This window comes from Mesoplodon densirostris, chromosome 3, assembly GCF_025265405.1.
Source record: "Mesoplodon densirostris isolate mMesDen1 chromosome 3, mMesDen1 primary haplotype, whole genome shotgun sequence".
Classification (NCBI taxonomy): Eukaryota; Metazoa; Chordata; class Mammalia; order Artiodactyla; family Ziphiidae; genus Mesoplodon; species Mesoplodon densirostris.
The window spans coordinates 178,940,527-179,084,705 of NC_082663.1; positions in this window are offsets into that span (position 1 = coordinate 178,940,527).

Below are 144,179 nucleotides of genomic sequence, written 5' to 3' on the forward strand. Positions count from 1 at the left end.
AACAGCGCTCCAGGCAGCAATAGCCCCTGAAGTTGTGCCTGACTCCATATTCTCTGCCCCGTCAGCAGTCTCGGGGCTGTGCTGGTGGGAGGGAGTGAGGGGCCAAGGCTTTGTTGGTGGCCCGGTGTGAGTGGGGCTCTGCTGGCCTTTCTGCAGGAGTTGCCAGGCTGCCACCTGTAAAGAAGAGGATGTGTCACCCATACCTTCCGATGGAATTTCTCTCCGGACAGAGGTGAGGAAGGAAAAAAGCAGTGGGGGCCGGGACAGGAGGGGTATCTCAGGCAGGGCAATAGAAAGCTTCCAGAAGAGCGCCCGGTGCCAGGACCATCCTGGCTGGCCTGCAGGCACCAAGTTGGCCTGCGTGCTGTCGCTGGTGTGGTTCCACGGCCCTTCCTCTAGGCTTTCAAGCCCTTGTACATATTCAGGTGTTTTACCTGGGAAGGGTGGGAACAGTTCAGCAGCAGCTGGCCTGGGGCTCAGCTCACGTTTACTCACAGATGCCTCAGCATGGTCCCCCAGCTTTGCAATGAGGACGCTCCTTGCATGGGGGGTGGGTTGCTGGCTGTATGGGAGGTGATTCCCCACCTCTGACCAATTTCAGAATTGTTTACCGCTGGAGCAAGTGCCCTGATAGGGTTTCCCTCTGTATAACTGGTGGGTTCAGGTTTTTTTTCTTTTATGGTTCAAGTTAGATTTGATTCCTCTTTTATGTATTTATAGATATAAGCATGGAAATAATTCATTCCTATAAATACATCTGTGTGAAGGGAAGAACTTTTTTCTGTTTTATTTTAAAATTTTATTTTTTAAAATTTTGAAATTTAATTGTATTTATTTTTTTATACAGCAGGTTATTATTAGTTATGTGTTTTATGCATATACATGTATACAGGTCAATCCCAATCTCCCAACTCATCCCACCACCACCACCCCATGGCTTCCCACACTTGGTGTCCTTACGTTTGTTCTCTACCTCTGTGTCTCTATTTCTTCCCTGAAAACCAGTTCATCTGTACCATTTTTTAGGTTCCACATATATGCATTAATATACAATATTTGTTTTCCTCTTTCTGGCTTACTTCATTCTGTATGACAGTCTCTAGATCCATCGATGTCTCTACAAATGGCCCAGTTTCATTCCTTTTTTTGGCTGAGTAATATTCCATTTTATATGTGTACCACATCTTTATCCATTCATCTGTCTGTGGGCATTTAGGTTGCTTGCATTACCTGGCTATTGTAAATAGTGCTGCAATGAACATTGTGGTGAATGTGCCTTTTTGATTTATGGTTTTCTCTGGGTATATGCCCAGAAGTGGGATTGCTGGATCAGATGGTAATTCTATTTCTAGTTTTTTTAAGGAAACTCCATACTGTTCTCCATAGTGACTGTATCAATTTACATCCCCACCAATAGTGGAAGAGGGCTCCTTTTGTCCACACCCTCCCCAGAATTTGTTGTTTGTAGATTTTCTGATGATGCCGATTCTAACAGGTGTGAGGTGATACCTCATTGTAGTTTTGATTTGCATTTCTCTAATAATTAGTGCTGTTGAGCAGCTTTTCATGGGCGTCTTGGCCATCTCTGTGTCTTCTTTGAAGAAACGTCTCTTTAGATCTTCTGCCCATTTTTGTATTGGGTTGTTTGTTTTTTTAATATTAAGCTGCATGAGCTGTTTATATATATATTGCAGATTAAACCTTTGTCCATTGATTCATTTGCAACTGTTTTCGCCCATTCTGAGGGATGCCTTTTTCCATTCCCGTTTTTTTAACAAAAAAGGAAAGAAAGAAAAAGAAGCAGAACACTAATGTGCGTAAAATATGCCTTTTGAAATGGTCGTTTTGAAATATGGACGTCCTTTGAATTTTTTGGTCGATATGTGACCCCAGGGTTTGTTTTCAGGGCAGGTGTCATTTACAGGCCTGCAATGATTTTGAATATCAACTAACCATTAGCGCTGGGATTAAAGCTGCTGTTGCGTGAAACGGCCACAAGGTGGCAGCAGTTCTCCCTTACCAAATCTGGTTACTAGAGCAACAGAGCCTCAATGGAAGTCGTGTTCTAGATTGGAATTTAGAATGGAATGTGCCAGGAGAAAGCCCCTCAAGTTTGTCTCACTACTTCTTGTTCGTGTTTTTAATTTTTTTTCTATTACAGCAAGTTTGATTACAATGTTTGGCTTGTTGTAGGTGTGGAAGATGTGGTTCTTTTACACATATACAGATGTCTGTTCTTCCTGGGATCCTTTTCCCATGTACGTTAGGACAGAATGTTGAGTAGTCTTCTCTTGGTATTCCGTAGGTCTTTGGTGATTATATATGTCACCTGTGTTTGATTATGTCTGTTAACCCCGATATCGTAATGAAACCAATCCTCACACCTTTCCATTGGTGAACCCTAAGTTTGTTTAATGAATCTGTGATTGCCCTTCTCCGTGGAAATATCTGCCCTGGTATCCATTTTTAGGTAATACCTATAAGTGATATGATACGATATGTGTCTTTCACTTTCTGACTTACTCCAAGTCACGTGATTACCTCTAGACTCATCTACGGGACTGCAAATGGCATTGTGTCCTTTTGTTCCTTGGCTTCTCTTCTGCCTTAGCGAGGTCCATTTTCAACAATGTGATTCCCTGAGGGTTGTGGATTAGCTGACCTGGGCAGCCTTACCCTGCCAGCCGGCCCTCCACAGGTGTGCCTGGTTGAGGTCAATATAAACAGCGCTCCAGGCAGCAATAGCCCCTGAAGTTGTGCCTGACTCCATATTCTCTGCCCCGTCAGCAGTCTCGGGGCTGTGCTGGTGGGAGGGAGTGAGGGGCCAAGGCTTTGTTGGTGGCCCGGTGTGAGTGGGGCTCTGCTGGCCTTTCTGCAGGAGTTGCCAGGCTGCCACCTGTAAAGAAGAGGATGTGTCACCCATACCTTCCGATGGAATTTCTCTCCGGACAGAGGTGAGGAAGGAAAAAAGCAGTGGGGGCCGGGACAGGAGGGGTATCTCAGGCAGGGCAATAGAAAGCTTCCAGAAGAGCGCCCGGGGCCAGGACCATCCTGGCTGGCCTGCAGGCACCAAGTTGGCCTGCGTGCTGTCGCTGGTGTGGCTCCACGGCCCTTCCTCTAGGCTTTCAAGCCCTTGTACATATTCAGGTGTTTTACCTGGGAAGGGTGGGAACAGTTCAGCAGCAGCTGGCCTGGGGCTCAGCTCACGTTTACTCACAGATGCCTCAGCACGGTCCCCCAGCTTTGCAATGAGGACGCTCCTTGCATGGGGGGTGGGTTGCTGGCTGTATGGGAGGTGATTCCCCACCTCTGACCAATTTCAGAATTGTTTACCGCTGGAGCAAGTGCCCTGATAGGGTTTCCCTCTGTATAACTGGTGGGTTCAGGTTTTTTTTTTCTTTTATGGTTCAAGTTAGATTTGATTCCTCTTTTATGTATTTATAGATATAAGCATGGAAATAATTCATTCCTATAAATACATCTGTGTGAAGGGAAGAACTTTTTTCTGTTTTATTTTAAAATTTTATTTTTTAAAATTTTGAAATTTAATTTTATTTATTTTTTTATACAGCAGGTTATTATTAGTTATGTATTTTATGCATATACATGTATACAGGTCAATCCCAATCTCCCAACTCATTCCATCCCAACCACCCCATGGCTTCCCACACTTGGTGTCCATACGTTTGTTCTCTACCTCTGTGTCTCAATTTCTTCCCTGCAAACCAGTTCATCTGTACCATTTATTAGGTTCCACATATATGCATTAATATACAATATTTGTTTTCCTCTTTCTGACTTACTTCATTCTGTATGACAGTCTCTAGATCCATCGATGTCTCTACAAATGGCCCAGTTTCATTCCTTTTTTTGGCTGAGTAATATTCCATTTTATATGTGTACCACATCTTTATCCATTCATCTGTCTGTGGGCATTTAGGTTGCTTGCATTACCTGGCTATTGTAAATAGTGCTGCAATGAACATTGTGGTGAATGTGCCTTTTTGATTTATGGTTTTCTCTGGGTATATGCCCAGAAGTGGGATTGCTGGATCAGATGGTAATTCTATTTCTAGTTTTTTTAAGGAAACTCCATACTGTTCTCCATAGTGACTGTATCAATTTACATCCCCACCAATAGTGGAAGAGGGCTCCTTTTGTCCACACCCTCCCCAGAATTTGTTGTTTGTAGATTTTCTGATGATGCCGATTCTAACAGGTGTGAGGTGATACCTCATTGTAGTTTTGATTTGCATTTCTCTAATAATTAGTGCTGTTGAGCAGCTTTTCATGGGCGTCTTGGCCATCTCTGTGTCTTCTTTGAAGAAACGTCTCTTTAGATCTTCTGCCCATTTTTGTATTGGGTTGTTTGTTTTTTTAATATTAAGCTGCATGAGCTGTTTATATATATATTGGAGATTAAACCTTTGTCCATTGATTCATTTGCAACTGTTTTCTCCCATTCTGAGGGATGCCTTTTTCCATTCCCGTTTTTTTAACAAAAAAGGAAAGAAAGAAAAAGAAGCAGAACACTAATGTGCGTAAAATATGCCTTTTGAAATGGTCGTTTTGAAATATGGACGTCCTTTGAATTTTTTGGTCGATATGTGACCCCAGGGTTTGTTTTCAGGGCAGGTGTCATTTACAGGCCTGCAATGATTTTGAATATCACCTAACCATTAGCGCTGGGATTAAAGCTGCTGTTGCGTGAAACGGCCACAAGGTGGCAGCAGTTCTCCCTTACCAAATCTGGTTACTAGAGCAACAGAGCCTCAATGGAAGTCGTGTTCTAGATTGGAATTTAGAATGGAATGTGCCAGGAGAAAGCCCCTCAAGTTTGTCTCACTACTTCTTGTTCGTGTTTTTAATTTTTTTTCTATTACAGCAAGTTTGATTACAATGTTTGGCTTGTTGTAGGTGTGGAAGATGTGGTTCTTTTACACATATACAGATGTCTGTTCTTCCTGGGATCCTTTTCCCATGTACGTTAGGACAGAATGTTGAGTAGTCTTCTCTTGGTATTCCGTAGGTCTTTGGTGATTATATATGTCACCTGTGTTTGATTATGTCTGTTAACCCCGATATCGTAATGAAACCAATCCTCACACCTTTCCATTGGTGAACCATAAGTTTGTTTAATGAATCTGTGATTGCCCTTCTCCGTGGAAATATCTGCCCTGGTATCCATTTTTAGGTAATACCTATAAGTGATATGATACGATATGTGTCTTTCACTTTCTGACTTACTCCAAGTCACGTGATTACCTCTAGACTCATCTACGGGGCTGCAAATGGCATTGTGTCCTTTTTTTCCTTGGCTTCTATTCTGCCTTAGCGAGGTCCATTTTCAACAATGTGATTCCCTGAGGGTTGTGGATTAGCTGACCTGGGCAGCCTTACCCTGCCGGCCGGCCCTCCCCAGGTGTGCCTGGTTGAGGTCAATATAAACAGCGCTCCAGGCAGCAATAGCCCCTGAAGTTGTGCCTGACTCCATATTCTCTGCCCCGTCAGCAGTCTCGGGGCTGTGCTGGTGGGAGGGAGTGAGGGGCCAAGGCTTTGTTGGTGGCCCGGTGTGAGTGGGGCTCTGCTGGCCTTTCTGCAGGAGTTGCCAGGCTGCCACCTGTAAAGAAGAGGATGTGTCACCCATACCTTCTGATGGAATTTCTCTCCGGACAGAGGTGAGGAAGGAAAAAAGCAGTGGGGGCCGGGACAGGAGGGGTATCTCAGGCAGGGCAATAGAAAGCTTCCAGAAGAGCCCCCGGGTCCAGGACCATCCTGGCTGGCCTGCAGGCACCAAGTTGGCCTGCGTGCTGTCGCTGGTGTGGCTCCACGGCCCTTCCTCTAGGCTTTCAAGCCCTTGTACATATTCAGGTATTTTACCTGGGAAGGGTGGGAACAGTTCAGCAGCAGCTGGCCTGGGGCTCAGCTCACGTTTACTCACAGATGCCTCAGCACGGTCCCCCAGCTTTGCAATGAGGACGGTCCTTGCATGGGGGGTGGGTTGCTGGCTGTATGGGAGGTGATTCCCCACCTCTGACCAATTTCAGAATTGTTTACCGCTGGAGCAAGTGCCCTGATAGGGTTTCCCTCTGTATAACTGGTGGGTTCAGGTTTTTTTTCTTTTATGGTTCAAGTTAGATTTGATTCCTCTTTTATGTATTTATAGATATAAGCATGGAAATAATTCATTCCTATAAATACATCTGTGTGAAGGGAAGAACTTTTTTCTGTTTTATTTTAAAATTTTATTTTTTAAAATTTTGAAATTTAATTGTATTTATTTTTTTATACAGCAGGTTATTATTAGTTATGTGTTTTATGCATATACATGTATACAGGTCAATCCCAATCTCCCAACTCATCCCACCACCACCACCCCATGGCTTCCCACACTTGGTGTCCATACGTTTGTTCTCTACCTCTGTGTCTCTATTTCTTCCCTGAAAACCAGTTCATCTGTACCATTTTTTAGGTTCCACATATATGCATTAATATACAATATTTGTTTTCCTCTTTCTGGCTTACTTCATTCTGTATGACAGTCTCTAGATCCATCGATGTCTCTACAAATGGCCCAGTTTCATTCCTTTTTTTGGCTGAGTAATATTCCATTTTATATGTGTACCACATCTTTATCCATTCATCTGTCTGTGGGCATTTAGGTTGCTTGCATTACCTGGCTATTGTAAATAGTGCTGCAATGAACATTGTGGTGAATGTGCCTTTTTGATTTATGGTTTTCTCTGGGTATATGCCCAGAAGTGGGATTGCTGGATCAGATGGTAATTCTATTTCTAGTTTTTTTAAGGAAACTCCATACTGTTCTCCATAGTGACTGTATCAATTTACATCCCCACCAATAGTGGAAGAGGGCTCCTTTTGTCCACACCCTCCCCAGAATTTGTTGTTTGTAGATTTTCTGATGATGCCGATTCTAACAGGTGTGAGGTGATACCTCATTGTAGTTTTGATTTGCATTTCTCTAATAATTAGTGCTGTTGAGCAGCTTTTCATGGGCGTCTTGGCCATCTCTGTGTCTTCTTTGAAGAAACGTCTCTTTAGATCTTCTGCCCATTTTTGTATTGGGTTGTTTGTTTTTTTAATATTAAGCTGCATGAGCTGTTTATATATATATTGGAGATTAAACCTTTGTCCATTGATTCATTTGCAACTGTTTTCTCCCATTCTGAGGGATGCCTTTTTCCATTCCCGTTTTTTTAACAAAAAAGGAAAGAAAGAAAAAGAAGCAGAACACTAATGTGCGTAAAATATGCCTTTTGAAATGGTCGTTTTGAAATATGGACGTCCTTTGAATTTTTTGGTCGATATTTGACCCCAGGGTTTGTTTTCAGGGCAGGTGTCATTTACAGGCCTGCAATGATTTTGAATATCAACTAACCATTAGCGCTGGGATTAAAGCTGCTGTTGCGTGAAACGGCCACAAGGTGGCAGCAGTTCTCCCTTACCAAATCTGGTTACTAGAGCAACAGAGCCTCAATGGAAGTCGTGTTCTAGATTGGAATTTAGAATGGAATGTGCCAGGAGAAAGCCCCTCAAGTTTGTCTCACTACTTCTTGTTCGTGTTTTTAATTTTTTTTCTATTACAGCAAGTTTGATTACAATGTTTGGCTTGTTGTAGGTGTGGAAGATGTGGTTCTTTTACACATATACAGATGTCTGTTCTTCCTGGGATCCTTTTCCCATGTACGTTAGGACAGAATGTTGAGTAGTCTTCTCTTGGTATTCCGTAGGTCTTTGGTGATTATATATGTCACCTGTGTTTGATTATGTCTGTTAACCCCGATATCGTAATGAAACCAATCCTCACACCTTTCCATTGGTGAACCATAAGTTTGTTTAATGAATCTGTGATTGCCCTTCTCCGTGGAAATATCTGCCCTGGTATCCATTTTTAGGTAATACCTATAAGTGATATGATACGATATGTGTCTTTCACTTTCTGACTTACTCCAAGTCACGTGATTATCTCTAGACTCATCTACGGGGCTGCAAATGGCATTGTGTCCTTTTTTTCCTTGGCTTCTCTTCTGCCTTAGCGAGGTCCATTTTCAACAATGTGGTTCCCTGAGGGTTGTGGATTAGCTGACCTGGGCAGCCTTACCCTGCCGGCCGGCCCTCCCCAGGTGTGCCTGGTTGAGGTCAATATAAACAGTGCTCCAGGCAGCAATAGCCCCTGAAGTTGTGCCTGACTCCATATTCTCTGCCCCGTCAGCAGTCTCGGGGCTGTGCTGGTGGGAGGGAGTGAGGGGCCAAGGCTTTGTTGGTGGCCCGGTGTGAGTGGGGCTCTGCTGGCCTTTCTGCAGGAGTTGCCAGGCTGCCACCTGTAAAGAAGAGGATGTGTCACCCATACCTTCCGATGGAATTTCTCTCCGGACAGAGGTGAGGAATGAAAAAAGCAGTGGGGGCCGGGACAGGAGGGGTATCTCAGGCAGGGCAATAGAAAGCTTCCAGAAGAGCGCCCGGGGCCAGGACCATCCTGGCTGGCCTGCAGGCACCAAGTTGGCCTGCGTGCTGTCGCTGGTGTGGCTCCACGGCCCTTCCTCTAGGCTTTCAAGCCCTTGTACATATTCAGGTGTTTTACCTGGGAAGGGTGGGAACAGTTCAGCAGCAGCTGGCCTGGGGCTCAGCTCACGTTTACTCACAGATGCCTCAGCACGGTCCCCCAGCTTTGCAATGAGGACGCTCCTTGCATGGGGGGTGGGTTGCTGGCTGTATGGGAGGTGATTCCCCACCTCTGACCAATTTCAGAATTGTTTACCGCTGGAGCAAGTGCCCTGATAGGGTTTCCCTCTGTATAACTGGTGGGTTCAGGGTTTTTTTTTTCTTTTATGGTTCAAGTTAGATTTGATTCCTCTTTTATGTATTTATAGATATAAGCATGGAAATAATTCATTCCTATAAATACATCTGTGTGAAGGGAAGAACTTTTTTCTGTTTTATTTTAAAATTTTATTTTTTAAAATTTGGAAATTTAATTGTATTTATTTTTTTATACAGCAGGTTATTATTAGTTATGTATTTTATGCATATACATGTATACAGGTCAATCCCAATCTCCCAACTCATTCCATCCCAACCACCCCATGGCTTCCCACACTTGGTGTCCATACGTTTGTTCTCTACCTCTGTGTCTCAATTTCTTCCCTGCAAACCAGTTCATCTGTACCATTTATTAGGTTCCACATATATGCATTAATATACAATATTTGTTTTCCTCTTTCTGACTTACTTCATTCTGTATGACAGTCTCTAGATCCATCGATGTCTCTACAAATGACCCAGTTTCATTCCTTTTTATGGCTGAGTAATATTCCATTTTATATATGTACCACATCTTTATCCATTCATCTGTCTGTGGGCATTTAGGTTGCTTGCATTACCTGGCTATTGTAAATAGTGCTGCAATGAACATTGTGGTGAATGTGCCTTTTTGATTTATGGTTTTCTCTGGGTATATGCCCAGAAGTGGGATTGCTGGATCAGATGGTAATTCTATTTCTAGTTTTTTTAAGGAAACTCCATACTGTTCTCCATAGTGACTGTATCAATTTACATCCCCACCAATAGTGGAAGAGGGCTCCTTTTGTCCACACCCTCCCCAGAATTTGTTGTTTGTAGATTTTCTGATGATGCCGATTCTAACAGGTGTGAGGTGATACCTCATTGTAGTTTTGATTTGCATTTCTCTAATAATTAGTGCTGTTGAGCAGCTTTTCATGGGCATCTTGGCCATCTCTGTGTCTTCTTTGAAGAAACGTCTCTTTAGATCTTCTGCCCATTTTTGTATTGGGTTGTTTGTTTTTTTAATATTAAGCTGCATGAGCTGTTTATATATATATTGGAGATTAAACCTTTGTCCATTGATTCATTTGCAACAATTTTCTCCCATTCTGAGGGATGCCTTTTTCCATTCCCGTTTTTTTAACAAAAAAGGAAAGAAAGAAAAAGAAGCAGAACACTAATGTGCATAAAATATGCCTTTTGAAATGGTCGTTTTGAAATATGGACGTCCTTTGAATTTTTTGGTCGATATGTGACCCCAGGATTTGTTTTCAGGGCAGGTGTCATTTACAGGCCTGCAATGATTTTGAATATCAACTAACCATTAGCGCTGGGATTAAAGCTGCTGTTGCGTGAAACGGCCACAAGGTGGCAGCAGTTCTCCCTTACCAAATCTGGTTACTAGAGCAACAGAGCCTCAATGGAAGTCGTGTTCTAGATTGGAATTTAGAATGGAATGTGCCAGGAGAAAGCCCCTCAAGTTTGTCTCACTACTTCTTGTTCGTGTTTTTACTTTTTTTTTCTATTACAGCAAGTTTGATTACAATGTTTGGCTTGTTGTAGGTGTGGAAGATGTGGTTCTTTTACACATATACAGATGTCTGTTCTTCCTGGGATCCTTTTCCCATGTACGTTAGGACAGAATGTTGAGTAGTCTTCTCTTGGTATTCCGTAGGTCTTTGGTGATTATATATGTCACCTGTGTTTGATTATGTCTGTTAACCCCGATATCGTAATGAAACCAATCCTCACACCTTTCCATTGGTGAACCATAAGTTTGTTTAATGAATCTGTGATTGCCCTTCTCCGTGGAAATATCTGCCCTTGTATCCATTGTTAGGAAACACCTATAAGTGATATGATACGATATGTGTCTTTCACTTTCTGACTTACTCCAAGTCACGTGATTACCTCTAGACTCATCTACGGGGCTGCAAATGGCATTGTGTCCTTTTTTTCCTTGGCTTCTCTTCTGCCTTAGCGAGGTCCATTTTCAACAATGTGATTCCCTTAGGGTTGTGGATTAGCTGACCTGGGCAGCCTTACCCTGCCGGCCAGCCCTCCCCAGGTGTGCCTGGTTGAGGTCAATATAAACAGCGCTCCAGGCAGCAATAGCCCCTGAAGTTGTGCCTGACTCCATATTCTCTGCCCCGTCAGCAGTCTCGGGGCTGTGCTGGTGGGAGGGAGTGAGGGGCCAAGGCTTTGTTGGTGGCCCGGTGTGAGTGGGGCTCTGCTGGCCTTTCTGCAGGAGTTGCCATACTGCCACCTGTAAAGAAGAGGATGTGTCACCCATACCTTCCGATGGAATTTCTCTCCGGACAGAGGTGAGGAAGGAAAAAAGCAGTGGGGGCCGGGACAGGAGGGGTATCTCAGGCAGGGCAATAGAAAGCTTCCAGAAGAGCGCCCGGGGCCAGGACCATCCTGGCTGGCCTGAAGGCACCAAGTTGGCCTGCGTGCTGTCGCTGGTGTGGCTCCACGGCCCTTCCTCTAGGCTTTCAAGCCCTTGTACATATTCAGGTGTTTTACCTGGGAAGGGTGGGAACAGTTCAGCAGCAGCTGGCCTGGGGCTCAGCTCACGTTTACTCACAGATGCCTCAGCACGGTCCCCCAGCTTTGCAATGAGGACGCTCCTTGCATGGGGGTGGGTTGCTGGCTGTATGGGAGGTGATTCCCCACCTCTGACCAATTTCAGAATTGTTTACCGCTGGAGCAAGTGCCCTGATAGGGTTTCCCTCTGTATAACTGGTGGGTTCAGGTTTTTTTTTCTTTTATGGTTCAAGTTAGATTTGATTCCTCTTTTATGTATTTATAGATATAAGCATGGAAATAATTCATTCCTATAAATACATCTGTGTGAAGGGAAGAACTTTTTTCTGTTTTATTTTAAAATTTTATTTTTTAAAATTTGGAAATTTAATTGTATTTATTTTTTTATACAGCAGGTTATTATTAGTTATGTGTTTTATGCATATACATGTATACAGGTCAATCCCAATCTCCCAACTCATCCCACCACCACCACCCCATGGCTTCCCACACTTGGTGTCCATACGTTTGTTCTCTACCTCTGTGTCTCTATTTCTTCCCTGAAAACCAGTTCATCTGTACCATTTTTTAGGTTCCACATATATGCATTAATATACAATATTTGTTTTCCTCTTTCTGGCTTACTTCATTCTGTATGACAGTCTCTAGATCCATCGATGTCTCTACAAATGGCCCAGTTTCATTCCTTTTTTTGGCTGAGTAATATTCCATTTTATATGTGTACCACATCTTTATCCATTCATCTGTCTGTGGGCATTTAGGTTGCTTGCATTACCTGGCTATTGTAAATAGTGCTGCAATGAACATTGTGGTGAATGTGCCTTTTTGATTTATGGTTTTCTCTGGGTATATGCCCAGAAGTGGGATTGCTGGATCAGATGGTAATTCTATTTCTAGTTTTTTTAAGGAAACTCCATACTGTTCTCCATAGTGACTGTATCAATTTACATCCCCACCAATAGTGGAAGAGGGCTCCTTTTGTCCACACCCTCCCCAGAATTTGTTGTTTGTAGATTTTCTGATGATGCCGATTCTAACAGGTGTGAGGTGATACCTCATTGTAGTTTTGATTTGCATTTCTCTAATAATTAGTGCTGTTGAGCAGCTTTTCATGGGCGTCTTGGCCATCTCTGTGTCTTCTTTGAAGAAACGTCTCTTTAGATCTTCTGCCCATTTTTGTATTGGGTTGTTTGTTTTTTTAATATTAAGCTGCATGAGCTGTTTATATATATATTGGAGATTAAACCTTTGTCCATTGATTCATTTGCAACTGTTTTCGCCCATTCTGAGGGATGCCTTTTTCCATTCCCGTTTTTTTAACAAAAAAGGAAAGAAAGAAAAAGAAGCAGAACACTAATGTGCGTAAAATATGCCTTTTGAAATGGTCGTTTTGAAATATGGACGTCCTTTGAATTTTTTGGTCGATATGTGACCCCAGGGTTTGTTTTCAGGGCAGGTGTCATTTACAGGCCTGCAATGATTTTGAATATCAACTAACCATTAGCGCTGGGATTAAAGCTGCTGTTGCGTGAAACGGCCACAAGGTGGCAGCAGTTCTCCCTTACCAAATCTGGTTACTAGAGCAACAGAGCCTCAATGGAAGTCGTGTTCTAGATTGGAATTTAGAATGGAATGTGCCAGGAGAAAGCCCCTCAAGTTTGTCTCACTACTTCTTGTTCGTGTTTTTAATTTTTTTTCTATTACAGCAAGTTTGATTACAATGTTTGGCTTGTTGTAGGTGTGGAAGATGTGGTTCTTTTACACATATACAGATGTCTGTTCTTCCTGGGATCCTTTTCCCATGTACGTTAGGACAGAATGTTGAGTAGTCTTCTCTTGGTATTCCGTAGGTCTTTGGTGATTATATATGTCACCTGTGTTTGATTATGTCTGTTAACCCCGATATCGTAATGAAACCAATCCTCACACCTTTCCATTGGTGAACCCTAAGTTTGTTTAATGAATCTGTGATTGCCCTTCTCCGTGGAAATATCTGCCCTGGTATCCATTTTTAGGTAATACCTATAAGTGATATGATACGATATGTGTCTTTCACTTTCTGACTTACTCCAAGTCACGTGATTACCTCTAGACTCATCTACGGGGCTGCAAATGGCATTGTGTCCTTTTGTTCCTTGGCTTCTCTTCTGCCTTAGCGAGGTCCATTTTCAACAATGTGATTCCCTGAGGGTTGTGGATTAGCTGACCTGGGCAGCCTTACCCTGCCAGCCGGCCCTCCACAGGTGTGCCTGGTTGAGGTCAATATAAACAGCGCTCCAGGCAGCAATAGCCCCTGAAGTTGTGCCTGACTCCATATTCTCTGCCCCGTCAGCAGTCTCGGGGCTGTGCTGGTGGGAGGGAGTGAGGGGCCAAGGCTTTGTTGGTGGCCCGGTGTGAGTGGGGCTCTGCTGGCCTTTCTGCAGGAGTTGCCAGGCTGCCACCTGTAAAGAAGAGGATGTGTCACCCATACCTTCCGATGGAATTTCTCTCCGGACAGAGGTGAGGAAGGAAAAAAGCAGTGGGGGCCGGGACAGGAGGGGTATCTCAGGCAGGGCAATAGAAAGCTTCCAGAAGAGCGCCCGGGGCCAGGACCATCCTGGCTGGCCTGCAGGCACCAAGTTGGCCTGCGTGCTGTCGCTGGTGTGGCTCCACGGCCCTTCCTCTAGGCTTTCAAGCCCTTGTACATATTCAGGTGTTTTACCTGGGAAGGGTGGGAACAGTTCAGCAGCAGCTGGCCTGGGGCTCAGCTCACGTTTACTCACAGATGCCTCAGCACGGTCCCCCAGCTTTGCAATGAGGACGCTCCTTGCATGGGGGGTGGGTTGCTGGCTGTATGGGAGGTGATTCCCCACCTCTGACCAATTTCAGAATTGTTTACCGCTGGAGCAAGTGCCCTGATAGGGTTTCCCTCTGTATAACTGGTGGGTTCAGGTTTTTTTTTTCTTTTATGGTTCAAGTTAGATTTGATTCCTCTTTTATGTATTTATAGATATAAGCATGGAAATAATTCATTCCTATAAATACATCTGTGTGAAGGGAAGAACTTTTTTCTGTTTTATTTTAAAATTTTATTTTTTAAAATTTTGAAATTTAATTTTATTTATTTTTTTATACAGCAGGTTATTATTAGTTATGTATTTTATGCATATACATGTATACAGGTCAATCCCAATCTCCCAACTCATCCCACCACCACCACCCCATGGCTTCCCACACTTGGTGTCCATACGTTTGTTCTCTACCTCTGTGTCTCAATTTCTTCCCTGCAAACCAGTTCATCTGTACCATTTATTAGGTTCCACATATATGCATTAATATACAATATTTGTTTTCCTCTTTCTGACTTACTTCATTCTGTATGACAGTCTCTAGATCCATCGATGTCTCTACAAATGACCCAGTTTCATTCCTTTTTATGGCTGAGTAATATTCCATTTTATATATGTACCACATCTTTATCCATTCATCTGTCTGTGGGCATTTAGGTTGCTTGCATTACCTGGCTATTGTAAATAGTGCTGCAATGAACATTGTGGTGAATGTGCCTTTTTGATTTATGGTTTTCTCTGGGTATATGCCCAGAAGTGGGATTGCTGGATCAGATGGTAATTCTATTTCTAGTTTTTTTAAGGAAACTCCATACTGTTCTCCATAGTGACTGTATCAATTTACATCCCCACCAATAGTGGAAGAGGGCTCCTTTTGTCCACACCCTCCCCAGAATTTGTTGTTTGTAGATTTTCTGATGATGCCGATTCTAACAGGTGTGAGGTGATACCTCATTGTAGTTTTGATTTGCATTTCTCTAATAATTAGTGCTGTTGAGCAGCTTTTCATGGGCGTCTTGGCCATCTCTGTGTCTTCTTTGAAGAAACGTCTCTTTAGATCTTCTGCCCATTTTTGTATTGGATTGTTTGTTTTTTTAATATTAAGCTGCATGAGCTGTTTATATATATATTGGAGATTAAACCTCTGTCCATTGATTCATTTGCAACAATTTTCTCCCATTCTGAGGGATGCCTTTTTCCATTCCCGTTTTTTTAACAAAAAAGGAAAGAAAGAAAAAGAAGCAGAACACTAATGTGCGTAAAATATGCCTTTTGAAATGGTCGTTTTGAAATATGGACGTCCTTTGAATTTTTTGGTCGATATGTGACCCCAGGATTTGTTTTCAGGGCAGGTGTCATTTACAGGCCTGCAATGATTTTGAATATCAACTAACCATTAGCGCTGGGATTAAAGCTGCTGTTGCGTGAAACGGCCACAAGGTGGCAGCAGTTCTCCCTTACCAAATCTGGTTACTAGAGCAACAGAGCCTCAATGGAAGTCGTGTTCTAGATTGGAATTTAGAATGGAATGTGCCAGGAGAAAGCCCCTCAAGTTTGTCTCACTACTTCTTGTTCGTGTTTTTACTTTTTTTTTCTATTACAGCAAGTTTGATTACAATGTTTGGCTTGTTGTAGGTGTGGAAGATGTGGTTCTTTTACACATATACAGATGTCTGTTCTTCCTGGGATCCTTTTCCCATGTACGTTAGGACAGAATGTTGAGTAGTCTTCTCTTGGTATTCCGTAGGTCTTTGGTGATTATATATGTCACCTGTGTTTGATTATGTCTGTTAACCCCGATATCGTAATGAAACCAATCCTCACACCTTTCCATTGGTGAACCCTAAGTTTGTTTAATGAATCTGTGATTGCCCTTCTCCGTGGAAATATCTGCCCTGGTATCCATTTTTAGGTAATACCTATAAGTGATATGATACGATATGTGTCTTTCACTTTCTGACTTACTCCAAGTCACGTGATGACCTCTAGACTCATCTACGGGGCTGCAAATGGCATTGTGTCCTTTTGTTCCTTGGCTTCTCTTCTGCCTTAGCGAGGTCCATTTTCAACAATGTGATTCCCTGAGGGTTGTGGATTAGCTGACCTGGGCAGCCTTACCCTGCCAGCCGGCCCTCCACAGGTGTGCCTGGTTGAGGTCAATATAAACAGCGCTCCAGGCAGCAATAGCCCCTGAAGTTGTGCCTGACTCCATATTCTCTGCCCCGTCAGCAGTCTCGGGGCTGTGCTGGTGGGAGGGAGTGAGGGGCCAAGGCTTTGTTGGTGGCCCGGTGTGAGTGGGGCTCTGCTGGCCTTTCTGCAGGAGTTGCCAGGCTGCCACCTGTAAAGAAGAGGATGTGTCACCCATACCTTCCGATGGAATTTCTCTCCGGACAGAGGTGAGGAAGGAAAAAAGCAGTGGGGGCCGGGACAGGAGGGGTATCTCAGGCAGGGCAATAGAAAGCTTCCAGAAGAGCGCCCGGGGCCAGGACCATCCTGGCTGGCCTGCAGGCACCAAGTTGGCCTGCGTGCTGTCGCTGGTGTGGCTCCACGGCCCTTCCTCTAGGCTTTCAAGCCCTTGTACATATTCAGGTGTTTTACCTGGGAAGGGTGGGAACAGTTCAGCAGCAGCTGGCCTGGGGCTCAGCTCACGTTTACTCACAGATGCCTCAGCACGGTCCCCCAGCTTTGCAATGAGGACGCTCCTTGCATGGGGGGTGGGTTGCTGGCTGTATGGGAGGTGATTCCCCACCTCTGACCAATTTCAGAATTGTTTACCGCTGGAGCAAGTGCCCTGATAGGGTTTCCCTCTGTATAACTGGTGGGTTCAGGTTTTTTTTTTCTTTTATGGTTCAAGTTAGATTTGATTCCTCTTTTATGTATTTATAGATATAAGCATGGAAATAATTCATTCCTATAAATACATCTGTGTGAAGGGAAGAACTTTTTTCTGTTTTATTTTAAAATTTTATTTTTTAAAATTTTGAAATTTAATTTTATTTATTTTTTTATACAGCAGGTTATTATTAGTTATGTATTTTATGCATATACATGTATACAGGTCAATCCCAATCTCCCAACTCATCCCACCACCACCACCCCATGGCTTCCCACACTTGGTGTCCATACGTTTGTTCTCTACCTCTGTGTCTCAATTTCTTCCCTGCAAACCAGTTCATCTGTACCATTTATTAGGTTCCACATATATGCATTAATATACAATATTTGTTTTCCTCTTTCTGACTTACTTCATTCTGTATGACAGTCTCTAGATCCATCGATGTCTCTACAAATGACCCAGTTTCATTCCTTTTTATGGCTGAGTAATATTCCATTTTATATATGTACCACATCTTTATCCATTCATCTGTCTGTGGGCATTTAGGTTGCTTGCATTACCTGGCTATTGTAAATAGTGCTGCAATGAACATTGTGGTGAATGTGCCTTTTTGATTTATGGTTTTCTCTGGGTATATGCCCAGAAGTGGGATTGCTGGATCAGATGGTAATTCTATTTCTAGTTTTTTTAAGGAAACTCCATACTGTTCTCCATAGTGACTGTATCAATTTACATCCCCACCAATAGTGGAAGAGGGCTCCTTTTGTCCACACCCTCCCCAGAATTTGTTGTTTGTAGATTTTCTGGTGATGCCGATTCTAACAGGTGTGAGGTGATACCTCATTGTAGTTTTGATTTGCATTTCTCTAATAATTAGTGCTGTTGAGCAGCTTTTCATGGGCGTCTTGGCCATCTCTGTGTCTTCTTTGAAGAAACGTCTCTTTAGATCTTCTGCCCATTTTTGTATTGGATTGTTTGTTTTTTTAATATTAAGCTGCATGAGCTGTTTATATATATATTGGAGATTAAACCTCTGTCCATTGATTCATTTGCAACAATTTTCTCCCATTCTGAGGGATGCCTTTTTCCATTCCCGTTTTTTTAACAAAAAAGGAAAGAAAGAAAAAGAAGCAGAACACTAATGTGCGTAAAATATGCCTTTTGAAATGGTCGTTTTGAAATATGGACGTCCTTTGAATTTTTTGGTCGATATGTGACCCCAGGATTTGTTTTCAGGGCAGGTGTCATTTACAGGCCTGCAATGATTTTGAATATCAACTAACCATTAGCGCTGGGATTAAAGCTGCTGTTGCGTGAAACGGCCACAAGGTGGCAGCAGTTCTCCCTTACCAAATCTGGTTACTAGAGCAACAGAGCCTCAATGGAAGTCGTGTTCTAGATTGGAATTTAGAATGGAATGTGCCAGGAGAAAGCCCCTCAAGTTTGTCTCACTACTTCTTGTTCGTGTTTTTACTTTTTTTTTCTATTACAGCAAGTTTGATTACAATGTTTGGCTTGTTGTAGGTGTGGAAGATGTGGTTCTTTTACACATATACAGATGTCTGTTCTTCCTGGGATCCTTTTCCCATGTACGTTAGGACAGAATGTTGAGTAGTCTTCTCTTGGTATTCCGTAGGTCTTTGGTGATTATATATGTCACCTGTGTTTGATTATGTCTGTTAACCCCGATATCGTAATGAAACCAATCCTCACACCTTTCCATTGGTGAACCCTAAGTTTGTTTAATGAATCTGTGATTGCCCTTCTCCGTGGAAATATCTGCCCTGGTATCCATTTTTAGGTAATACCTATAAGTGATATGATACGATATGTGTCTTTCACTTTCTGACTTACTCCAAGTCACGTGATGACCTCTAGACTCATCTACGGGGCTGCAAATGGCATTGTGTCCTTTTGTTCCTTGGCTTCTCTTCTGCCTTAGCGAGGTCCATTTTCAACAATGTGATTCCCTGAGGGTTGTGGATTAGCTGACCTGGGCAGCCTTACCCTGCCAGCCGGCCCTCCACAGGTGTGCCTGGTTGAGGTCAATATAAACAGCGCTCCAGGCAGCAATAGCCCCTGAAGTTGTGCCTGACTCCATATTCTCTGCCCCGTCAGCAGTCTCGGGGCTGTGCTGGTGGGAGGGAGTGAGGGGCCAAGGCTTTGTTGGTGGCCCGGTGTGAGTGGGGCTCTGCTGGCCTTTCTGCAGGAGTTGCCAGGCTGCCACCTGTAAAGAAGAGGATGTGTCACCCATACCTTCCGATGGAATTTCTCTCCGGACAGAGGTGAGGAAGGAAAAAAGCAGTGGGGGCCGGGACAGGAGGGGTATCTCAGGCAGGGCAATAGAAAGCTTCCAGAAGAGCGCCCGGGGCCAGGACCATCCTGGCTGGCCTGCAGGCACCAAGTTGGCCTGCGTGCTGTCGCTGGTGTGGCTCCACGGCCCTTCCTCTAGGCTTTCAAGCCCTTGTACATATTCAGGTGTTTTACCTGGGAAGGGTGGGAACAGTTCAGCAGCAGCTGGCCTGGGGCTCAGCTCACGTTTACTCACAGATGCCTCAGCACGGTCCCCCAGCTTTGCAATGAGGACGCTCCTTGCATGGGGGGTGGGTTGCTGGCTGTATGGGAGGTGATTCCCCACCTCTGACCAATTTCAGAATTGTTTACCGCTGGAGCAAGTGCCCTGATAGGGTTTCCCTCTGTATAACTGGTGGGTTCAGGTTTTTTTTTTCTTTTATGGTTCAAGTTAGATTTGATTCCTCTTTTATGTATTTATAGATATAAGCATGGAAATAATTCATTCCTATAAATACATCTGTGTGAAGGGAAGAACTTTTTTCTGTTTTATTTTAAAATTTTATTTTTTAAAATTTTGAAATTTAATTTTATTTATTTTTTTATACAGCAGGTTATTATTAGTTATGTATTTTATGCATATACATGTATACAGGTCAATCCCAATCTCCCAACTCATCCCACCACCACCACCCCATGGCTTCCCACACTTGGTGTCCATACGTTTGTTCTCTACCTCTGTGTCTCAATTTCTTCCCTGCAAACCAGTTCATCTGTACCATTTATTAGGTTCCACATATATGCATTAATATACAATATTTGTTTTCCTCTTTCTGACTTACTTCATTCTGTATGACAGTCTCTAGATCCATCGATGTCTCTACAAATGACCCAGTTTCATTCCTTTTTATGGCTGAGTAATATTCCATTTTATATATGTACCACATCTTTATCCATTCATCTGTCTGTGGGCATTTAGGTTGCTTGCATTACCTGGCTATTGTAAATAGTGCTGCAATGAACATTGTGGTGAATGTGCCTTTTTGATTTATGGTTTTCTCTGGGTATATGCCCAGAAGTGGGATTGCTGGATCAGATGGTAATTCTATTTCTAGTTTTTTTAAGGAAACTCCATACTGTTCTCCATAGTGACTGTATCAATTTACATCCCCACCAATAGTGGAAGAGGGCTCCTTTTGTCCACACCCTCCCCAGAATTTGTTGTTTGTAGATTTTCTGATGATGCCGATTCTAACAGGTGTGAGGTGATACCTCATTGTAGTTTTGATTTGCATTTCTCTAATAATTAGTGCTGTTGAGCAGCTTTTCATGGGCGTCTTGGCCATCTCTGTGTCTTCTTTGAAGAAACGTCTCTTTAGATCTTCTGCCCATTTTTGTATTGGATTGTTTGTTTTTTTAATATTAAGCTGCATGAGCTGTTTATATATATATTGGAGATTAAACCTCTGTCCATTGATTCATTTGCAACAATTTTCTCCCATTCTGAGGGATGCCTTTTTCCATTCCCGTTTTTTTAACAAAAAAGGAAAGAAAGAAAAAGAAGCAGAACACTAATGTGCGTAAAATATGCCTTTTGAAATGGTCGTTTTGAAATATGGACGTCCTTTGAATTTTTTGGTCGATATGTGACCCCAGGATTTGTTTTCAGGGCAGGTGTCATTTACAGGCCTGCAATGATTTTGAATATCAACTAACCATTAGCGCTGGGATTAAAGCTGCTGTTGCGTGAAACGGCCACAAGGTGGCAGCAGTTCTCCCTTACCAAATCTGGTTACTAGAGCAACAGAGCCTCAATGGAAGTCGTGTTCTAGATTGGAATTTAGAATGGAATGTGCCAGGAGAAAGCCCCTCAAGTTTGTCTCACTACTTCTTGTTCGTGTTTTTACTTTTTTTTTCTATTACAGCAAGTTTGATTACAATGTTTGGCTTGTTGTAGGTGTGGAAGATGTGGTTCTTTTACACATATACAGATGTCTGTTCTTCCTGGGATCCTTTTCCCATGTACGTTAGGACAGAATGTTGAGTAGTCTTCTCTTGGTATTCCGTAGGTCTTTGGTGATTATATATGTCACCTGTGTTTGATTATGTCTGTTAACCCCGATATCGTAATGAAACCAATCCTCACACCTTTCCATTGGTGAACCATAAGTTTGTTTAATGAATCTGTGATTGCCCTTCTCCGTGGAAATATCTGCCCTGGTATCCATTTTTAGGTAATACCTATAAGTGATATGATACGATATGTGTCTTTCACTTTCTGACTTACTCCAAGTCACGTGATTACCTCTAGACTCATCTACGGGGCTGCAAATGGCATTGTGTCCTTTTTTTCCTTGGCTTCTATTCTGCCTTAGCGAGGTCCATTTTCAACAATGTGATTCCCTGAGGGTTGTGGATTAGCTGACCTGGGCAGCCTTACCCTGCCGGCCGGCCCTCCCCAGGTGTGCCTGGTTGAGGTCAATATAAACAGCGCTCCAGGCAGCAATAGCCCCTGAAGTTGTGCCTGACTCCATATTCTCTGCCCCGTCAGCAGTCTCGGGGCTGTGCTGGTGGGAGGGAGTGAGGGGCCAAGGCTTTGTTGGTGGCCCGGTGTGAGTGGGGCTCTGCTGGCCTTTCTGCAGGAGTTGCCAGGCTGCCACCTGTAAAGAAGAGGATGTGTCACCCATACCTTCTGATGGAATTTCTCTCCGGAGAGAGGTGAGGAAGGATAAAAGCAGTGGGGGCCGGGACAGGAGGGGTATCTCAGGCAGGGCAATAGAAAGCTTCCAGAAGAGCCCCCGGGTCCAGGACCATCCTGGCTGGCCTGCAGGCACCAAGTTGGCCTGCGTGCTGTCGCTGGTGTGGCTCCACGGCCCTTCCTCTAGGCTTTCAAGCCCTTGTACATATTCAGGTATTTTACCTGGGAAGGGTGGGAACAGTTCAGCAGCAGCTGGCCTGGGGCTCAGCTCACGTTTACTCACAGATGCCTCAGCACGGTCCCCCAGCTTTGCAATGAGGACGCTCCTTGCATGGGGGGTGGGTTGCTGGCTGTATGGGAGGTGATTCCCCACCTCTGACCAATTTCAGAATTGTTTACCGCTGGAGCAAGTGCCCTGATAGGGTTTCCCTCTGTATAACTGGTGGGTTCAGGTTTTTTTTCTTTTATGGTTCAAGTTAGATTTGATTCCTCTTTTATGTATTTATAGATATAAGCATGGAAATCATTCATTCCTATAAATACATCTGTGTGAAGGGAAGAACTTTTTTCTGTTTTATTTTAAAATTTTATTTTTTAAAATTTTGAAATTTAATTTTATTTATTTTTTTATACAGCAGGTTATTATTAGTTATGTGTTTTATGCATATACATGTATACAGGTCAATCCCAATCTCCCAACTCATCCCACCACCACCACCCCATGGCTTCCCACACTTGGTGTCCATACGTTTGTTCTCTACCTCTGTGTCTCTATTTCTTCCCTGAAAACCAGTTCATCTGTACCATTTTTTAGGTTCCACATATATGCATTAATATACAATATTTGTTTTCCTCTTTCTGGCTTACTTCATTCTGTATGACAGTCTCTAGATCCATCGATGTCTCTACAAATGGCCCAGTTTCATTCCTTTTTTTGGCTGAGTAATATTCCATTTTATATGTGTACCACATCTTTATCCATTCATCTGTCTGTGGGCATTTAGGTTGCTTGCATTACCTGGCTATTGTAAATAGTGCTGCAATGAACATTGTGGTGAATGTGCCTTTTTGATTTATGGTTTTCTCTGGGTATATGCCCAGAAGTGGGATTGCTGGATCAGATGGTAATTCTATTTCTAGTTTTTTTAAGGAAACTCCATACTGTTCTCCATAGTGACTGTATCAATTTACATCCCCACCAATAGTGGAAGAGGGCTCCTTTTGTCCACACCCTCCCCAGAATTTGTTGTTTGTAGATTTTCTGATGATGCCGATTCTAACAGGTGTGAGGTGATACCTCATTGTAGTTTTGATTTGCATTTCTCTAATAATTAGTGCTGTTGAGCAGCTTTTCATGGGCGTCTTGGCCATCTCTGTGTCTTCTTTGAAGAAACGTCTCTTTAGATCTTCTGCCCATTTTTGTATTGGGTTGTTTGTTTTTTTAATATTAAGCTGCATGAGCTGTTTATATATATATTGGAGATTAAACCTTTGTCCATTGATTCATTTGCAACTGTTTTCGCCCATTCTGAGGGATGCCTTTTTCCATTCCCGTTTTTTTAACAAAAAAGGAAAGAAAGAAAAAGAAGCAGAACACTAATGTGCGTAAAATATGCCTTTTGAAATGGTCGTTTTGAAATATGGACGTCCTTTGAATTTTTTGGTCGATATGTGACCCCAGGGTTTGTTTTCAGGGCAGGTGTCATTTACAGGCCTGCAATGATTTTGAATATCACCTAACCATTAGCGCTGGGATTAAAGCTGCTGTTGCGTGAAACGGCCACAAGGTGGCAGCAGTTCTCCCTTACCAAATCTGGTTACTAGAGCAACAGAGCCTCAATGGAAGTCGTGTTCTAGATTGGAATTTAGAATGGAATGTGCCAGGAGAAAGCCCCTCAAGTTTGTCTCACTACTTCTTGTTCGTGTTTTTAATTTTTTTTCTATTACAGCAAGTTTGATTACAATGTTTGGCTTGTTGTAGGTGTGGAAGATGTGGTTCTTTTACACATATACAGATGTCTGTTCTTCCTGGGATCCTTTTCCCATGTACGTTAGGACAGAATGTTGAGTAGTCTTCTCTTGGTATTCCGTAGGTCTTTGGTGATTATATATGTCACCTGTGTTTGATTATGTCTGTTAACCCCGATATCGTAATGAAACCAATCCTCACACCTTTCCATTGGTGAACCATAAGTTTGTTTAATGAATCTGTGATTGCCCTTCTCCGTGGAAATATCTGCCCTGGTATCCATTTTTAGGTAATACCTATAAGTGATATGATACGATATGTGTCTTTCACTTTCTGACTTACTCCAAGTCACGTGATTACCTCTAGACTCATCTACGGGGCTGCAAATGGCATTGTGTCCTTTTTTTCCTTGGCTTCTCTTCTGCCTTAGCGAGGTCCATTTTCAACAATGTGGTTCCCTGAGGGTTGTGGATTAGCTGACCTGGGCAGCCTTACCCTGCCGGCCGGCCCTCCCCAGGTGTGCCTGGTTGAGGTCAATATAAACAGTGCTCCAGGCAGCAATAGCCCCTGAAGTTGTGCCTGACTCCATATTCTCTGCCCCGTCAGCAGTCTCGGGGCTGTGCTGGTGGGAGGGAGTGAGGGGCCAAGGCTTTGTTGGTGGCCCGGTGTGAGTGGGGCTCTGCTGGCCTTTCTGCAGGAGTTGCCAGGCTGCCACCTGTAAAGAAGAGGATGTGTCACCCATACCTTCCGATGGAATTTCTCTCCGGACAGAGGTGAGGAAGGAAAAAAGCAGTGGGGGCCGGGACAGGAGGGGTATCTCAGGCAGGGCAATAGAAAGCTTCCAGAAGAGCGCCCGGGGCCAGGACCATCCTGGCTGGCCTGCAGGCACCAAGTTGGCCTGCGTGCTGTCGCTGGTGTGGCTCCACGGCCCTTCCTCTAGGCTTTCAAGCCCTTGTACATATTCAGGTGTTTTACCTGGGAAGGGTGGGAACAGTTCAGCAGCAGCTGGCCTGGGGCTCAGCTCACGTTTACTCACAGATGCCTCAGCACGGTCCCCCAGCTTTGCAATGAGGACGCTCCTTGCATGGGGGGTGGGTTGCTGGCTGTATGGGAGGTGATTCCCCACCTCTGACCAATTTCAGAATTGTTTACCGCTGGAGCAAGTGCCCTGATAGGGTTTCCCTCTGTATAACTGGTGGGTTCAGGTTTTTTTTTTCTTTTATGGTTCAAGTTAGATTTGATTCCTCTTTTATGTATTTATAGATATAAGCATGGAAATAATTCATTCCTATAAATACATCTGTGTGAAGGGAAGAACTTTTTTCTGTTTTATTTTAAAATTTTATTTTTTAAAATTTTGAAATTTAATTTTATTTATTTTTTTATAGAGCAGGTTATTATTAGTTATGTATTTTATGCATATACATGTATACAGGTCAATCCCAATCTCCCAACTCATTCCATCCCAACCACCCCATGGCTTCCCACACTTGGTGTCCATACGTTTGTTCTCTACCTCTGTGTCTCAATTTCTTCCCTGCAAACCAGTTCATCTGTACCATTTATTAGGTTCCACATATATGCATTAATATACAATATTTGTTTTCCTCTTTCTGACTTACTTCATTCTGTATGACAGTCCCTAGATCCATCGATGTCTCTACAAATGACCCAGTTTCATTCCTTTTTATGGCTGAGTAATATTCCATTTTATATATGTACCACATCTTTATCCATTCATCTGTCTGTGGGCATTTAGGTTGCTTGCATTACCTGGCTATTGTAAATAGTGCTGCAATGAACATTGTGGTGAATGTGCCTTTTTGATTTATGGTTTTCTCTGGGTATATGCCCAGAAGTGGGATTGCTGGATCAGATGGTAATTCTATTTCTAGTTTTTTTAAGGAAACTCCATACTGTTCTCCATAGTGACTGTATCAATTTACATCCCCACCAATAGTGGAAGAGGGCTCCTTTTGTCCACACCCTCCCCAGAATTTGTTGTTTGTAGATTTTCTGGTGATGCCGATTCTAACAGGTGTGAGGTGATACCTCATTGTAGTTTTGATTTGCATTTCTCTAATAATTAGTGCTGTTGAGCAGCTTTTCATGGGCGTCTTGGCCATCTCTGTGTCTTCTTTGAAGAAACGTCTCTTTAGATCTTCTGCCCATTTTTGTATTGGGTTGTTTGTTTTTTTAATATTAAGCTGCATGAGCTGTTTATATATATATTGGAGATTAAACCTCTGTCCATTGATTCATTTGCAACAATTTTCTCCCATTCTGAGGGATGCCTTTTTCCATTCCCGTTTTTTTAACAAAAAAGGAAAGAAAGAAAAAGAAGCAGAACACTAATGTGCGTAAAATATGCCTTTTGAAATGGTCGTTTTGAAATATGGACGTCCTTTGAATTTTTTGGTCGATATGTGACCCCAGGATTTGTTTTCAGGGCAGGTGTCATTTACAGGCCTGCAATGATTTTGAATATCAACTAACCATTAGCGCTGGGATTAAAGCTGCTGTTGCGTGAAACGGCCACAAGGTGGCAGCAGTTCTCCCTTACCAAATCTGGTTACTAGAGCAACAGAGCCTCAATGGAAGTCGTGTTCTAGATTGGAATTTAGAATGGAATGTGCCAGGAGAAAGCCCCTCAAGTTTGTCTCACTACTTCTTGTTCGTGTTTTTACTTTTTTTTTCTATTACAGCAAGTTTGATTACAATGTTTGGCTTGTTGTAGGTGTGGAAGATGTGGTTCTTTTACACATATACAGATGTCTGTTCTTCCTGGGATCCTTTTCCCATGTACGTTAGGACAGAATGTTGAGTAGTCTTCTCTTGGTATTCCGTAGGTCTTTGGTGATTATATATGTCACCTGTGTTTGATTATGTCTGTTAACCCCGATATCGTAATGAAACCAATCCTCACACCTTTCCATTGGTGAACCCTAAGTTTGTTTAATGAATCTGTGATTGCCCTTCTCCGTGGAAATATCTGCCCTGGTATCCATTTTTAGGTAATACCTATAAGTGATATGATACGATATGTGTCTTTCACTTTCTGACTTACTCCAAGTCACGTGATGACCTCTAGACTCATCTACGGGGCTGCAAATGGCATTGTGTCCTTTTGTTCCTTGGCTTCTCTTCTGCCTTAGCGAGGTCCATTTTCAACAATGTGATTCCCTGAGGGTTGTGGATTAGCTGACCTGGGCAGCCTTACCCTGCCAGCCGGCCCTCCACAGGTGTGCCTGGTTGAGGTCAATATAAACAGCGCTCCAGGCAGCAATAGCCCCTGAAGTTGTGCCTGACTCCATATTCTCTGCCCCGTCAGCAGTCTCGGGGCTGTGCTGGTGGGAGGGAGTGAGGGGCCAAGGCTTTGTTGGTGGCCCGGTGTGAGTGGGGCTCTGCTGGCCTTTCTGCAGGAGTTGCCAGGCTGCCACCTGTAAAGAAGAGGATGTGTCACCCATACCTTCCGATGGAATTTCTCTCCGGACAGAGGTGAGGAAGGAAAAAAGCAGTGGGGGCCGGGACAGGAGGGGTATCTCAGGCAGGGCAATAGAAAGCTTCCAGAAGAGCGCCCGGGGCCAGGACCATCCTGGCTGGCCTGCAGGCACCAAGTTGGCCTGCGTGCTGTCGCTGGTGTGGCTCCACGGCCCTTCCTCTAGGCTTTCAAGCCCTTGTACATATTCAGGTGTTTTACCTGGGAAGGGTGGGAACAGTTCAGCAGCAGCTGGCCTGGGGCTCAGCTCACGTTTACTCACAGATGCCTCAGCACGGTCCCCCAGCTTTGCAATGAGGACGCTCCTTGCATGGGGGGTGGGTTGCTGGCTGTATGGGAGGTGATTCCCCACCTCTGACCAATTTCAGAATTGTTTACCGCTGGAGCAAGTGCCCTGATAGGGTTTCCCTCTGTATAACTGGTGGGTTCAGGTTTTTTTTTTCTTTTATGGTTCAAGTTAGATTTGATTCCTCTTTTATGTATTTATAGATATAAGCATGGAAATAATTCATTCCTATAAATACATCTGTGTGAAGGGAAGAACTTTTTTCTGTTTTATTTTAAAATTTTATTTTTTAAAATTTTGAAATTTAATTTTATTTATTTTTTTATACAGCAGGTTATTATTAGTTATTTGTTTTATGCATATACATGTATACAGGTCAATCCCAATCTCCCAACTCATCCCACCACCACCACCCCATGGCTTCCCACACTTGGTGTCCGTACGTTTGTTCTCTACCTCTGTGTCTCTATTTCTTCCCTGAAAACCAGTTCATCTGTACCATTTTTTAGGTTCCACATATATGCATTAATATACAATATTTGTTTTCCTCTTTCTGGCTTACTTCATTCTGTATGACAGTCTCTAGATCCATCGATGTCTCTACAAATGACCCAGTTTCATTCCTTTTTTTGGCTGAGTAATATTCCATTTTATATGTGTACCACATCTTTATCCATTCATCTGTCTGTGGGCATTTAGGTTGCTTGCATTACCTGGCTATTGTAAATAGTGCTGCAATGAACATTGTGGTGAATGTGCCTTTTTGATTTATGGTTTTCTCTGGGTATATGCCCAGAAGTGGGATTGCTGGATCAGATGGTAATTCTATTTCTAGTTTTTTTAAGGAAACTCCATACTGTTCTCCATAGTGACTGTATCAATTTACATCCCCACCAATAGTGGAAGAGGGCTCCTTTTGTCCACACCCTCCCCAGGATTTGTTGTTTGTAGATTTTCTGATGATGCCGATTCTAACAGGTGTGAGGTGATACCTCATTGTAGTTTTGATTTGCATTTCTCTAATAATTAGTGCTGTTGAGCAGCTTTTCATGGGCGTCTTGGCCATCTCTGTGTCTTCTTTGAAGAAACGTCTCTTTAGATCTTCTGCCCATTTTTGTATTGGGTTGTTTGTTTTTTTAATATTAAGCTGCATGAGCTGTTTATATATATATTGGAGATTAAACCTTTGTCCATTGATTCATTTGCAACAATTTTCTCCCATTCTGAGGGATGCCTTTTTCCATTCCCGTTTTTTTAACAAAAAAGGAAAGAAAGAAAAAGAAGCAGAACACTAATGTGCGTAAAATATGCCTTTTGAAATGGTCGTTTTGAAATATGGACGTCCTTTGAATTTTTTGGTCGATATGTGACCCCAGGATTTGTTTTCAGGGCAGGTGTCATTTACAGGCCTGCAATGATTTTGAATATCAACTAACCATTAGCGCTGGGATTAAAGCTGCTGTTGCGTGAAACGGCCACAAGGTGGCAGCAGTTCTCCCTTACCAAATCTGGTTACTAGAGCAACAGAGCCTCAATGGAAGTCGTGTTCTAGATTGGAATTTAGAATGGAATGTGCCAGGAGAAAGCCCCTCAAGTTTGTCTCACTACTTCTTGTTCGTGTTTTTACCTTTTTTTTCTGTTACAGCAAGTTTGATTACAATGTTTGGCTTGTTGTAGGTGTGGAATATGTGGTTCTTTTACACATATACAGATGTCTGTTCTTCCTGGGATCCTTTTCCCATGTACGTTAGGACAGAATGTTGAGTAGTCTTCTCTTGGTATTCCGTAGGTCTTTGGTGATTATATGTCACCTGTGTTTGATTATGTCTGTTAACCCCGATATCGTAATGAAACCAATCCTCACACCTTTCCATTGGTGAACCATAAGTTTGTTTAATGAATCTGTGATTGCCCTTCTCCATGGAAATATCTGCCCTGGTATCCATTTTTAGGTAATACCTATAAGTGATATGATACGATATGTGTCTTTCACTTTCTGACTTACTCCAAGTCACGTGATTACCTCTAGACTCATCTACGGGGCTGCAAATGGCATTGTGTCCTTTTTTTCCTTGGCTTCTATTCTGCCTTAGCGAGGTCCATTTTCAACAATGTGATTCCCTGAGGGTTGTGGATTAGCTGACCTGGGCAGCCTTACCCTGCCGGCCGGCCCTCCCCAGGTGTGCCTGGTTGAGGTCAATATAAACAGCGCTCCAGGCAGCAATAGCCCCTGAAGTTGTGCCTGACTCCATATTCTCTGACCCGTCAGCAGTCTCGGGGCTGTGCTGGTGGGAGGGAGTGAGGGGCCAAGGCTTTGTTGGTGGCCCGGTGTGAGTGGGGCTCTGCTGGCCTTTCTGCAGGAGTTGCCAGGCTGCCACCTGTAAAGAAGAGGATGTGTCACCCATACCTTCCGATGGAATTTCTCTCCGGACAGAGGTGAGGAAGGAAAAAAGCAGTGGGGGCCGGGACAGGAGGGGTATCTCAGGCAGGGCAATAGAAAGCTTCCAGAAGAGCGCCCGGGGCCAGGACCATCCTGGCTGGCCTGCAGGCACCAAGTTGGCCTGCGTGCTGTCGCTGGTGTGGCTCCACGGCCCTTCCTCTAGGCTTTCAAGCCCTTGTACATATTCAGGTGTTTTACCTGGGAAGGGTGGGAACAGTTCAGCAGCAGCTGGCCTGGGGCTCAGCTCACGTTTACTCACAGATGCCTCAGCACGGTCCCCCAGCTTTGCAATGAGGACGCTCCTTGCATGGGGGGTGGGTTGCTGGCTGTATGGGAGGTGATTCCCCACCTCTGACCAATTTCAGAATTGTTTACCGCTGGAGCAAGTGCCCTGATAGGGTTTCCCTCTGTATAACTGGTGGGTTCAGGTTTTTTTTTTCTTTTATGGTTCAAGTTAGATTTGATTCCTCTTTTATGTATTTATAGATATAAGCATGGAAATAATTCATTCCTATAAATACATCTGTGTGAAGGGAAGAACTTTTTTCTGTTTTATTTTAAAATTTTATTTTTTAAAATTTTGAAATTTAATTTTATTTATTTTTTTATACAGCAGGTTATTATTAGTTATGTATTTTATGCATATACATGTATACAGGTCAATCCCAATCTCCCAACTCATCCCACCACCACCACCCCATGGCTTCCCACACTTGGTGTCCATACGTTTGTTCTCTACCTCTGTGTCTCAATTTCTTCCCTGCAAACCAGTTCATCTGTACCATTTATTAGGTTCCACATATATGCATTAATATACAATATTTGTTTTCCTCTTTCTGACTTACTTCATTCTGTATGACAGTCTCTAGATCCATCGATGTCTCTACAAATGACCCAGTTTCATTCCTTTTTATGGCTGAGTAATATTCCATTTTATATATGTACCACATCTTTATCCATTCATCTGTCTGTGGGCATTTAGGTTGCTTGCATTACCTGGCTATTGTAAATAGTGCTGCAATGAACATTGTGGTGAATGTGCCTTTTTGATTTATGGTTTTCTCTGGGTATATGCCCAGAAGTGGGATTGCTGGATCAGATGGTAATTCTATTTCTAGTTTTTTTAAGGAAACTCCATACTGTTCTCCATAGTGACTGTATCAATTTACATCCCCACCAATAGTGGAAGAGGGCTCCTTTTGTCCACACCCTCCCCAGGATTTGTTGTTTGTAGATTTTCTGATGATGCCGATTCTAACAGGTGTGAGGTGATACCTCATTGTAGTTTTGATTTGCATTTCTCTAATAATTAGTGCTGTTGAGCAGCTTTTCATGGGCGTCTTGGCCATCTCTGTGTCTTCTTTGAAGAAACGTCTCTTTAGATCTTCTGCCCATTTTTGTATTGGGTTGTTTGTTTTTTTAATATTAAGCTGCATGAGCTGTTTATATATATATTGGAGATTAAACCTTTGTCCATTGATTCATTTGCAACAATTTTCTCCCATTCTGAGGGATGCCTTTTTCCATTCCCGTTTTTTTAACAAAAAAGGAAAGAAAGAAAAAGAAGCAGAACACTAATGTGCGTAAAATATGCCTTTTGAAATGGTCGTTTTGAAATATGGACGTCCTTTGAATTTTTTTGTCGATATGTGACCCCAGGATTTGTTTTCAGGGCAGGTGTCATTTACAGGCCTGCAATGATTTTGAATATCAACTAACCATTAGCGCTGGGATTAAAGCTGCTGTTGCGTGAAACGGCCACAAGGTGGCAGCAGTTCTCCCTTACCAAATCTGGTTACTAGAGCAACAGAGCCTCAATGGAAGTCGTGGTCTAGATTGGAATTTAGAATGGAATGTGCCAGGAGAAAGCCCCTCAAGTTTGTCTCACTACTTCTTGTTCGTGTTTTTACCTTTTTTTTCTGTTACAGCAAGTTTGATTACAATGTTTGGCTTGTTGTAGGTGTGGAAGATGTGGTTCTTTTACACATATACAGATGTCTGTTCTTCCTGGGATCCTTTTCCCATGTACGTTAGGACAGAATGTTGAGTAGTCTTCTCTTGGTATTCCGTAGGTCTTTGGTGATTATATGTCACCTGTGTTTGATTATGTCTGTTAACCCCGATATCGTAATGAAACCAATCCTCACACCTTTCCATTGGTGAACCATAAGTTTGTTTAATGAATCTGTGATTGCCCTTCTCCGTGGAAATATCTGCCCTGGTATCCATTTTTAGGTAATACCTATAAGTGATATGATACGATATGTGTCTTTCACTTTCTGACTTACTCCAAGTCACGTGATTACCTCTAGACTCATCTACGGGGCTGCAAATGGCATTGTGTCCTTTTTTTCCTTGGCTTCTATTCTGCCTTAGCGAGGTCCATTTTCAACAATGTGATTCCCTGAGGGTTGTGGATTAGCTGACCTGGGCAGCCTTACCCTGCCGGCCGGCCCTCCCCATGTGTGCCTGGTTGAGGTCAATATAAACAGCGCTCCAGGCAGCAATAGCCCCTGAAGTTGTGCCTGACTCCATATTCTCTGCCCCGTCAGCAGTCTCGGGGCTGTGCTGGTGGGAGGGAGTGAGGGGCCAAGGCTTTGTTGGTGGCCCGGTGTGAGTGGGGCTCTGCTGGCCTTTCTGCAGGAGTTGCCAGGCTGCCACCTGTAAAGAAGAGGATGTGTCACCCATACCTTCCGATGGAATTTCTCTCCGGACAGAGGTGAGGAAGGAAAAAAGCAGTGGGGGCCGGGACAGGAGGGGTATCTCAGGCAGGGCAATAGAAAGCTTCCAGAAGAGCGCCCGGGGCCAGGACCATCCTGGCTGGCCTGCAGGCACCAAGTTGGCCTGCGTGCTGTCGCTGGTGTGGCTCCACGGCCCTTCCTCTAGGCTTTCAAGCCCTTGTACATATTCAGGTGTTTTACCTGGGAAGGGTGGGAACAGTTCAGCAGCAGCTGGCCTGGGGCTCAGCTCACGTTTACTCACAGATGCCTCAGCACGGTCCCCCAGCTTTGCAATGAGGACGCTCCTTGCATGGGGGGTGGGTTGCTGGCTGTATGGGAGGTGATTCCCCACCACTGACCAATTTCAGAATTGTTTACCGCTGGAGCAAGTGCCCTGATAGGGTTTCCCTCTGTATAACTGGTGGGTTCAGGTTTTTTTTTTCTTTTATGGTTCAAGTTAGATTTGATTCCTCTTTTATGTATTTATAGATATAAGCATGGAAATAATTCATTCCTATAAATACATCTGTGTGAAGGGAAGAACTTTTTTCTGTTTTATTTTAAAATTTTATTTTTTAAAATTTTGAAATTTAATTTTATTTATTTTTTTATACAGCAGGTTATTATTAGTTATGTATTTTATGCATATACATGTATTCAGGTCAATCCCAATCTCCCAACTCATTCCATCCCAACCACCCCATGGCTTCCCACACTTGGTGTCCATACGTTTGTTCTCTACCTCTGTGTCTCAATTTCTTCCCTGCAAACCAGTTCATCTGTACCATTTATTAGGTTCCACATATATGCATTAATAACAATATTTGTTTTCCTCTTTCTGACTTACTTCATTCTGTATGACAGTCTCTAGATCCATCGATGTCTCTACAAATGACCCAGTTTCATTCCTTTTTATGGCTGAGTAATATTCCATTTTATATATGTACCACATCTTTATCCATTCATCTGTCTGTGGGCATTTAGGTTGCTTGCATTACCTGGCTATTGTAAATAGTGCTGCAATGAACATTGTGGTGAATGTGCCTTTTTGATTTATGGTTTTCTCTGGGTATATGCCCAGAAGTGGGATTGCTGGATCAGATGGTAATTCTATTTCTAGTTTTTTTAAGGAAACTCCATACTGTTCTCCATAGTGACTGTATCAATTTACATCCCCACCAATAGTGGAAGAGGGCTCCTTTTGTCCACACCCTCCCCAGAATTTGTTGTTTGTAGATTTTCTGGTGATGCCGATTCTAACAGGTGTGAGGTGATACCTCATTGTAGTTTTGATTTGCATTTCTCTAATAATTAGTGCTGTTGAGCAGCTTTTCATGGGCGTCTTGGCCATCTCTGTGTCTTCTTTGAAGAAACGTCTCTTTAGATCTTCTGCCCATTTTTGTATTGGGTTGTTTGTTTTTTTAATATTAAGCTGCATGAGCTGTTTATATATATATTGGAGATTAAACCTCTGTCCATTGATTCATTTGCAACAATTTTCTCCCATTCTGAGGGATGCCTTTTTCCATTCCCGTTTTTTTAACAAAAAAGGAAAGAAAGAAAAAGAAGCAGAACACTAATGTGCGTAAAATATGCCTTTTGAAATGGTCGTTTTGAAATATGGACGTCCTTTGAATTTTTTGGTCGATATGTGACCCCAGGATTTGTTTTCAGGGCAGGTGTCATTTACAGGCCTGCAATGATTTTGAATATCAACTAACCATTAGCGCTGGGATTAAAGCTGCTGTTGCGTGAAACGGCCACAAGGTGGCAGCAGTTCTCCCTTACCAAATCTGGTTACTAGAGCAACAGAGCCTCAATGGAAGTCGTGTTCTAGATTGGAATTTAGAATGGAATGTGCCAGGAGAAAGCCCCTCAAGTTTGTCTCACTACTTCTTGTTCGTGTTTTTACTTTTTTTTTCTATTACAGCAAGTTTGATTACAATGTTTGGCTTGTTGTAGGTGTGGAAGATGTGGTTCTTTTACACATATACAGATGTCTGTTTTCCTGGGATCCTTTTCCCATGTACGTTAGGACAGAATGTTGAGTAGTCTTCTCTTGGTATTCCGTAGGTCTTTGGTGATTATATATGTCACCTGTGTTTGATTATGTCTGTTAACCCCGATATCGTAATGAAACCAATCCTCACACCTTTCCATTGGTGAACCCTAAGTTTGTTTAATGAATCTGTGATTGCCCTTCTCCGTGGAAATATCTGCCCTGGTATCCATTTTTAGGTAATACCTATAAGTGATATGATACGATATGTGTCTTTCACTTTCTGACTTACTCCAAGTCACGTGATTACCTCTAGACTCATCTACGGGGCTGCAAATGGCATTGTGTCCTTTTTTTCCTTGGCTTCTCTTCTGCCTTAGCGAGGTCCATTTTCAACAATGTGATTCCCTGAGGGTTGTGGATTAGCTGACCTGGGCAGCCTTACCCTGCCGGCCGGCCCTCCCCAGGTGTGCCTGATTGAGGTCAATATAAACAGCGCTCCAGGCAGCAATAGCCCCTGAAGTTGTGCCTGACTCCATATTCTCTGCCCCGTCAGCAGTCTCGGGGCTGTGCTGGTGGGAGGGAGTGAGGGGCCAAGGCTTTGTTGGTGGCCCGGTGTGAGTGGGGCTCTGCTGGCCTTTCTGCAGGAGTTGCCAGGCTGCCACCTGTAAAGAAGAGGATGTGTCACCCATACCTTCCGATGGAATTTCTCTCCGGACAGAGGTGAGGAAGGATAAAAGCAGTGGGGGCCGGGACAGGAGGGGTATCTCAGGCAGGGCAATAGAAAGCTTCCAGAAGAGCCCCCGGGGCCAGGACCATCCTGGCTGGCCTGCAGGCACCAAGTTGGCCTGCGTGCTGTCGCTGGTGTGGCTCCACGGCCCTTCCTCTAGGCTTTCAAGCCCTTGTACATATTCAGGTATTTTACCTGGGAAGGGTGGGAACAGTTCAGCAGCAGCTGGCCTGGGGCTCAGCTCACGTTTACTCACAGATGCCTCAGCACGGTCCCCCAGCTTTGCAATGAGGACGCTCCTTGCATGGGGGGTGGGTTGCTGGCTGTATGGGAGGTGATTCCCCACCTCTGACCAATTTCAGAATTGTTTACCGCTGGAGCAAGTGCCCTGATAGGGTTTCCCTCTGTATAACTGGTGGGTTCAGGTTTTTTTTTCTTTTATGGTTCAAGTTAGATTTGATTCCTCTTTTATGTATTTATAGATATAAGCATGGAAATAATTCATTCCTATAAATACATCTGTGTGAAGGGAAGAACTTTTTTCTGTTTTATTTTAAAATTTTATTTTTTAAAATTTGGAAATTTAATTGTATTTATTTTTTTATACAGCAGGTTATTATTAGTTATGTGTTTTATGCATATACATGTATACAGGTCAATCCCAATCTCCCAACTCATCCCACCACCACCACCCCATGGCTTCCCACACTTGGTGTCCATACGTTTGTTCTCTACCTCTGTGTCTCTATTTCTTCCCTGAAAACGAGTTCATCTGTACCATTTTTTAGGTTCCACATATATGCATTAATATACAATATTTGTTTTCCTCTTTCTGGCTTACTTCATTCTGTATGACAGTCTCTAGATCCATCGATGTCTCTACAAATGACCCAGTTTCATTCCTTTTTTTGGCTGAGTAATATTCCATTTTATATGTGTACCACATCTTTATCCATTCATCTGTCTGTGGGCATTTAGGTTGCTTGCATTACCTGGCTATTGTAAATAGTGCTGCAATGAACATTGTGGTGAATGTGCCTTTTTGATTTATGGTTTTCTCTGGGTATATGCCCAGAAGTGGGATTGCTGGATCAGATGGTAATTCTATTTCTAGTTTTTTTAAGGAAACTCCATACTGTTCTCCATAGTGACTGTATCAATTTACATCCCCACCAATAGTGGAAGAGGGCTCCTTTTGTCCACACCCTCCCCAGAATTTGTTGTTTGTAGATTTTCTGATGATGCCGATTCTAACAGGTGTGAGGTGATACCTCATTGTAGTTTTGATTTGCATTTCTCTAATAATTAGTGCTGTTGAGCAGCTTTTCATGGGCGTCTTGGCCATCTCTGTGTCTTCTTTGAAGAAACGTCTCTTTAGATCTTCTGCCCATTTTTGTATTGGGTTGTTTGTTTTTTTAATATTAAGCTGCATGAGCTGTTTATATATATATTGCAGATTAAACCTTTGTCCATTGATTCATTTGCAACTGTTTTCGACCATTCTGAGGGATGCCTTTTTCCATTCCCATTTTTTTAAAAAAAAGGAAAGAAAGAAAAAGAAGCAGAACACTAATGTGCGTAAAATATGCCTTTTGAAATGGTCGTTTTGAAATATGGACGTCCTTTGAATTTTTTGGTCGATATGTGACCCCAGGATTTGTTTTCAGGGCAGGTGTCATTTACAGGCCTGCAATGATTTTGAATATCAACTAACCATTAGTGCTGGGATTAAAGCTGCTGTTGCGTGAAACGGCCACAAGGTGGCAGCAGTTCTCCCTTACCAAATCTGGTTACTAGAGCAACAGAGCCTCAATGGAAGTCGTGTTCTAGATTGGAATTTAGAATGGAATGTGCCAGGAGAAAGCCCCTCAAGTTTGTCTCACTACTTCTTGTTCGTGTTTTTACTTTTTTTTTCTATTACAGCAAGTTTGATTACAATGTTTGGCTTGTTGTAGGTGTGGAAGATGTGGTTCTTTTACACATATACAGATGTCTGTTCTTCCTGGGATCCTTTTCCCATGTACGTTAGGACAGAATGTTGAGTAGTCTTCTCTTGGTATTCCGTAGGTCTTTGGTGATTATATATGTCACCTGTGTTTGATTATGTCTGTTAACCCCGATATCGTAATGAAACCAATCCTCACACCTTTCCATTGGTGAACCCTAAGTTTGTTTAATGAATCTGTGATTGCCCTTCTCCGTGGAAATATCTGCCCTGGTATCCATTTTTAGGTAATACCTATAAGTGATATGATACGATATGTGTCTTTCACTTTCTGACTTACTCCAAGTCACGTGATTACCTCTAGACTCATCTATGGGGCTGCAAATGGCATTGTGTCCTTTTTTTCCTTGGCTTCTATTCTACCTTAGCGAGGTCCATTTTCAACAATGTGATTCCCTGAGGGTTGTGGATTAGCTGACCTGGGCAGCCTTACACTGCCGGCCGGCCCTCCCCAGGTGTGCCTGGTTGAGGTCAATATAAACAGCGCTCCAGGCAGCAATAGCCCCTGAAGTTGTGCCTGACTCCATATTCTCTGCCCCGTCAGCAGTCTCGGGGCTGTGCTGGTGGGAGGGAGTGAGGGGCCAAGGCTTTGTTGGTGGCCCGGTGTGAGTGGGGCTCTGCTGGCCTTTCTGCAGGAGTTGCCCGGCTGCCACCTGTAAAGAAGAGGATGTGTCACCCATACCTTCCGATGGAATTTCTCTCCGGACAGAGGTGAGGAAGGAAAAAAGCAGTGGGGGCCGGGACAGGAGGGGTATCTCAGGCAGGGCAATAGAAAGCTTCCAGAAGAGCCCCCGGGGCCAGGACCATCCTGGCTGGCCTGCAGGCACCAAGTTGGCCTGCGTGCTGTCGCTGGTGTGGCTCCACGGCCCTTCCTCTAGGCTTTCAAGCCCTTGTACATATTCAGGTATTTTACCTGGGAAGGGTGGGAACAGTTCAGCAGCAGCTGGCCTGGGGCTCAGCTCACGTTTACTCACAGATGCCTCAGCACAGTCCCCCAGCTTTGCAATGAGGACGCTCCTTGCATGGGGGTGGGTTGCTGGCTGTATGGGAGGTGATTCCCCACCTCTGACCAATTTCAGAATTGTTTACCGCTGGAGCAAGTGCCCTGATAGGGTTTCCCTCTGTATAACTGGTGGGTTCAGGTTTTTTTTTCTTTTATGGTTCAAGTTAGATTTGATTCCTCTTTTATGTATTTATAGATATAAGCATGGAAATAATTCATTCCTATAAATACATCTGTGTGAAGGGAAGAACTTTTTTCTGTTTTATTTTAAAATTTTATTTTTTAAAATTTGGAAATTTAATTGTATTTATTTTTTTATACAGCAGGTTATTATTAGTTATGTGTTTTATGCATATACATGTATACAGGTCAATCCCAATCTCCCAACTCATCCCACCACCACCACCCCATGGCTTCCCACACTTGGTGTCCATACGTTTGTTCTCTACCTCTGTGTCTCTATTTCTTCCCTGAAAACGAGTTCATCTGTACCATTTTTTAGGTTCCACATATATGCATTAATATACAATATTTGTTTTCCTCTTTCTGGCTTACTTCATTCTGTATGACAGTCTCTAGATCCATCGATGTCTCTACAAATGGCCCAGTTTCATTCCTTTTTTTGGCTGAGTAATATTCCATTTTATATGTGTACCACATCTTTATCCATTCATCTGTCTGTGGGCATTTAGGTTGCTTGCATTACCTGGCTATTGTAAATAGTGCTGCAATGAACATTGTGGTGAATGTGCCTTTTTGATTTATGGTTTTCTCTGGGTATATGCCCAGAAGTGGGATTGCTGGATCAGATGGTAATTCTATTTCTAGTTTTTTTAAGGAAACTCCATACTGTTCTCCATAGTGACTGTATCAATTTACATCCCCACCAATAGTGGAAGAGGGCTCCTTTTGTCCACACCCTCCCCAGAATTTGTTGTTTGTAGATTTTCTGATGATGCCGATTCTAACAGGTGTGAGGTGATACCTCATTGTAGTTTTGATTTGCATTTCTCTAATAATTAGTGCTGTTGAGCAGCTTTTCATGGGCGTCTTGGCCATCTCTGTGTCTTCTTTGAAGAAACGTCTCTTTAGATCTTCTGCCCATTTTTGTATTGGGTTGTTTGTTTTTTTAATATTAAGCTGCATGAGCTGTTTATATATATATTGCAGATTAAACCTTTGTCCATTGATTCATTTGCAACTGTTTTCGACCATTCTGAGGGATGCCTTTTTCCATTCCCATTTTTTTAAAAAAAAGGAAAGAAAGAAAAAGAAGCAGAACACTAATGTGCGTAAAATATGCCTTTTGAAATGGTCGTTTTGAAATATGGACGTCCTTTGAATTTTTTGGTCGATATGTGACCCCAGGATTTGTTTTCAGGGCAGGTGTCATTTACAGGCCTGCAATGATTTTGAATATCAACTAACCATTAGCGCTGGGATTAAAGCTGCTGTTGCGTGAAACGGCCACAAGGTGGCAGCAGTTCTCCCTTACCAAATCTGGTTACTAGAGCAACAGAGCCTCAATGGAAGTCGTGTTCTAGATTGGAATTTAGAATGGAATGTGCCAGGAGAAAGCCCCTCAAGTTTGTCTCACTACTTCTTGTTCGTGTTTTTACTTTTTTTTTCTATTACAGCAAGTTTGATTACAATGTTTCGCTTGTTGTAGGTGTGGAAGATGTGGTTCTTTTACACATATACAGATGTCTGTTCTTCCTGGGATCCTTTTCCCATGTACGTTAGGACAGAATGTTGAGTAGTCTTCTCTTGGTATTCCGTAGGTCTTTGGTGATTATATATGTCACCTGTGTTTGATTATGTCTGTTAACCCCGATATCGTAATGAAACCAATCCTCACACCTTTCCATTGGTGAACCCTAAGTTTGTTTAATGAATCTGTGATTGCCCTTCTCCGTGGAAATATCTGCCCTGGTATCCATTTTTAGGTAATACCTATAAGTGATATGATACGATATGTGTCTTTCACTTTCTGACTTACTCCAAGTCACGTGATTACCTCTAGACTCATCTACGGGGCTGCAAATGGCATTGTGTCCTTTTTTTCCTTGGCTTCTATTCTGCCTTAGCGAGGTCCATTTTCAACAATGTGATTCCCTGAGGGTTGTGGATTAGCTGACCTGGGCAGCCTTACCCTGCCGGCCGGCCCTCCCCAGGTGTGCCTGGTTGAGGTCAATATAAACAGCGCTCCAGGCAGCAATAGCCCCTGAAGTTGTGCCTGACTCCATATTCTCTGCCCCGTCAGCAGTCTCGGGGCTGTGCTGGTGGGAGGGAGTGAGGGGCCAAGGCTTTGTTGGTGGCCCGGTGTGAGTGGGGCTCTGCTGGCCTTTCTGCAGGAGTTGCCCGGCTGCCACCTGTAAAGAAGAGGATGTGTCACCCATACCTTCCGATGGAATTTCTCTCCGGACAGAGGTGAGGAAGGAAAAAAGCAGTGGGGGCCGGGACAGGAGGGGTATCTCAGGCAGGGCAATAGAAAGCTTCCAGAAGAGCGCCCGGGGCCAGGACCATCCTGGCTGGCCTGCAGGCACCAAGTTGGCCTGCGTGCTGTCGCTGGTGTGGTTCCACGGCCCTTCCTCTAGGCTTTCAAGCCCTTGTACATATTCAGGTGTTTTACCTGGGAAGGGTGGGAACAGTTCAGCAGCAGCTGGCCTGGGGCTCAGCTCACGTTTACTCACAGATGCCTCAGCATGGTCCCCCAGCTTTGCAATGAGGACGCTCCTTGCATGGGGGGTGGGTTGCTGGCTGTATGGGAGGTGATTCCCCACCTCTGACCAATTTCAGAATTGTTTACCGCTGGAGCAAGTGCCCTGATAGGGTTTCCCTCTGTATAACTGGTGGGTTCAGGTTTTTTTTCTTTTATGGTTCAAGTTAGATTTGATTCCTCTTTTATGTATTTATAGATATAAGCATGGAAATAATTCATTCCTATAAATACATCTGTGTGAAGGGAAGAACTTTTTTCTGTTTTATTTTAAAATTTTATTTTTTAAAATTTTGAAATTTAATTGTATTTATTTTTTTATACAGCAGGTTATTATTAGTTATGTGTTTTATGCATATACATGTATACAGGTCAATCCCAATCTCCCAACTCATCCCACCACCACCACCCCATGGCTTCCCACACTTGGTGTCCATACGTTTGTTCTCTACCTCTGTGTCTCTATTTCTTCCCTGAAAACGAGTTCATCTGTACCATTTATTAGGTTCCACATATATGCATTAATATACAATATTTGTTTTCCTCTTTCTGGCTTACTTCATTCTGTATGACAGTCTCTGGATCCATCGATGTCTCTACAAATGGCCCAGTTTCATTCCTTTTTTTGGCTGAGTAATATTCCATTTTATATGTGTACCACATCTTTATCCATTCATCTGTCTGTGGGCATTTAGGTTGCTTGCATTACCTGGCTATTGTAAATAGTGCTGCAATGAACATTGTGGTGAATGTGCCTTTTTGATTTATGGTTTTCTCTGGGTATATGCCCAGAAGTGGGATTGCTGGATCAGATGGTAATTCTATTTCTAGTTTTTTTAAGGAAACTCCATACTGTTCTCCATAGTGACTGTATCAATTTACATCCCCACCAATAGTGGAAGAGGGCTCCTTTTGTCCACACCCTCCCCAGAATTTGTTGTTTGTAGATTTTCTGATGATGCCGATTCTAACAGGTGTGAGGTGATACCTCATTGTAGTTTTGATTTGCATTTCTCTAATAATTAGTGCTGTTGAGCAGCTTTTCATGGGCGTCTTGGCCATCTCTGTGTCTTCTTTGAAGAAACGTCTCTTTAGATCTTCTGCCCATTTTTGTATTGGGTTGTTTGTTTTTTTAATATTAAGCTGCATGAGCTGTTTATATATATATTGGAGATTAAACCTTTGTCCATTGATTCATTTGCAACTGTTTTCGCCCATTCTGAGGGATGCCTTTTTCCATTCCCGTTTTTTTAACAAAAAAGGAAAGAAAGAAAAAGAAGCAGAACACTAATGTGCGTAAAATATGCCTTTTGAAATGGTCGTTTTGAAATATGGACGTCCTTTGAATTTTTTGGTCGATATGTGACCCCAGGGTTTGTTTTCAGGGCAGGTGTCATTTACAGGCCTGCAATGATTTTGAATATCAACTAACCATTAGCGCTGGGATTAAAGCTGCTGTTGCGTGAAACGGCCACAAGGTGGCAGCAGTTCTCCCTTACCAAATCTGGTTACTAGAGCAACAGAGCCTCAATGGAAGTCGTGTTCTAGATTGGAATTTAGAATGGAATGTGCCAGGAGAAAGCCCCTCAAGTTTGTCTCACTACTTCTTGTTCGTGTTTTTAATTTTTTTTCTATTACAGCAAGTTTGATTACAATGTTTGGCTTGTTGTAGGTGTGGAAGATGTGGTTCTTTTACACATATACAGATGTCTGTTCTTCCTGGGATCCTTTTCCCATGTACGTTAGGACAGAATGTTGAGTAGTCTTCTCTTGGTATTCCGTAGGTCTTTGGTGATTATATATGTCACCTGTGTTTGATTATGTCTGTTAACCCCGATATCGTAATGAAACCAATCCTCACACCTTTCCATTGGTGAACCATAAGTTTGTTTAATGAATCTGTGATTGCCCTTCTCCGTGGAAATATCTGCCCTGGTATCCATTTTTAGGTAATACCTATAAGTGATATGATACGATATGTGTCTTTCACTTTCTGACTTACTCCAAGTCACGTGATTACCTCTAGACTCATCTACGGGGCTGCAAATGGCATTGTGTCCTTTTTTTCCTTGGCTTCTCTTCTGCCTTAGCGAGGTCCATTTTCAACAATGTGGTTCCCTGAGGGTTGTGGATTAGCTGACCTGGGCAGCCTTACCCTGCCGGCCGGCCCTCCCCAGGTGTGCCTGGTTGAGGTCAATATAAACAGTGCTCCAGGCAGCAATAGCCCCTGAAGTTGTGCCTGACTCCATATTCTCTGCCCCGTCAGCAGTCTCGGGGCTGTGCTGGTGGGAGGGAGTGAGGGGCCAAGGCTTTGTTGGTGGCCCGGTGTGAGTGGGGCTCTGCTGGCCTTTCTGCAGGAGTTGCCAGGCTGCCACCTGTAAAGAAGAGGATGTGTCACCCATACCTTCCGATGGAATTTCTCTCCGGACAGAGGTGAGGAAGGAAAAAAGCAGTGGGGGCCGGGACAGGAGGGGTATCTCAGGCAGGGCAATAGAAAGCTTCCAGAAGAGCGCCCGGGGCCAGGACCATCCTGGCTGGCCTGCAGGCACCAAGTTGGCCTGCGTGCTGTCGCTGGTGTGGCTCCACGGCCCTTCCTCTAGGCTTTCAAGCCCTTGTACATATTCAGGTGTTTTACCTGGGAAGGGTGGGAACAGTTCAGCAGCAGCTGGCCTGGGGCTCAGCTCACGTTTACTCACAGATGCCTCAGCACGGTCCCCCAGCTTTGCAATGAGGACGCTCCTTGCATGGGGGGTGGGTTGCTGGCTGTATGGGAGGTGATTCCCCACCTCTGACCAATTTCAGAATTGTTTACCGCTGGAGCAAGTGCCCTGATAGGGTTTCCCTCTGTATAACTGGTGGGTTCAGGTTTTTTTTTTCTTTTATGGTTCAAGTTAGATTTGATTCCTCTTTTATGTATTTATAGATATAAGCATGGAAATAATTCATTCCTATAAATACATCTGTGTGAAGGGAATAACTTTTTTCTGTTTTATTTTAAAATTTTATTTTTTAAAATTTTGAAATTTAATTTTATTTATTTTTTTATACAGCAGGTTATTATTAGTTATGTATTTTATGCATATACATGTATACAGGTCAATCCCAATCTCCCAACTCATTCCATCCCAACCACCCCATGGCTTCCCACACTTGGTGTCCATACGTTTGTTCTCTACCTCTGTGTCTCAATTTCTTCCCTGCAAACCAGTTCATCTGTACCATTTATTAGGTTCCACATATATGCATTAATATACAATATTTGTTTTCCTCTTTCTGACTTACTTCATTCTGTATGACAGTCTCTAGATCCATCGATGTCTCTACAAATGACCCAGTTTCATTCCTTTTTATGGCTGAGTAATATTCCATTTTATATATGTACCACATCTTTATCCATTCATCTGTCTGTGGGCATTTAGGTTGCTTGCATTACCTGGCTATTGTAAATAGTGCTGCAATGAACATTGTGGTGAATGTGCCTTTTTGATTTATGGTTTTCTCTGGGTATATGCCCAGAAGTGGGATTGCTGGATCAGATGGTAATTCTATTTCTAGTTTTTTTAAGGAAACTCCATACTGTTCTCCATAGTGACTGTATCAATTTACATCCCCACCAATAGTGGAAGAGGGCTCCTTTTGTCCACACCCTCCCCAGAATTTGTTGTTTGTAGATTTTCTGATGATGCCGATTCTAACAGGTGTGAGGTGATACCTCATTGTAGTTTTGATTTGCATTTCTCTAATAATTAGTGCTGTTGAGCAGCTTTTCATGGGCGTCTTGGCTATCTCTGTGTCTTCTTTGAAGAAACGTCTCTTTAGATCTTCTGCCCATTTTTGTATTGGGTTGTTTGTTTTTTTAATATTAAGCTGCATGAGCTGTTTATATATATATTGGAGATTAAACCTCTGTCCATTGATTCATTTGCAACAATTTTCTCCCATTCTGAGGGATGCCTTTTTCCATTCCCGTTTTTTTAACAAAAAAGGAAAGAAAGAAAAAGAAGCAGAACACTAATGTGCGTAAAATATGCCTTTTGAAATGGTCGTTTTGAAATATGGACGTCCTTTGAATTTTTTGGTCGATATGTGACCCCAGGATTTGTTTTCAGGGCAGGTGTCATTTACAGGCCTGCAATGATTTTGAATATCAACTAACCATTAGCGCTGGGATTAAAGCTGCTGTTGCGTGAAACGGCCACAAGGTGGCAGCAGTTCTCCCTTACCAAATCTGGTTACTAGAGCAACAGAGCCTCAATGGAAGTCGTGTTCTAGATTGGAATTTAGAATGGAATGTGCCAGGAGAAAGCCCCTCAAGTTTGTCTCACTACTTCTTGTTCGTGTTTTTACTTTTTTTTTCTATTACAGCAAGTTTGATTACAATGTTTGGCTTGTTGTAGGTGTGGAAGATGTGGTTCTTTTACACATATACAGATGTCTGTTCTTCCTGGGATCCTTTTCCCATGTACGTTAGGACAGAATGTTGAGTAGTCTTCTCTTGGTATTCCGTAGGTCTTTGGTGATTATATATGTCACCTGTGTTTGATTATGTCTGTTAACCCCGATATTGTAATGAAACCAATCCTCACACCTTTCCATTGGTGAACCCTAAGTTTGTTTAATGAAACTGTGATTGCCCTTCTCCGTGGAAATATCTGCCCTGGTATCCATTTTTAGGTAATACCTATAAGTGATATGATACGATATGTGTCTTTCACTTTCTGACTTACTCCAAGTCACGTGATTACCTCTAGACTCATCTACGGGGCTGCAAATGGCATTGTGTCCTTTTTTTCCTTGGCTTCTCTTCTGCCTTAGCGAGGTCCATTTTCAACAATGTGATTCCCTGAGGGTTGTGGATTAGCTGACCTGGGCAGCCTTACCCTGCCGGCCGGCCCTCCCCAGGTGTGCCTGGTTGAGGTCAATATAAACAGCGCTCCAGGCAGCAATAGCCCCTGAAGTTGTGCCTGACTCCATATTCTCTGCCCCGTCAGCAGTCTCGGGGCTGTGCTGGTGGGAGGGAGTGAGGGGCCAAGGCTTTGTTGGTGGCCCGGTGTGAGTGGGGCTCTGCTGGCCTTTCTGCAGGAGTTGCCAGGCTGCCACCTGTAGAGAAGAGGATGTGTCACCCATACCTTCCGATGGAATTTCTCTCCGGACAGAGGTGAGGAAGGATAAAAGCAGTGGAGGCCGGGACAGGAGGGGTATCTCAGGCAGGGCAATAGAAAGCTTCCAGAAGAGCCCCCGGGGTCAGGACCATCCTGGCTGGCCTGCAGGCACCAAGTTGGCCTGCGTGCTGTCGCTGGTGTGGCTCCACGGCCCTTCCTCTAGGCTTTCAAGCCCTTGTACATATTCAGGTGTTTTACCTGGGAAGGGTGGGAACAGTTCAGCAGCAGCTGGCCTGGGGCTCAGCTCACGTTTACTCACAGATGCCTCAGCACGGTCCCCCAGCTTTGCAATGAGGACGCTCCTTGCATGGGGGGTGGGTTGCTGGCTGTATGGGAGGTGATTCCCCACCTCTGACCAATTTCAGAATTGTTTACCGCTGGAGCAAGTGCCCTGATAGGGTTTCCCTCTGTATAACTGGTGGGTTCAGGTTTTTTTTTCTTTTTATGGTTCAAGTTAGATTTGATTCCTCTTTTATGTATTTATAGATATAAGCATGGAAATAATTCATTCCTATAAATACATCTGTGTGAAGGGAAGAACTTTTTTCTGTTTTATTTTAAAATTTTATTTTTTAAAATTTGGAAATTTAATTGTATTTATTTTTTTATACAGCAGGTTATTATTAGTTATGTGTTTTATGCATATACATGTATACAGGTCAATCCCAATCTCCCAACTCATCCCACCACCACCACCCCATGGCTTCCCACACTTGGTGTCCATACGTTTGTTCTCTACCTCTGTGTCTCTATTTCTTCCCTGAAAACGAGTTCATCTGTACCATTTTTTAGGTTCCACATATATGCATTAATATACAATATTTGTTTTCCTCTTTCTGGCTTACTTCATTCTGTATGACAGTCTCTAGATCCATCGATGTCTCTACAAATGGCCCAGTTTCATTCCTTTTTTTGGCTGAGTAATATTCCATTTTATATGTGTACCACATCTTTATCCATTCATCTGTCTGTGGGCATTTAGGTTGCTTGCATTACCTGGCTATTGTAAATAGTGCTGCAATGAACATTGTGGTGAATGTGCCTTTTTGATTTATGGTTTTCTCTGGGTATATGCCCAGAAGTGGGATTGCTGGATCAGATGGTAATTCTATTTCTAGTTTTTTTAAGGAAACTCCATACTGTTCTCCATAGTGACTGTATCAATTTACATCCCCACCAATAGTGGAAGAGGGCTCCTTTTGTCCACACCCTCCCCAGAATTTGTTGTTTGTAGATTTTCTGATGATGCCGATTCTAACAGGTGTGAGGTGATACCTCATTGTAGTTTTGATTTGCATTTCTCTAATAATTAGTGCTGTTGAGCAGCTTTTCATGGGCGTCTTGGCCATCTCTGTGTCTTCTTTGAAGAAACGTCTCTTTAGATCTTCTGCCCATTTTTGTATTGGGTTGTTTGTTTTTTTAATATTAAGCTGCATGAGTTGTTTATATATATATTGGAGATTAAACCTTTGTCCATTGATTCATTTGCAACTGTTTTCGCCCATTCTGAGGGATGCCTTTTTCCATTCCCATTTTTTTAAAAAAAAGGAAAGAAAGAAAAAGTAGCAGAACACTAATGTGCGTAAAATATGCCTTTTGAAATGGTCGTTTTGAAATATGGACGTCCTTTGAATTTTTTGGTCCATATGTGACCCCAGGATTTGTTTTCAGGGCAGGTGTCATTTACAGGCCTGCAATGATTTTGAATATCAACTAACCATTAGCGCTGGGATTAAAGCTGCTGTTGCGTGAAACGGCCACAAGGTGGCAGCAGTTCTCCCTTACCAAATCTGGTTACTAGAACAACAGAGCCTCAATGGAAGTCGTGTTCTAGATTGGAATTTAGAATGGAATGTGCCAGGAGAAAGCCCCTCAAGTTTGTCTCACTACTTCTTGTTCGTGTTTTTACTTTTTTTTTCTATTACAGCAAGTTTGATTACAATGTTTTGCTTGTTGTAGGTGTGGAAGATGTGGTTCTTTTACACATATACAGATGTCTGTTCTTCCTGGGATCCTTTTCCCATGTACGTTAGGACAGAATGTTGAGTAGTCTTCTCTTGGTATTCCGTAGGTCTTTGGTGATTATATATGTCACCTGTGTTTGATTATGTCTGTTAACCCCGATATCGTAATGAAACCAATCCTCACACCTTTCCATTGGTGAACCCTAAGTTTGTTTAATGAATCTGTGATTGCCCTTCTCCGTGGAAATATCTGCCCTGGTATCCATTTTTAGGTAATACCTATAAGTGATATGATACGATATGTGTCTTTCACTTTCTGACTTACTCCAAGTCACGTGATTACCTCTAGACTCATCTACGGGGCTGCAAATGGCATTGTGTCCTTTTTTTCCTTGGCTTCTATTCTGCCTTAGCGAGGTCCATTTTCAACAATGTGATTCCCTGAGGGTTGTGGATTAGCTGACCTGGGCAGCCTTACCCTGCCGGCCGGCCCTCCCCAGGTGTGCCTGGTTGAGGTCAATATAAACAGCGCTCCAGGCAGCAATAGCCCCTGAAGTTGTGCCTGACTCCATATTCTCTGCCCCGTCAGCAGTCTCGGGGCTGTGCTGGTGGGAGGGAGTGAGGGGCCAAGGCTTTGTTGGTGGCCCGGTGTGAGTGGGGCTCTGCTGGCCTTTCTGCAGGAGTTGCCAGGCTGCCACCTGTAAAGAAGAGGATGTGTCACCCATACCTTCCGATGGAATTTCTCTCCGGACAGAGGTGAGAAAGGAAAAAAGCACTGGGGGCCGGGACAGGAGGGGTATCTCAGGCAGGGCAATAGAAAGCTTCCAGAAGAGCCCCCGGGGCCAGGACCATCCTGGCTGGCCTGCAGGCACCAAGTTGGCCTGCGTGCTGTCGCTGGTGTGGCTCCACGGCCCTTCCTCTAGGCTTTCAAGCCCTTGTACATATTCAGGTGTTTTACCTGGGAAGGGTGGGAACAGTTCAGCAGCAGCTGGCCTGGGGCTCAGCTCACGTTTACTCACAGATGCCTCAGCATGGTCCCCCAGCTTTGCAATGAGGACGCTCCTTGCATGGGGGGTGGGTTGCTGGCTGTATGGGAGGTGATTCCCCACCTCTGACCAATTTCAGAATTGTTTACCGCTGGAGCAAGTGCCCTGATAGGGTTTCCCTCTGTATAACTGGTGGGTTCAGGTTTTTTTTCTTTTATGGTTCAAGTTAGATTTGATTCCTCTTTTATGTATTTATAGATATAAGCATGGAAATAATTCATTCCTATAAATACATCTGTGTGAAGGGAAGAACTTTTTTCTGTTTTATTTTAAAATTTTATTTTTTAAAATTTTGAAATTTAATTGTATTTATTTTTTTATACAGCAGGTTATTATTAGTTATGTGTTTTATGCATATACATGTATACAGGTCAATCCCAATCTCCCAACTCATCCCACCACCACCACCCCATGGCTTCCCACACTTGGTGTCCATACGTTTGTTCTCTACCTCTGTGTCTCTATTTCTTCCCTGAAAACCAGTTCATCTGTACCATTTTTTAGGTTCCACATATATGCATTAATATACAATATTTGTTTTCCTCTTTCTGGCTTACTTCATTCTGTATGACAGTCTCTAGATCCATCGATGTCTCTACAAATGGCCCAGTTTCATTCCTTTTTTTGGCTGAGTAATATTCCATTTTATATGTGTACCACATCTTTATCCATTCATCTGTCTGTGGGCATTTAGGTTGCTTGCATTACCTGGCTATTGTAAATAGTGCTGCAATGAACATTGTGGTGAATGTGCCTTTTTGATTTATGGTTTTCTCTGGGTATATGCCCAGAAGTGGGATTGCTGGATCAGATGGTAATTCTATTTCTAGTTTTTTTAAGGAAACTCCATACTGTTCTCCATAGTGACTGTATCAATTTACATCCCCACCAATAGTGGAAGAGGGCTCCTTTTGTCCACACCCTCCCCAGAATTTGTTGTTTGTAGATTTTCTGATGATGCCGATTCTAACAGGTGTGAGGTGATACCTCATTGTAGTTTTGATTTGCATTTCTCTAATAATTAGTGCTGTTGAACAGCTTTTCATGGGCGTCTTGGCCATCTCTGTGTCTTCTTTGAAGAAACGTCTCTTTAGATCTTCTGCCCATTTTTGTATTGGGTTGTTTGTTTTTTTAATATTAAGCTGCATGAGCTGTTTATATATATATTGGAGATTAAACCTTTGTCCATTGATTCATTTGCAACTGTTTTCGCCCATTCTGAGGGATGCCTTTTTCCATTCCCGTTTTTTTAACAAAAAAGGAAAGAAAGAAAAAGAAGCAGAACACTAATGTGCGTAAAATATGCCTTTTGAAATGGTCATTTTGAAATATGGACGTCCTTTGAATTTTTTGGTCGATATGTGACCCCAGGGTTTGTTTTCAGGGCAGGTGTCATTTACAGGCCTGCAATGATTTTGAATATCACCTAACCATTAGCGCTGGGATTAAAGCTGCTGTTGCGTGAAACGGCCACAAGGTGGCAGCAGTTCTCCCTTACCAAATCTGGTTACTAGAGCAACAGAGCCTCAATGGAAGTCGTGTTCTAGATTGGAATTTAGAATGGAATGTGCCAGGAGAAAGCCCCTCAAGTTTGTCTCACTACTTCTTGTTCGTGTTTTTAATTTTTTTTCTATTACAGCAAGTTTGATTACAATGTTTGGCTTGTTGTAGGTGTGGAAGATGTGGTTCTTTTACACATATACAGATGTCTGTTCTTCCTGGGATCCTTTTCCCATGTACGTTAGGACAGAATGTTGAGTAGTCTTCTCTTGGTATTCCGTAGGTCTTTGGTGATTATATATGTCACCTGTGTTTGATTATGTCTGTTAACCCCGATATCGTAATGAAACCAATCCTCACACCTTTCCATTGGTGAACCCTAAGTTTGTTTAATGAATCTGTGATTGCCCTTCTCCGTGGAAATATCTGCCCTGGTATCCATTTTTAGGTAATACCTATAAGTGATATGATACGATATGTGTCTTTCACTTTCTGACTTACTCCAAGTCACGTGATTACCTCTAGACTCATCTACGGGGCTGCAAATGGCATTGTGTCCTTTTTTTCCTTGGCTTCTATTCTGCCTTAGCGAGGTCCATTTTCAACAATGTGGTTCCCTGAGGGTTGTGGATTAGCTGACCTGGGCAGCCTTACCCTGCCAGCCGGCCCTCCCCAGGTGTGCCTGGTTGAGGTCAATATAAACAGCGCTCCAGGCAGCAATAGCCCCTGAAGTTGTGCCTGACTCCATATTCTCTGCCCCGTCAGCAGTCTCGGGGCTGTGCTGGTGGGAGGGAGTGAGGGGCCAAGGCTTTGTTGGTGGCCCGGTGTGAGTGGGGCTCTGCTGGCCTTTCTGCAGGAGTTGCCAGGCTGCCACCTGTAAAGAAGAGGATGTGTCACCCATACCTTCCGATGGAATTTCTCTCGGACAGAGGTGAGGAAGGAAAAAAGCAGTGGGGGCCGGGACAGGAGGGGTATCTCAGGCAGGGCAATAGAAAGCTTCCAGAAGAGCGCCCGGTGCCAGGACCATCCTGGCTGGCCTGCAGGCACCAAGTTGGCCTGCGTGCTGTCGCTGGTGTGGCTCCACGGCCCTTCCTCTAGGCTTTCAAGCCCTTGTACATATTCAGGTGTTTTACCTGGGAAGGGTGGGAACAGTTCAGCAGCAGCTGGCCTGGGGCTCAGCTCACGTTTACTCACAGATGCCTCAGCACGGTCCCCCAGCTTTGCAATGAGGACGCTCCTTGCATGGGGGGTGGGTTGCTGGCTGTATGGGAGGTGATTCCCCACCTCTGACCAATTTCAGAATTGTTTACCGCTGGAGCAAGTGCCCTGATAGGGTTTCCCTCTGTATAACTGGTGGGTTCAGGTTTTTTTTTTTCTTTTATGGTTCAAGTTAGATTTGATTCCTCTTTTATGTATTTATAGATATAAGCATGGAAATAATTCATTCCTATAAATACATCTGTGTGAAGGGAAGAAATTTTTCTGTTTTATTTTAAAATTTTATTTTTTAAAATTTGGAAATTTAATTTTATTTATTTTTTTATAGAGCAGGTTATTATTAGTTATGTATTTTATGCATATACATGTATACAGGTCAATCCCAATCTCCCAACTCATTCCATCCCAACCACCCCATGGCTTCCCACACTTGGTGTCCATACGTTTGTTCTCTACCTCTGTGTCTCAATTTCTTCCCTGCAAACCAGTTCATCTGTACCATTTATTAGGTTCCACATATATGCATTAATATACAATATTTGTTTTCCTCTTTCTGACTTACTTCATTCTGTATGACAGTCTCTAGATCCATCGATGTCTCTACAAATGACCCAGTTTCATTCCTTTTTATGGCTGAGTAATATTCCATTTTATATATGTACCACATCTTTATCCATTCATCTGTCTGTGGGCATTTAGGTTGCTTGCATTACCTGGCTATTGTAAATAGTGCTGCAATGAACATTGTGGTGAATGTGCCTTTTTGATTTATGGTTTTCTCTGGGTATATGCCCAGAAGTGGGATTGCTGGATCAGATGGTAATTCTATTTCTAGTTTTTTTAAGGAAACTCCATACTGTTCTCCATAGTGACTGTATCAATTTACATCCCCACCAATAGTGGAAGAGGGCTCCTTTTGTCCACACCCTCCCCAGAATTTGTTGTTTGTAGATTTTCTGATGATGCCGATTCTAACAGGTGTGAGGTGATACCTCATTGTAGTTTTGATTTGCATTTCTCTAATAATTAGTGCTGTTGAGCAGCTTTTCATGGGCGTCTTGGCTATCTCTGTGTCTTCTTTGAAGAAACGTCTCTTTAGATCTTCTGCCCATTTTTGTATTGGGTTGTTTGTTTTTTTAATATTAAGCTGCATGAGCTGTTTATATATATATTGGAGATTAAACCTCTGTCCATTGATTCATTTGCAACAATTTTCTCCCATTCTGAGGGATGCCTTTTTCCATTCCCGTTTTTTTAACAAAAAAGGAAAGAAAGAAAAAGAAGCAGAACACTAATGTGCGTAAAATATGCCTTTTGAAATGGTCGTTTTGAAATATGGACGTCCTTTGAATTTTTTGGTCGATATGTGACCCCAGGATTTGTTTTCAGGGCAGGTGTCATTTACAGGCCTGCAATGATTTTGAATATCAACTAACCATTAGCGCTGGGATTAAAGCTGCTGTTGCGTGAAACGGCCACAAGGTGGCAGCAGTTCTCCCTTACCAAATCTGGTTACTAGAGCAACAGAGCCTCAATGGAAGTCGTGTTCTAGATTGGAATTTAGAATGGAATGTGCCAGGAGAAAGCCCCTCAAGTTTGTCTCACTACTTCTTGTTCGTGTTTTTACTTTTTTTTTTTATTACAGCAAGTTTGATTACAATGTTTGGCTTGTTGTAGGTGTGGAAGATGTGGTTCTTTTACACATATACAGATGTCTGTTCTTCCTGGGATCCTTTTCCCATGTACGTTAGGACAGAATGTTGAGTAGTCTTCTCTTGGTATTCCGTAGGTCTTTGGTGATTATATATGTCACCTGTGTTTGATTATGTCTGTTAACCCCGATATCGTAATGAAACCAATCCTCACACCTTTCCATTGGTGAACCCTAAGTTTGTTTAATGAAACTGTGATTGCCCTTCTCCGTGGAAATATCTGCCCTGGTATCCATTTTTAGGTAATACCTATAAGTGATATGATACGATATGTGTCTTTCACTTTCTGACTTACTCCAAGTCACGTGATTACCTCTAGACTCATCTACGGGGCTGCAAATGGCATTGTGTCCTTTTTTTCCTTGGCTTCTCTTCTGCCTTAGCGAGGTCCATTTTCAACAATGTGATTCCCTGAGGGTTGTGGATTAGCTGACCTGGGCAGCCTTACCCTGCCGGCCGGCCCTCCCCAGGTGTGCCTGGTTGAGGTCAATATAAACAGCGCTCCAGGCAGCAATAGCCCCTGAAGTTGTGCCTGACTCCATATTCTCTGCCCCGTCAGCAGTCTCGGGGCTGTGCTGGTGGGAGGGAGTGAGGGGACAAGGCTTTGTTGGTGGCCCGGTGTGAGTGGGGCTCTGCTGGCCTTTCTGCAGGAGTTGCCAGGCTGCCACCTGTAGAGAAGAGGATGTGTCACCCATACCTTCCGATGGAATTTCTCTCCGGACAGAGGTGAGGAAGGATAAAAGCAGTGGAGGCCGGGACAGGAGGGGTATCTCAGGCAGGGCAATAGAAAGCTTCCAGAAGAGCCCCCGGGGCCAGGACCATCCTGGCTGGCCTGCAGGCACCAAGTTGGCCTGCGTGCTGTCGCTGGTGTGGCTCCACGGCCCTTCCTCTAGGCTTTCAAGCCCTTGTACATATTCAGGTGTTTTACCTGGGAAGGGTGGGAACAGTTCAGCAGCAGCTGGCCTGGGGCTCAGCTCACGTTTACTCACAGATGCCTCAGCACGGTCCCCCAGCTTTGCAATGAGGACGCTCCTTGCATGGGGGTGGGTTGCTGGCTGTATGGGAGGTGATTCCCCACCTCTGACCAATTTCAGAATTGTTTACCGCTGGAGCAAGTGCCCTGATAGGGTTTCCCTCTGTATAACTGGTGGGTTCAGGTTTTTTTTTCTTTTATGGTTCAAGTTAGATTTGATTCCTCTTTTATGTATTTATAGATATAAGCATGGAAATAATTCATTCCTATAAATACATCTGTGTGAAGGGAAGAACTTTTTTCTGTTTTATTTTAAAATTTTATTTTTTAAAATTTGGAAATTTAATTGTATTTATTTTTTTATACAGCAGGTTATTATTAGTTATGTGTTTTATGCATATACATGTATACAGGTCAATCCCAATCTCCCAACTCATCCCACCACCACCACCCCATGGCTTCCCACACTTGGTGTCCATACGTTTGTTCTCTACCTCTGTGTCTCTATTTCTTCCCTGCAAACCAGTTCATCTGTACCATTTTTTAGGTTCCACATATATGCATTAATATACAATATTTGTTTTCCTCTTTCTGGCTTACTTCATTCTGTATGACAGTCTCTAGATCCATCGATGTCTCTACAAATGACCCAGTTTCATTCCTTTTTTTGGCTGAGTAATATTCCATTTTATATGTGTACCACATCTTTATCCATTCATCTGTCTGTGGGCATTTAGGTTGCTTGCATTACCTGGCTATTGTAAATAGTGCTGCAATGAACATTGTGGTGAATGTGCCTTTTTGATTTATGGTTTTCTCTGGGTATATGCCCAGAAGTGGGATTGCTGGATCAGATGGTAATTCTATTTCTAGTTTTTTTAAGGAAACTCCATACTGTTCTCCATAGTGACTGTATCAATTTACATCCCCACCAATAGTGGAAGAGGGCTCCTTTTGTCCACACCCTCCCCAGAATTTGTTGTTTGTAGATTTTCTGATGATGCCGATTCTAACAGGTGTGAGGTGATACCTCATTGTAGTTTTGATTTGCATTTCTCTAATAATTAGTGCTGTTGAGCAGCTTTTCATGGGCGTCTTGGCCATCTCTGTGTCTTCTTTGAAGAAACGTCTCTTTAGATCTTCTGCCCATTTTTGTATTGGGTTGTTTGTTTTTTTAATATTAAGCTGCATGAGTTGTTTATATATATATTGGAGATTAAACCTTTGTCCATTGATTCATTTGCAACTGTTTTCGCCCATTCTGAGGGATGCCTTTTTCCATTCCCATTTTTTTAAAAAAAAGGAAAGAAAGAAAAAGAAGCAGAACACTAATGTGCGTAAAATATGCCTTTTGAAATGGTCGTTTTGAAATATGGACGTCCTTTGAATTTTTTGGTCGATATGTGACCCCAGGATTTGTTTTCAGGGCAGGTGTCATTTACAGGCCTGCAATGATTTTGAATATCAACTAACCATTAGCGCTGGGATTAAAGCTGCTGTTGCGTGAAACGGCCACAAGGTGGCAGCAGTTCTCCCTTACCAAATCTGGTTACTAGAGCAACAGAGCCTCAATGGAAGTCGTGTTCTAGATTGGAATTTAGAATGGAATGTGCCAGGAGAAAGCCCCTCAAGTTTGTCTCACTACTTCTTGTTCGTGTTTTTACTTTTTTTTTCTATTACAGCAAGTTTGATTACAATGTTTTGCTTGTTGTAGGTGTGGAAGATGTGGTTCTTTTACACATATACAGATGTCTGTTCTTCCTGGGATCCTTTTCCCATGTACGTTAGGACAGAATGTTGAGTAGTCTTCTCTTGGTATTCCGTAGGTCTTTGGTGATTATATATGTCACCTGTGTTTGATTATGTCTGTTAACCCCGATATCGTAATGAAACCAATCCTCACACCTTTCCATTGGTGAACCCTAAGTTTGTTTAATGAATCTGTGATTGCCCTTCTCCGTGGAAATATCTGCCCTGGTATCCATTTTTAGGTAATACCTATAAGTGATATGATACGATATGTGTCTTTCACTTTCTGACTTACTCCAAGTCACGTGATTACCTCTAGACTCATCTACGGGGCTGCAAATGGCATTGTGTCCTTTTTTTCCTTGGCTTCTATTCTGCCTTAGCGAGGTCCATTTTCAACAATGTGATTCCCTGAGGGTTGTGGATTAGCTGACCTGGGCAGCCTTACCCTGCCGGCCGGCCCTCCCCAGGTGTGCCTGGTTGAGGTCAATATAAACAGCGCTCCAGGCAGCAATAGCCCCTGAAGTTGTGCCTGACTCCATATTCTCTGCCCCGTCAGCAGTCTCTGGGCTGTGCTGGTGGGAGGGAGTGAGGGGCCAAGGCTTTGTTGGTGGCCCGGTGTGAGTGGGGCTCTGCTGGCCTTTCTGCAGGAGTTGCCCGGCTGCCACCTGTAAAGAAGAGGATGTGTCACCCATACCTTCCGATGGAATTTCTCTCCGGACAGAGGTGAGGAAGGAAAAAAGCAGTGGGGGCCGGGACAGGAGGGGTATCTCAGGCAGGGCAATAGAAAGCTTCCAGAAGAGCCCCCGGGGCCAGGACCATCCTGGCTGGCCTGCAGGCACCAAGTTGGCCTGCGTGCTGTCGCTGGTGTGGCTCCACGGCCCTTCCTCTAGGCTTTCAAGCCCTTGTACATATTCAGGTGTTTTACCTGGGAAGGGTGGGAACAGTTCAGCAGCAGCTGGCCTGGGGCTCAGCTCACGTTTACTCACAGATGCCTCAGCATGGTCCCCCAGCTTTGCAATGAGGACGCTCCTTGCATGGGGGGTGGGTTGCTGGCTGTATGGGAGGTGATTCCCCACCTCTGACCAATTTCAGAATTGTTTACCGCTGGAGCAAGTGCCCTGATAGGGTTTCCCTCTGTATAACTGGTGGGTTCAGGTTTTTTTTCTTTTATGGTTCAAGTTAGATTTGATTCCTCTTTTATGTATTTATAGATATAAGCATGGAAATAATTCATTCCTATAAATACATCTGTGTGAAGGGAAGAACTTTTTTCTGTTTTATTTTAAAATTTTATTTTTTAAAATTTTGAAATTTAATTGTATTTATTTTTTTATACAGCAGGTTATTATTAGTTATGTGTTTTATGCATATACATGTATACAGGTCAATCCCAATCTCCCAACTCATCCCACCACCACCACCCCATGGCTTCCCACACTTGGTGTCCATACGTTTGTTCTCTACCTCTGTGTCTCTATTTCTTCCCTGAAAACCAGTTCATCTGTACCATTTTTTAGGTTCCACATATATGCATTAATATACAATATTTGTTTTCCTCTTTCTGGCTTACTTCATTCTGTATGACAGTCTCTAGATCCATCGATGTCTCTACAAATGGCCCAGTTTCATTCCTTTTTTTGGCTGAGTAATATTCCATTTTATATGTGTACCACATCTTTATCCATTCATCTGTCTGTGGGCATTTAGGTTGCTTGCATTACCTGGCTATTGTAAATAGTGCTGCAATGAACATTGTGGTGAATGTGCCTTTTTGATTTATGGTTTTCTCTGGGTATATGCCCAGAAGTGGGATTGCTGGATCAGATGGTAATTCTATTTCTAGTTTTTTTAAGGAAACTCCATACTGTTCTCCATAGTGACTGTATCAATTTACATCCCCACCAATAGTGGAAGAGGGCTCCTTTTGTCCACACCCTCCCCAGGATTTGTTGTTTGTAGATTTTCTGATGATGCCGATTCTAACAGGTGTGAGGTGATACCTCATTGTAGTTTTGATTTGCATTTCTCTAATAATTAGTGCTGTTGAGCAGCTTTTCATGGGCGTCTTGGCCATCTCTGTGTCTTCTTTGAAGAAACGTCTCTTTAGATCTTCTGCCCATTTTTGTATTGGGTTGTTTGTTTTTTTAATATTAAGCTGCATGAGCTGTTTATATATATATTGGAGATTAAACCTTTGTCCATTGATTCATTTGCAACAATTTTCTCCCATTCTGAGGGATGCCTTTTTCCATTCCCGTTTTTTTAACAAAAAAGGAAAGAAAGAAAAAGAAGCAGAACACTAATGTGCGTAAAATATGCCTTTTGAAATGGTCGTTTTGAAATATGGACGTCCTTTGAATTTTTTGGTCGATATGTGACCCCAGGATTTGTTTTCAGGGCAGGTGTCATTTACAGGCCTGCAATGATTTTGAATATCAACTAACCATTAGCGCTGGGATTAAAGCTGCTGTTGCGTGAAACGGCCACAAGGTGGCAGCAGTTCTCCCTTACCAAATCTGGTTACTAGAGCAACAGAGCCTCAATGGAAGTCGTGTTCTAGATTGGAATTTAGAATGGAATGTGCCAGGAGAAAGCCCCTCAAGTTTGTCTCACTACTTCTTGTTCGTGTTTTTACCTTTTTTTTCTGTTACAGCAAGTTTGATTACAATGTTTGGCTTGTTGTAGGTGTGGAATATGTGGTTCTTTTACACATATACAGATGTCTGTTCTTCCTGGGATCCTTTTCCCATGTACGTTAGGACAGAATGTTGAGTAGTCTTCTCTTGGTATTCCGTAGGTCTTTGGTGATTATATGTCACCTGTGTTTGATTATGTCTGTTAACCCCGATATCGTAATGAAACCAATCCTCACACCTTTCCATTGGTGAACCATAAGTTTGTTTAATGAATCTGTGATTGCCCTTCTCCGTGGAAATATCTGCCCTGGTATCCATTTTTAGGTAATACCTATAAGTGATATGATACGATATGTGTCTTTCACTTTCTGACTTACTCCAAGTCACGTGATTACCTCTAGACTCATCTACGGGGCTGCAAATGGCATTGTGTCCTTTTTTTCCTTGGCTTCTATTCTGCCTTAGCGAGGTCCATTTTCAACAATGTGATTCCCTGAGGGTTGTGGATTAGCTGACCTGGGCAGCCTTACCCTGCCGGCCGGCCCTCCCCATGTGTGCCTGGTTGAGGTCAATATAAACAGCGCTCCAGGCAGCAATAGCCCCTGAAGTTGTGCCTGACTCCATATTCTCTGCCCCGTCAGCAGTCTCGGGGCTGTGCTGGTGGGAGGGAGTGAGGGGCCAAGGCTTTGTTGGTGGCCCGGTGTGAGTGGGGCTCTGCTGGCCTTTCTGCAGGAGTTGCCAGGCTGCCACCTGTAAAGAAGAGGATGTGTCACCCATACCTTCCGATGGAATTTCTCTCCGGACAGAGGTGAGGAAGGAAAAAAGCAGTGGGGGCCGGGACAGGAGGGGTATCTCAGGCAGGGCAATAGAAAGCTTCCAGAAGAGCGCCCGGGGCCAGGACCATCCTGGCTGGCCTGCAGGCACCAAGTTGGCCTGCGTGCTGTCGCTGGTGTGGCTCCACGGCCCTTCCTCTAGGCTTTCAAGCCCTTGTACATATTCAGGTGTTTTACCTGGGAAGGGTGGGAACAGTTCAGCAGCAGCTGGCCTGGGGCTCAGCTCACGTTTACTCACAGATGCCTCAGCACGGTCCCCCAGCTTTGCAATGAGGACGCTCCTTGCATGGGGGGTGGGTTGCTGGCTGTATGGGAGGTGATTCCCCACCACTGACCAATTTCAGAATTGTTTACCGCTGGAGCAAGTGCCCTGATAGGGTTTCCCTCTGTATAACTGGTGGGTTCAGGTTTTTTTTTTCTTTTATGGTTCAAGTTAGATTTGATTCCTCTTTTATGTATTTATAGATATAAGCATGGAAATAATTCATTCCTATAAATACATCTGTGTGAAGGGAAGAACTTTTTTCTGTTTTATTTTAAAATTTTATTTTTTAAAATTTTGAAATTTAATTTTATTTATTTTTTTATACAGCAGGTTATTATTAGTTATGTATTTTATGCATATACATGTATTCAGGTCAATCCCAATCTCCCAACTCATTCCATCCCAACCACCCCATGGCTTCCCACACTTGGTGTCCATACGTTTGTTCTCTACCTCTGTGTCTCAATTTCTTCCCTGCAAACCAGTTCATCTGTACCATTTATTAGGTTCCACATATATGCATTAATAACAATATTTGTTTTCCTCTTTCTGACTTACTTCATTCTGTATGACAGTCTCTAGATCCATCGATGTCTCTACAAATGACCCAGTTTCATTCCTTTTTATGGCTGAGTAATATTCCATTTTATATATGTACCACATCTTTATCCATTCATCTGTCTGTGGGCATTTAGGTTGCTTGCATTACCTGGCTATTGTAAATAGTGCTGCAATGAACATTGTGGTGAATGTGCCTTTTTGATTTATGGTTTTCTCTGGGTATATGCCCAGAAGTGGGATTGCTGGATCAGATGGTAATTCTATTTCTAGTTTTTTTAAGGAAACTCCATACTGTTCTCCATAGTGACTGTATCAATTTACATCCCCACCAATAGTGGAAGAGGGCTCCTTTTGTCCACACCCTCCCCAGAATTTGTTGTTTGTAGATTTTCTGGTGATGCCGATTCGAACAGGTGTGAGGTGATACCTCATTGTAGTTTTGATTTGCATTTCTCTAATAATTAGTGCTGTTGAGCAGCTTTTCATGGGCGTCTTGGCCATCTCTGTGTCTTCTTTGAAGAAACGTCTCTTTAGATCTTCTGCCCATTTTTGTATTGGGTTGTTTGTTTTTTTAATATTAAGCTGCATGAGCTGTTTATATATATATTGGAGATTAAACCTCTGTCCATTGATTCATTTGCAACAATTTTCTCCCATTCTGAGGGATGCCTTTTTCCATTCCCGTTTTTTTAACAAAAAAGGAAAGAAAGAAAAAGAAGCAGAACACTAATGTGCGTAAAATATGCCTTTTGAAATGGTCGTTTTGAAATATGGACGTCCTTTGAATTTTTTGGTCGATATGTGACCCCAGGATTTGTTTTCAGGGCAGGTGTCATTTACAGGCCTGCAATGATTTTGAATATCAACTAACCATTAGCGCTGGGATTAAAGCTGCTGTTGCGTGAAACGGCCACAAGGTGGCAGCAGTTCTCCCTTACCAAATCTGGTTACTAGAGCAACAGAGCCTCAATGGAAGTCGTGTTCTAGATTGGAATTTAGAATGGAATGTGCCAGGAGAAAGCCCCTCAAGTTTGTCTCACTACTTCTTGTTCGTGTTTTTACTTTTTTTTTCTATTACAGCAAGTTTGATTACAATGTTTGGCTTGTTGTAGGTGTGGAAGATGTGGTTCTTTTACACATATACAGATGTCTGTTTTCCTGGGATCCTTTTCCCATGTACGTTAGGACAGAATGTTGAGTAGTCTTCTCTTGGTATTCCGTAGGTCTTTGGTGATTATATATGTCACCTGTGTTTGATTATGTCTGTTAACCCCGATATCGTAATGAAACCAATCCTCACACCTTTCCATTGGTGAACCCTAAGTTTGTTTAATGAATCTGTGATTGCCCTTCTCCGTGGAAATATCTGCCCTGGTATCCATTTTTAGGTAATACCTATAAGTGATATGATACGATATGTGTCTTTCACTTTCTGACTTACTCCAAGTCACGTGATTACCTCTAGACTCATCTACGGGGCTGCAAATGGCATTGTGTCCTTTTTTTCCTTGGCTTCTCTTCTGCCTTAGCGAGGTCCATTTTCAACAATGTGATTCCCTGAGGGTTGTGGATTAGCTGACCTGGGCAGCCTTACCCTGCCGGCCGGCCCTCCCCAGGTGTGCCTGGTTGAGGTCAATATAAACAGCGCTCCAGGCAGCAATAGCCCCTGAAGTTGTGCCTGACTCCATATTCTCTGCCCCGTCAGCAGTCTCGGGGCTGTGCTGGTGGGAGGGAGTGAGGGGCCAAGGCTTTGTTGGTGGCCCGGTGTGAGTGGGGCTCTGCTGGCCTTTCTGCAGGAGTTGCCAGGCTGCCACCTGTAAAGAAGAGGATGTGTCACCCATACCTTCCGATGGAATTTCTCTCCGGACAGAGGTGAGGAAGGATAAAAGCAGTGGGGGCCGGGACAGGAGGGGTATCTCAGGCAGGGCAATAGAAAGCTTCCAGAAGAGCCCCCGGGGCCAGGACCATCCTGGCTGGCCTGCAGGCACCAAGTTGGCCTGTGTGCTGTCGCTGGTGTGGCTCCACGGCCCTTCCTCTAGGCTTTCAAGCCCTTGTACATATTCAGGTATTTTACCTGGGAAGGGTGGGAACAGTTCAGCAGCAGCTGGCCTGGGGCTCAGCTCACGTTTACTCACAGATGCCTCAGCACGGTCCCCCAGCTTTGCAATGAGGACGCTCCTTGCATGGGGGGTGGGTTGCTGGCTGTATGGGAGGTGATTCCCCACCTCTGACCAATTTCAGAATTGTTTACCGCTGGAGCAAGTGCCCTGATAGGGTTTCCCTCTGTATAACTGGTGGGTTCAGGTTTTTTTTCTTTTATGGTTCAAGTTAGATTTGATTCCTCTTTTATGTATTTATAGATATAAGCATGGAAATAATTCATTCCTATAAATACATCTGTGTGAAGGGAAGAACTTTTTTCTGTTTTATTTTAAAATTTTATTTTTTAAAATTTTGAAATTTAATTGTATTTATTTTTTTATACAGCAGGTTATTATTAGTTATGTGTTTTATGCATATACATGTATACAGGTCAATCCCAATCTCCCAACTCATCCCACCACCACCACCCCATGGCTTCCCACACTTGGTGTCCATACGTTTGTTCTCTACCTCTGTGTCTCTATTTCTTCCCTGAAAACGAGTTCATCTGTACCATTTTTTAGGTTCCACATATATGCATTAATATACAATATTTGTTTTCCTCTTTCTGGCTTACTTCATTCTGTATGACAGTCTCTAGATCCATCGATGTCTCTACAAATGGCCCAGTTTCATTCCTTTTTTTGGCTGAGTAATATTCCATTTTATATGTGTACCACATCTTTATCCATTCATCTGTCTGTGGGCATTTAGGTTGCTTGCATTACCTGGCTATTGTAAATAGTGCTGCAATGAACATTGTGGTGAATGTGCCTTTTTGATTTATGGTTTTCTCTGGGTATATGCCCAGAAGTGGGATTGCTGGATCAGATGGTAATTCTATTTCTAGTTTTTTTAAGGAAACTCCATACTGTTCTCCATAGTGACTGTATCAATTTACATCCCCACCAATAGTGGAAGAGGGCTCCTTTTGTCCACACCCTCCCCAGAATTTGTTGTTTGTAGATTTTCTGATGATGCCGATTCTAACAGGTGTGAGGTGATACCTCATTGTAGTTTTGATTTGCATTTCTCTAATAATTAGTGCTGTTGAGCAGCTTTTCATGGGCGTCTTGGCCATCTCTGTGTCTTCTTTGAAGAAACGTCTCTTTAGATCTTCTGCCCATTTTTGTATTGGGTTGTTTGTTTTTTTAATATTAAGCTGCATGAGCTGTTTATATATATATTGCAGATTAAACCTTTGTCCATTGATTCATTTGCAACTGTTTTCGACCATTCTGAGGGATGCCTTTTTCCATTCCCATTTTTTTAAAAAAAAGGAAAGAAAGAAAAAGAAGCAGAACACTAATGTGCGTAAAATATGCCTTTTGAAATGGTCGTTTTGAAATATGGACGTCCTTTGAATTTTTTGGTCGATATGTGACCCCAGGATTTGTTTTCAGGGCAGGTGTCATTTACAGGCCTGCAATGATTTTGAATATCAACTAACCATTAGCGCTGGGATTAAAGCTGCTGTTGCGTGAAACGGCCACAAGGTGGCAGCAGTTCTCCCTTACCAAATCTGGTTACTAGAGCAACAGAGCCTCAATGGAAGTCGTGTTCTAGATTGGAATTTAGAATGGAATGTGCCAGGAGAAAGCCCCTCAAGTTTGTCTCACTACTTCTTGTTCGTGTTTTTACTTTTTTTTTCTATTACAGCAAGTTTGATTACAATGTTTCGCTTGTTGTAGGTGTGGAAGATGTGGTTCTTTTACACATATACAGATGTCTGTTCTTCCTGGGATCCTTTTCCCATGTACGTTAGGACAGAATGTTGAGTAGTCTTCTCTTGGTATTCCGTAGGTCTTTGGTGATTATATATGTCACCTGTGTTTGATTATGTCTGTTAACCCCGATATCGTAATGAAACCAATCCTCACACCTTTCCATTGGTGAACCCTAAGTTTGTTTAATGAATCTGTGATTGCCCTTCTCCGTGGAAATATCTGCCCTGGTATCCATTTTTAGGTAATACCTATAAGTGATATGATACGATATGTGTCTTTCACTTTCTGACTTACTCCAAGTCACGTGATTACCTCTAGACTCATCTACGGGGCTGCAAATGGCATTGTGTCCTTTTTTTCCTTGGCTTCTATTCTGCCTTAGCGAGGTCCATTTTCAACAATGTGATTCCCTGAGGGTTGTGGATTAGCTGACCTGGGCAGCCTTACCCTGCCGGCCGGCCCTCCCCAGGTGTGCCTGGTTGAGGTCAATATAAACAGCGCTCCAGGCAGCAATAGCCCCTGAAGTTGTGCCTGACTCCATATTCTCTGCCCCGTCAGCAGTCTCGGGGCTGTGCTGGTGGGAGGGAGTGAGGGGCCAAGGCTTTGTTGGTGGCCCGGTGTGAGTGGGGCTCTGCTGGCCTTTCTGCAGGAGTTGCCCGGCTGCCACCTGTAAAGAAGAGGATGTGTCACCCATACCTTCCGATGGAATTTCTCTCCGGACAGAGGTGAGGAAGGAAAAAAGCAGTGGGGGCCGGGACAGGAGGGGTATCTCAGGCAGGGCAATAGAAAGCTTCCAGAAGAGCGCCCGGGGCCAGGACCATCCTGGCTGGCCTGCAGGCACCAAGTTGGCCTGCGTGCTGTCGCTGGTGTGGTTCCACGGCCCTTCCTCTAGGCTTTCAAGCCCTTGTACATATTCAGGTGTTTTACCTGGGAAGGGTGGGAACAGTTCAGCAGCAGCTGGCCTGGGGCTCAGCTCACGTTTACTCACAGATGCCTCAGCATGGTCCCCCAGCTTTGCAATGAGGACGCTCCTTGCATGGGGGGTGGGTTGCTGGCTGTATGGGAGGTGATTCCCCACCTCTGACCAATTTCAGAATTGTTTACCGCTGGAGCAAGTGCCCTGATAGGGTTTCCCTCTGTATAACTGGTGGGTTCAGGTTTTTTTTCTTTTATGGTTCAAGTTAGATTTGATTCCTCTTTTATGTATTTATAGATATAAGCATGGAAATAATTCATTCCTATAAATACATCTGTGTGAAGGGAAGAACTTTTTTCTGTTTTATTTTAAAATTTTATTTTTTAAAATTTTGAAATTTAATTGTATTTATTTTTTTATACAGCAGGTTATTATTAGTTATGTGTTTTATGCATATACATGTATACAGGTCAATCCCAATCTCCCAACTCATCCCACCACCACCACCCCATGGCTTCCCACACTTGGTGTCCATACGTTTGTTCTCTACCTCTGTGTCTCTATTTCTTCCCTGAAAACGAGTTCATCTGTACCATTTTTTAGGTTCCACATATATGCATTAATATACAATATTTGTTTTCCTCTTTCTGGCTTACTTCATTCTGTATGACAGTCTCTAGATCCATCGATGTCTCTACAAATGGCCCAGTTTCATTCCTTTTTTTGGCTGAGTAATATTCCATTTTATATGTGTACCACATCTTTATCCATTCATCTGTCTGTGGGCATTTAGGTTGCTTGCATTACCTGGCTATTGTAAATAGTGCTGCAATGAACATTGTGGTGAATGTGCCTTTTTGATTTATGGTTTTCTCTGGGTATATGCCCAGAAGTGGGATTGCTGGATCAGATGGTAATTCTATTTCTAGTTTTTTTAAGGAAACTCCATACTGTTCTCCATAGTGACTGTATCAATTTACATCCCCACCAATAGTGGAAGAGGGCTCCTTTTGTCCACACCCTCCCCAGAATTTGTTGTTTGTAGATTTTCTGATGATGCCGATTCTAACAGGTGTGAGGTGATACCTCATTGTAGTTTTGATTTGCATTTCTCTAATAATTAGTGCTGTTGAGCAGCTTTTCATGGGCGTCTTGGCCATCTCTGTGTCTTCTTTGAAGAAACGTCTCTTTAGATCTTCTGCCCATTTTTGTATTGGGTTGTTTGTTTTTTTAATATTAAGCTGCATGAGCTGTTTATATATATATTGGAGATTAAACCTTTGTCCATTGATTCATTTGCAACTGTTTTCGCCCATTCTGAGGGATGCCTTTTTCCATTCCCGTTTTTTTAACAAAAAAGGAAAGAAAGAAAAAGAAGCAGAACACTAATGTGCGTAAAATATGCCTTTTGAAATGGTCGTTTTGAAATATGGACGTCCTTTGAATTTTTTGGTCGATATGTGACCCCAGGATTTGTTTTCAGGGCAGGTGTCATTTACAGGCCTGCAATGATTTTGAATATCAACTAACCATTAGCGCTGGGATTAAAGCTGCTGTTGCGTGAAACGGCCACAAGGTGGCAGCAGTTCTCCCTTACCAAATCTGGTTACTAGAGCAACAGAGCCTCAATGGAAGTCGTGTTCTAGATTGGAATTTAGAATGGAATGTGCCAGGAGAAAGCCCCTCAAGTTTGTCTCACTACTTCTTGTTCGTGTTTTTAATTTTTTTTCTATTACAGCAAGTTTGATTACAATGTTTGGCTTGTTGTAGGTGTGGAAGATGTGGTTCTTTTACACATATACAGATGTCTGTTCTTCCTGGGATCCTTTTCCCATGTACGTTAGGACAGAATGTTGAGTAGTCTTCTCTTGGTATTCCGTAGGTCTTTGGTGATTATATATGTCACCTGTGTTTGATTATGTCTGTTAACCCCGATATCGTAATGAAACCAATCCTCACACCTTTCCATTGGTGAACCATAAGTTTGTTTAATGAATCTGTGATTGCCCTTCTCCGTGGAAATATCTGCCCTGGTATCCATTTTTAGGTAATACCTATAAGTGATATGATACGATATGTGTCTTTCACTTTCTGACTTACTCCAAGTCACGTGATTACCTCTAGACTCATCTACGGGGCTGCAAATGGCATTGTGTCCTTTTTTTCCTTGGCTTCTCTTCTGCCTTAGCGAGGTCCATTTTCAACAATGTGGTTCCCTGAGGGTTGTGGATTAGCTGACCTGGGCAGCCTTACCCTGCCGGCCGGCCCTCCCCAGGTGTGCCTGGTTGAGGTCAATATAAACAGTGCTCCAGGCAGCAATAGCCCCTGAAGTTGTGCCTGACTCCATATTCTCTGCCCCGTCAGCAGTCTCGGGGCTGTGCTGGTGGGAGGGAGTGAGGGGCCAAGGCTTTGTTGGTGGCCCGGTGTGAGTGGGGCTCTGCTGGCCTTTCTGCAGGAGTTGCCAGGCTGCCACCTGTAAAGAAGAGGATGTGTCACCCATACCTTCCGATGGAATTTCTCTCCGGACAGAGGTGAGGAAGGAAAAAAGCAGTGGGGGCCGGGACAGGAGGGGTATCTCAGGCAGGGCAATAGAAAGCTTCCAGAAGAGCGCCCGGGGCCAGGACCATCCTGGCTGGCCTGCAGGCACCAAGTTGGCCTGCGTGCTGTCGCTGGTGTGGTTCCACGGCCCTTCCTCTAGGCTTTCAAGCCCTTGTACATATTCAGGTGTTTTACCTGGGAAGGGTGGGAACAGTTCAGCAGCAGCTGGCCTGGGGCTCAGCTCACGTTTACTCACAGATGCCTCAGCATGGTCCCCCAGCTTTGCAATGAGGACGCTCCTTGCATGGGGGGTGGGTTGCTGGCTGTATGGGAGGTGATTCCCCACCTCTGACCAATTTCAGAATTGTTTACCGCTGGAGCAAGTGCCCTGATAGGGTTTCCCTCTGTATAACTGGTGGGTTCAGGTTTTTTTTCTTTTATGGTTCAAGTTAGATTTGATTCCTCTTTTATGTATTTATAGATATAAGCATGGAAATAATTCATTCCTATAAATACATCTGTGTGAAGGGAAGAACTTTTTTCTGTTTTATTTTAAAATTTTATTTTTTAAAATTTTGAAATTTAATTGTATTTATTTTTTTATACAGCAGGTTATTATTAGTTATGTGTTTTATGCATATACATGTATACAGGTCAATCCCAATCTCCCAACTCATCCCACCACCACCACCCCATGGCTTCCCACACTTGGTGTCCATACGTTTGTTCTCTACCTCTGTGTCTCTATTTCTTCCCTGAAAACGAGTTCATCTGTACCATTTTTTAGGTTCCACATATATGCATTAATATACAATATTTGTTTTCCTCTTTCTGGCTTACTTCATTCTGTATGACAGTCTCTAGATCCATCGATGTCTCTACAAATGGCCCAGTTTCATTCCTTTTTTTGGCTGAGTAATATTCCATTTTATATGTGTACCACATCTTTATCCATTCATCTGTCTGTGGGCATTTAGGTTGCTTGCATTACCTGGCTATTGTAAATAGTGCTGCAATGAACATTGTGGTGAATGTGCCTTTTTGATTTATGGTTTTCTCTGGGTATATGCCCAGAAGTGGGATTGCTGGATCAGATGGTAATTCTATTTCTAGTTTTTTTAAGGAAACTCCATACTGTTCTCCATAGTGACTGTATCAATTTACATCCCCACCAATAGTGGAAGAGGGCTCCTTTTGTCCACACCCTCCCCAGAATTTGTTGTTTGTAGATTTTCTGATGATGCCGATTCTAACAGGTGTGAGGTGATACCTCATTGTAGTTTTGATTTGCATTTCTCTAATAATTAGTGCTGTTGAGCAGCTTTTCATGGGCGTCTTGGCCATCTCTGTGTCTTCTTTGAAGAAACGTCTCTTTAGATCTTCTGCCCATTTTTGTATTGGGTTGTTTGTTTTTTTAATATTAAGCTGCATGAGCTGTTTATATATATATTGGAGATTAAACCTTTGTCCATTGATTCATTTGCAACTGTTTTCGCCCATTCTGAGGGATGCCTTTTTCCATTCCCGTTTTTTTAACAAAAAAGGAAAGAAAGAAAAAGAAGCAGAACACTAATGTGCGTAAAATATGCCTTTTGAAATGGTCGTTTTGAAATATGGACGTCCTTTGAATTTTTTGGTCGATATGTGACCCCAGGATTTGTTTTCAGGGCAGGTGTCATTTACAGGCCTGCAATGATTTTGAATATCAACTAACCATTAGCGCTGGGATTAAAGCTGCTGTTGCGTGAAACGGCCACAAGGTGGCAGCAGTTCTCCCTTACCAAATCTGGTTACTAGAGCAACAGAGCCTCAATGGAAGTCGTGTTCTAGATTGGAATTTAGAATGGAATGTGCCAGGAGAAAGCCCCTCAAGTTTGTCTCACTACTTCTTGTTCGTGTTTTTAATTTTTTTTCTATTACAGCAAGTTTGATTACAATGTTTGGCTTGTTGTAGGTGTGGAAGATGTGGTTCTTTTACACATATACAGATGTCTGTTCTTCCTGGGATCCTTTTCCCATGTACGTTAGGACAGAATGTTGAGTAGTCTTCTCTTGGTATTCCGTAGGTCTTTGGTGATTATATATGTCACCTGTGTTTGATTATGTCTGTTAACCCCGATATCGTAATGAAACCAATCCTCACACCTTTCCATTGGTGAACCATAAGTTTGTTTAATGAATCTGTGATTGCCCTTCTCCGTGGAAATATCTGCCCTGGTATCCATTTTTAGGTAATACCTATAAGTGATATGATACGATATGTGTCTTTCACTTTCTGACTTACTCCAAGTCACGTGATTACCTCTAGACTCATCTACGGGGCTGCAAATGGCATTGTGTCCTTTTTTTCCTTGGCTTCTCTTCTGCCTTAGCGAGGTCCATTTTCAACAATGTGGTTCCCTGAGGGTTGTGGATTAGCTGACCTGGGCAGCCTTACCCTGCCGGCCGGCCCTCCCCAGGTGTGCCTGGTTGAGGTCAATATAAACAGCGCTCCAGGCAGCAATAGCCCCTGAAGTTGTGCCTGACTCCATATTCTCTGCCCCGTCAGCAGTCTCGGGGCTGTGCTGGTGGGAGGGAGTGAGGGGCCAAGGCTTTGTTGGTGGCCCGGTGTGAGTGGGGCTCTGCTGGCCTTTCTGCAGGAGTTGCCAGGCTGCCACCTGTAAAGAAGAGGATGTGTCACCCATACCTTCCGATGGAATTTCTCTCCGGACAGAGGTGAGGAAGGAAAAAAGCAGTGGGGGCCGGGACAGGAGGGGTATCTCAGGCAGGGCAATAGAAAGCTTCCAGAAGAGCGCCCGGGGCCAGGACCATCCTGGCTGGCCTGCAGGCACCAAGTTGGCCTGCGTGCTGTCGCTGGTGTGGTTCCACGGCCCTTCCTCTAGGCTTTCAAGCCCTTGTACATATTCAGGTGTTTTACCTGGGAAGGGTGGGAACAGTTCAGCAGCAGCTGGCCTGGGGCTCAGCTCACGTTTACTCACAGATGCCTCAGCATGGTCCCCCAGCTTTGCAATGAGGACGCTCCTTGCATGGGGGGTGGGTTGCTGGCTGTATGGGAGGTGATTCCCCACCTCTGACCAATTTCAGAATTGTTTACCGCTGGAGCAAGTGCCCTGATAGGGTTTCCCTCTGTATAACTGGTGGGTTCAGGTTTTTTTTCTTTTATGGTTCAAGTTAGATTTGATTCCTCTTTTATGTATTTATAGATATAAGCATGGAAATAATTCATTCCTATAAATACATCTGTGTGAAGGGAAGAACTTTTTTCTGTTTTATTTTAAAATTTTATTTTTTAAAATTTTGAAATTTAATTGTATTTATTTTTTTATACAGCAGGTTATTATTAGTTATGTGTTTTATGCATATACATGTATACAGGTCAATCCCAATCTCCCAACTCATCCCACCACCACCACCCCATGGCTTCCCACACTTGGTGTCCATACGTTTGTTCTCTACCTCTGTGTCTCTATTTCTTCCCTGAAAACGAGTTCATCTGTACCATTTTTTAGGTTCCACATATATGCATTAATATACAATATTTGTTTTCCTCTTTCTGGCTTACTTCATTCTGTATGACAGTCTCTAGATCCATCGATGTCTCTACAAATGGCCCAGTTTCATTCCTTTTTTTGGCTGAGTAATATTCCATTTTATATGTGTACCACATCTTTATCCATTCATCTGTCTGTGGGCATTTAGGTTGCTTGCATTACCTGGCTATTGTAAATAGTGCTGCAATGAACATTGTGGTGAATGTGCCTTTTTGATTTATGGTTTTCTCTGGGTATATGCCCAGAAGTGGGATTGCTGGATCAGATGGTAATTCTATTTCTAGTTTTTTTAAGGAAACTCCATACTGTTCTCCATAGTGACTGTATCAATTTACATCCCCACCAATAGTGGAAGAGGGCTCCTTTTGTCCACACCCTCCCCAGAATTTGTTGTTTGTAGATTTTCTGATGATGCCGATTCTAACAGGTGTGAGGTGATACCTCATTGTAGTTTTGATTTGCATTTCTCTAATAATTAGTGCTGTTGAGCAGCTTTTCATGGGCGTCTTGGCCATCTCTGTGTCTTCTTTGAAGAAACGTCTCTTTAGATCTTCTGCCCATTTTTGTATTGGGTTGTTTGTTTTTTTAATATTAAGCTGCATGAGCTGTTTATATATATATTGGAGATTAAACCTTTGTCCATTGATTCATTTGCAACTGTTTTCGCCCATTCTGAGGGATGCCTTTTTCCATTCCCGTTTTTTTAACAAAAAAGGAAAGAAAGAAAAAGAAGCAGAACACTAATGTGCGTAAAATATGCCTTTTGAAATGGTCGTTTTGAAATATGGACGTCCTTTGAATTTTTTGGTCGATATGTGACCCCAGGATTTGTTTTCAGGGCAGGTGTCATTTACAGGCCTGCAATGATTTTGAATATCAACTAACCATTAGCGCTGGGATTAAAGCTGCTGTTGCGTGAAACGGCCACAAGGTGGCAGCAGTTCTCCCTTACCAAATCTGGTTACTAGAGCAACAGAGCCTCAATGGAAGTCGTGTTCTAGATTGGAATTTAGAATGGAATGTGCCAGGAGAAAGCCCCTCAAGTTTGTCTCACTACTTCTTGTTCGTGTTTTTAATTTTTTTTCTATTACAGCAAGTTTGATTACAATGTTTGGCTTGTTGTAGGTGTGGAAGATGTGGTTCTTTTACACATATACAGATGTCTGTTCTTCCTGGGATCCTTTTCCCATGTACGTTAGGACAGAATGTTGAGTAGTCTTCTCTTGGTATTCCGTAGGTCTTTGGTGATTATATATGTCACCTGTGTTTGATTATGTCTGTTAACCCCGATATCGTAATGAAACCAATCCTCACACCTTTCCATTGGTGAACCATAAGTTTGTTTAATGAATCTGTGATTGCCCTTCTCCGTGGAAATATCTGCCCTGGTATCCATTTTTAGGTAATACCTATAAGTGATATGATACGATATGTGTCTTTCACTTTCTGACTTACTCCAAGTCACGTGATTACCTCTAGACTCATCTACGGGGCTGCAAATGGCATTGTGTCCTTTTTTTCCTTGGCTTCTCTTCTGCCTTAGCGAGGTCCATTTTCAACAATGTGGTTCCCTGAGGGTTGTGGATTAGCTGACCTGGGCAGCCTTACCCTGCCGGCCGGCCCTCCCCAGGTGTGCCTGGTTGAGGTCAATATAAACAGTGCTCCAGGCAGCAATAGCCCCTGAAGTTGTGCCTGACTCCATATTCTCTGCCCCGTCAGCAGTCTCGGGGCTGTGCTGGTGGGAGGGAGTGAGGGGCCAAGGCTTTGTTGGTGGCCCGGTGTGAGTGGGGCTCTGCTGGCCTTTCTGCAGGAGTTGCCAGGCTGCCACCTGTAAAGAAGAGGATGTGTCACCCATACCTTCCGATGGAATTTCTCTCCGGACAGAGGTGAGGAAGGAAAAAAGCAGTGGGGGCCGGGACAGGAGGGGTATCTCAGGCAGGGCAATAGAAAGCTTCCAGAAGAGCGCCCGGGGCCAGGACCATCCTGGCTGGCCTGCAGGCACCAAGTTGGCCTGCGTGCTGTCGCTGGTGTGGTTCCACGGCCCTTCCTCTAGGCTTTCAAGCCCTTGTACATATTCAGGTGTTTTACCTGGGAAGGGTGGGAACAGTTCAGCAGCAGCTGGCCTGGGGCTCAGCTCACGTTTACTCACAGATGCCTCAGCATGGTCCCCCAGCTTTGCAATGAGGACGCTCCTTGCATGGGGGGTGGGTTGCTGGCTGTATGGGAGGTGATTCCCCACCTCTGACCAATTTCAGAATTGTTTACCGCTGGAGCAAGTGCCCTGATAGGGTTTCCCTCTGTATAACTGGTGGGTTCAGGTTTTTTTTCTTTTATGGTTCAAGTTAGATTTGATTCCTCTTTTATGTATTTATAGATATAAGCATGGAAATAATTCATTCCTATAAATACATCTGTGTGAAGGGAAGAACTTTTTTCTGTTTTATTTTAAAATTTTATTTTTTAAAATTTTGAAATTTAATTGTATTTATTTTTTTATACAGCAGGTTATTATTAGTTATGTGTTTTATGCATATACATGTATACAGGTCAATCCCAATCTCCCAACTCATCCCACCACCACCACCCCATGGCTTCCCACACTTGGTGTCCATACGTTTGTTCTCTACCTCTGTGTCTCTATTTCTTCCCTGAAAACGAGTTCATCTGTACCATTTTTTAGGTTCCACATATATGCATTAATATACAATATTTGTTTTCCTCTTTCTGGCTTACTTCATTCTGTATGACAGTCTCTAGATCCATCGATGTCTCTACAAATGGCCCAGTTTCATTCCTTTTTTTGGCTGAGTAATATTCCATTTTATATGTGTACCACATCTTTATCCATTCATCTGTCTGTGGGCATTTAGGTTGCTTGCATTACCTGGCTATTGTAAATAGTGCTGCAATGAACATTGTGGTGAATGTGCCTTTTTGATTTATGGTTTTCTCTGGGTATATGCCCAGAAGTGGGATTGCTGGATCAGATGGTAATTCTATTTCTAGTTTTTTTAAGGAAACTCCATACTGTTCTCCATAGTGACTGTATCAATTTACATCCCCACCAATAGTGGAAGAGGGCTCCTTTTGTCCACACCCTCCCCAGAATTTGTTGTTTGTAGATTTTCTGATGATGCCGATTCTAACAGGTGTGAGGTGATACCTCATTGTAGTTTTGATTTGCATTTCTCTAATAATTAGTGCTGTTGAGCAGCTTTTCATGGGCGTCTTGGCCATCTCTGTGTCTTCTTTGAAGAAACGTCTCTTTAGATCTTCTGCCCATTTTTGTATTGGGTTGTTTGTTTTTTTAATATTAAGCTGCATGAGCTGTTTATATATATATTGGAGATTAAACCTTTGTCCATTGATTCATTTGCAACTGTTTTCGCCCATTCTGAGGGATGCCTTTTTCCATTCCCGTTTTTTTAACAAAAAAGGAAAGAAAGAAAAAGAAGCAGAACACTAATGTGCGTAAAATATGCCTTTTGAAATGGTCGTTTTGAAATATGGACGTCCTTTGAATTTTTTGGTCGATATGTGACCCCAGGATTTGTTTTCAGGGCAGGTGTCATTTACAGGCCTGCAATGATTTTGAATATCAACTAACCATTAGCACTGGGATTAAAGCTGCTGTTGCGTGAAACGGCCACAAGGTGGCAGCAGTTCTCCCTTACCAAATCTGGTTACTAGAGCAACAGAGCCTCAATGGAAGTCGTGTTCTAGATTGGAATTTAGAATGGAATGTGCCAGGAGAAAGCCCCTCAAGTTTGTCTCACTACTTCTTGTTCGTGTTTTTAATTTTTTTTCTATTACAGCAAGTTTGATTACAATGTTTGGCTTGTTGTAGGTGTGGAAGATGTGGTTCTTTTACACATATACAGATGTCTGTTCTTCCTGGGATCCTTTTCCCATGTACGTTAGGACAGAATGTTGAGTAGTCTTCTCTTGGTATTCCGTAGGTCTTTGGTGATTATATATGTCACCTGTGTTTGATTATGTCTGTTAACCCCGATATCGTAATGAAACCAATCCTCACACCTTTCCATTGGTGAACCATAAGTTTGTTTAATGAATCTGTGATTGCCCTTCTCCGTGGAAATATCTGCCCTGGTATCCATTTTTAGGTAATACCTATAAGTGATATGATACGATATGTGTCTTTCACTTTCTGACTTACTCCAAGTCACGTGATTACCTCTAGACTCATCTACGGGGCTGCAAATGGCATTGTGTCCTTTTTTTCCTTGGCTTCTCTTCTGCCTTAGCGAGGTCCATTTTCAACAATGTGGTTCCCTGAGGGTTGTGGATTAGCTGACCTGGGCAGCCTTACCCTGCCGGCCGGCCCTCCCCAGGTGTACCTGGTTGAGGTCAATATAAACAGTGCTCCAGGCAGCAATAGCCCCTGAAGTTGTGCCTGACTCCATATTCTCTGCCCCGTCAGCAGTCTCGGGGCTGTGCTGGTGGGAGGGAGTGAGGGGCCAAGGCTTTGTTGGTGGCCCGGTGTGAGTGGGGCTCTGCTGGCCTTTCTGCAGGAGTTGCCAGGCTGCCACCTGTAAAGAAGAGGATGTGTCACCCATACCTTCCGATGGAATTTCTCTCCGGACAGAGGTGAGGAAGGAAAAAAGCAGTGGGGGCCGGGACAGGAGGGGTATCTCAGGCAGGGCAATAGAAAGCTTCCAGAAGAGCGCCCGGGGCCAGGACCATCCTGGCTGGCCTGCAGGCACCAAGTTGGCCTGCGTGCTGTCGCTGGTGTGGCTCCACGGCCCTTCCTCTAGGCTTTCAAGCCCTTGTACATATTCAGGTGTTTTACCTGGGAAGGGTGGGAACAGTTCAGCAGCAGCTGGCCTGGGGCTCAGCTCACGTTTACTCACAGATGCCTCAGCACGGTCCCCCAGCTTTGCAATGAGGACGCTCCTTGCATGGGGGGTGGGTTGCTGGCTGTATGGGAGGTGATTCCCCACCTCTGACCAATTTCAGAATTGTTTACCGCTGGAGCAAGTGCCCTGATAGGGTTTCCCTCTGTATAACTGGTGGGTTCAGGTTTTTTTTTTCTTTTATGGTTCAAGTTAGATTTGATTCCTCTTTTATGTATTTATAGATATAAGCATGGAAATAATTCATTCCTATAAATACATCTGTGTGAAGGGAATAACTTTTTTCTGTTTTATTTTAAAATTTTATTTTTTAAAATTTTGAAATTTAATTTTATTTATTTTTTTATACAGCAGGTTATTATTAGTTATGTATTTTATGCATATACATGTATACAGGTCAATCCCAATCTCCCAACTCATTCCATCCCAACCACCCCATGGCTTCCCACACTTGGTGTCCATACGTTTGTTCTCTACCTCTGTGTCTCAATTTCTTCCCTGCAAACCAGTTCATCTGTACCATTTATTAGGTTCCACATATATGCATTAATATACAATATTTGTTTTCCTCTTTCTGACTTACTTCATTCTGTATGACAGTCTCTAGATCCATCGATGTCTCTACAAATGACCCAGTTTCATTCCTTTTTATGGCTGAGTAATATTCCATTTTATATATGTACCACATCTTTATCCATTCATCTGTCTGTGGGCATTTAGGTTGCTTGCATTACCTGGCTATTGTAAATAGTGCTGCAATGAACATTGTGGTGAATGTGCCTTTTTGATTTATGGTTTTCTCTGGGTATATGCCCAGAAGTGGGATTGCTGGATCAGATGGTAATTCTATTTCTAGTTTTTTTAAGGAAACTCCATACTGTTCTCCATAGTGACTGTATCAATTTACATCCCCACCAATAGTGGAAGAGGGCTCCTTTTGTCCACACCCTCCCCAGAATTTGTTGTTTGTAGATTTTCTGATGATGCCGATTCTAACAGGTGTGAGGTGATACCTCATTGTAGTTTTGATTTGCATTTCTCTAATAATTAGTGCTGTTGAGCAGCTTTTCATGGGCGTCTTGGCTATCTCTGTGTCTTCTTTGAAGAAACGTCTCTTTAGATCTTCTGCCCATTTTTGTATTGGGTTGTTTGTTTTTTTAATATTAAGCTGCATGAGCTGTTTATATATATATTGGAGATTAAACCTCTGTCCATTGATTCATTTGCAACAATTTTCTCCCATTCTGAGGGATGCCTTTTTCCATTCCCGTTTTTTTAACAAAAAAGGAAAGAAAGAAAAAGAAGCAGAACACTAATGTGCGTAAAATATGCCTTTTGAAATGGTCGTTTTGAAATATGGACGTCCTTTGAATTTTTTGGTCGATATGTGACCCCAGGATTTGTTTTCAGGGCAGGTGTCATTTACAGGCCTGCAATGATTTTGAATATCAACTGACCATTAGCGCTGGGATTAAAGCTGCTGTTGCGTGAAACGGCCACAAGGTGGCAGCAGTTCTCCCTTACCAAATCTGGTTACTAGAGCAACAGAGCCTCAATGGAAGTCGTGTTCTAGATTGGAATTTAGAATGGAATGTGCCAGGAGAAAGCCCCTCAAGTTTGTCTCACTACTTCTTGTTCGTGTTTTTACTTTTTTTTTCTATTACAGCAAGTTTGATTACAATGTTTGGCTTGTTGTAGGTGTGGAAGATGTGGTTCTTTTACACATATACAGATGTCTGTTCTTCCTGGGATCCTTTTCCCATGTACGTTAGGACAGAATGTTGAGTAGTCTTCTCTTGGTATTCCGTAGGTCTTTGGTGATTATATATGTCACCTGTGTTTGATTATGTCTGTTAACCCCGATATCGTAATGAAACCAATCCTCACACCTTTCCATTGGTGAACCCTAAGTTTGTTTAATGAAACTGTGATTGCCCTTCTCCGTGGAAATATCTGCCCTGGTATCCATTTTTAGGTAATACCTATAAGTGATATGATACGATATGTGTCTTTCACTTTCTGACTTACTCCAAGTCACGTGATTACCTCTAGACTCATTTACGGGGCTGCAAATGGCATTGTGTCCTTTTTTTCCTTGGCTTCTCTTCTGCCTTAGCGAGGTCCATTTTCAACAATGTGATTCCCTGAGGGTTGTGGATTAGCTGACCTGGGCAGCCTTACCCTGCCGGCCGGCCCACCCCAGGTGTGCCTGGTTGAGGTCAATATAAACAGCGCTCCAGGCAGCAATAGCCCCTGAAGTTGTGCCTGACTCCATATTCTCTGCCCCGTCAGCAGTCTCGGGGCTGTGCTGGTGGGAGGGAGTGAGGGGCCAAGGCTTTGTTGGTGGCTCGGTGTGAGTGGGGCTCTGCTGGCCTTTCTGCAGGAGTTGCCAGGCTGCCACCTGTAGAGAAGAGGATGTGTCACCCATACCTTCCGATGGAATTTCTCTCCGGACAGAGGTGAGGAAGGATAAAAGCAGTGGAGGCCGGGACAGGAGGGGTATCTCAGGCAGGGCAATAGAAAGCTTCCAGAAGAGCCCCCGGGGCCAGGACCATCCTGGCTGGCCTGCAGGCACCAAGTTGGCCTGCGTGCTGTCGCTGGTGTGGCTCCACGGCCCTTCCTCTAGGCTTTCAAGCCCTTGTACATATTCAGGTGTTTTACCTGGGAAGGGTGGGAACAGTTCAGCAGCAGCTGGCCTGGGGCTCAGCTCACGTTTACTCACAGATGCCTCAGCACGGTCCCCCAGCTTTGCAATGAGGACGCTCCTTGCATGGGGGTGGGTTGCTGGCTGTATGGGAGGTGATTCCCCACCTCTGACCAATTTCAGAATTGTTTACCGCTGGAGCAAGTGCCCTGATAGGGTTTCCCTCTGTATAACTGGTGGGTTCAGGTTTTTTTTTCTTTTATGGTTCAAGTTAGATTTGATTCCTCTTTTATGTATTTATAGATATAAGCATGGAAATAATTCATTCCTATAAATACATCTGTGTGAAGGGAAGAACTTTTTTCTGTTTTATTTTAAAATTTTATTTTTTAAAATTTGGAAATTTAATTGTATTTATTTTTTTATACAGCAGGTTATTATTAGTTATGTGTTTTATGCATATACATGTATACAGGTCAATCCCAATCTCCCAACTCATCCCACCACCACCACCCCATGGCTTCCCACACTTGGTGTCCATACGTTTGTTCTCTACCTCTGTGTCTCTATTTCTTCCCTGAAAACGAGTTCATCTGTACCATTTTTTAGGTTCCACATATATGCATTAATATACAATATTTGTTTTCCTCTTTCTGGCTTACTTCATTCTGTATGACAGTCTCTAGATCCATCGATGTCTCTACAAATGACCCAGTTTCATTCCTTTTTTTGGCTGAGTAATATTCCATTTTATATGTGTACCACATCTTTATCCATTCATCTGTCTGTGGGCATTTAGGTTGCTTGCATTACCTGGCTATTGTAAATAGTGCTGCAATGAACATTGTGGTGAATGTGCCTTTTTGATTTATGGTTTTCTCTGGGTATATGCCCAGAAGTGGGATTGCTGGATCAGATGGTAATTCTATTTCTAGTTTTTTTAAGGAAACTCCATACTGTTCTCCATAGTGACTGTATCAATTTACATCCCCACCAATAGTGGAAGAGGGCTCCTTTTGTCCACACCCTCCCCAGAATTTGTTGTTTGTAGATTTTCTGATGATGCCGATTCTAACAGGTGTGAGGTGATACCTCATTGTAGTTTTGATTTGCATTTCTCTAATAATTAGTGCTGTTGAGCAGCTTTTCATGGGCGTCTTGGCCATCTCTGTGTCTTCTTTGAAGAAACGTCTCTTTAGATCTTCTGCCCATTTTTGTATTGGGTTGTTTGTTTTTTTAATATTAAGCTGCATGAGTTGTTTATATATATATTGGAGATTAAACCTTTGTCCATTGATTCATTTGCAACTGTTTTCGCCCATTCTGAGGGATGCCTTTTTCCATTCCCATTTTTTTAAAAAAAAGGAAAGAAAGAAAAAGAAGCAGAACACTAATGTGCGTAAAATATGCCTTTTGAAATGGTCGTTTTGAAATATGGACGTCCTTTGAATTTTTTGGTCCATATGTGACCCCAGGATTTGTTTTCAGGGCAGGTGTCATTTACAGGCCTGCAATGATTTTGAATATCAACTAACCATTAGCGCTGGGATTAAAGCTGCTGTTGCGTGAAACGGCCACAAGGTGGCAGCAGTTCTCCCTTACCAAATCTGGTTACTAGAACAACAGAGCCTCAATGGAAGTCGTGTTCTAGATTGGAATTTAGAATGGAATGTGCCAGGAGAAAGCCCCTCAAGTTTGTCTCACTACTTCTTGTTCGTGTTTTTACTTTTTTTTTCTATTACAGCAAGTTTGATTACAATGTTTGGCTTGTTGTAGGTGTGGAAGATGTGGTTCTTTTACACATATACAGATGTCTGTTCTTCCTGGGATCCTTTTCCCATGTACGTTAGGACAGAATGTTGAGTAGTCTTCTCTTGGTATTCCGTAGGTCTTTGGTGATTATATATGTCACCTGTGTTTGATTATGTCTGTTAACCCCGATATCGTAATGAAACCAATCCTCACACCTTTCCATTGGTGAACCCTAAGTTTGTTTAATGAATCTGTGATTGCCCTTCTCCGTGGAAATATCTGCCCTGGTATCCATTTTTAGGTAATACCTATAAGTGATATGATACGATATGTGTCTTTCACTTTCTGACTTACTCCAAGTCACGTGATTACCTCTAGACTCATCTACGGGGCTGCAAATGGCATTGTGTCCTTTTTTTCCTTGGCTTCTATTCTGCCTTAGCGAGGTCCATTTTCAACAATGTGATTCCCTGAGGGTTGTGGATTAGCTGACCTGGGCAGCCTTACCCTGCCGGCCGGCCCTCCCCAGGTGTGCCTGGTTGAGGTCAATATAAACAGCGCTCCAGGCAGCAATAGCCCCTGAAGTTGTGCCTGACTCCATATTCTCTGCCCCGTCAGCAGTCTCGGGGCTGTGCTGGTGGGAGGGAGTGAGGGGCCAAGGCTTTGTTGGTGGCCCGGTGTGAGTGGGGCTCTGCTGGCCTTTCTGCAGGAGTTGCCCGGCTGCCACCTGTAAAGAAGAGGATGTGTCACCCATACCTTCCGATGGAATTTCTCTCCGGACAGAGGTGAGGAAGGAAAAAAGCAGTGGGGGCCGGGACAGGAGGGGTATCTCAGGCAGGGCAATAGAAAGCTTCCAGAAGAGCCCCCGGGGCCAGGACCATCCTGGCTGGCCTGCAGGCACCAAGTTGGCCTGCGTGCTGTCGCTGGTGTGGCTCCACGGCCCTTCCTCTAGGCTTTCAAGCCCTTGTACATATTCAGGTGTTTTACCTGGGAAGGGTGGGAACAGTTCAGCAGCAGCTGGCCTGGGGCTCAGCTCACGTTTACTCACAGATGCCTCAGCATGGTCCCCCAGCTTTGCAATGAGGACGCTCCTTGCATGGGGGGTGGGTTGCTGGCTGTATGGGAGGTGATTCCCCACCTCTGACCAATTTCAGAATTGTTTACCGCTGGAGCAAGTGCCCTGATAGGGTTTCCCTCTGTATAACTGGTGGGTTCAGGTTTTTTTTCTTTTATGGTTCAAGTTAGATTTGATTCCTCTTTTATGTATTTATAGATATAAGCATGGAAATAATTCATTCCTATAAATACATCTGTGTGAAGGGAAGAACTTTTTTCTGTTTTATTTTAAAATTTTATTTTTTAAAATTTTGAAATTTAATTGTATTTATTTTTTTATACAGCAGGTTATTATTAGTTATGTGTTTTATGCATATACATGTATACAGGTCAATCCCAATCTCCCAACTCATCCCACCACCACCACCCCATGGCTTCCCACACTTGGTGTCCATACGTTTGTTCTCTACCTCTGTGTCTCTATTTCTTCCCTGAAAACCAGTTCATCTGTACCATTTTTTAGGTTCCACATATATGCATTAATATACAATATTTGTTTTCCTCTTTCTGGCTTACTTCATTCTGTATGACAGTCTCTAGATCCATCGATGTCTCTACAAATGGCCCAGTTTCATTCCTTTTTTTGGCTGAGTAATATTCCATTTTATATGTGTACCACATCTTTATCCATTCATCTGTCTGTGGGCATTTAGGTTGCTTGCATTACCTGGCTATTGTAAATAGTGCTGCAATGAACATTGTGGTGAATGTGCCTTTTTGATTTATGGTTTTCTCTGGGTATATGCCCAGAAGTGGGATTGCTGGATCAGATGGTAATTCTATTTCTAGTTTTTTTAAGGAAACTCCATACTGTTCTCCATAGTGACTGTATCAATTTACATCCCCACCAATAGTGGAAGAGGGCTCCTTTTGTCCACACCCTCCCCAGGATTTGTTGTTTGTAGATTTTCTGATGATGCCGATTCTAACAGGTGTGAGGTGATACCTCATTGTAGTTTTGATTTGCATTTCTCTAATAATTAGTGCTGTTGAGCAGCTTTTCATGGGCGTCTTGGCCATCTCTGTGTCTTCTTTGAAGAAACGTCTCTTTAGATCTTCTGCCCATTTTTGTATTGGGTTGTTTGTTTTTTTAATATTAAGCTGCATGAGCTGTTTATATATATATTGGAGATTAAACCTTTGTCCATTGATTCATTTGCAACAATTTTCTCCCATTCTGAGGGATGCCTTTTTCCATTCCCGTTTTTTTAACAAAAAAGGAAAGAAAGAAAAAGAAGCAGAACACTAATGTGCGTAAAATATGCCTTTTGAAATGGTCGTTTTGAAATATGGACGTCCTTTGAATTTTTTGGTCGATATGTGACCCCAGGATTTGTTTTCAGGGCAGGTGTCATTTACAGGCCTGCAATGATTTTGAATATCAACTAACCATTAGCGCTGGGATTAAAGCTGCTGTTGCGTGAAACGGCCACAAGGTGGCAGCAGTTCTCCCTTACCAAATCTGGTTACTAGAGCAACAGAGCCTCAATGAAAGTCGTGTTCTAGATTGGAATTTAGAATGGAATGTGCCAGGAGAAAGCCCCTCAAGTTTGTCTCACTACTTCTTGTTCGTGTTTTTACCTTTTTTTTCTGTTACAGCAAGTTTGATTACAATGTTTGGCTTGTTGTAGTTGTGGAATATGTGGTTCTTTTACACATATACAGATGTCTGTTCTTCCTGGGATCCTTTTCCCATGTACGTTAGGACAGAATGTTGAGTAGTCTTCTCTTGGTATTCCGTAGGTCTTTGGTGATTATATGTCACCTGTGTTTGATTATGTCTGTTAACCCCGATATCGTAATGAAACCAATCCTCACACCTTTCCATTGGTGAACCATAAGTTTGTTTAATGAATCTGTGATTGCCCTTCTCCGTGGAAATATCTGCCCTGGTATCCATTTTTAGGTAATACCTATAAGTGATATGATACGATATGTGTCTTTCACTTTCTGACTTACTCCAAGTCACGTGATTACCTCTAGACTCATCTACGGGGCTGCAAATGGCATTGTGTCCTTTTTTTCCTTGGCTTCTATTCTGCCTTAGCGAGGTCCATTTTCAACAATGTGATTCCCTGAGGGTTGTGGATTAGCTGACCTGGGCAGCCTTACCCTGCCGGCCGGCCCTCCCCATGTGTGCCTGGTTGAGGTCAATATAAACAGCGCTCCAGGCAGCAATAGCCCCTGAAGTTGTGCCTGACTCCATATTCTCTGCCCCGTCAGCAGTCTCGGGGCTGTGCTGGTGGGAGGGAGTGAGGGGCCAAGGCTTTGTTGGTGGCCCGGTGTGAGTGGGGCTCTGCTGGCCTTTCTGCAGGAGTTGCCAGGCTGCCACCTGTAAAGAAGAGGATGTGTCACCCATACCTTCCGATGGAATTTCTCTCCGGACAGAGGTGAGGAAGGAAAAAAGCAGTGGGGGCCGGGACAGGAGGGGTATCTCAGGCAGGGCAATAGAAAGCTTCCAGAAGAGCGCCCGGGGCCAGGACCATCCTGGCTTGCCTGCAGGCACCAAGTTGGCCTGCGTGCTGTCGCTGGTGTGGCTCCACGGCCCTTCCTCTAGGCTTTCAAGCCCTTGTACATATTCAGGTGTTTTACCTGGGAAGGGTGGGAACAGTTCAGCAGCAGCTGGCCTGGGGCTCAGCTCACGTTTACTCACAGATGCCTCAGCACGGTCCCCCAGCTTTGCAATGAGGACGCTCCTTGCATGGGGGGTGGGTTGCTGGCTGTATGGGAGGTGATTCCCCACCACTGACCAATTTCAGAATTGTTTACCGCTGGAGCAAGTGCCCTGATAGGGTTTCCCTCTGTATAACTGGTGGGTTCAGGTTTTTTTTTTCTTTTATGGTTCAAGTTAGATTTGATTCCTCTTTTATGTATTTATAGATATAAGCATGGAAATAATTCATTCCTATAAATACATCTGTGTGAAGGGAAGAACTTTTTCTGTTTTATTTTAAAATTTTATTTTTTAAAATTTTGAAATTTAATTTTATTTATTTTTTTATAGAGCAGGTTATTATTAGTTATGTGTTTTATGCATATACATGTATACAGGTCAATCCCAATCTCCCAACTCATCCCACCACCACCACCCCATGGCTTCCCACACTTGGTGTCCAGACGTTTGTTCTCTACCTCTGTGTCTCTATTTCTTCCCTGAAAACCAGTTCATCTGTACCATTTTTTAGGTTCCACATATATGCATTAATATACAATATTTGTTTTCCTCTTTCTGACTTACTTCATTCTGTATGACAGTCTCTAGATCCATCGATGTCTCTACAAATGACCCAGTTTCATTCCTTTTTATGGCTGAGTAATATTCCATTTTATATATGTACCACATCTTTATCCATTCATCTGTCTGTGGGCATTTAGGTTGCTTGCATTACCTGGCTATTGTAAATAGTGCTGCAATGAACATTGTGGTGAATGTGCCTTTTTGATTTATGGTTTTCTCTGGGTATATGCCCAGAAGTGGGATTGCTGGATCAGATGGTAATTCTATTTCTAGTTTTTTTAAGGAAACTCCATACTGTTCTCCATAGTGACTGTATCAATTTACATCCCCACCAATAGTGGAAGAGGGCTCCTTTTGTCCACACCCTCCCCAGAATTTGTTGTTTGTAGATTTTCTGATGATGCCGATTCTAACAGGTGTGAGGTGATACCTCATTGTAGTTTTGATTTGCATTTCTCTAATAATTAGTGCTGTTGAGCAGCTTTTCATGGGCGTCTTGGCCATCTCTGTGTCTTCTTTGAAGAAACGTCTCTTTAGATCTTCTGCCCATTTTTGTATTGGGTTGTTTGTTTTTTTAATATTAAGCTGCATGAGCTGTTTATATATATATTGGAGATTAAACCTCTGTCCATTGATTCATTTGCAACAATTTTCTCCCATTCTGAGGGATGCCTTTTTCCATTCCCGTTTTTTTAACAAAAAAGGAAAGAAAGAAAAAGAAGCAGAACACTAATGTGCGTAAAATATGCCTTTTGAAATGGTCGTTTTGAAATATGGACGTCCTTTGAATTTTTTGGTCGATATGTGACCCCAGGATTTGTTTTCAGGGCAGGTGTCATTTACAGGCCTGCAATGATTTTGAATATCAACTAACCATTAGCGCTGGGATTAAAGCTGCTGTTGCGTGAAACGGCCACAAGGTGGCAGCAGTTCTCCCTTACCAAATCTGGTTACTAGAGCAACAGAGCCTCAATGGAAGTCGTGTTCTAGATTGGAATTTAGAATGGAATGTGCCAGGAGAAAGCCCCTCAAGTTTGTCTCACTACTTCTTGTTCGTGTTTTTAATTTTTTTTCTATTACAGCAAGTTTGATTACAATGTTTGGCTTGTTGTAGGTGTGGAAGATGTGGTTCTTTTACACATATACAGATGTCTGTTCTTCCTGGGATCCTTTTCCCATGTACGTTAGGACAGAATGTTGAGTAGTCTTCTCTTGGTATTCCGTAGGTCTTTGGTGATTATATATGTCACCTGTGTTTGATTATGTCTGTTAACCCCGATATCGTAATGAAACCAATCCTCACACCTTTCCATTGGTGAACCATAAGTTTGTTTAATGAATCTGTGATTGCCCTTCTCCGTGGAAATATCTGCCCTGGTATCCATTTTTAGGTAATACCTATAAGTGATATGATACGATATGTGTCTTTCACTTTCTGACTTACTCCAAGTCACGTGATTACCTCTAGACTCATCTACGGGGCTGCAAATTGCATTGTGTCCTTTTTTTCCTTGGCTTCTATTCTGCCTTAGCGAGGTCCATTTTCAACAATGTGATTCCCTGAGGGTTGTGGATTAGCTGACCTGGGCAGCCTTACCCTGCCGGCCGGCCCTCCCCAGGTGTGCCTGGTTGAGGTCAATATAAACAGCGCTCCAGGCAGCAATAGCCCCTGAAGTTGTGCCTGACTCCATATTCTCTGCCCCGTCAGCAGTCTCGGGGCTGTGCTGGTGGGAGGGAGTGAGGGGCCAAGGCTTTGTTGGTGGCCCGGTGTGAGTGGGGCTCTGCTGGCCTTTCTGCAGGAGTTGCCAGGCTGCCACCTGTAAAGAAGAGGATGTGTCACCCATACCTTCTGATGGAATTTCTCTCCGGACAGAGGTGAGGAAGGAAAAAAGCAGTGGGGGCCGGGACAGGAGGGGTATCTCAGGCAGGGCAATAGAAAGCTTCCAGAAGAGCCCCCGGGTCCAGGACCATCCTGGCTGGCCTGCAGGCACCAAGTTGGCCTGTGTGCTGTCGCTGGTGTCGCTCCACGGCCCTTCCTCTAGGCTTTCAAGCCCTTGTACATATTCAGGTATTTTACCTGGGAAGGGTGGGAACAGTTCAGCAGCAGCTGGCCTGGGGCTCAGCTCACGTTTACTCACAGATGCCTCAGCACGGTCCCCCAGCTTTGCAATGAGGACGGTCCTTGCATGGGGGGTGGGTTGCTGGCTGTATGGGAGGTGATTCCCCACCTCTTACCAATTTCAGAATTGTTTACCGCTGGAGCAAGTGCCCTGATAGGGTTTCCCTCTGTATAACTGGTGGGTTCAGGTTTTTTTTCTTTTATGGTTCAAGTTAGATTTGATTCCTCTTTTATGTATTTATAGATATAAGCATGGAAATAATTCATTCCTATAAATACATCTGTGTGAAGGGAAGAACTTTTTTCTGTTTTATTTTAAAATTTTATTTTTTAAAATTTTGAAATTTAATTTTATTTATTTTTTTATACAGCAGGTTATTATTAGTTATGTGTTTTATGCATATACATGTATACAGGTCAATCCCAATCTCCCAACTCATCCCACCACCACCACCCCATGGCTTCCCACACTTGGTGTCCATACGTTTGTTCTCTACCTCTGTGTCTCTATTTCTTCCCTGAAAACCAGTTCATCTGTACCATTTTTTAGGTTATACATATATGCATTAATATACAATATTTGTTTTCCTCTTTCTGGCTTACTTCATTCTGTATGACAGTCTCTAGATCCATCGATGTCTCTACAAATGGCCCAGTTTCATTCCTTTTTTTGGCTGAGTAATATTCCATTTTATATGTGTACCACATCTTTATCCATTCGTCTGTCTGTGGGCATTTAGGTTGCTTGCATTACCTGGCTATTGTAAATAGTGCTGCAATGAACATTGTGGTGAATGTGCCTTTTTGATTTATGGTTTTCTCTGGGTATATGCCCAGAAGTGGGATTGCTGGATCAGATGGTAATTCTATTTCTAGTTTTTTTAAGGAAACTCCATACTGTTCTCCATAGTGACTGTATCAATTTACATCCCCACCAATAGTGGAAGAGGGCTCCTTTTGTCCACACCCTCCCCAGAATTTGTTGTTTGTAGATTTTCTGATGATGCCGATTCTAACAGTTGTGAGGTGATACCTCATTGTAGTTTTGATTTGCATTTCTCTAATAATTAGTGCTGTTGAGCAGCTTTTCATGGGCGTCTTGGCCATCTCTGTGTCTTCTTTGAAGAAACGTCTCTTTAGATCTTCTGCCCATTTTTGTATTGGGTTGTTTGTTTTTTTAATATTAAGCTGCATGAGCTGTTTATATATATATTGGAGATTAAACCTTTGTCCATTGATTCATTTGCAACTGTTTTCGCCCATTCTGAGGGATGCCTTTTTCCATTCCCGTTTTTTTAACAAAAAAGGAAAGAAAGAAAAAGAAGCAGAACACTAATGTGCATAAAATATGCCTTTTGAAATGGTCGTTTTGAAATATGGACGTCCTTTGAATTTTTTGGTCGATATGTGACCCCAGGATTTGTTTTCAGGGCAGGTGTCATTTACAGGCCTGCAATGATTTTGAATATCAACTAACCATTAGCGCTGGGATTAAAGCTGCTGTTGCGTGAAACGGCCACAAGGTGGCAGCAGTTCTCCCTTACCAAATCTGGTTACTAGAGCAACAGAGCCTCAATGGAAGTCGTGTTCTAGATTGGAATTTAGAATGGAATGTGCCAGGAGAAAGCCCCTCAAGTTTGTCTCACTACTTCTTGTTCGTGTTTTTACTTTTTTTTTCTATTACAGCAAGTTTGATTACAATGTTTGGCTTGTTGTAGGTGTGGAAGATGTGGTTCTTTTACACATATACAGATGTCTGTTCTTCCTGGGATCCTTTTCCCATGTACGTTAGGACAGAATGTTGAGTAGTCTTCTCTTGGTATTCCGTAGGTCTTTGGTGATTATATATGTCACCTGTGTTTGATTATGTCTGTTAACCCCGATATCGTAATGAAACCAATCCTCACACCTTTCCATTGGTGAACCATAAGTTTGTTTAATGAATCTGTGATTGCCCTTCTCCGTGGAAATATCTGCCCTTGTATCCATTGTTAGGAAACACCTATAAGTGATATGATACGATATGTGTCTTTCACTTTCTGACTTACTCCAAGTCACGTGATTACTTCTAGACTCATCTACGGGGCTGCAAATGGCATTGTGTCCTTTTTTTCCTTGGCTTCTCTTCTGCCTTAGCGAGGTCCATTTTCAACAATGTGATTCCCTTAGGGTTGTGGATTAGCTGACCTGGGCAGCCTTACCCTGCCGGCCAGCCCTCCCCAGGTGTGCCTGGTTGAGGTCAATATAAACAGCGCTCCAGGCAGCAATAGCCCCTGAAGTTGTGCCTGACTCCATATTCTCTGCCCCGTCAGCAGTCTCGGGGCTGTGCTGGTGGGAGGGAGTGAGGGGCCAAGGCTTTGTTGGTGGCCCGGTGTGAGTGGGGCTCTGCTGGCCTTTCTGCAGGAGTTGCCAGGCTGCCACCTGTAAAGAAGAGGATGTGTCACCCATACCTTCCGATGGAATTTCTCTCCGGACAGAGGTGAGGAAGGAAAAAAGCAGTGGGGGCCGGGACAGGAGGGGTATCTCAGGCAGGGCAATAGAAAGCTTCCAGAAGAGCACCCGGGGCCAGGACCATCCTGGCTGGCCTGAAGGCACCAAGTTGGCCTGCGTGCTGTCGCTGGTGTGGCTCCACGGCCCTTCCTCTAGGCTTTCAAGCCCTTGTACATATTCAGGTGTTTTACCTGGGAAGGGTGGGAACAGTTCAGCAGCAGCTGGCCTGGGGCTCAGCTCACGTTTACTCACAGATGCCTCAGCACGGTCCCCCAGCTTTGCAATGAGGACGCTCCTTGCATGGGGGGTGGGTTGCTGGCTGTATGGGAGGTGATTCCCCACCTCTGACCAATTTCAGAATTGTTTACCGCTGGAGCAAGTGCCCTGATAGGGTTTCCCTCTGTATAACTGGTGGGTTCAGGTTTTTTTTTCTTTTATGGTTCAAGTTAGATTTGATTCCTCTTTTATGTATTTATAGATATAAGCATGGAAGTAATTCATTCCTATAAATACATCTGTGTGAAGGGAAGAACTTTTTTCTGTTTTATTTTAAAATTTTATTTTTTAAAATTTTGAAATTTAATTGTATTTATTTTTTTATACAGCAGGTTATTATTAGTTATGTGTTTTATGCATATACATGTATACAGGTCAATCCCAATCTCCCAACTCATCCCACCACCACCACCCCATGGCTTCCCACACTTGGTGTCCAGACGTTTGTTCTCTACCTCTGTGTCTCTATTTCTTCCCTGAAAACCAGTTCATCTGTACCATTTTTTAGGTTCCACATATATGCATTAATATACAATATTTGTTTTCCTCTTTCTGACTTACTTCATTCTGTATGACAGTCTCTAGATCCATCGATGTCTCTACAAATGACCCAGTTTCATTCCTTTTTATGGCTGAGTAATATTCCATTTTATATATGTACCACATCTTTATCCATTCATCTGTCTGTGGGCATTTAGGTTGCTTGCATTACCTGGCTATTGTAAATAGTGCTGCAATGAACATTGTGGTGAATGTGCCTTTTTGATTTATGGTTTTCTCTGGGTATATGCCCAGAAGTGGGATTGCTGGATCAGATGGTAATTCTATTTCTAGTTTTTTTAAGGAAACTCCATACTGTTCTCCATAGTGACTGTATCAATTTACATCCCCACCAATAGTGGAAGAGGGCTCCTTTTGTCCACACCCTCCCCAGAATTTGTTGTTTGTAGAGTTTCTGATGATGCCGATTCTAACAGGTGTGAGGTGATACCTCATTGTAGTTTTGATTTGCATTTCTCTAATAATTAGTGCTGTTGAGCAGCTTTTCATGGGCGTCTTGGCCATCTCTGTGTCTTCTTTGAAGAAACGTCTCTTTAGATCTTCTGCCCATTTTTGTATTGGATTGTTTGTTTTTTTAATATTAAGCTGCATGAGCTGTTTATATATATATTGGAGATTAAACCTTTGTCCATTGATTCATTTGCAACGATTTTCGCCCATTCTGAGGGATGCCTTTTTCCATTCCCGTTTTTTTAACAAAAAAGGAAAGAAAGAAAAAGAAGCAGAACACTAATGTGCGTAAAATATGCCTTTTGAAATGGTCGTTTTGAAATATGGACGTCCTTTGAATTTTTTGGTCGATATGTGACCCCAGGATTTGTTTTCAGGGCAGGTGTCATTTACAGGCCTGCAATGATTTTGAATATCAACTGACCATTAGCGCTGGGATTAAAGCTGCTGTTGCGTGAAACGGCCACAAGGTGGCAGCAGTTCTCCCTTACCAAATCTGGTTACTAGAGCAACAGAGCCTCAATGGAAGTCGTGTTCTAGATTGGAATTTAGAATGGAATGTGCCAGGAGAAAGCCCCTCAAGTTTGTCTCACTACTTCTTGTTTTTTTTTTTAATTTTTTTTCTATTACAGCAAGTTTGATTACAATGTTTGTCTTGTTGTAGGTGTGGAAGATGTGGTTCTTTTACACATATACAGATGTCTGTTCTTCCTGGGATCCTTTTCCCATGTACGTTAGGACAGAATGTTGAGTAGTCTTCTCTTGGTATTCCGTAGGTCTTTGGTGATTTTATATGTCACCTGTGTTTGATTATGTCTGTTAACCCCGATATCGTAATGAAACCAATCCTCACACCTTTCCGTTGGTGAACCATAAGTTTGTTTAATGAATCTGTGATTGCCCTTCTCCGTGGAAATATCTGCCCTGGTATCCATTTTTAGGTAACACCTATAAGTGATATGATACGATATGTGTCTTTCACTTTCTGACTTACTCCAAGTCACGTGATTACCTCTAGACTCATCTACGGGGCTGCAAATGGCATTGTGTCCTTTTGTTCCTTGGCTTCTCTTCTGCCTTAGCGAGGTCCATTTTCAACAATGTGATTCCCTGAGGGTTGTGGATTAGCTGACCTGGGCAGCCTTACCCTGCCAGCCGGCCCTCCACAGGTGTGCCTGGTTGAGGTAAATATAAACAGCGCTCCAGGCAGCAATAGCCCCTGAAGTTGTGCCTGACTCCATATTCTCTGCCCCGTCAGCAGTCTCGGGGCTGTGCTGGTGGGAGGGAGTGAGGGGCCAAGGCTTTGTTGGTGGCCCGGTGTGAGTGGGGCTCTGCTGGCCTTTCTGCAGGAGTTGCCAGGCTGCCACCTGTAAAGAAGAGGATGTGTCACCCATACCTTCCGATGGAATTTCTCTCCGGACAGAGGTGAGGAAGGAAAAAAGCAGTGGGGGCCGGGACAGGAGGGGTATCTCAGGCAGGGCAATAGAAAGCTTCCAGAACAGCGCCCGGGGCCAGGACCATCCTGGCTGGCCTGCAGGCACCAAGTTGGCCTGCGTGCTGTCGCTGGTGTGGCTCCACGGCCCTTCCTCTAGGCTTTCAAGCCCTTGTACATATTCAGGTGTTTTACCTGGGAAGGGTGGGAACAGTTCAGCAGCAGCTGGCCTGGGGCTCAGCTCACGTTTACTCACAGATGCCTCAGCACGGTCCCCCAGCTTTGCAATGAGGACGCTCCTTGCATGGGGGTGGGTTGCTGGCTGTATGGGAGGTGATTCCCCACCTCTGACCAATTTCAGAATTGTTTACCGCTGGAGCAAGTGCCCTGATAGGGTTTCCCTCTGTATAACTGGTGGGTTCAGGTTTTTTTTTCTTTTATGGTTCAAGTTAGATTTGATTCCTCTTTTATGTATTTATAGATATAAGCATGGAAATAATTCATTCCTATAAATACATCTGTGTGAAGGGAAGAACTTTTTTCTGTTTTATTTTAAAATTTTATTTTTTAAAATTTTGAAATTTAATTTTATTTATTTTTTTATACAGCAGGTTATTATTAGTTATGTGTTTTATGCATATACATGTATACAGGTCAATCCCAATCTCCCAACTCATCCCACCACCACCACCCCATGGCTTCCCACACTTGGTGTCCTTACGTTTGTTCTCTACCTCTGTGTCTCTATTTCTTCCCTGAAAACCAGTTCATCTGTACCATTTTTTAGGTTCCACATATATGCATTAATATACAATATTTGTTTTCCTCTTTCTGACTTACTTCATTCTGTATGACAGTCTCTAGATCCATCGATGTCTCTACAAATGACCCAGTTTCATTCCCTTTTATGGCTGAGTAATATTCCATTTTATATATGTACCACATCTTTATCCATTCATCTGTCTGTGGGCATTTAGGTTGCTTGCATTACCTGGCTATTGTAAATAGTGCTGCAATGAACATTGTGGTGAATGTGCCTTTTTGATTTATGGTTTTCTCTGGGTATATGCCCAGAAGTGGGATTGCTGGATCAGATGGTAATTCTATTTCTAGTTTTTTTAAGGAAACTCCATACTGTTCTCCATAGTGACTGTATCAATTTACATCCCCACCAATAGTGGAAGAGGGCTCCTTTTGTCCACACCCTCCCCAGAATTTGTTGTTTGTAGATTTTCTGATGATGCCGATTCTAACAGGTGTGAGGTGATACCTCATTGTAGTTTTGATTTGCATTTCTCTAATAATTAGTGCTGTTGAGCAGCTTTTCATGGGCGTCTTGGCCATCTCTGTGTCTTCTTTGAAGAAACGTCTCTAGATCTTCTGCCCATTTTTGTATTGGGTTGTTTGTTTTTTTTAATATTAAGCTGCATGAGCTGTTTATATATATATTGGAGATTAAACCTTTGTCCATTGATTCATTTGCAACGATTTTCGCCCATTCTGAGGGATGCCTTTTTCCATTCCCGTGTTTTTAACAAAAAAGGAAAGAAAGAAAAAGAAGCAGAACACTAATGTGCGTAAAATATGCCTTTTGAAATGGTCGTTTTGAAATATGGACGTCCTTTGAATTTTTTGGTCGATATGTGACCCCAGGATTTGTTTTCAGGGCAGGTGTCATTTACAGGCCTGCAATGATTTTGAATATCAACTGACCATTAGCGCTGGGATTAAAGCTGCTGTTGCGTGAAACGGCCACAAGGTGGCAGCAGTTCTCCCTTACCAAATCTGGTTACTAGAGCAACAGAGCCTCAATGGAAGTCGTGTTCTAGATTGGAATTTAGAATGGAATGTGCCAGGAGAAAGCCCCTCAAGTTTGTCTCACTACTTCTTGTTTTTTTTTTTAATTTTTTTTTCTATTACAGCAAGTTTGATTACAATGTTTGGCTTGTTGTAGGTGTGGAAGATGTGGTTCTTTTACACATATACAGATGTCTGTTCTTCCTGGGATCCTTTTCCCATGTACGTTAGGACAGAATGTTGAGTAGTCTTCTCTTGGTATTCCGTAGGTCTTTGGTGATTTTATATGTCACCTGTGTTTGATTATGTCTGTTAACCCCGATATCGTAATGAAACCAATCCTCACACCTTTCCATTGGTGAACCATAAGTTTGTTTAATGAATATGTGATTGCCCTTCTCTGTGGAAATATCTGCCCTGGTATCCATTTTTAGGTAACACCTATAAGTGATATGATACGATATGTGTCTTTCACTTTCTGACTTACTCCAAGTCACGTGATTACCTCTAGACTCATCTACGGGGCTGCAAATGGCATTGTGTCCTTTTGTTCCTTGGCTTCTCTTCTGCCTTAGCGAGGTCCATTTTCAACAATGTGATTCCCTGAGGGTTGTGGATTAGCTGACCTGGGCAGCCTTACCCTGCCAGCCGGCCCTCCACAGGTGTGCCTGGTTGAGGTCAATATAAACAGCGCTCCAGGCAGCAATAGCCCCTGAAGTTGTGCCTGACTCCATATTCTCTGCCCCGTCAGCAGTCTCGGGGCTGTGCTGGTGGGAGGGAGTGAGGGGCCAAGGCTTTGTTGGTGGCCCGGTGTGAGTGGGGCTCTGCTGGCCTTTCTGCAGGAGTTGCCAGGCTGCCACCTGTAAAGAAGAGGATGTGTCACCCATACCTTCCGATGGAATTTCTCTCCGGACAGAGGTGAGGAAGGAAAAAAGCAGTGGGGGCCGGGACAGGAGGGGTATCTCAGGCAGGGCAATAGAAAGCTCCCAGAACAGCGCCCGGGGCCAGGACCATCCTGGCTGGCCTGCAGGCACCAAGTTGGCCTGCGTGCTGTCGCTGGTGTGGCTCCACGGCCCTTCCTCTAGGCTTTCAAGCCCTTGTACATATTCAGGTGTTTTACCTGGGAAGGGTGGGAACAGTTCAGCAGCAGCTGGCCTGGGGCTCAGCTCACGTTTACTCACAGATGCCTCAGCACGGTCCCCCAGCTTTGCAATGAGGATGCTCCTTGCATGGGGGGTGGGTTGCTGGCTGTATGGGAGGTGATTCCCCACCTCTGACCAATTTCAGAATTGTTTACCGCTGGAGCAAGTGCCCTGATAGGGTTTCCCTCTGTATAACTGGTGGGTTCAGGTTTTTTTTTTTTCTTTTATGGTTCAAGTTAGATTTGATTCCTCTTTTATGTATTTATAGATATAAGCATGGAAATAATTCATTCCTATAAATACATCTGTGTGAAGGGAAGAACTTTTTTCTGTTTTATTTTAAAATTTTATTTTTTAAAATTTTGAAATTTAATTTTATTTATTTTTTTATACAGCAGGTTATTATTAGTTATGTGTTTTATGCATATACATGTATACAGGTCAATCCCAATCTCCCAACTCATCCCACCACCACCACCCCATGGCTTCCCACACTTGGTGTCCTTACGTTTGTTCTCTACCTCTGTGTCTCTATTTCTTCCCTGAAAACCAGTTCATCTGTACCATTTTTTAGGTTCCACATATATGCATTAATATACAATATTTGTTTTCCTCTTTCTGACTTACTTCATTCTGTATGACAGTCTCTAGATCCATCGATGTCTCTACAAATGACCCAGTTTCATTCCCTTTTATGGCTGAGTAATATTCCATTTTATATATGTACCACATCTTTATCCATTCATCTGTCTGTGGGCATTTAGGTTGCTTGCATTACCTGGCTATTGTAAATAGTGCTGCAATGAACATTGTGGTGAATGTGCCTTTTTGATTTATGGTTTTCTCTGGGTATATGCCCAGAAGTGGGATTGCTGGATCAGATGGTAATTCTATTTCTAGTTTTTTTAAGGAAACTCCATACTGTTCTCCATAGTGACTGTATCAATTTACATCCCCACCAATAGTGGAAGAGGGCTCCTTTTGTCCACACCCTCCCCAGAATTTGTTGTTTGTAGATTTTCTGATGATGCCGATTCTAACAGGTGTGAGGTGATACCTCATTGTAGTTTTGATTTGCATTTCTCTAATAATTAGTGCTGTTGAGCAGCTTTTCATGGGCGTCTTGGCCATCTCTGTGTCTTCTTTGAAGAAACGTCTCTAGATCTTCTGCCCATTTTTGTATTGGGTTGTTTGTTTTTTTTAATATTAAGCTGCATGAGCTGTTTATATATATATTGGAGATTAAACCTTTGTCCATTGATTCATTTGCAACGATTTTCGCCCATTCTGAGGGATGCCTTTTTCCATTCCCGTTTTTTTAACAAAAAAGGAAAGAAAGAAAAAGAAGCAGAACACTAATGTGCGTAAAATATGCCTTTTGAAATGGTCGTTTTGAAATATGGACGTCCTTTGAATTTTTTGGTCGATATGTGACCCCAGGATTTGTTTTCAGGGCAGGTGTCATTTACAGGCCTGCAATGATTTTGAATATCAACTGACCATTAGCGCTGGGATTAAAGCTGCTGTTGCGTGAAACGGCCACAAGGTGGCAGCAGTTCTCCCTTACCAAATCTGGTTACTAGAGCAACAGAGCCTCAATGGAAGTCGTGTTCTAGATTGGAATTTAGAATGGAATGTGCCAGGAGAAAGCCCCTCAAGTTTGTCTCACTACTTCTTGTTTTTTTTTTAAATTTTTTTTCTATTACAGCAAGTTTGATTACAATGTTTGGCTTGTTGTAGGTGTGGAAGATGTGGTTCTTTTACACATATACAGATGTCTGTTCTTCCTGGGATCCTTTTCCCATGTACGTTAGGACAGAATGTTGAGTAGTCTTCTCTTGGTATTCCGTAGGTCTTTGGTGATTTTATATGTCACCTGTGTTTGATTATGTCTGTTAACCCCGATATCGTAATGAAACCAATCCTCACACCTTTCCGTTGGTGAACCATAAGTTTGTTTAATGAATCTGTGATTGCCCTTCTCCGTGGAAATATCTGCCCTGGTATCCATTTTTAGGTAACACCTATAAGTGATATGATACGATATGTGTCTTTCACTTTCTGACTTACTCCAAGTCACGTGATTACCTCTAGACTCATCTACGGGGCTGCAAATGGCATTGTGTCCTTTTGTTCCTTGGCTTCTCTTCTGCCTTAGCGAGGTCCATTTTCAACAATGTGATTCCCTGAGGGTTGTGGATTAGCTGACCTGGGCAGCCTTACCCTGCCAGCCGGCCCTCCACAGGTGTGCCTGGTTGAGGTCAATATAAACAGCGCTCCAGGCAGCAATAGCCCCTGAAGTTGTGCCTGACTCCATATTCTCTGCCCCGTCAGCAGTCTCGGGGCTGTGCTGGTGGGAGGGAGTGAGGGGCCAAGGCTTTGTTGGTGGCCCGGTGTGAGTGGGGCTCTGCTGGCCTTTCTGCAGGAGTTGCCAGGCTGCCACCTGTAAAGAAGAGGATGTGTCACCCATACCTTCTGATGGAATTTCTCTCCGGACAGAGGTGAGGAAGGAAAAAAGCAGTGGGGGCCGGGACAGGAGGGGTATCTCAGGCAGGGCAATAGAAAGCTTCCAGAACAGCGCCCGGGGCCAGGACCATCCTGGCTGGCCTGCAGGCACCAAGTTGGCCTGCGTGCTGTCGCTGGTGTGGCTCCACGGCCCTTCCTCTAGGCTTTCAAGCCCTTGTACATATTCAGGTGTTTTACCTGGGAAGGGTGGGAACAGTTCAGCAGCAGCTGGCCTGGGGCTCAGCTCACGTTTACTCACAGATGCCTCAGCACGGTCCCCCAGCTTTGCAATGAGGACGCTCCTTGCATGGGGGGTGAGTTGCTGGCTGTATGGGAGGTGATTCCCCACCTCTGACCAATTTCAGAATTGTTTACCGCTGGAGCAAGTGCCCTGATAGGGTTTCCCTCTGTATAACTGGTGGGTTCAGGTTTTTTTTTCTTTTATGGTTCAAGTTAGATTTGATTCCTCTTTTATGTATTTATAGATATAAGCATGGAAATAATTCATTCCTATAAATACATCTGTGTGAAGGGAAGAACTTTTTTCTGTTTTATTTTAAAATTTTATTTTTTAAAATTTTGAAATTTAATTTTATTTATTTTTTTATACAGCAGGTTATTATTAGTTATGTGTTTTATGCATATACATGTATACAGGTCAATCCCAATCTCCCAACTCATCCCACCACCACCACCCCATGGCTTCCCACACTTGGTGTCCTTACGTTTGTTCTCTACCTCTGTGTCTCTATTTCTTCCCTGAAAACCAGTTCATCTGTACCATTTTTTAGGTTCCACATATATGCATTAATATACAATATTTGTTTTCCTCTTTCTGACTTACTTCATTCTGTATGACAGTCTCTAGATCCATCGATGTCTCTACAAATGACCCAGTTTCATTCCCTTTTATGGCTGAGTAATATTCCATTTTATATATGTACCACATCTTTATCCATTCATCTGTCTGTGGGCATTTAGGTTGCTTGCATTACCTGGCTATTGTAAATAGTGCTGCAATGAACATTGTGGTGAATGTGCCTTTTTGATTTATGGTTTTCTCTGGGTATATGCCCAGAAGTGGGATTGCTGGATCAGATGGTAATTCTATTTCTAGTTTTTTTAAGGAAACTCCATACTGTTCTCCATAGTGACTGTATCAATTTACATCCCCACCAATAGTGGAAGAGGGCTCCTTTTGTCCACACCCTCCCCAGAATTTGTTGTTTGTAGATTTTCTGATGATGCCGATTCTAACAGGTGTGAGGTGATACCTCATTGTAGTTTTGATTTGCATTTCTCTAATAATTAGTGCTGTTGAGCAGCTTTTCATGGGCGTCTTGGCCATCTCTGTGTCTTCTTTGAAGAAACGTCTCTTTAGATCTTCTGCCCATTTTTGTATTGGGTTGTTTGTTTTTTTTAATATTAAGCTGCATGAGCTGTTTATATATATATTGGAGATTAAACCTTTGTCCATTGATTCATTTGCAACGATTTTCGCCCATTCTGAGGGATGCCTTTTTCCATTCCCGTTTTTTTAACAAAAAAGGAAAGAAAGAAAAAGAAGCAGAACACTAATGTGCGTAAAATATGCCTTTTGAAATGGTCGTTTTGAAATATGGACGTCCTTTGAATTTTTTGGTCGATATGTGACCCCAGGATTTGTTTTCAGGGCAGGTGTCATTTACAGGCCTGCAATGATTTTGAATATCAACTGACCATTAGCGCTGGGATTAAAGCTGCTGTTGCGTGAAACGGCCACAAGGTGGCAGCAGTTCTCCCTTACCAAATCTGGTTACTAGAGCAACAGAGCCTCAATGGAAGTCGTGTTCTAGATTGGAATTTAGAATGGAATGTGCCAGGAGAAAGCCCCTCAAGTTTGTCTCACTACTTCTTGTTTTTTTTTTTAATTTTTTTTTTCTATTACAGCAAGTTTGATTACAATGTTTGGCTTGTTGTAGGTGTGGAAGATGTGGTTCTTTTACACATATACAGATGTCTGTTCTTCCTGGGATCCTTTTCCCATGTACGTTAGGACAGAATGTTGAGTAGTCTTCTCTTGGTATTCCGTAGGTCTTTGGTGATTTTATATGTCACCTGTGTTTGATTATGTCTGTTAACCCCGATATCGTAATGAAACCAATCCTCACACCTTTCCGTTGGTGAACCATAAGTTTGTTTAATGAATCTGTGATTGCCCTTCTCCGTGGAAATATCTGCCCTGGTATCCATTTTTAGGTAACACCTATAAGTGATATGATACGATATGTGTCTTTCACTTTCTGACTTACTCCAAGTCACGTGATTACCTCTAGACTCATCTACGGGGCTGCAAATGGCATTGTGTCCTTTTGTTCCTTGGCTTCTCTTCTGCCTTAGCGAGGTCCATTTTCAACAATGTGATTCCCTGAGGGTTGTGGATTAGCTGACCTGGGCAGCCTTACCCTGCCAGCCGGCCCTCCACAGGTGTGCCTGGTTGAGGTCAATATAAACAGCGCTCCAGGCAGCAATAGCCCCTGAAGTTGTGCCTGACTCCATATTCTCTGCCCCGTCAGCAGTCTCGGGGCTGTGCTGGTGGGAGGGAGTGAGGGGCCAAGGCTTTGTTGGTGGCCCGGTGTGAGTGGGGCTCTGCTGGCCTTTCTGCAGGAGTTGCCAGGCTGCCACCTGTAAAGAAGAGGATGTGTCACCCATACCTTCCGATGGAATTTCTCTCCGGACAGAGGTGAGGAAGGAAAAAAGCAGTGGGGGCCGGGACAGGAGGGGTATCTCAGGCAGGGCAATAGAAAGCTTCCAGAACAGCGCCCGGGGCCAGGACCATCCTGGCTGGCCTGCAGGCACCAAGTTGGCCTGCGTGCTGTCGCTGGTGTGGCTCCACGGCCCTTCCTCTAGGCTTTCAAGCCCTTGTACATATTCAGGTGTTTTACCTGGGAAGGGTGGGAACAGTTCAGCAGCAGCTGGCCTGGGGCTCAGCTCACGTTTACTCACAGATGCCTCAGCACGGTCCCCCAGCTTTGCAATGAGGACGCTCCTTGCATGGGGGGTGGGTTGCTGGCTGTATGGGAGGTGATTCCCCACCTCTGACCAATTTCAGAATTGTTTACCGCTGGAGCAAGTGCCCTGATAGGGTTTCCCTCTGTATAACTGGTGGGTTCAGGTTTTTTTTTTTTCTTTTATGGTTCAAGTTAGATTTGATTCCTCTTTTATGTATTTATAGATATAAGCATGGAAATAATTCATTCCTATAAATACATCTGTGTGAAGGGAAGAACTTTTTTCTGTTTTATTTTAAAATTTTATTTTTTAAAATTTTGAAATTTAATTTTATTTATTTTTTTATACAGCAGGTTATTATTAGTTATGTGTTTTATGCATATACATGTATACAGGTCAATCCCAATCTCCCAACTCATCCCACCACCACCACCCCATGGCTTCCCACACTTGGTGTCCTTACGTTTGTTCTCTACCTCTGTGTCTCTATTTCTTCCCTGAAAACCAGTTCATCTGTACCATTTTTTAGGTTCCACATATATGCATTAATATACAATATTTGTTTTCCTCTTTCTGACTTACTTCATTCTGTATGACAGTCTCTAGATCCATCGATGTCTCTACAAATGACCCAGTTTCATTCCCTTTTATGGCTGAGTAATATTCCATTTTATATATGTACCACATCTTTATCCATTCATCTGTCTGTGGGCATTTAGGTTGCTTGCATTACCTGGCTATTGTAAATAGTGCTGCAATGAACATTGTGGTGAATGTGCCTTTTTGATTTATGGTTTTCTCTGGGTATATGCCCAGAAGTGGGATTGCTGGATCAGATGGTAATTCTATTTCTAGTTTTTTTAAGGAAACTCCATACTGTTCTCCATAGTGACTGTATCAATTTACATCCCCACCAATAGTGGAAGAGGGCTCCTTTTGTCCACACCCTCCCCAGAATTTGTTGTTTGTAGATTTTCTGATGATGCCGATTCTAACAGGTGTGAGGTGATACCTCATTGTAGTTTTGATTTGCATTTCTCTAATAATTAGTGCTGTTGAGCAGCTTTTCATGGGCGTCTTGGCCATCTCTGTGTCTTCTTTGAAGAAACGTCTCTTTAGATCTTCTGCCCATTTTTGTATTGGGTTGTTTGTTTTTTTTAACATTAAGCTGCATGAGCTGTTTATATATATATTGGAGATTAAACCTTTGTCCAGTGATTCATTTGCAACGATTTTCGCCCATTCTGAGGGATGCCTTTTTCCATTCCCGTTTTTTTAACAAAAAAGGAAAGAAAGAAAAAGAAGCAGAACACTAATGTGCGTAAAATATGCCTTTTGAAATGGTCGTTTTGAAATATGGACGTCCTTTGAATTTTTTGGTCGATATGTGACCCCAGGATTTGTTTTCAGGGCAGGTGTCATTTACAGGCCTGCAATGATTTTGAATATCAACTGACCATTAGCGCTGGGATTAAAGCTGCTGTTGCGTGAAACGGCCACAAGGTGGCAGCAGTTCTCCCTTACCAAATCTGGTTACTAGAGCAACAGAGCCACAATGGAAGTCGTGTTCTAGATTGGAATTTAGAATGGAATGTGCCAGGAGAAAGCTCCTCAAGTTTGTCTCACTACTTCTTGTTTTTTTTTTTAATTTTTTTTTTCTATTACAGCAAGTTTGATTACAATGTTTGGCTTGTTGTAGGTGTGGAAGATGTGGTTCTTTTACACATATACAGATGTCTGTTCTTCCTGGGATCCTTTTCCCATGTACGTTAGGACAGAATGTTGAGTAGTCTTCTCTTGGTATTCCGTAGGTCTTTGGTGATTTTATATGTCACCTGTGTTTGATTATGTCTGTTAACCCCGATATCGTAATGAAACCAATCCTCACACCTTTCCGTTGGTGAACCATAAGTTTGTTTAATGAATCTGTGATTGCCCTTCTCCGTGGAAATATCTGCCCTGGTATCCATTTTTAGGTAACACCTATAAGTGATATGATACGATATGTGTCTTTCACTTTCTGACTTACTCCAAGTCACGTGATTACCTCTAGACTCATCTACGGGGCTGCAAATGGCATTGTGTCCTTTTGTTCCTTGGCTTCTCTTCTGCCTTAGCGAGGTCCATTTTCAACAATGTGATTCCCTGAGGGTTGTGGATTAGCTGACCTGGGCAGCCTTACCCTGCCAGCCGGCCCTCCACAGGTGTGCCTGGTTGAGGTCAATATAAACAGCGCTCCAGGCAGCAATAGCCCCTGAAGTTGTGCCTGACTCCATATTCTCTGCCCCGTCAGCAGTCTCGGGGCTGTGCTGGTGGGAGGGAGTGAGGGGCCAAGGCTTTGTTGGTGGCCCGGTGTGAGTGGGGCTCTGCTGGCCTTTCTGCAGGAGTTGCCAGGCTGCCACCTGTAAAGAAGAGGATGTGTCACCCATACCTTCCGATGGAATTTCTCTCCGGACAGAGGTGAGGAAGGAAAAAAGCAGTGGGGGCCGGGACAGGAGGGGTATCTCAGGCAGGGCAATAGAAAGCTTCCAGAACAGCGCCCGGGGCCAGGACCATCCTGGCTGGCCTGCAGGCACCAAGTTGGCCTGCGTGCTGTCGCTGGTGTGGCTCCATGGCCCTTCCTCTAGGCTTTCAAGCCCTTGTACATATTCAGGTGTTTTACCTGGGAAGGGTGGGAACAGTTCAGCAGCAGCTGGCCTGGGGCTCAGCTCACGTTTACTCACAGATGCCTCAGCACGGTCCCCCAGCTTTGCAATGAGGACGCTCCTTGCATGGGGGGTGGGTTGCTGGCTGTATGGGAGGTGATTCCCCACCTCTGACCAATTTCAGAATTGTTTACCGCTGGAGCAAGTGCCCTGATAGGGTTTCCCTCTGTATAACTGGTGGGTTCAGGTTTTTTTTTTCTTTTATGGTTCAAGTTAGATTTGATTCCTCTTTTATGTATTTATAGATATAAGCATGGAAATAATTCATTCCTATAAATACATCTGTGTGAAGGGAAGAACTTTTTTCTGTTTTATTTTAAAATTTTATTTTTTAAAATTTTGAAATTTAATTTTATTTATTTTTTTATACAGCAGGTTATTATTAGTTATGTGTTTTATGCATATACATGTATACAGGTCAATCCCAATCTCCCAACTCATCCCACCACCACCACCCCATGGCTTCCCACACTTGGTGTCCTTACGTTTGTTCTCTACCTCTGTGTCTCTATTTCTTCCCTGAAAACCAGTTCATCTGTACCATTTTTTAGGTTCCACATATATGCATTAATATACAATATTTGTTTTCCTCTTTCTGACTTACTTCATTCTGTATGACAGTCTCTAGATCCATCGATGTCTCTACAAATGACCCAGTTTCATTCCCTTTTATGGTTGAGTAATATTCCATTTTATATATGTACCACATCTTTATCCATTCATCTGTCTGTGGGCATTTAGGTTGCTTGCATTACCTGGCTATTGTAAATAGTGCTGCAATGAACATTGTGGTGAATGTGCCTTTTTGATTTATGGTTTTCTCTGGGTATATGCCCAGAAGTGGGATTGCTGGATCAGATGGTAATTCTATTTCTAGTTTTTTTAAGGAAACTCCATACTGTTCTCCATAGTGACTGTATCAATTTACATCCCCACCAATAGTGGAAGAGGGCTCCTTTTGTCCACACCCTCCCCAGAATTTGTTGTTTGTAGAGTTTCTGATGATGCCGATTCTAACAGGTGTGAGGTGATACCTCATTGTAGTTTTGATTTGCATTTCTCTAATAATTAGTGCTGTTGAGCAGCTTTTCATGGGCGTCTTGGCCATCTCTGTGTCTTCTTTGAAGAAACGTCTCTTTAGATCTTCTGCCCATTTTTGTATTGGGTTGTTTGTTTTTTTTAACATTAAGCTGCATGAGCTGTTTATATATATATTGGAGATTAAACCTTTGTCCATTGATTCATTTGCAACGATTTTCGCCCATTCTGAGGGATGCCTTTTTCCATTCCCGTTTTTTTAACAAAAAAGGAAAGAAAGAAAAAGAAGCAGAACACTAATGTGCGTAAAATATGCCTTTTGAAATGGTCGTTTTGAAATATGGACGTCCTTTGAATTTTTTGGTCGATATGTGACCCCAGGATTTGTTTTCAGGGCAGGTGTCATTTACAGGCCTGCAATGATTTTGAATATCAACTGACCATTAGCGCTGGGATTAAAGCTGCTGTTGCGTGAAACGGCCACAAGGTGGCAGCAGTTCTCCCTTACCAAATCTGGTTACTAGAGCAACAGAGCCTCAATGGAAGTCGTGTTCTAGATTGGAATTTAGAATGGAATGTGCCAGGAGAAAGCCCCTCAAGTTTGTCTCACTACTTCTTGTTTTTTTTTTAATTTTTTTTTCTATTACAGCAAGTTTGATTACAATGTTTGGCTTGTTGTAGGTGTGGAAGATGTGGTTCTTTTACACATATACAGATGTCTGTTCTTCCTGGGATCCTTTTCCCATGTACGTTAGGACAGAATGTTGAGTAGTCTTCTCTTGGTATTCCGTAGGTCTTTGGTGATTTTATATGTCACCTGTGTTTGATTATGTCTGTTAACCCCGATATCGTAATGAAACCAATCCTCACACCTTTCCGTTGGTGAACCATAAGTTTGTTTAATGAATCTGTGATTGCCCTTCTCCGTGGAAATATCTGCCCTGGTATCCATTTTTAGGTAACACCTATAAGTGATATGATACGATATGTGTCTTTCACTTTCTGACTTACTCCAAGTCACGTGATTACCTCTAGACTCATCTACGGGGCTGCAAATGGCATTGTGTCCTTTTGTTCCTTGGCTTCTCTTCTGCCTTAGCGAGGTCCATTTTCAACAATGTGATTCCCTGAGGGTTGTGGATTAGCTGACCTGGGCAGCCTTACCCTGCCAGCCGGCCCTCCACAGGTGTGCCTGGTTGAGGTCAATATAAACAGCGCTCCAGGCAGCAATAGCCCCTGAAGTTGTGCCTGACTCCATATTCTCTGCCCCGTCAGCAGTCTCGGGGCTGTGCTGGTGGGAGGGAGTGAGGGGCCAAGGCTTTGTTGGTGGCCCGGTGTGAGTGGGGCTCTGCTGGCCTTTCTGCAGGAGTTGCCAGGCTGCCACCTGTAAAGAAGAGGATGTGTCACCCATACCTTCCGATGGAATTTCTCTCCGGACAGAGGTGAGGAAGGAAAAAAGCAGTGGGGGCCGGGACAGGAGGGGTATCTCAGGCAGGGCAATAGAAAGCTTCCAGAACAGCGCCCGGGGCCAGGACCATCCTGGCTGGCCTGCAGGCACCAAGTTGGCCTGCGTGCTGTCGCTGGTGTGGCTCCACGGCCCTTCCTCTAGGCTTTCAAGCCCTTGTACATATTCAGGTGTTTTACCTGGGAAGGGTGGGAACAGTTCAGCAGCAGCTGGCCTGGGGCTCAGCTCACGTTTACTCACAGATGCCTCAGCACGGTCCCCCAGCTTTGCAATGAGGACGCTCCTTGCATGGGGGGTGGGTTGCTGGCTGTATGGGAGGTGATTCCCCACCTCTGACCAATTTCAGAATTGTTTACCGCTGGAGCAAGTGCCCTGATAGGGTTTCCCTCTGTATAACTGGTGGGTTCAGGTTTTTTTTTTTCTTTTATGGTTCAAGTTAGATTTGATTCCTCTTTTATGTATTTATAGATATAAGCATGGAAATAATTCATTCCTATAAATACATCTGTGTGAAGGGAAGAACTTTTTTCTGTTTTATTTTAAAATTTTATTTTTTAAAATTTTGAAATTTAATTTTATTTATTTTTTTATACAGCAGGTTATTATTAGTTATGTGTTTTATGCATATACATGTATACAGGTCAATCCCAATCTCCCAACTCATCCCACCACCACCACCCCATGGCTTCCCACACTTGGTGTCCTTACGTTTGTTCTCTACCTCTGTGTCTCTATTTCTTCCCTGAAAACCAGTTCATCTGTACCATTTTTTAGGTTCCACATATATGCATTAATATACAATATTTGTTTTCCTCTTTCTGACTTACTTCATTCTGTATGACAGTCTCTAGATCCATCGATGTCTCTACAAATGACCCAGTTTCATTCCCTTTTATGGCTGAGTAATATTCCATTTTATATATGTACCACATCTTTATCCATTCATCTGTCTGTGGGCATTTAGGTTGCTTGCATTACCTGGCTATTGTAAATAGTGCTGCAATGAACATTGTGGTGAATGTGCCTTTTTGATTTATGGTTTTCTCTGGGTATATGCCCAGAAGTGGGATTGCTGGATCAGATGGTAATTCTATTTCTAGTTTTTTTAAGGAAACTCCATACTGTTCTCCATAGTGACTGTATCAATTTACATCCCCACCAATAGTGGAAGAGGGCTCCTTTTGTCCACACCCTCCCCAGAATTTGTTGTTTGTAGATTTTCTGATGATGCCGATTCTAACAGGTGTGAGGTGATACCTCATTGTAGTTTTGATTTGCATTTCTCTAATAATTAGTGCTGTTGAGCAGCTTTTCATGGGCGTCTTGGCCATCTCTGTGTCTTCTTTGAAGAAACGTCTCTTTAGATCTTCTGCCCATTTTTGTATTGGGTTGTTTGTTTTTTTTAACATTAAGCTGCATGAGCTGTTTATATATATATTGGAGATTAAACCTTTGTCCATTGATTCATTTGCAACGATTTTCGCCCATTCTGAGGGATGCCTTTTTCCATTCCCGTTTTTTTAACAAAAAAGGAAAGAAAGAAAAAGAAGCAGAACACTAATGTGCGTAAAATATGCCTTTTGAAATGGTCGTTTTGAAATATGGACGTCCTTTGAATTTTTTGGTCGATATGTGACCCCAGGATTTGTTTTCAGGGCAGGTGTCATTTACAGGCCTGCAATGATTTTGAATATCAACTGACCATTAGCGCTGGGATTAAAGCTGCTGTTGCGTGAAACGGCCACAAGGTGGCAGCAGTTCTCCCTTACCAAATCTGGTTACTAGAGCAACAGAGCCTCAATGGAAGTCGTGTTCTAGATTGGAATTTAGAATGGAATGTGCCAGGAGAAAGCCCCTCAAGTTTGTCTCACTACTTCTTGTTTTTTTTTTAATTTTTTTTTTCTATTACAGCAAGTTTGATTACAATGTTTGGCTTGTTGTAGGTGTGGAAGATGTGGTTCTTTTACACATATACAGATGTCTGTTCTTCCTGGGATCCTTTTCCCATGTACGTTAGGACAGAATGTTGAGTAGTCTTCTCTTGGTATTCCGTAGGTCTTTGGTGATTTTATATGTCACCTGTGTTTGATTATGTCTGTTAACCCCGATATCGTAATGAAACCAATCCTCACACCTTTCCGTTGGTGAACCATAAGTTTGTTTAATGAATCTGTGATTGCCCTTCTCCGTGGAAATATCTGCCCTGGTATCCATTTTTAGGTAACACCTATAAGTGATATGATACGATATGTGTCTTTCACTTTCTGACTTACTCCAAGTCACGTGATTACCTCTAGACTCATCTACGGGGCTGCAAATGGCATTGTGTCCTTTTGTTCCTTGGCTTCTCTTCTGCCTTAGCGAGGTCCATTTTCAACAATGTGATTCCCTGAGGGTTGTGGATTAGCTGACCTGGGCAGCCTTACCCTGCCAGCCGGCCCTCCACAGGTGTGCCTGGTTGAGGTCAATATAAACAGCGCTCCAGGCAGCAATAGCCCCTGAAGTTGTGCCTGACTCCATATTCTCTGCCCCGTCAGCAGTCTCGGGGCTGTGCTGGTGGGAGGGAGTGAGGGGCCAAGGCTTTGTTGGTGGCCCGGTGTGAGTGGGGCTCTGCTGGCCTTTCTGCAGGAGTTGCCAGGCTGCCACCTGTAAAGAAGAGGATGTGTCACCCATACCTTCCGATGGAATTTCTCTCCGGACAGAGGTGAGGAAGGAAAAAAGCAGTGGGGGCCGGGACAGGAGGGGTATCTCAGGCAGGGCAATAGAAAGCTTCCAGAACAGCGCCCGGGGCCAGGACTATCCTGGCTGGCCTGCAGGCACCAAGTTGGCCTGCGTGCTGTCGCTGGTGTGGCTCCACGGCCCTTCCTCTAGGCTTTCAAGCCCTTGTACATATTCAGGTGTTTTACCTGGGAAGGGTGGGAACAGTTCAGCAGCAGCTGGCCTGGGGCTCAGCTCACGTTTACTCACAGATGCCTCAGCACGGTCCCCCAGCTTTGCAATGAGGACGCTCCTTGCATGGGGGGTGGGTTGCTGGCTGTATGGGAGGTGATTCCCCACCTCTGACCAATTTCAGAATTGTTTACCGCTGGAGCAAGTGCCCTGATAGGGTTTCCCTCTGTATAACTGGTGGGTTCAGGTTTTTTTTTTCTTTTATGGTTCAAGTTAGATTTGATTCCTCTTTTATGTATTTATAGATATAAGCATGGAAATAATTCATTCCTATAAATACATCTGTGTGAAGGGAAGAACTTTTTTCTGTTTTATTTTAAAATTTTATTTTTTAAAATTTTGAAATTTAATTTTATTTATTTTTTTATACAGCAGGTTATTATTAGTTATGTGTTTTATGCATATACATGTATACAGGTCAATCCCAATCTCCCAACTCATCCCACCACCACCACCCCATGGCTTCCCACACTTGGTGTCCTTACGTTTGTTCTCTACCTCTGTGTCTCTATTTCTTCCCTGAAAACCAGTTCATCTGTACCATTTTTTAGGTTCCACATATATGCATTAATATACAATATTTGTTTTCCTCTTTCTGACTTACTTCATTCTGTATGACAGTCTCTAGATCCATCGATGTCTCTACAAATGACCCAGTTTCATTCCCTTTTATGGCTGAGTAATATTCCATTTTATATATGTACCACATCTTTATCCATTCATCTGTCTGTGGGCATTTAGGTTGCTTGCATTACCTGGCTATTGTAAATAGTGCTGCAATGAACATTGTGGTGAATGTGCCTTTTTGATTTATGGTTTTCTCTGGGTATATGCCCAGAAGTGGGATTGCTGGATCAGATGGTAATTCTATTTCTAGTTTTTTTAAGGAAACTCCATACTGTTCTCCATAGTGACTGTATCAATTTACATCCCCACCAATAGTGGAAGAGGGCTCCTTTTGTCCACACCCTCCCCAGAATTTGTTGTTTGTAGAGTTTCTGATGATGCCGATTCTAACAGGTGTGAGGTGATACCTCATTGTAGTTTTGATTTGCATTTCTCTAATAATTAGTGCTGTTGAGCAGCTTTTCATGGGCGTCTTGGCCATCTCTGTGTCTTCTTTGAAGAAACGTCTCTTTAGATCTTCTGCCCATTTTTGTATTGGGTTGTTTGTTTTTTTTTAACATTAAGCTGCATGAGCTGTTTATATATATATTGGAGATTAAACCTTTGTCCATTGATTCATTTGCAACGATTTTCACCCATTCTGAGGGATGCCTTTTTCCATTCCCGTTTTTTTAACAAAAAAGGAAAGAAAGAAAAAGAAGCAGAACACTAATGTGCGTAAAATATGCCTTTTGAAATGGTCGTTTTGAAATATGGACGTCCTTTGAATTTTTTGGTCGATATGTGACCCCAGGATTTGTTTTCAGGGCAGGTGTCATTTACAGGCCTGCAATGATTTTGAATATCAACTGACCATTAGCGCTGGGATTAAAGCTGCTGTTGCGTGAAACGGCCACAAGGTGGCAGCAGTTCTCCCTTACCAAATCTGGTTACTAGAGCAACAGAGCCTCAATGGAAGTCGTGTTCTAGATTGGAATTTAGAATGGAATGTGCCAGGAGAAAGCCCCTCAAGTTTGTCTCACTACTTCTTGTTTTTTTTTTTAATTTTTTTTTTTCTATTACAGCAAGTTTGATTACAATGTTTGGCTTGTTGTAGGTGTGGAAGATGTGGTTCTTTTACACATATACAGATGTCTGTTCTTCCTGGGATCCTTTTCCCATGTACGTTAGGACAGAATGTTGAGTAGTCTTCTCTTGGTATTCCGTAGGTCTTTGGTGATTTTATATGTCACCTGTGTTTGATTATGTCTGTTAACCCCGATATCGTAATGAAACCAATCCTCACACCTTTCCGTTGGTGAACCATAAGTTTGTTTAATGAATCTGTGATTGCCCTTCTCCGTGGAAATATCTGCCCTGGTATCCATTTTTAGGTAACACCTATAAGTGATATGATACGATATGTGTCTTTCACTTTCTGACTTACTCCAAGTCACGTGATTACCTCTAGACTCATCTACGGGGCTGCAAATGGCATTGTGTCCTTTTGTTCCTTGGCTTCTCTTCTGCCTTAGCGAGGTCCATTTTCAACAATGTGATTCCCTGAGGGTTGTGGATTAGCTGACCTGGGCAGCCTTACCCTGCCAGCCGGCCCTCCACAGGTGTGCCTGGTTGAGGTCAATATAAACAGCGCTCCAGGCAGCAATAGCCCCTGAAGTTGTGCCTGACTCCATATTCTCTGCCCCGTCAGCAGTCTCGGGGCTGTGCTGGTGGGAGGGAGGGAGGGGCCAAGGCTTTGTTGGTGGCCCGGTGTGAGTGGGGCTCTGCTGGCCTTTCTGCAGGAGTTGCCAGGCTGCCACCTGTAAAGAAGAGGATGTGTCACCCATACCTTCCGATGGAATTTCTCTCCGGACAGAGGTGAGGAAGGAAAAAAGCAGTGGGGGCCGGGACAGGAGGGGTATCTCAGGCAGGGCAATAGAAAGCTTCCAGAACAGCGCCCGGGGCCAGGACCATCCTGGCTGGCCTGCAGGCACCAAGTTGGCCTGCGTGCTGTCGCTGGTGTGGCTCCACGGCCCTTCCTCTAGGCTTTCAAGCCCTTGTACATATTCAGGTGTTTTACCTGGGAAGGGTGGGAACAGTTCAGCAGCAGCTGGCCTGGGGCTCAGCTCACGTTTACTCACAGATGCCTCAGCACGGTCCCCCAGCTTTGCAATGAGGACGCTCCTTGCATGGGGGGTGGGTTGCTGGCTGTATGGGAGGTGATTCCCCACCTCTGACCAATTTCAGAATTGTTTACCGCTGGAGCAAGTGCCCTGATAGGGTTTCCCTCTGTATAACTGGTGGGTTCAGGTTTTTTTTTTTTCTTTTATGGTTCAAGTTAGATTTGATTCCTCTTTTATGTATTTATAGATATAAGCATGGAAATAATTCATTCCTATAAATACATCTGTGTGAAGGGAAGAACTTTTTTCTGTTTTATTTTAAAATTTTATTTTTTAAAATTTTGAAATTTAATTTTATTTATTTTTTTATACAGCAGGTTATTATTAGTTATGTGTTTTATGCATATACATGTATACAGGTCAATCCCAATCTCCCAACTCATCCCACCACCACCACCCCATGGCTTCCCACACTTGGTGTCCTTACGTTTGTTCTCTACCTCTGTGTCTCTATTTCTTCCCTGAAAACCAGTTCATCTGTACCATTTTTTAGGTTCCACATATATGCATTAATATACAATATTTGTTTTCCTCTTTCTGACTTACTTCATTCTGTATGACAGTCTCTAGATCCATCGATGTCTCTACAAATGACCCAGTTTCATTCCCTTTTATGGCTGAGTAATATTCCATTTTATATATGTACCACATCTTTATCCATTCATCTGTCTGTGGGCATTTAGGTTGCTTGCATTACCTGGCTATTGTAAATAGTGCTGCAATGAACATTGTGGTGAATGTGCCTTTTTGATTTATGGTTTTCTCTGGGTATATGCCCAGAAGTGGGATTGCTGGATCAGATGGTAATTCTATTTCTAGTTTTTTTAAGGAAACTCCATACTGTTCTCCATAGTGACTGTATCAATTTACATCCCCACCAATAGTGGAAGAGGGCTCCTTTTGTCCACACCCTCCCCAGAATTTGTTGTTTGTAGATTTTCTGATGATGCCGATTCTAACAGGTGTGAGGTGATACCTCATTGTAGTTTTGATTTGCATTTCTCTAATAATTAGTGCTGTTGAGCAGCTTTTCATGGGCGTCTTGGCCATCTCTGTGTCTTCTTTGAAGAAACGTCTCTTTAGATCTTCTGCCCATTTTTGTATTGGGTTGTTTGTTTTTTTTAACATTAAGCTGCATGAGCTGTTTATATATATATTGGAGATTAAACCTTTGTCCAGTGATTCATTTGCAACGATTTTCGCCCATTCTGAGGGATGCCTTTTTCCATTCCCGTTTTTTTAACAAAAAAGGAAAGAAAGAAAAAGAAGCAGAACACTAATGTGCGTAAAATATGCCTTTTGAAATGGTCGTTTTGAAATATGGACGTCCTTTGAATTTTTTGGTCGATATGTGACCCCAGGATTTGTTTTCAGGGCAGGTGTCATTTACAGGCCTGCAATGATTTTGAATATCAACTGACCATTAGCGCTGGGATTAAAGCTGCTGTTGCGTGAAACGGCCACAAGGTGGCAGCAGTTCTCCCTTACCAAATCTGGTTACTAGAGCAACAGAGCCTCAATGGAAGTCGTGTTCTAGATTGGAATTTAGAATGGAATGTGCCAGGAGAAAGCCCCTCAAGTTTGTCTCACTACTTCTTGTTTTTTTTTTTTTAATTTTTTTTTTCTATTACAGCAAGTTTGATTACAATGTTTGGCTTGTTGTAGGTGTGGAAGATGTGGTTCTTTTACACATATACAGATGTCTGTTCTTCCTGGGATCCTTTTCCCATGTACGTTAGGACAGAATGTTGAGTAGTCTTCTCTTGGTATTCCGTAGGTCTTTGGTGATTTTATATGTCACCTGTGTTTGATTATGTCTGTTAACCCCGATATCGTAATGAAACCAATCCTCACACCTTTCCGTTGGTGAACCATAAGTTTGTTTAATGAATCTGTGATTGCCCTTCTCCGTGGAAATATCTGCCCTGGTATCCATTTTTAGGTAACACCTATAAGTGATATGATACGATATGTGTCTTTCACTTTCTGACTTACTCCAAGTCACGTGATTACCTCTAGACTCATCTACGGGGCTGCAAATGGCATTGTGTCCTTTTGTTCCTTGGCTTCTCTTCTGCCTTAGCGAGGTCCATTTTCAACAATGTGATTCCCTGAGGGTTGTGGATTAGCTGACCTGGGCAGCCTTACCCTGCCAGCCGGCCCTCCACAGGTGTGCCTGGTTGAGGTCAATATAAACAGCGCTCCAGGCAGCAATAGCCCCTGAAGTTGTGCCTGACTCCATATTCTCTGCCCCGTCAGCAGTCTCGGGGCTGTGCTGGTGGGAGGGAGTGAGGGGCCAAGGCTTTGTTGGTGGCCCGGTGTGAGTGGGGCTCTGCTGGCCTTTCTGCAGGAGTTGCCAGGCTGCCACCTGTAAAGAAGAGGATGTGTCACCCATACCTTCCGATGGAATTTCTCTCCGGACAGAGGTGAGGAAGGAAAAAAGCAGTGGGGGCCGGGACAGGAGGGGTATCTCAGGCAGGGCAATAGAAAGCTTCCAGAACAGCGCCCGGGGCCAGGACCATCCTGGCTGGCCTGCAGGCACCAAGTTGGCCTGCGTGCTGTCGCTGGTGTGGCTCCACGGCCCTTCCTCTAGGCTTTCAAGCCCTTGTACATATTCAGGTGTTTTACCTGGGAAGGGTGGGAACAGTTCAGCAGCAGCTGGCCTGGGGCTCAGCTCACGTTTACTCACAGATGCCTCAGCACGGTCCCCCAGCTTTGCAATGAGGACGCTCCTTGCATGGGGGGTGGGTTGCTGGCTGTATGGGAGGTGATTCCCCACCTCTGACCAATTTCAGAATTGTTTACCGCTGGAGCAAGTGCCCTGATAGGGTTTCCCTCTGTATAACTGGTGGGTTCAGGTTTTTTTTTTTTCTTTTATGGTTCAAGTTAGATTTGATTCCTCTTTTATGTATTTATAGATATAAGCATGGAAATAATTCATTCCTATAAATACATCTGTGTGAAGGGAAGAACTTTTTTCTGTTTTATTTTAAAATTTTATTTTTTAAAATTTTGAAATTTAATTTTATTTATTTTTTTATACAGCAGGTTATTATTAGTTATGTGTTTTATGCATATACATGTATACAGGTCAATCCCAATCTCCCAACTCATCCCACCACCACCACCCCATGGCTTCCCACACTTGGTGTCCTTACGTTTGTTCTCTACCTCTGTGTCTCTATTTCTTCCCTGAAAACCAGTTCATCTGTACCATTTTTTAGGTTCCACATATATGCATTAATATACAATATTTGTTTTCCTCTTTCTGACTTACTTCATTCTGTATGACAGTCTCTAGATCCATCGATGTCTCTACAAATGACCCAGTTTCATTCCCTTTTATGGCTGAGTAATATTCCATTTTATATATGTACCACATCTTTATCCATTCATCTGTCTGTGGGCATTTAGGTTGCTTGCATTACCTGGCTATTGTAAATAGTGCTGCAATGAACATTGTGGTGAATGTGCCTTTTTGATTTATGGTTTTCTCTGGGTATATGCCCAGAAGTGGGATTGCTGGATCAGATGGTAATTCTATTTCTAGTTTTTTTAAGGAAACTCCATACTGTTCTCCATAGTGACTGTATCAATTTACATCCCCACCAATAGTGGAAGAGGGCTCCTTTTGTCCACACCCTCCCCAGAATTTGTTGTTTGTAGATTTTCTGATGATGCCGATTCTAACAGGTGTGAGGTGATACCTCATTGTAGTTTTGATTTGCATTTCTCTAATAATTAGTGCTGTTGAGCAGCTTTTCATGGGCGTCTTGGCCATCTCTGTGTCTTCTTTGAAGAAACGTCTCTTTAGATCTTCTGCCCATTTTTGTATTGGGTTGTTTGTTTTTTTTAACATTAAGCTGCATGAGCTGTTTATATATATATTGGAGATTAAACCTTTGTCCATTGATTCATTTGCAACGATTTTCGCCCATTCTGAGGGATGCCTTTTTCCATTCCCGTTTTTTTAACAAAAAAGGAAAGAAAGAAAAAGAAGCAGAACACTAATGTGCGTAAAATATGCCTTTTGAAATGGTCGTTTTGAAATATGGACGTCCTTTGAATTTTTTGGTCGATATGTGACCCCAGGATTTGTTTTCAGGGCAGGTGTCATTTACAGGCCTGCAATGATTTTGAATATCAACTGACCATTAGCGCTGGGATTAAAGCTGCTGTTGCGTGAAACGGCCACAAGGTGGCAGCAGTTCTCCCTTACCAAATCTGGTTACTAGAGCAACAGAGCCTCAATGGAAGTCGTGTTCTAGATTGGAATTTAGAATGGAATGTGCCAGGAGAAAGCCCCTCAAGTTTGTCTCACTACTTCTTGTTTTTTTTTTTAATTTTTTTTTTCTATTACAGCAAGTTTGATTACAATGTTTGGCTTGTTGTAGGTGTGGAAGATGTGGTTCTTTTACACATATACAGATGTCTGTTCTTCCTGGGATCCTTTTCCCATGTACGTTAGGACAGAATGTTGAGTAGTCTTCTCTTGGTATTCCGTAGGTCTTTGGTGATTTTATATGTCACCTGTGTTTGATTATGTCTGTTAACCCCGATATCGTAATGAAACCAATCCTCACACCTTTCCGTTGGTGAACCATAAGTTTGTTTAATGAATCTGTGATTGCCCTTCTCCGTGGAAATATCTGCCCTGGTATCCATTTTTAGGTAACACCTATAAGTGATATGATACGATATGTGTCTTTCACTTTCTGACTTACTCCAAGTCACGTGATTACCTCTAGACTCATCTACGGGGCTGCAAATGGCATTGTGTCCTTTTGTTCCTTGGCTTCTCTTCTGCCTTAGCGAGGTCCATTTTCAACAATGTGATTCCCTGAGGGTTGTGGATTAGCTGACCTGGGCAGCCTTACCCTGCCAGCCGGCCCTCCACAGGTGTGCCTGGTTGAGGTCAATATAAACAGCGCTCCAGGCAGCAATAGCCCCTGAAGTTGTGCCTGACTCCATATTCTCTGCCCCGTCAGCAGTCTCGGGGCTGTGCTGGTGGGAGGGAGTGAGGGGCCAAGGCTTTGTTGGTGGCCCGGTGTGAGTGGGGCTCTGCTGGCCTTTCTGCAGGAGTTGCCAGGCTGCCACCTGTAAAGAAGAGGATGTGTCACCCATACCTTCCGATGGAATTTCTCTCCGGACAGAGGTGAGGAAGGAAAAAAGCAGTGGGGGCCGGGACAGGAGGGGTATCTCAGGCAGGGCAATAGAAAGCTTCCAGAACAGCGCCCGGGGCCAGGACCATCCTGGCTGGCCTGCAGGCACCAAGTTGGCCTGCGTGCTGTCGCTGGTGTGGCTCCACGGCCCTTCCTCTAGGCTTTCAAGCCCTTGTACATATTCAGGTGTTTTACCTGGGAAGGGTGGGAACAGTTCAGCAGCAGCTGGCCTGGGGCTCAGCTCACGTTTACTCACAGATGCCTCAGCACGGTCCCCCAGCTTTGCAATGAGGACGCTCCTTGCATGGGGGGTGGGTTGCTGGCTGTATGGGAGGTGATTCCCCACCTCTGACCAATTTCAGAATTGTTTACCGCTGGAGCAAGTGCCCTGATAGGGTTTCCCTCTGTATAACTGGTGGGTTCAGGTTTTTTTTTTTCTTTTATGGTTCAAGTTAGATTTGATTCCTCTTTTATGTATTTATAGATATAAGCATGGAAATAATTCATTCCTATAAATACATCTGTGTGAAGGGAAGAACTTTTTTCTGTTTTATTTTAAAATTTTATTTTTTAAAATTTTGAAATTTAATTTTATTTATTTTTTTATACAGCAGGTTATTATTAGTTATGTGTTTTATGCATATACATGTATACAGGTCAATCCCAATCTCCCAACTCATCCCACCACCACCACCCCATGGCTTCCCACACTTGGTGTCCTTACGTTTGTTCTCTACCTCTGTGTCTCTATTTCTTCCCTGAAAACCAGTTCATCTGTACCATTTTTTAGGTTCCACATATATGCATTAATATACAATATTTGTTTTCCTCTTTCTGACTTACTTCATTCTGTATGACAGTCTCTAGATCCATCGATGTCTCTACAAATGACCCAGTTTCATTCCCTTTTATGGCTGAGTAATATTCCATTTTATATATGTACCACATCTTTATCCATTCATCTGTCTGTGGGCATTTAGGTTGCTTGCATTACCTGGCTATTGTAAATAGTGCTGCAATGAACATTGTGGTGAATGTGCCTTTTTGATTTATGGTTTTCTCTGGGTATATGCCCAGAAGTGGGATTGCTGGATCAGATGGTAATTCTATTTCTAGTTTTTTTAAGGAAACTCCATACTGTTCTCCATAGTGACTGTATCAATTTACATCCCCACCAATAGTGGAAGAGGGCTCCTTTTGTCCACACCCTCCCCAGGATTTGTTGTTTGTAGATTTTCTGATGATGCCGATTCTAACAGGTGTGAGGTGATACCTCATTGTAGTTTTGATTTGCATTTCTCTAATAATTAGTGCTGTTGAGCAGCTTTTCATGGGCGTCTTGGCCATCTCTGTGTCTTCTTTGAAGAAACGTCTCTTTAGATCTTCTGCCCATTTTTGTATTGGGTTGTTTGTTTTTTTTAACATTAAGCTGCATGAGCTGTTTATATATATGTTGGAGATTAAACCTTTGTCCATTGATTCATTTGCAACGATTTTCGCCCATTCTGAGGGATGCCTTTTTCCATTCCCGTTTTTTTAACAAAAAAGGAAAGAAAGAAAAAGAAGCAGAACACTAATGTGCGTAAAATATGCCTTTTGAAATGGTCGTTTTGAAATATGGACGTCCTTTGAATTTTTTGGTCGATATGTGACCCCAGGATTTGTTTTCAGGGCAGGTGTCATTTACAGGCCTGCAATGATTTTGAATATCAACTGACCATTAGCGCTGGGATTAAAGCTGCTGTTGCGTGAAACGGCCACAAGGTGGCAGCAGTTCTCCCTTACCAAATCTGGTTACTAGAGCAACAGAGCCTCAATGGAAGTCGTGTTCTAGATTGGAATTTAGAATGGAATGTGCCAGGAGAAAGCCCCTCAAGTTTGTCTCACTACTTCTTGTTTTTTTTTTTTAATTTTTTTTTTCTATTACAGCAAGTTTGATTACAATGTTTGGCTTGTTGTAGGTGTGGAAGATGTGGTTCTTTTACACATATACAGATGTCTGTTCTTCCTGGGATCCTTTTCCCATGTACGTTAGGACAGAATGTTGAGTAGTCTTCTCTTGGTATTCCGTAGGTCTTTGGTGATTTTATATGTCACCTGTGTTTGATTATGTCTGTTAACCCCGATATCGTAATGAAACCAATCCTCACACCTTTCCGTTGGTGAACCATAAGTTTGTTTAATGAATCTGTGATTGCCCTTCTCCGTGGAAATATCTGCCCTGGTATCCATTTTTAGGTAACACCTATAAGTGATATGATACGATATGTGTCTTTCACTTTCTGACTTACTCCAAGTCACGTGATTACCTCTAGACTCATCTACGGGGCTGCAAATGGCATTGTGTCCTTTTGTTCCTTGGCTTCTCTTCTGCCTTAGCGAGGTCCATTTTCAACAATGTGATTCCCTGAGGGTTGTGGATTAGCTGACCTGGGCAGCCTTACCCTGCCAGCCGGCCCTCCACAGGTGTGCCTGGTTGAGGTCAATATAAACAGCGCTCCAGGCAGCAATAGCCCCTGAAGTTGTGCCTGACTCCATATTCTCTGCCCCGTCAGCAGTCTCGGGGCTGTGCTGGTGGGAGGGAGTGAGGGGCCAAGGCTTTGTTGGTGGCCCGGTGTGAGTGGGGCTCTGCTGGCCTTTCTGCAGGAGTTGCCAGGCTGCCACCTGTAAAGAAGAGGATGTGTCACCCATACCTTCCGATGGAATTTCTCTCCGGACAGAGGTGAGGAAGGAAAAAAGCAGTGGGGGCCGGGACAGGAGGGGTATCTCAGGCAGGGCAATAGAAAGCTTCCAGAACAGCGCCCGGGGCCAGGACCATCCTGGCTGGCCTGCAGGCACCAAGTTGGCCTGCGTGATGTCGCTGGTGTGGCTCCACGGCCCTTCCTCTAGGCTTTCAAGCCCTTGTACATATTCAGGTGTTTTACCTGGGAAGGGTGGGAACAGTTCAGCAGCAGCTGGCCTGGGGCTCAGCTCACGTTTACTCACAGATGCCTCAGCACGGTCCCCCAGCTTTGCAATGAGGACGCTCCTTGCATTGGGGGTGGGTTGCTGGCTGTATGGGAGGTGATTCCCCACCTCTGACCAATTTCAGAATTGTTTACCGCTGGAGCAAGTGCCCTGATAGGGTTTCCCTCTGTATAACTGGTGGGTTCAGGTTTTTTTTTTTTTCTTTTATGGTTCAAGTTAGATTTGATTCCTCTTTTATGTATTTATAGATATAAGCATGGAAATAATTCATTCCTATAAATACATCTGTGTGAAGGGAAGAACTTTTTTTGTTTTATTTTAAAATTTTATTTTTTAAAATTTTGAAATTTAATTTTATTTATTTTTTTTATACAGCAGGTTATTATTAGTTATGTGTTTTATGCATATACATGTATACAGGTCAATCCCAATCTCCCAACTCATCCCACCACCACCACCCCATGGCTTCCCACACTTGGTGTCCTTACGTTTGTTCTCTACCTCTGTGTCTCTATTTCTTCCCTGAAAACCAGTTCATCTGTACCATTTTTTAGGTTCCACATATATGCATTAATATACAATATTTGTTTTCCTCTTTCTGACTTACTTCATTCTGTATGACAGTCTCTAGATCCATCGATGTCTCTACAAATGACCCAGTTTCATTCCCTTTTATGGCTGAGTAATATTCCATTTTATATATGTACCACATCTTTATCCATTCATCTGTCTGTGGGCATTTAGGTTGCTTGCATTACCTGGCTATTGTAAATAGTGCTGCAATGAACATTGTGGTGAATGTGCCTTTTTGATTTATGGTTTTCTCTGGGTATATGCCCAGAAGTGGGATTGCTGGATCAGATGGTAATTCTATTTCTAGTTTTTTTAAGGAAACTCCATACTGTTCTCCATAGTGACTGTATCAATTTACATCCCCACCAATAGTGGAAGAGGGCTCCTTTTGTCCACACCCTCCCCAGAATTTGTTGTTTGTAGATTTTCTGATGATGCCGATTCTAACAGGTGTGAGGTGATACCTCATTGTAGTTTTGATTTGCATTTCTCTAATAATTAGTGCTGTTGAGCAGCTTTTCATGGGCGTCTTGGCCATCTCTGTGTCTTCTTTGAAGAAACGTCTCTTTAGATCTTCTGCCCATTTTTGTATTGGGTTGTTTGTTTTTTTTAACATTAAGCTGCATGAGCTGTTTATATATATGTTGGAGATTAAACCTTTGTCCATTGATTCATTTGCAACGATTTTCGCCCATTCTGAGGGATGCCTTTTTCCATTCCCGTTTTTTTAACAAAAAAGGAAAGAAAGAAAAAGAAGCAGAACACTAATGTGCGTAAAATATGCCTTTTGAAATGGTCGTTTTGAAATATGGACGTCCTTTGAATTTTTTGGTCGATATGTGACCCCAGGATTTGTTTTCAGGGCAGGTGTCATTTACAGGCCTGCAATGATTTTGAATATCAACTGACCATTAGCGCTGGGATTAAAGCTGCTGTTGCGTGAAACGGCCACAAGGTGGCAGCAGTTCTCCCTTACCAAATCTGGTTACTAGAGCAACAGAGCCTCAATGGAAGTCGTGTTCTAGATTGGAATTTAGAATGGAATGTGCCAGGAGAAAGCCCCTCAAGTTTGTCTCACTACTTCTTGTTTTTTTTTTAATTTTTTTTTTCTATTACAGCAAGTTTGATTACAATGTTTGGCTTGTTGTAGGTGTGGAAGATGTGGTTCTTTTACACATATACAGATGTCTGTTCTTCCTGGGATCCTTTTCCCATGTACGTTAGGACAGAATGTTGAGTAGTCTTCTCTTGGTATTCCGTAGGTCTTTGGTGATTTTATATGTCACCTGTGTTTGATTATGTCTGTTAACCCCGATATCGTAATGAAACCAATCCTCACACCTTTCCGTTGGTGAACCATAAGTTTGTTTAATGAATCTGTGATTGCCCTTCTCCGTGGAAATATCTGCCCTGGTATCCATTTTTAGGTAACACCTATAAGTGATATGATACGATATGTGTCTTTCACTTTCTGACTTACTCCAAGTCACGTGATTACCTCTAGACTCATCTACGGGGCTGCAAATGGCATTGTGTCCTTTTGTTCCTTGGCTTCTCTTCTGCCTTAGCGAGGTCCATTTTCAACAATGTGATTCCCTGAGGGTTGTGGATTAGCTGACCTGGGCAGCCTTACCCTGCCAGCCGGCCCTCCACAGGTGTGCCTGGTTGAGGTCAATATAAACAGCGCTCCAGGCAGCAATAGCCCCTGAAGTTGTGCCTGACTCCATATTCTCTGCCCCGTCAGCAGTCTCGGGGCTGTGCTGGTGGGAGGGAGTGAGGGGCCAAGGCTTTGTTGGTGGCCCGGTGTGAGTGGGGCTCTGCTGGCCTTTCTGCAGGAGTTGCCAGGCTGCCACCTGTAAAGAAGAGGATGTGTCACCCATACCTTCCGATGGAATTTCTCTCCGGACAGAGGTGAGGAAGGAAAAAAGCAGTGGGGGCCGGGACAGGAGGGGTATCTCAGGCAGGGCAATAGAAAGCTTCCAGAACAGCGCCCGGGGCCAGGACCATCCTGGCTGGCCTGCAGGCACCAAGTTGGCCTGCGTGCTGTCGCTGGTGTGGCTCCACGGCCCTTCCTCTAGGCTTTCAAGCCCTTGTACATATTCAGGTGTTTTACCTGGGAAGGGTGGGAACAGTTCAGCAGCAGCTGGCCTGGGGCTCAGCTCACGTTTACTCACAGATGCCTCAGCACGGTCCCCCAGCTTTGCAATGAGGACGCTCCTTGCATGGGGGGTGGGTTGCTGGCTGTATGGGAGGTGATTCCCCACCTCTGACCAATTTCAGAATTGTTTACCGCTGGAGCAAGTGCCCTGATAGGGTTTCCCTCTGTATAACTGGTGGGTTCAGGTTTTTTTTTTTCTTTTATGGTTCAAGTTAGATTTGATTCCTCTTTTATGTATTTATAGATATAAGCATGGAAATAATTCATTCCTATAAATACATCTGTGTGAAGGGAAGAACTTTTTTCTGTTTTATTTTAAAATTTTATTTTTTAAAATTTTGAAATTTAATTTTATTTATTTTTTTATACAGCAGGTTATTATTAGTTATGTGTTTTATGCATATACATGTATACAGGTCAATCCCAATCTCCCAACTCATCCCACCACCACCACCCCATGGCTTCCCACACTTGGTGTCCTTACGTTTGTTCTCTACCTCTGTGTCTCTATTTCTTCCCTGAAAACCAGTTCATCTGTACCATTTTTTAGGTTCCACATATATGCATTAATATACAATATTTGTTTTCCTCTTTCTGACTTACTTCATTCTGTATGACAGTCTCTAGATCCATCGATGTCTCTACAAATGACCCAGTTTCATTCCCTTTTATGGCTGAGTAATATTCCATTTTATATATGTACCACATCTTTATCCATTCATCTGTCTGTGGGCATTTAGGTTGCTTGCATTACCTGGCTATTGTAAATAGTGCTGCAATGAACATTGTGGTGAATGTGCCTTTTTGATTTATGGTTTTCTCTGGGTATATGCCCAGAAGTGGGATTGCTGGATCAGATGGTAATTCTATTTCTAGTTTTTTTAAGGAAACTCCATACTGTTCTCCATAGTGACTGTATCAATTTACATCCCCACCAATAGTGGAAGAGGGCTCCTTTTGTCCACACCCTCCCCAGAATTTGTTGTTTGTAGATTTTCTGATGATGCCGATTCTAACAGGTGTGAGGTGATACCTCATTGTAGTTTTGATTTGCATTTCTCTAATAATTAGTGCTGTTGAGCAGCTTTTCATGGGCGTCTTGGCCATCTCTGTGTCTTCTTTGAAGAAACGTCTCTTTAGATCTTCTGCCCATTTTTGTATTGGGTTGTTTGTTTTTTTTAACATTAAGCTGCATGAGCTGTTTATATATATATTGGAGATTAAACCTTTGTCCATTGATTCATTTGCAACGATTTTCGCCCATTCTGAGGGATGCCTTTTTCCATTCCCGTTTTTTTAACAAAAAAGGAAAGAAAGAAAAAGAAGCAGAACACTAATGTGCGTAAAATATGCCTTTTGAAATGGTCGTTTTGAAATATGGACGTCCTTTGAATTTTTTGGTCGATATGTGACCCCAGGATTTGTTTTCAGGGCAGGTGTCATTTACAGGCCTGCAATGATTTTGAATATCAACTGACCATTAGCGCTGGGATTAAAGCTGCTGTTGCGTGAAACGGCCACAAGGTGGCAGCAGTTCTCCCTTACCAAATCTGGTTACTAGAGCAACAGAGCCTCAATGGAAGTCGTGTTCTAGATTGGAATTTAGAATGGAATGTGCCAGGAGAAAGCCCCTCAAGTTTGTCTCACTACTTCTTGTTTTTTTTTTAATTTTTTTTTTCTATTACAGCAAGTTTGATTACAATGTTTGGCTTGTTGTAGGTGTGGAAGATGTGGTTCTTTTACACATATACAGATGTCTGTTCTTCCTGGGATCCTTTTCCCATGTACGTTAGGACAGAATGTTGAGTAGTCTTCTCTTGGTATTCCGTAGGTCTTTGGTGATTTTATATGTCACCTGTGTTTGATTATGTCTGTTAACCCCGATATCGTAATGAAACCAATCCTCACACCTTTCCGTTGGTGAACCATAAGTTTGTTTAATGAATCTGTGATTGCCCTTCTCCGTGGAAATATCTGCCCTGGTATCCATTTTTAGGTAACACCTATAAGTGATATGATACGATATGTGTCTTTCACTTTCTGACTTACTCCAAGTCACGTGATTACCTCTAGACTCATCTACGGGGCTGCAAATGGCATTGTGTCCTTTTGTTCCTTGGCTTCTCTTCTGCCTTAGCGAGGTCCATTTTCAACAATGTGATTCCCTGAGGGTTGTGGATTAGCTGACCTGGGCAGCCTTACCCTGCCAGCCGGCCCTCCACAGGTGTGCCTGGTTGAGGTCAATATAAACAGCGCTCCAGGCAGCAATAGCCCCTGAAGTTGTGCCTGACTCCATATTCTCTGCCCCGTCAGCAGTCTCGGGGCTGTGCTGGTGGGAGGGAGTGAGGGGCCAAGGCTTTGTTGGTGGCCCGGTGTGAGTGGGGCTCTGCTGGCCTTTCTGCAGGAGTTGCCAGGCTGCCACCTGTAAAGAAGAGGATGTGTCACCCATACCTTCCGATGGAATTTCTCTCCGGACAGAGGTGAGGAAGGAAAAAAGCAGTGGGGGCCGGGACAGGAGGGGTATCTCAGGCAGGGCAATAGAAAGCTTCCAGAACAGCGCCCGGGGCCAGGACCATCCTGGCTGGCCTGCAGGCACCAAGTTGGCCTGCGTGCTGTCGCTGGTGTGGCTCCACGGCCCTTCCTCTAGGCTTTCAAGCCCTTGTACATATTCAGGTGTTTTACCTGGGAAGGGTGGGAACAGTTCAGCAGCAGCTGGCCTGGGGCTCAGCTCACGTTTACTCACAGATGCCTCAGCACGGTCCCCCAGCTTTGCAATGAGGACGCTCCTTGCATGGGGGGTGGGTTGCTGGCTGTATGGGAGGTGATTCCCCACCTCTGACCAATTTCAGAATTGTTTACCGCTGGAGCAAGTGCCCTGATAGGGTTTCCCTCTGTATAACTGGTGGGTTCAGGTTTTTTTTTTCTTTTATGGTTCAAGTTAGATTTGATTCCTCTTTTATGTATTTATAGATATAAGCATGGAAATAATTCATTCCTATAAATACATCTGTGTGAAGGGAAGAACTTTTTTCTGTTTTATTTTAAAATTTTATTTTTTAAAATTTTGAAATTTAATTTTATTTATTTTTTTATACAGCAGGTTATTATTAGTTATGTGTTTTATGCATATACATGTATACAGGTCAATCCCAATCTCCCAACTCATCCCACCACCACCACCCCATGGCTTCCCACACTTGGTGTCCTTACGTTTGTTCTCTACCTCTGTGTCTCTATTTCTTCCCTGAAAACCAGTTCATCTGTACCATTTTTTAGGTTCCACATATATGCATTAATATACAATATTTGTTTTCCTCTTTCTGACTTACTTCATTCTGTATGACAGTCTCTAGATCCATCGATGTCTCTACAAATGACCCAGTTTCATTCCCTTTTATGGCTGAGTAATATTCCATTTTATATATGTACCACATCTTTATCCATTCATCTGTCTGTGGGCATTTAGGTTGCTTGCATTACCTGGCTATTGTAAATAGTGCTGCAATGAACATTGTGGTGAATGTGCCTTTTTGATTTATGGTTTTCTCTGGGTATATGCCCAGAAGTGGGATTGCTGGATCAGATGGTAATTCTATTTCTAGTTTTTTTAAGGAAACTCCATACTGTTCTCCATAGTGACTGTATCAATTTACATCCCCACCAATAGTGGAAGAGGGCTCCTTTTGTCCACACCCTCCCCAGAATTTGTTGTTTGTAGATTTTCTGATGATGCCGATTCTAACAGGTGTGAGGTGATACCTCATTGTAGTTTTGATTTGCATTTCTCTAATAATTAGTGCTGTTGAGCAGCTTTTCATGGGCGTCTTGGCCATCTCTGTGTCTTCTTTGAAGAAACGTCTCTTTAGATCTTCTGCCCATTTTTGTATTGGGTTGTTTGTTTTTTTTAACATTAAGCTGCATGAGCTGTTTATATATATATTGGAGATTAAACCTTTGTCCATTGATTCATTTGCAACGATTTTCGCCCATTCTGAGGGATGCCTTTTTCCATTCCCGTTTTTTTAACAAAAAAGGAAAGAAAGAAAAAGAAGCAGAACACTAATGTGCGTAAAATATGCCTTTTGAAATGGTCGTTTTGAAATATGGACGTCCTTTGAATTTTTTGGTCGATATGTGACCCCAGGATTTGTTTTCAGGGCAGGTGTCATTTACAGGCCTGCAATGATTTTGAATATCAACTGACCATTAGCGCTGGGATTAAAGCTGCTGTTGCGTGAAACGGCCACAAGGTGGCAGCAGTTCTCCCTTACCAAATCTGGTTACTAGAGCAACAGAGCCTCAATGGAAGTCGTGTTCTAGATTGGAATTTAGAATGGAATGTGCCAGGAGAAAGCCCCTCAAGTTTGTCTCACTACTTCTTGTTTTTTTTTTTTTAATTTTTTTTTTCTATTACAGCAAGTTTGATTACAATGTTTGGCTTGTTGTAGGTGTGGAAGATGTGGTTCTTTTACACATATACAGATGTCTGTTCTTCCTGGGATCCTTTTCCCATGTACGTTAGGACAGAATGTTGAGTAGTCTTCTCTTGGTATTCCGTAGGTCTTTGGTGATTTTATATGTCACCTGTGTTTGATTATGTCTGTTAACCCCGATATCGTAATGAAACCAATCCTCACACCTTTCCGTTGGTGAACCATAAGTTTGTTTAATGAATCTGTGATTGCCCTTCTCCGTGGAAATATCTGCCCTGGTATCCATTTTTAGGTAACACCTATAAGTGATATGATACGATATGTGTCTTTCACTTTCTGACTTACTCCAAGTCACGTGATTACCTCTAGACTCATCTACGGGGCTGCAAATGGCATTGTGTCCTTTTGTTCCTTGGCTTCTCTTCTGCCTTAGCGAGGTCCATTTTCAACAATGTGATTCCCTGAGGGTTGTGGATTAGCTGACCTGGGCAGCCTTACCCTGCCAGCCGGCCCTCCACAGGTGTGCCTGGTTGAGGTCAATATAAACAGCGCTCCAGGCAGCAATAGCCCCTGAAGTTGTGCCTGACTCCATATTCTCTGCCCCGTCAGCAGTCTCGGGGCTGTGCTGGTGGGAGGGAGTGAGGGGCCAAGGCTTTGTTGGTGGCCCGGTGTGAGTGGGGCTCTGCTGGCCTTTCTGCAGGAGTTGCCAGGCTGCCACCTGTAAAGAAGAGGATGTGTCACCCATACCTTCCGATGGAATTTCTCTCCGGACAGAGGTGAGGAAGGAAAAAAGCAGTGGGGGCCGGGACAGGAGGGGTATCTCAGGCAGGGCAATAGAAAGCTTCCAGAACAGCGCCCGGGGCCAGGACCATCCTGGCTGGCCTGCAGGCACCAAGTTGGCCTGCGTGCTGTCGCTGGTGTGGCTCCACGGCCCTTCCTCTAGGCTTTCAAGCCCTTGTACATATTCAGGTGTTTTACCTGGGAAGGGTGGGAACAGTTCAGCAGCAGCTGGCCTGGGGCTCAGCTCACGTTTACTCACAGATGCCTCAGCACGGTCCCCCAGCTTTGCAATGAGGACGCTCCTTGCATGGGGGGTGGGTTGCTGGCTGTATGGGAGGTGATTCCCCACCTCTGACCAATTTCAGAATTGTTTACCGCTGGAGCAAGTGCCCTGATAGGGTTTCCCTCTGTATAACTGGTGGGTTCAGGTTTTTTTTTTTTCTTTTATGGTTCAAGTTAGATTTGATTCCTCTTTTATGTATTTATAGATATAAGCATGGAAATAATTCATTCCTATAAATACATCTGTGTGAAGGGAAGAACTTTTTTCTGTTTTATTTTAAAATTTTATTTTTTAAAATTTTGAAATTTAATTTTATTTATTTTTTTATACAGCAGGTTATTATTAGTTATGTGTTTTATGCATATACATGTATACAGGTCAATCCCAATCTCCCAACTCATCCCACCACCACCACCCCATGGCTTCCCACACTTGGTGTCCTTACGTTTGTTCTCTACCTCTGTGTCTCTATTTCTTCCCTGAAAACCAGTTCATCTGTACCATTTTTTAGGTTCCACATATATGCATTAATATACAATATTTGTTTTCCTCTTTCTGACTTACTTCATTCTGTATGACAGTCTCTAGATCCATCGATGTCTCTACAAATGACCCAGTTTCATTCCCTTTTATGGCTGAGTAATATTCCATTTTATATATGTACCACATCTTTATCCATTCATCTGTCTGTGGGCATTTAGGTTGCTTGCATTACCTGGCTATTGTAAATAGTGCTGCAATGAACATTGTGGTGAATGTGCCTTTTTGATTTATGGTTTTCTCTGGGTATATGCCCAGAAGTGGGATTGCTGGATCAGATGGTAATTCTATTTCTAGTTTTTTTAAGGAAACTCCATACTGTTCTCCATAGTGACTGTATCAATTTACATCCCCACCAATAGTGGAAGAGGGCTCCTTTTGTCCACACCCTCCCCAGAATTTGTTGTTTGTAGATTTTCTGATGATGCCGATTCTAACAGGTGTGAGGTGATACCTCATTGTAGTTTTGATTTGCATTTCTCTAATAATTAGTGCTGTTGAGCAGCTTTTCATGGGCGTCTTGGCCATCTCTGTGTCTTCTTTGAAGAAACGTCTCTTTAGATCTTCTGCCCATTTTTGTATTGGGTTGTTTGTTTTTTTTAACATTAAGCTGCATGAGCTGTTTATATATATATTGGAGATTAAACCTTTGTCCATTGATTCATTTGCAACGATTTTCGCCCATTCTGAGGGATGCCTTTTTCCATTCCCGTTTTTTTAACAAAAAAGGAAAGAAAGAAAAAGAAGCAGAACACTAATGTGCGTAAAATATGCCTTTTGAAATGGTCGTTTTGAAATATGGACGTCCTTTGAATTTTTTGGTCGATATGTGACCCCAGGATTTGTTTTCAGGGCAGGTGTCATTTACAGGCCTGCAATGATTTTGAATATCAACTGACCATTAGCGCTGGGATTAAAGCTGCTGTTGCGTGAAACGGCCACAAGGTGGCAGCAGTTCTCCCTTACCAAATCTGGTTACTAGAGCAACAGAGCCTCAATGGAAGTCGTGTTCTAGATTGGAATTTAGAATGGAATGTGCCAGGAGAAAGCCCCTCAAGTTTGTCTCACTACTTCTTGTTTTTTTTTTTTTAATTTTTTTTTTCTATTACAGCAAGTTTGATTACAATGTTTGGCTTGTTGTAGGTGTGGAAGATGTGGTTCTTTTACACATATACAGATGTCTGTTCTTCCTGGGATCCTTTTCCCATGTACGTTAGGACAGAATGTTGAGTAGTCTTCTCTTGGTATTCCGTAGGTCTTTGGTGATTTTATATGTCACCTGTGTTTGATTATGTCTGTTAACCCTGATATCGTAATGAAACCAATCCTCACACCTTTCCGTTGGTGAACCATAAGTTTGTTTAATGAATCTGTGATTGCCCTTCTCCGTGGAAATATCTGCCCTGGTATCCATTTTTAGGTAACACCTATAAGTGATATGATACGATATGTGTCTTTCACTTTCTGACTTACTCCAAGTCACGTGATTACCTCTAGACTCATCTACGGGGCTGCAAATGGCATTGTGTCCTTTTGTTCCTTGGCTTCTCTTCTGCCTTAGCGAGGTCCATTTTCAACAATGTGATTCCCTGAGGGTTGTGGATTAGCTGACCTGGGCAGCCTTACCCTGCCAGCCGGCCCTCCACAGGTGTGCCTGGTTGAGGTCAATATAAACAGCGCTCCAGGCAGCAATAGCCCCTGAAGTTGTGCCTGACTCCATATTCTCTGCCCCGTCAGCAGTCTCGGGGCTGTGCTGGTGGGAGGGAGTGAGGGGCCAAGGCTTTGTTGGTGGCCCGGTGTGAGTGGGGCTCTGCTGGCCTTTCTGCAGGAGTTGCCAGGCTGCCACCTGTAAAGAAGAGGATGTGTCACCCATACCTTCCGATGGAATTTCTCTCCGGACAGAGGTGAGGAAGGAAAAAAGCAGTGGGGGCCGGGACAGGAGGGGTATCTCAGGCAGGGCAATAGAAAGCTTCCAGAACAGCGCCCGGGGCCAGGACCATCCTGGCTGGCCTGCAGGCACCAAGTTGGCCTGCGTGCTGTCGCTGGTGTGGCTCCACGGCCCTTCCTCTAGGCTTTCAAGCCCTTGTACATATTCAGGTGTTTTACCTGGGAAGGGTGGGAACAGTTCAGCAGCAGCTGGCCTGGGGCTCAGCTCACGTTTACTCACAGATGCCTCAGCACGGTCCCCCAGCTTTGCAATGAGGACGCTCCTTGCATGGGGGGTGGGTTGCTGGCTGTATGGGAGGTGATTCCCCACCTCTGACCAATTTCAGAATTGTTTACCGCTGGAGCAAGTGCCCTGATAGGGTTTCCCTCTGTATAACTGGTGGGTTCAGGTTTTTTTTTTTTCTTTTATGGTTCAAGTTAGATTTGATTCCTCTTTTATGTATTTATAGATATAAGCATGGAAATAATTCATTCCTATAAATACATCTGTGTGAAGGGAAGAACTTTTTTCTGTTTTATTTTAAAATTTTATTTTTTAAAATTTTGAAATTTAATTTTATTTATTTTTTTATACAGCAGGTTATTATTAGTTATGTGTTTTATGCATATACATGTATACAGGTCAATCCCAATCTCCCAACTCATCCCACCACCACCACCCCATGGCTTCCCACACTTGGTGTCCTTACGTTTGTTCTCTACCTCTGTGTCTCTATTTCTTCCCTGAAAACCAGTTCATCTGTACCATTTTTTAGGTTCCACATATATGCATTAATATACAATATTTGTTTTCCTCTTTCTGACTTACTTCATTCTGTATGACAGTCTCTAGATCCATCGATGTCTCTACAAATGACCCAGTTTCATTCCCTTTTATGGCTGAGTAATATTCCATTTTATATATGTACCACATCTTTATCCATTCATCTGTCTGTGGGCATTTAGGTTGCTTGCATTACCTGGCTATTGTAAATAGTGCTGCAATGAACATTGTGGTGAATGTGCCTTTTTGATTTATGGTTTTCTCTGGGTATATGCCCAGAAGTGGGATTGCTGGATCAGATGGTAATTCTATTTCTAGTTTTTTTAAGGAAACTCCATACTGTTCTCCATAGTGACTGTATCAATTTACATCCCCACCAATAGTGGAAGAGGGCTCCTTTTGTCCACACCCTCCCCAGAATTTGTTGTTTGTAGATTTTCTGATGATGCCGATTCTAACAGGTGTGAGGTGATACCTCATTGTAGTTTTGATTTGCATTTCTCTAATAATTAGTGCTGTTGAGCAGCTTTTCATGGGCGTCTTGGCCATCTCTGTGTCTTCTTTGAAGAAACGTCTCTTTAGATCTTCTGCCCATTTTTGTATTGGGTTGTTTGTTTTTTTTAACATTAAGCTGCATGAGCTGTTTATATATATATTGGAGATTAAACCTTTGTCCATTGATTCATTTGCAACGATTTTCGCCCATTCTGAGGGATGCCTTTTTCCATTCCCGTTTTTTTAACAAAAAAGGAAAGAAAGAAAAAGAAGCAGAACACTAATGTGCGTAAAATATGCCTTTTGAAATGGTCGTTTTGAAATATGGACGTCCTTTGAATTTTTTGGTCGATATGTGACCCCAGGATTTGTTTTCAGGGCAGGTGTCATTTACAGGCCTGCAATGATTTTGAATATCAACTGACCATTAGCGCTGGGATTAAAGCTGCTGTTGCGTGAAACGGCCACAAGGTGGCAGCAGTTCTCCCTTACCAAATCTGGTTACTAGAGCAACAGAGCCTCAATGGAAGTCGTGTTCTAGATTGGAATTTAGAATGGAATGTGCCAGGAGAAAGCCCCTCAAGTTTGTCTCACTACTTCTTGTTTTTTTTTTTAATTTTTTTTTTCTATTACAGCAAGTTTGATTACAATGTTTGGCTTGTTGTAGGTGTGGAAGATGTGGTTCTTTTACACATATACAGATGTCTGTTCTTCCTGGGATCCTTTTCCCATGTACGTTAGGACAGAATGTTGAGTAGTCTTCTCTTGGTATTCCGTAGGTCTTTGGTGATTTTATATGTCACCTGTGTTTGATTATGTCTGTTAACCCCGATATCGTAATGAAACCAATCCTCACACCTTTCCGTTGGTGAACCATAAGTTTGTTTAATGAATCTGTGATTGCCCTTCTCCGTGGAAATATCTGCCCTGGTATCCATTTTTAGGTAACACCTATAAGTGATATGATACGATATGTGTCTTTCACTTTCTGACTTACTCCAAGTCACGTGATTACCTCTAGACTCATCTACGGGGCTGCAAATGGCATTGTGTCCTTTTGTTCCTTGGCTTCTCTTCTGCCTTAGCGAGGTCCATTTTCAACAATGTGATTCCCTGAGGGTTGTGGATTAGCTGACCTGGGCAGCCTTACCCTGCCAGCCGGCCCTCCACAGGTGTGCCTGGTTGAGGTCAATATAAACAGCGCTCCAGGCAGCAATAGCCCCTGAAGTTGTGCCTGACTCCATATTCTCTGCCCCGTCAGCAGTCTCGGGGCTGTGCTGGTGGGAGGGAGTGAGGGGCCAAGGCTTTGTTGGTGGCCCGGTGTGAGTGGGGCTCTGCTGGCCTTTCTGCAGGAGTTGCCAGGCTGCCACCTGTAAAGAAGAGGATGTGTCACCCATACCTTCCGATGGAATTTCTCTCCGGACAGAGGTGAGGAAGGAAAAAAGCAGTGGGGGCCGGGACAGGAGGGGTATCTCAGGCAGGGCAATAGAAAGCTTCCAGAACAGCGCCCGGGGCCAGGACCATCCTGGCTGGCCTGCAGGCACCAAGTTGGCCTGCGTGCTGTCACTGGTGTGGCTCCACGGCCCTTCCTCTAGGCTTTCAAGCCCTTGTACATATTCAGGTGTTTTACCTGGGAAGGGTGGGAACAGTTCAGCAGCAGCTGGCCTGGGGCTCAGCTCACGTTTACTCACAGATGCCTCAGCACGGTCCCCCAGCTTTGCAATGAGGACGCTCCTTGCATGGGGGGTGGGTTGCTGGCTGTATGGGAGGTGATTCCCCACCTCTGACCAATTTCAGAATTGTTTACCGCTGGAGCAAGTGCCCTGATAGGGTTTCCCTCTGTATAACTGGTGGGTTCAGGTTTTTTTTTTTCTTTTATGGTTCAAGTTAGATTTGATTCCTCTTTTATGTATTTATAGATATAAGCATGGAAATAATTCATTCCTATAAATACATCTGTGTGAAGGGAAGAACTTTTTTCTGTTTTATTTTAAAATTTTATTTTTTAAAATTTTGAAATTTAATTTTATTTATTTTTTTATACAGCAGGTTATTATTAGTTATGTGTTTTATGCATATACATGTATACAGGTCAATCCCAATCTCCCAACTCATCCCACCACCACCACCCCATGGCTTCCCACACTTAGTGTCCTTACGTTTGTTCTCTACCTCTGTGTCTCTATTTCTTCCCTGAAAACCAGTTCATCTGTACCATTTTTTAGGTTCCACATATATGCATTAATATACAATATTTGTTTTCCTCTTTCTGACTTACTTCATTCTGTATGACAGTCTCTAGATCCATCGATGTCTCTACAAATGACCCAGTTTCATTCCCTTTTATGGCTGAGTAATATTCCATTTTATATATGTACCACATCTTTATCCATTCATCTGTCTGTGGGCATTTAGGTTGCTTGCATTACCTGGCTATTGTAAATAGTGCTGCAATGAACATTGTGGTGAATGTGCCTTTTTGATTTATGGTTTTCTCTGGGTATATGCCCAGAAGTGGGATTGCTGGATCAGATGGTAATTCTATTTCTAGTTTTTTTAAGGAAACTCCATACTGTTCTCCATAGTGACTGTATCAATTTACATCCCCACCAATAGTGGAAGAGGGCTCCTTTTGTCCACACCCTCCCCAGAATTTGTTGTTTGTAGATTTTCTGATGATGCCGATTCTAACAGGTGTGAGGTGATACCTCATTGTAGTTTTGATTTGCATTTCTCTAATAATTAGTGCTGTTGAGCAGCTTTTCATGGGCGTCTTGGCCATCTCTGTGTCTTCTTTGAAGAAACGTCTCTTTAGATCTTCTGCCCATTTTTGTATTGGGTTGTTTGTTTTTTTTAACATTAAGCTGCATGAGCTGTTTATATATATGTTGGAGATTAAACCTTTGTCCATTGATTCATTTGCAACGATTTTCGCCCATTCTGAGGGATGCCTTTTTCCATTCCCGTTTTTTTAACAAAAAAGGAAAGAAAGAAAAAGAAGCAGAACACTAATGTGCGTAAAATATGCCTTTTGAAATGGTCGTTTTGAAATATGGACGTCCTTTGAATTTTTTGGTCGATATGTGACCCCAGGATTTGTTTTCAGGGCAGGTGTCATTTACAGGCCTGCAATGATTTTGAATATCAACTGACCATTAGCGCTGGGATTAAAGCTGCTGTTGCGTGAAACGGCCACAAGGTGGCAGCAGTTCTCCCTTACCAAATCTGGTTACTAGAGCAACAGAGCCTCAATGGAAGTCGTGTTCTAGATTGGAATTTAGAATGGAATGTGCCAGGAGAAAGCCCCTCAAGTTTGTCTCACTACTTCTTGTTTTTTTTTTTAATTTTTTTTTCTATTACAGCAAGTTTGATTACAATGTTTGGCTTGTTGTAGGTGTGGAAGATGTGGTTCTTTTACACATATACAGATGTCTGTTCTTCCTGGGATCCTTTTCCCATGTACGTTAGGACAGAATGTTGAGTAGTCTTCTCTTGGTATTCCGTAGGTCTTTGGTGATTTTATATGTCACCTGTGTTTGATTATGTCTGTTAACCCCGATATCGTAATGAAACCAATCCTCACACCTTTCCGTTGGTGAACCATAAGTTTGTTTAATGAATCTGTGATTGCCCTTCTCCGTGGAAATATCTGCCCTGGTATCCATTTTTAGGTAACACCTATAAGTGATATGATACGATATGTGTCTTTCACTTTCTGACTTACTCCAAGTCACGTGATTACCTCTAGACTCATCTACGGGGCTGCAAATGGCATTGTGTCCTTTTGTTCCTTGGCTTCTCTTCTGCCTTAGCGAGGTCCATTTTCAACAATGTGATTCCCTGAGGGTTGTGGATTAGCTGACCTGGGCAGCCTTACCCTGCCAGCCGGCCCTCCACAGGTGTGCCTGGTTGAGGTCAATATAAACAGCGCTCCAGGCAGCAATAGCCCCTGAAGTTGTGCCTGACTCCATATTCTCTGCCCCGTCAGCAGTCTCGGGGCTGTGCTGGTGGGAGGGAGTGAGGGGCCAAGGCTTTGTTGGTGGCCCGGTGTGAGTGGGGCTCTGCTGGCCTTTCTGCAGGAGTTGCCAGGCTGCCACCTGTAAAGAAGAGGATGTGTCACCCATACCTTCCGATGGAATTTCTCTCCGGACAGAGGTGAGGAAGGAAAAAAGCAGTGGGGGCCGGGACAGGAGGGGTATCTCAGGCAGGGCAATAGAAAGCTTCCAGAACAGCGCCCGGGGCCAGGACCATCCTGGCTGGCCTGCAGGCACCAAGTTGGCCTGCGTGCTGTCGCTGGTGTGGCTCCACGGCCCTTCCTCTAGGCTTTCAAGCCCTTGTACATATTCAGGTGTTTTACCTGGGAAGGGTGGGAACAGTTCAGCAGCAGCTGGCCTGGGGCTCAGCTCACGTTTACTCACAGATGCCTCAGCACGGTCCCCCAGCTTTGCAATGAGGACGCTCCTTGCATGGGGGGTGGGTTGCTGGCTGTATGGGAGGTGATTCCCCACCTCTGACCAATTTCAGAATTGTTTACCGCTGGAGCAAGTGCCCTGATAGGGTTTCCCTCTGTATAACTGGTGGGTTCAGGTTTTTTTTTTCTTTTATGGTTCAAGTTAGATTTGATTCCTCTTTTATGTATTTATAGATATAAGCATGGAAATAATTCATTCCTATAAATACATCTGTGTGAAGGGAAGAACTTTTTCCTGTTTTATTTTAAAATTTTATTTTTTAAAATTTTGAAATTTAATTTTATTTATTTTTTTATACAGCAGGTTATTATTAGTTATGTGTTTTATGCATATACATGTATACAGGTCAATCCCAATCTCCCAACTCATCCCACCACCACCACCCCATGGCTTCCCACACTTGGTGTCCTTACGTTTGTTCTCTACCTCTGTGTCTCTATTTCTTCCCTGAAAACCAGTTCATCTGTACCATTTTTTAGGTTCCACATATATGCATTAATATACAATATTTGTTTTCCTCTTTCTGACTTACTTCATTCTGTATGACAGTCTCTAGATCCATCGATGTCTCTACAAATGACCCAGTTTCATTCCCTTTTATGGCTGAGTAATATTCCATTTTATATATGTACCACATCTTTATCCATTCATCTGTCTGTGGGCATTTAGGTTGCTTGCATTACCTGGCTATTGTAAATAGTGCTGCAATGAACATTGTGGTGAATGTGCCTTTTTGATTTATGGTTTTCTCTGGGTATATGCCCAGAAGTGGGATTGCTGGATCAGATGGTAATTCTATTTCTAGTTTTTTTAAGGAAACTCCATACTGTTCTCCATAGTGACTGTATCAATTTACATCCCCACCAATAGTGGAAGAGGGCTCCTTTTGTCCACACCCTCCCCAGAATTTGTTGTTTGTAGATTTTCTGATGATGCCGATTCTAACAGGTGTGAGGTGATACCTCATTGTAGTTTTGATTTGCATTTCTCTAATAATTAGTGCTGTTGAGCAGCTATTCATGGGCGTCTTGGCCATCTCTGTGTCTTCTTTGAAGAAACGTCTCTTTAGATCTTCTGCCCATTTTTGTATTGGGTTGTTTGTTTTTTTTAACATTAAGCTGCATGAGCTGTTTATATATATATTGGAGATTAAACCTTTGTCCATTGATTCATTTGCAACGATTTTCGCCCATTCTGAGGGATGCCTTTTTCCATTCCCGTTTTTTTAACAAAAAAGGAAAGAAAGAAAAAGAAGCAGAACACTAATGTGCGTAAAATATGCCTTTTGAAATGGTCGTTTTGAAATATGGACGTCCTTTGAATTTTTTGGTCGATATGTGACCCCAGGATTTGTTTTCAGGGCAGGTGTCATTTACAGGCCTGCAATGATTTTGAATATCAACTGACCATTAGCGCTGGGATTAAAGCTGCTGTTGCGTGAAACGGCCACAAGGTGGCAGCAGTTCTCCCTTACCAAATCTGGTTACTAGAGCAACAGAGCCTCAATGGAAGTCGTGTTCTAGATTGGAATTTAGAATGGAATGTGCCAGGAGAAAGCCCCTCAAGTTTGTCTCACTACTTCTTGTTTTTTTTTTTTTAATTTTTTTTTCTATTACAGCAAGTTTGATTACAATGTTTGGCTTGTTGTAGGTGTGGAAGATGTGGTTCTTTTACACATATACAGATGTCTGTTCTTCCTGGGATCCTTTTCCCATGTACGTTAGGACAGAATGTTGAGTAGTCTTCTCTTGGTATTCCGTAGGTCTTTGGTGATTTTATATGTCACCTGTGTTTGATTATGTCTGTTAACCCCGATATCGTAATGAAACCAATCCTCACACCTTTCCGTTGGTGAACCATAAGTTTGTTTAATGAATCTGTGATTGCCCTTCTCCGTGGAAATATCTGCCCTGGTATCCATTTTTAGGTAACACCTATAAGTGATATGATACGATATGTGTCTTTCACTTTCTGACTTACTCCAAGTCACGTGATTACCTCTAGACTCATCTACGGGGCTGCAAATGGCATTGTGTCCTTTTGTTCCTTGGCTTCTCTTCTGCCTTAGCGAGGTCCATTTTCAACAATGTGATTCCCTGAGGGTTGTGGATTAGCTGACCTGGGCAGCCTTACCCTGCCAGCCGGCCCTCCACAGGTGTGCCTGGTTGAGGTCAATATAAACAGCGCTCCAGGCAGCAATAGCCCCTGAAGTTGTGCCTGACTCCATATTCTCTGCCCCGTAAGCAGTCTCGGGGCTGTGCTGGTGGGAGGGAGTGAGGGGCCAAGGCTTTGTTGGTGGCCCGGTGTGAGTGGGGCTCTGCTGGCCTTTCTGCAGGAGTTGCCAGGCTGCCACCTGTAAAGAAGAGGATGTGTCACCCATACCTTCCGATGGAATTTCTCTCCGGACAGAGGTGAGGAAGGAAAAAAGCAGTGGGGGCCGGGACAGGAGGGGTATCTCAGGCAGGGCAATAGAAAGCTTCCAGAACAGCGCCCGGGGCCAGGACCATCCTGGCTGGCCTGCAGGCACCAAGTTGGCTTGCGTGCTGTCGCTGGTGTGGCTCCACGGCCCTTCCTCTAGGCTTTCAAGCCCTTGTACATATTCAGGTGTTTTACCTGGGAAGGGTGGGAACAGTTCAGCAGCAGCTGGCCTGGGGCTCAGCTCACGTTTACTCACAGATGCCTCAGCACGGTCCCCCAGCTTTGCAATGAGGACGCTCCTTGCATGGGGGGTGGGTTGCTGGCTGTATGGGAGGTGATTCCCCACCTCTGACCAATTTCAGAATTGTTTACCGCTGGAGCAAGTGCCCTGATAGGGTTTCCCTCTGTATAACTGGTGGGTTCAGGTTTTTTTTTTCTTTTATGGTTCAAGTTAGATTTGATTCCTCTTTTATGTATTTATAGATATAAGCATGGAAATAATTCATTCCTATAAATACATCTGTGTGAAGGGAAGAACTTTTTTCTGTTTTATTTTAAAATTTTATTTTTTAAAATTTTGAAATTTAATTTTATTTATTTTTTTATACAGCAGGTTATTATTAGTTATGTGTTTTATGCATATACATGTATACAGGTCAATCCCAATCTCCCAACTCATCCCACCACCACCACCCCATGGCTTCCCACACTTGGTGTCCTTACGTTTGTTCTCTACCTCTGTGTCTCTATTTCTTCCCTGAAAACCAGTTCATCTGTACCATTTTTTAGGTTCCACATATATGCATTAATATACAATATTTGTTTTCCTCTTTCTGACTTACTTCATTCTGTATGACAGTCTCTAGATCCATCGATGTCTCTACAAATGACCCAGTTTCATTCCCTTTTATGGCTGAGTAATATTCCATTTTATATATGTACCACATCTTTATCCATTCATCTGTCTGTGGGCATTTAGGTTGCTTGCATTACCTGGCTATTGTAAATAGTGCTGCAATGAACATTGTGGTGAATGTGCCTTTTTGATTTATGGTTTTCTCTGGGTATATGCCCAGAAGTGGGATTGCTGGATCAGATGGTAATTCTATTTCTAGTTTTTTTTAAGGAAACTCCATACTGTTCTCCATAGTGACTGTATCAATTTACATCCCCACCAATAGTGGAAGAGGGCTCCTTTTGTCCACACCCTCCCCAGAATTTGTTGTTTGTAGATTTTCTGATGATGCCGATTCTAACAGGTGTGAGGTGATACCTCATTGTAGTTTTGATTTGCATTTCTCTAATAATTAGTGCTGTTGAGCAGCTTTTCATTGGCGTCTTGGCCATCTCTGTGTCTTCTTTGAAGAAACGTCTCTTTAGATCTTCTGCCCATTTTTGTATTGGGTTGTTTGTTTTTTTTAACATTAAGCTGCATGAGCTGTTTATATATATGTTGGAGATTAAACCTTTGTCCATTGATTCATTTGCAACGATTTTCGCCCATTCTGAGGGATGCCTTTTTCCATTCCCGTTTTTTTAACAAAAAAGGAAAGAAAGAAAAAGAAGCAGAACACTAATGTGCGTAAAATATGCCTTTTGAAATGGTCGTTTTGAAATATGGACGTCCTTTGAATTTTTTGGTCGATATGTGACCCCAGGATTTCTTTTCAGGGCAGGTGTCATTTACAGGCCTGCAATGATTTTGAATATCAACTGACCATTAGCGCTGGGATTAAAGCTGCTGTTGCGTGAAACGGCCACAAGGTGGCAGCAGTTCTCCCTTACCAAATCTGGTTACTAGAGCAACAGAGCCTCAATGGAAGTCGTGTTCTAGATTGGAATTTAGAATGGAATGTGCCAGGAGAAAGCCCCTCAAGTTTGTCTCACTACTTCTTGTTTTTTTTTTTAATTTTTTTTTTCTATTACAGCAAGTTTGATTACAATGTTTGGCTTGTTGTAGGTGTGGAAGATGTGGTTCTTTTACACATATACAGATGTCTGTTCTTCCTGGGATCCTTTTCCCATGTACGTTAGGACAGAATGTTGAGTAGTCTTCTCTTGGTATTCCGTAGGTCTTTGGTGATTTTATATGTCACCTGTGTTTGATTATGTCTGTTAACCCCGATATCGTAATGAAACCAATCCTCACACCTTTCCGTTGGTGAACCATAAGTTTGTTTAATGAATCTGTGATTGCCCTTCTCCGTGGAAATATCTGCCCTGGTATCCATTTTTAGGTAACACCTATAAGTGATATGATACGATATGTGTCTTTCACTTTCTGACTTACTCCAAGTCACGTGATTACCTCTAGACTCATCTACGGGGCTGCAAATGGCATTGTGTCCTTTTGTTCCTTGGCTTCTCTTCTGCCTTAGCGAGGTCCATTTTCAACAATGTGATTCCCTGAGGGTTGTGGATTAGCTGACCTGGGCAGCCTTACCCTGCCAGCCGGCCCTCCACAGGTGTGCCTGGTTGAGGTCAATATAAACAGCGCTCCAGGCAGCAATAGCCCCTGAAGTTGTGCCTGACTCCATATTCTCTGCCCCGTCAGCAGTCTCGGGGCTGTGCTGGTGGGAGGGAGTGAGGGGCCAAGGCTTTGTTGGTGGCCCGGTGTGAGTGGGGCTCTGCTGGCCTTTCTGCAGGAGTTGCCAGGCTGCCACCTGTAAAGAAGAGGATGTGTCACCCATACCTTCCGATGGAATTTCTCTCTGGACAGAGGTGAGGAAGGAAAAAAGCAGTGGGGGCCGGGACAGGAGGGGTATCTCAGGCAGGGCAATAGAAAGCTTCCAGAACAGCGCCCGGGGCCAGGACCATCCTGGCTGGCCTGCAGGCACCAAGTTGGCCTGCGTGCTGTCGCTGGTGTGGCTCCACGGCCCTTCCTCTAGGCTTTCAAGCCCTTGTACATATTCAGGTGTTTTACCTGGGAAGGGTGGGAACAGTTCAGCAGCAGCTGGCCTGGGGCTCAGCTCACGTTTACTCACAGATGCCTCAGCACGGTCCCCCAGCTTTGCAATGAGGACGCTCCTTGCATGGGGGGTGGGTTGCTGGCTGTATGGGAGGTGATTCCCCACCTCTGACCAATTTCAGAATTGTTTACCGCTGGAGCAAGTGCCCTGATAGGGTTTCCCTCTGTATAACTGGTGGGTTCAGGTTTTTTTTTTCTTTTATGGTTCAAGTTAGATTTGATTCCTCTTTTATGTATTTATAGATATAAGCATGGAAATAATTCATTCCTATAAATACATCTGTGTGAAGGGAAGAACTTTTTCCTGTTTTATTTTAAAATTTTATTTTTTAAAATTTTGAAATTTAATTTTATTTATTTTTTTATACAGCAGGTTATTATTAGTTATGTGTTTTATGCATATACATGTATACAGGTCAATCCCAATCTCCCAACTCATCCCACCACCACCACCCCATGGCTTCCCACACTTGGTGTCCTTACGTTTGTTCTCTACCTCTGTGTCTCTATTTCTTCCCTGAAAACCAGTTCATCTGTACCATTTTTTAGGTTCCACATATATGCATTAATATACAATATTTGTTTTCCTCTTTCTGACTTACTTCATTCTGTATGACAGTCTCTAGATCCATCGATGTCTCTACAAATGACCCAGTTTCATTCCCTTTTATGGCTGAGTAATATTCCATTTTATATATGTACCACATCTTTATCCATTCATCTGTCTGTGGGCATTTAGGTTGCTTGCATTACCTGGCTATTGTAAATAGTGCTGCAATGAACATTGTGGTGAATGTGCCTTTTTGATTTATGGTTTTCTCTGGGTATATGCCCAGAAGTGGGATTGCTGGATCAGATGGTAATTCTATTTCTAGTTTTTTTAAGGAAACTCCATACTGTTCTCCATAGTGACTGTATCAATTTACATCCCCACCAATAGTGGAAGAGGGCTCCTTTTGTCCACACCCTCCCCAGAATTTGTTGTTTGTAGATTTTCTGATGATGCCGATTCTAACAGGTGTGAGGTGATACCTCATTGTAGTTTTGATTTGCATTTCTCTAATAATTAGTGCTGTTGAGCAGCTATTCATGGGCGTCTTGGCCATCTCTGTGTCTTCTTTGAAGAAACGTCTCTTTAGATCTTCTGCCCATTTTTGTATTGGGTTGTTTGTTTTTTTTAATATTAAGCTGCATGAGCTGTTTATATATATATTGGAGATTAAACCTTTGTCCATTGATTCATTTGCAACGATTTTCGCCCATTCTGAGGGATGCCTTTTTCCATTCCCGTTTTTTTAACAAAAAAGGAAAGAAAGAAAAAGAAGCAGAACACTAATGTGCGTAAAATATGCCTTTTGAAATGGTCGTTTTGAAATATGGACGTCCTTTGAATTTTTTGGTCGATATGTGACCCCAGGATTTGTTTTCAGGGCAGGTGTCATTTACAGGCCTGCAATGATTTTGAATATCAACTGACCATTAGCGCTGGGATTAAAGCTGCTGTTGCGTGAAACGGCCACAAGGTGGCAGCAGTTCTCCCTTACCAAATCTGGTTACTAGAGCAACAGAGCCTCAATGGAAGTCGTGTTCTAGATTGGAATTTAGAATGGAATGTGCCAGGAGAAAGCCCCTCAAGTTTGTCTCACTACTTCTTGTTTTTTTTTTTTAATTTTTTTTTTCTATTACAGCAAGTTTGATTACAATGTTTGGCTTGTTGTAGGTGTGGAAGATGTGGTTCTTTTACACATATACAGATGTCTGTTCTTCCTGGGATCCTTTTCCCATGTACGTTAGGACAGAATGTTGAGTAGTCTTCTCTTGGTATTCCGTAGGTCTTTGGTGATTTTATATGTCACCTGTGTTTGATTATGTCTGTTAACCCCGATATCGTAATGAAACCAATCCTCACACCTTTCCGTTGGTGAACCATAAGTTTGTTTAATGAATCTGTGATTGCCCTTCTCCGTGGAAATATCTGCCCTGGTATCCATTTTTAGGTAACACCTATAAGTGATATG